This window comes from Anabrus simplex, chromosome 6 (genome assembly GCF_040414725.1).
Source record: "Anabrus simplex isolate iqAnaSimp1 chromosome 6, ASM4041472v1, whole genome shotgun sequence".
NCBI lineage: Eukaryota > Metazoa > Arthropoda > Insecta > Orthoptera > Tettigoniidae > Anabrus > Anabrus simplex.
Genome location: NC_090270.1, coordinates 121,662,950 through 121,807,128, shown reverse-complemented (window position 1 = coordinate 121,807,128; position 144,179 = coordinate 121,662,950). Strand labels below are relative to the sequence as shown.

Here is a 144,179-nt window from a genome sequence, read left to right as displayed (position 1 = left end):
AGAATCTAAAGAATATAAAGCTAAAACAGAGATATTTTTTTTTGGAGATATACATATTTCTGATTGTTAGACACAAGAATGCCTGATCTCAGGCTCTTGCGTACTCCTCGAGGAAGATAGGTGTTAAGGACTGCTTTAGTTGGGTACAGTTAGTGTTATTTGCGAAACGGTGAGGATTAAAGAGTTAAAGATACGTGATGCAGTGCAAACAAAGGATTTGTTAAATTTAGTGGTACGATGAAGTCGAATTTGAAGGGTAGTTTTTATCTCTGTCATGCATCGATTCTAAAGATTTAAATGCATTAGAAAGGTAGGATGGGGTCTTCAGTTTGAGAATGTTGTGGGTAGCAACGGCTACTGAGATTTACCGAAGTTCATGGATTTTCAACCATTGCAGCTGTATGTAACAGTGTGTTATGTATTCATCACGCCTGGTATTTGTCACGTAACGAACACATGCATTTTGTACCCTCTGTAGTTTTATGTTCAAAGTTTCAGATGTCGTTGTATACGACTGAACCATAGTCAATTATTGGGAATATAGGACTTTGAACAAGTAGTTTTCGCATGAAAGGTGGAGTACATGACACGTTACGTTTCCAAATATACATGGATGATACAACTTTTCTGATCACATTTGACGTATGATCAGACCAGGATAAGGTTCTGTCGAAAATTAGTCGTAGATTGTTGACGGTGTCACTATAATGGATATCTGTATCTAGAATTTCTATTGCTGGGAGGGATTTGAGATCAACAGTTTTCAGGAGTTTTGTGTAACCTATGCAAATAAGCCACATTTAATTGGAGGTTATGATTTGCATTCCATTCGATCAATCGAGAGATGTCATAGTTAAAATGCATTTTACAAGAAAGTGCATTAGTGAGACTAAAGTGGAGGTAAGCTTGTAAGTCATCAGCATACATGTGAAAGGCACTGCTTTTAAATACTTCAGAGATGCCATTAATGATTAATATAAACAGAAAACAATAAAGGACCGAGGATTGTTTCTTGTGGTATGCCACAGTTTACTGATTCTCAGCTAAAGGATCGTCCGTCAACAAACGTGACTCTTCGTGATCTATTTGACAGATATGATTCAAACCACGATAGAGCACTCTGCGAGAAGCCATTTGACTTCAGCTTAGTAAGAAACAACTCATGATTGACAGAGTCAAATGCCTTAGAGAAATCAAAGAGACATAAGATAGTAAGCTGCCTCTTATCGGTGGCCGCGGGTATATCATCTGCAACCTTCAACAGAGCAGCAGTTACTATGCCCCTTCTTGAAGCTAGATTGGTAGGGATTTAGAATGTGGTATTTGGACAGATATTCACATATCTGCTCATGAACATTTTTTTCTAGTGCCTTACTAAGTGCACAAAGGGTGTTAACAGGCCTAAGAACACTACAGACTGCTGGTATTTTCTTTTTGGACACAGGACGTACATTGGCACGCTTCCATTCTGAGGGATAAACTCCACTCTGTAGACAGAAGTTAAATAAATGCAAAAGGGCGTGAAATTTGGCTGGCATACGGCCATCGGCTGTGTAAATATCCGTGACGAATTTGATGACTCTATCTTTCCTGTGAGTGTGTCAAACTATAAAATATAAGCGTAAGAAGCACAAATTGTACGTAAAATCGAGAAATGCTGCTCAATCTAACGTATCAGGAATCGAGATACGACAAAATATCACAGGACCAGTGTTGTAGGTGTCTTCATGTTGACTTCGAATGAGCTATCTGTTTTGTGATAAGACTTACCGTTTAGTCACCAAATACCTCAAAACGAAGGTCTGCGCCGTCATTAAAATTGCCTCCATATTTCGATAATTTTCGGGAGCAAAAAGCGAAAAATGTAAACATATTGTAATCTTTCCGTCGGTTACTGGCTAAAAGCTATAATTTTGCCTAATTTTAATTTTCTAACTCGTCTGGCAGATTGTACCGCCATCTTGATTTGGGGGAGGGGGTAAAAATTAGGAATTAGCCCATGAAACCTATAAGTCATCGCTTTGGAAATATATATCCCACAGGGTGAAAGAAATGCTTACACATGCGTTCTTATGCTGAGCGTTGAAATTCACGTTTATTTGATGTTGCGTTAGTAAGTACTAGCAATTGTACCCGTGCTTCGCTACGCTGTTCCAGATTGTATACGGATATCGAAGTAAATTACTGTACATGAAGTTAATAATAATTTTTAAATTGCATGTAAATTGACGTTATCCGAGAAAAAGCATAGGGAGGTCCGCAGACGATGTTTCCAATGTAAAGTGCGAGTTGTGATGATAACGACAGGTGCACTCGTCTACCACAATTCATTATGTTTTAGAGACGTTGAATAGGGTGAAATTTGTGTAAGATTTTCACACAGTGCATTATTTTTCAGATACTTATGCGACAGCTTCAAACATAGAATTTGGCTCACATATGGCTACTGGGTGAGCCAATATTCGTGTAGAATTTGACGATCCCATCTTTCCTATAAGTGAATCAAACCATCAATTGTACGTGTACAAAGTGCAAAATTTAGATAAATCCAGAAATAGAGAAAAATTTAATGTATAAGGAATAGAGATACGACAAAAGGTCATAGGACCGAAGTTGTAGATCACTCCAAATTGAACGGAGATTGTGCCATCCGTTTTGTGATACGACTTACCGTTTGACTACGAAATACGTCGAAAGGAAGGACTGCACCGTCATTAAAATTGCCTCCATATTTCGATATTTTTCGGGGGTAAAAAATAAAATTTTTAAACATCTCGTAAATTTTCCGTCGGTTACATGCTAAAAGCTATAATTTTACAAAATTTCAATTTTCTAACTTGTCTGGGAGATTGGGGGAGTGGGTTAAAAATCAGGACTTTAAGGAAACTTTTAAGCCCATAAAACCTGTAGGTTCCGGATAAATATCACCGACTGTGTTCTTATGCAGGTTTGAAGCTCCCAGCATGCACCCCTCAGAGAATTATGAGAATTTGATATTTTTCTAGGGATCAGGTTGTCTGGTACAAAGTTTTAAATTTCTAAGATGCCTAGAATCGTCTCACTAATTTACGTCTGTTTTCATTTTTATGCCTTAATTTATATAGTACAGTATATATAGATCGCGCCAAACAGACTTCCATTTATTAGTGTGGATCATATTTTACCCGCTTCCCTAGTGGTTCTAGGGGCGTCTTACTCCCACAGTACGTTTTCCAGGTAGTAAGTCATACTTGAAAGTCATACTGGAACATACACACGAGCATCATCTCTGTAATTTCTGTCAAATTATTTTTTCACCCTTTCTCACCCCCTATGCTAAAGGGGGCTGAAGTTAGACTTCAAACATCCCGAATGTTGCTATTCATCTCAGCGACCCGGAAAACTATGGATGCGGCAGTATATTCGATTACTATTATATCTCACTCCCCCTTCCCCCACCCTAAAGGGGTTTTAAAAAATCGGAATGTTACTATTCATCTCAGCGACCCCGAAAAGTATGGATTCGACACTACTTTCGATGATTTGTATATCTCAGTCCCCTTGCCCCCCCGCCCCTAAGGGTTCCTGTGGTGTTTTACCCCCATGTGGTTTGTCTCCTGATACTAAAAATTCGGAGTGTCACTATTCACATCAGCGACTATGTTTTCGACACTATTATTTCTATATATCACTCTCCCATCCCCCCCCCCCCAACCACGAAGGGGGCTGAACTTGGACTTTAAAAAATTCCAGAGTGTCACTGTTCATCTCAGCGAGCCCGAAAACTGTGGATTCGGCACTTTTTTCGATTATTTTTATACCTTGCCCCCCCTGACCCCCATCCCTAAGGGAGGATGGCTTACCCCCACAGTGCTTGTCTCCAGATAGTAAGTCATAAAGTACCAAGTTTGGATGAAATTGCTCCAGTGGTTTAGGAGGAGATGTGTCATTTACACACACACATTCATGCATACATCCATTTTTATATATAGTAAGGAGAAGAAGATTATGCTTGCTTTATTATTATATAGAGAAATTTTATTTTGAGCACTGCAGAGATCTAAACTTAAACTGTATATCCGAAGAAATTATTCGAATCCGAGGAATGAATATTACTTCGCACGCGGCATGCCCAATCATGAGAATGGCTTCAATAATATTAGTCATCACTTTCAGAGTCGTCTTCATTGCAGAGGACAGGATTCTTATTCTTAAGAAGGATAATTGGTGCCACAATCGTCCACTCCACTTCGAGGGTACTCCAGGTGACTCCAAGTCTTTCGAAGCTCTGCCGTGTAGTCGATAGACTTGTAACTGTGTAGAACATCGGGTAATTCTTGTAAAAGTTGCTTGTTGAAAGAAATGAATGACATGATGTATGATAGCAAGAATGAAGAGGATGAAACCCGGCACCGGCACATAGCTCACTCCTCTCGAATAGCTCGAGACTTTACGTCCCTATCCGACGGACGAATCACCATCAACAGCGTCATATGCCCTCACACTATATACTGTAAGACCAAAACGGTTTCCTACGCCCTGGACGTAAAATGGCTCCTTGAATATTGTGTTCTCTACCTATCTTATGTACGTTGCCTAGCGACAGCGACTCTATGCATTTAATCTTGGTGACAGCACGTTGGATTGTCATAACCCAATGCACGTTTTCCGATGGTTTTTCGTTCATAACTCACCAACGAAAGCGAAAATGAAAATTCCGGCTTCGAGGTGCATTCGGACCCCTTTCCATCTACGTATGTTCAAAATTTCAGATCTCTGCGTGCTGTAGATTTTGCTAGGCATCGCGCACAGACAGACAGACAGACAGACAGACAGACAGACAGACAGACAGACAGACAGACAGACACTTCCTTTTATAATATTACTAGCAGTTATACCCGTGCTTCGCTACGGTATTCCAGATTGTATACGGATATCGAAGTAAATTACTGTACATGAAGTTAATAATTTTTAAATTGCATGTAAATTGGCGTTATCCGAGAAAAAGCATAGGGAGGTCCGCAGACGATGTTTTCATTTTTATGCCTTAATTTTTATATATATAGTACAGTAAATATAGATCGCGCCAAACAGACTTCCATTTATTAGTGTGGATAATATTTTACCCGCTTCCCTAGTGGTTTTAGGGGCGCCTTACTCCCACAGTACGTTTTCCAGGTAGTAAGTCATACTTGAAAGTCATACTGGAACATACACACGTCCATTATCTCGGTCATTTCTGACAAATTATTTTTTCACCCTTTCTCACCCCCTATGCCAAAGGCGGCTGAAGTTAGACTTTAAACATCCGGAATGTTACTATTCATCTCAGCGACCCAGAAAACTATGGATTCGGCAGTATATTCGATTACTATTATATCTCACTCCCCCTTTCCCCCACCCTAAAGGGGGCTAAACTGTGAGTTTTAAAAAATCGGAATGTTACTATTCATCTCAGCGACCCCGAAAACTATGGATTCGACACTACTTTCGATGATTTGTATATCTCAGTCCCCTTGCCCCCCCCCCGCCCCTAAGGGTTCCTGGGGTGTTTTGCCCCCATGTGGTTTGTCTCCTGATACTAAAAATTCGGAGTGTCACTATTCACCTCAGCGACTATGTATTCGACACTATTATTTCTATACCGGTATATCATTATTATTTCTATATATCACTCTCCCATCGCCCCCCCCCCCACCACGAAGGGGCCTGAACTTGGACTTTAAAAAATTCCGGAGTGTCACTGTTCATCTCAGCGACCCCGAAAAGTATGGATTCGACACTATTTTCGATGATTTTTATATCTCAGCCCCTCGCCCCCCTGCCCCTAAGGGTTCCTAGGCTGTCTTACACCCACGTGGTTTGTCTCCTGATACTAAAAATCCGGAGTGTACAATTCACCTCGGCGACCCCGAAAACTATGTATTAGACACTATTTTCGTTTAATTTTATATATCACTCCCTCTCGCCCCCACCCCAAAGGGGGTTGAACTTGAACTTTTAAAAAAATCCGGAGTGTCACTATTCATCTCAGCGACCCCAAAAGGTATGGATTCGACAGTATTTTCGTTAATTTGTTTATCTGACCCCCCTCGCCCCCCGCCCCTAAGGGTTCCTGGGCTTTCTTACCCCCACGTTGTTTGTTGTTTGTCTCCTGATACTAAACATCCAGAGTATACAATTCACTTCGGCGACCCCCGAAAACTACAGTACGTATTCGACATTATTTTCGTTTAATTTTATATATCACTACCCCCTCGCCCCCATGCGAATGGGAGCTGAACTTTCACATTTAAAAAATGGGGAGTGTCACAGTTCATCTCAGTGACCCCGAAAACTGTGGATTCGGCACTTTTTCGATTAATTTTTATACCTTGCCCCCCCGGACCCCCACCCCTAAGGGAGCTACGGATGGCTTACTCCACAGTGCTCGTCTCCAGATAGTAAGTCATAAGTGTACCAAGTTTGGATGAAATTGCTCCAGTGGTTTAGGAGGAGATGTGTCATTTACACACTCACATACATGCATACATCCATTTTTATATTTAGTAAGAAGATTATGCTTGCTTTATTATTACATAGAGAAATTTTATTTTGAACACTGCAGAGATCTAAACTTAAACTGTATATCCGAAGAAATTATTCGAATCCGAGGAATGAATATTACTTCGCTCGCGGCATGCCCAATCATGAGAATGGCTTCAATAATATTAGTCATCACTTTCAGAGTCGTCTTCATTGCAGAGGACAGGATTCTTATTCTTAAGAAGGATAATTGGTGCCACAATCGTCCACTCCAAGATCTTCGAGGGTACTCCAGGTGACTCCAAGTCTTTTGAAGCTTTGCCGTGTAGTCGATAGATTTGTAACTGTGTAGAACATCGGGTAATTCTTGTAAAAGTTGCTTGTTGAAAGAAATGAATGACATGATGTATGATAGCAAGAATGAAGAGGATGAAACCCGGCACCGGCACATAGCCCACTCCTCTCGAATAGCTCGAGACTTTACGTCCCTATCCGACGGACGAATCACCATCAACAGCGTCATATGCCCTCACACTATATACTGTAAGACCAAAACGGTTTCCTACGCCCTGGACGTAAAATGGCTCCTTGAATATTGTGTTCTCTACCTATCTTATGTACGTTGCCTAGCGACAGCGACTCTATGCATTTAATCTTGGTGACAGCACGTTGGATTGTCATATCCCAATGCACGTTTTCCGATGGTTTTTCGTTCATAACTCACCAACGAAAGCGAAAATGAAAATTCCGGCTTCGAGGTGCATTCGGACCCCTTTCCATCTACGTATGTTCAAAATTTCAGATCTCTGCGTGCTGTAGATTTTGCTGGGCATCGCGCACAGACAGACAGACAGACAAACACTTCCTTTTATAATTATAAGTAGATAGATTAAGATAAAGATTCACTCAGAATGTACAGTATAGTAAATTATGCCCTAAAACATCTGCGCAAGGCGGTTAGGACTCATCGATGATAGGCAGATCATAATGAGAAATAATTCAGTCCTTCGCCAAAGTGATCAAATATTCGACGGGTACCGGTAACGATGTTCGTAGACTCGAGTGCATAGACTTAGAATTCCAGACATTTGGGAGAGGTATGGTCAGGGTGTATTCTGCCCGAAGGCAGCTCCGAACCTCCGAAGAGGTGTGCCTGAGCCGGAGTTTACGTACGGTAGGGTGGCCAGTTCTGTGGTGTAGTGGTTAGCGTGATTAGCTGCCACCCCCGGAGGTCCGGGTTCGATTCCCGGCTCTGCCACGAAATTTGAAAAGTGGTGCGAGGGCTGGAGCGGGGTCCACTCAGCCTCGGGAGGTCAACTCAGCCATCCTGGAAGTGGTTTTCCGTGGTTTCCCACTTCGCCTCCAGGAAAATGCCGGGATGGTACCTAACTTGAGGCCACGGCCGCTTCCTTCCCTCTCCCATCCAATCTTCCCATCCCTCTACAAGGCCCCTGTTCAGCATAGGTGAGGCCACCTGGGCGAGGTACTGGTCATTCTTCCCAGTTGTATCCCCGACCCAAAGTCTGAAGCTCCAGGACACTGCCCTTGAGGCGGTAGAGGTGGGATCCCTCGTTGAGTCCGAGGGAAAAACTGACCCTAGAGGCTAAACAGATTAAGAAGAAGAAGAAGAAAGGTGGTCAGTTCCTTTCCGCTCCTCCATTCCCGTACCCTCACCAACAGCGCGTGGCAACCCATCCAAATCTTGACCAAGCCCAATGTGGCTTAACTTCAGAGATCTCACGAGATCCGGTGTTTCAATACGGCTACGGCCGTTGACTTTGGGAAAGGAATATAATGTAAATTTCTATTCGTGTTTATGTCATGATTTTGTCGTGATATGCATGTTGTGTTTGTCAAATTAATTTTCTTTGATTTTCTTTCGAATAAGTTAGACTAAATTTACCAAATATTGCCGTTCTTTTAGCATAGCTCCGAACTTATTCATGTCCGTCAGTGGAAATAGGCTATATGTTCCCCAAAATCTCAGACAAGTATAGTTAAACAGATGTAGGGACATTGGAAAGGAGATTGGGATGTCAGGCTGACATTTAACTTCTCATTGATCTATTTTAATATTTTAAATTTTATTTTATGATTACAGAATACCGAGTGCAGTGGTCGAGGCGGTTATGCCTCGGATTAGCATTTGGGAGGTCATCCAATGTGTGCGTGTAATTTATCAGGGTTTTCTTCACTAGCAAAGGCGAATAGCTGGATTGGTATTTATTTTGCGTGTACCGGTACTCTGAACGTTGTATCCGTTGTCTATTTTTGTCTTGTCTTTAGGAGGTGACCTCCGCCTAGAGCTGATCTCCAACCAGAGGAGGGCCTCTATTTTCCATGTCTAGTGTAATCCATAGAATAATTCTTACCGAGTTCGATAGCTGCAGTTGCTTACGTGCGGCCAGTATCCAGTAATCGGGAGATAGTGGCTTCGAACCCCACTGTCGGCAGCCCTGAAGATAGTTTTCCGTGGTTTCCCATTTTCACACCAGGCAAATGCTGGGGCTGTACCTTAATTAAGGCCACGGCCGCTTCCTTCCCATTCCTAGGCCTTTCCTGTCCCATCGTCGCCATAAGACCTATCTGTGACGGTGCGACGTAAAGCAACTGGCAAAAAAAAAAAAAAAAAAAGAAAAAAACAGAATAATTCATCCTCCCCTAAGGCATTGTTTTGTTAAGTCCCCGACGCCAGTACAGTTTGCTTGCTACCGGAAGTTCATCGTCACTACTGCTGCAGTATTTCATTATTATGTACATAAACGAACAAATATTTTCATTAAAACATAAAATTAAATTTAAAGAATACGATGCGATACTCTCGTGAATGCTGTAGAACTATAAATGGAAGGATTATTTTCCCCCCTCGTTAATGAAGGAAGGACGAGGTTACCCCACCCGGTGTGTGCGCCTTTGAAAGATGGGTAAAGGGTACTGTTATGAGTTCTGAGTGAGAATTGATCCACGCGACACGCTCGTACCCTAAAATATTCGAGGCGGCCGAGAGCCGTAAGCCGTAACTGCTCCCGTCTACCACCTCACTCAGAAATATTTAATCGAATCCATAAATCTGAAATACTGTTATTTGATAACATTTGCAAAAGAAGAGCACAGGCAAAAAAATCCACAGTTCTAGCCCTTCAGACAAACAACTCAATGTTGAAAACTTCCTAGGGATATGAGCTACGAATTTTAGCTTAAAAAAAATGAAATGGCGTATGGCTTTTAGTGCCGGGAGATCCCAGGACGGGTTCGGCTCGCCAGCTGCAGGTCTTTCGATTTGACTCCCGCAGGCGACCTGCGCGCCGTGATGAGGATGAAATGATGATGAAGACAACACATACACCCAGCCCCGTGCCAGGGAAATTAACCAATGATGGTTAAAATTCCCGACCAAAGTATGAGAATATACTCTTTATTTATTCCTAAAAATTTCTATCCTTGTCTTAACCATCGTTATCCGGTCGATAATAATAATTTCGTGTGGCTATTTCTAGCCGAGTGCAGCCCTTGTAAGGCAAACCCTCCGATAAGCGTGGGCAGAATCTGCCATGTGTAGGTAACTGCGTGTTATTGTGGTGGAGGATCGTGTTATATGTGGTGTGCGAGTTGCAGGGTTGTTGGGGACAGAACGAACACCCAGCCCCCGGGCCATTAGAATTAACCAATGAAGGTTAAAATCCCCGACCAGACCGGGAATCGAATCCGGGACCCTCTAAACCGAAGGCCAGTACGCTGTCCATTCAGCCAACGAGTCGGACATCCGGTCGATTAGATTAGCAGTTTGCCTTTCTCTACCATTATGAGCGCACGCAATGCATTGTTTCACTAAAAAGTAAAAACTCGTGTCCTCATCCCGAGGTGCTGCACAACCACATACCAGCCCTCCTGCCATCCTTAAATTTCTGGCAATACCTGGAATCGAACCTGGGCCCCCGAGGACGGCAGCTAATAACACTAACCGTTACGCTACGGGGGCGGACAATTGTTTCACTTAAGCATCACTACGAGCGCTAATGTGAGTCAATGCAGAGTTTCACTTAAGCCCTTATAACTACATTCGGTGTGAACACTTTTCAAAAAGTCAAAAAGCGCCTGACGGTATTGAACCAAGGAACACATTACAGAAAATGAAATGTCGTATGGCGTTCAATGCCGAGAGATGTCCGTGGACTTCGGCTTGCCAGGTGCAAGTCTTTCGATTTGACTCCCGTAGGCGACCTGCGCGTCGTGATGAGGATGAAATGATGATGATGACGACGACACATACACCCAGTCCCTGTGTAATTAACCAATTATGGTTAAAATGCCTGACCCTGCCGGGAATCGAACCCGGAGCCCTGTGACCAAAGGCCAGCACGCTAACCATTTAGTCATGGAGCCGGACCACATTACAGAAAGACTTGTATAAATAAGTTAATTTGGCTAGGATTAAAATAAAAAAGAAAACCAGTAAAGAAATAAGCGATTCTATACTGTTTTTCCAGAACTGCATTTAGGCCGGAAGTGATTTTCGAAATGTGTTGGTTTGATAGAGCTATCCAGGACTCCCAATTTGAAACCTTTCCGGGCCCTTTAGCCCTTCAATTTTCGGCATAATTGAGGAAATTGTTTAATTTTACGTAGTATGGCGACCCCTACTTTGTCTGCTAAGAAATGTTACCAATGTTCCACACCTAAAATCTGTGCACTCACTGCTAACACCAGCCCAGCGCCCACGTGACGTACTTTGAGGCCATGGCTCGGACACAGATATTGCACATTTTTGAAGTATCATTGTTTCAAACATTCTGAAACCTGGCAGTTAAAATACAGGAAATGCTAGGCCGGTAACTGTCTGGCGCTCCATGTCAAATACTCTGTCCCTTCCACTCCCTTTTCGACAAACAGAGCGACTTCCTGCAGCACCATTAATTCACCCCAACCATCCTGTCTGCACCCTCTCTTCCTCATTTGTATCCGTCTTCCCCGTTATTGTCTTCACTCTGTTCTCCTCCTATATCACGCACCTATTTAATTTAGATCATTTGTATTCCATTTCACATCCACCTGCGAATTATTAAACCTTTGGTGTCTGTGCAGTCAAGGGAAGTCACTTGCTCTTCCGAGTGGAGCTATGAGATCGGAGTGTGTAAACGATTGTTAATGTTGCTCCGTTTATTGGAACAACATATCGTTGACACTTGGTAAACTGAGATCTCCCGCTACAATCACACTCCTTTCCTTGTCATTTCTCACATAGCTGATTATCTTATCAAATAAGTCTGAATCAGCGTTAGCACTGCCCTTTCCCGGTCTGTACACTTCAAAGACAAAGTTGCCTGTTATCTTTACAAATTAGCCTTACACCTAGAATTTAATGTTTGTCATCTTTAACTTTTTCGTAGCTTACAAATTCTTCTTTCACCATAATGCATACTTCCCCTCCCACCATTCCTATCCTACCTCTACGATACACACTCCAGTTCCGTGAGAACATTTCTGCATCCATTATATCATTTCTCAGCCATGATTCGACTCCTATTACAATATCTGGTAAGTATATGTCTATTAAATTGTTTATTCTATTCCTTTCTTTACCATACTTCTACAGTTCAAAACTAACATTTTTATGTCATCCCTACTTGACTTCCAGATCCCTGTACCCTTATCACCGCTACCTAGGCCACCCCATTGCCTGAATGTACCTCCCTATAACCCTTCTAAACAAATTTCCTAACTTATGCGTACCACTGCGGTTTAAGTGAAGACCATCTGAGCGCAGATCCCTATCTCCCACCCACCCATTACGATCAAGAAATCTCACTTCCAGTTTCCCACATACCCACTCCATAGACTGACTCATTTAAATCCCAAATCACATTCCAGTCAGTATCCCTCCTACACAGTATTCCACTGATAATAATCTCCGATTTCTTAAACTTTACCCGTGCTGCATTTACAAGATCACATACATCCTCAACAATGTTGGTACTTATACCTGCTTGCCTTACGTTGTTGGTACAAACGTGAAACACTACCACCTTCTCCTTTCTCTCCTCCTTCTCCTCTACTTTCCACTACATCTACCTCAACCTAATTCCTGGATGGTTTCCGTTCCTCCACAGAGGTGGTTTTTTTTTTCAATTTGTTTTACGTCGCACTGACACAGAAGTCTTATGGCGACGATGGGATAGGAAAGACCTAGGAGTGGGAAATAAGCGACCATGGCCTTAATTAAGGTACAGCCCCGTCAGCGTTTGCCTTGTGTGAAAATAGGAAAATCCCCCATGACCAGAGCCTCAACCCTACACACCTCATTTGATCCCCTCCCCTCCTGGTCAGCCCTATCTTTCCTGACAGCTGCAGAAGCTACTTCTTTCTCTTTTTTCTCCCTCCCATGACCCTGTTCCACCTGTCTTTTCCTATTCTCTACTCTACATTTCCCTTTCCTACCTTTTACCTTCCACCTACTTCCACACTTCTCAGCAACAGTTCCCTGTTCCTCATCTTCCCTCTGTTGTTCTACCTGCACTGACTCGTACTAATTTCTCACGGACACCTGTCCTGAATTCTGATCCTGAATAGAGCCCTTAGCCTGCAATCTTCTTCCCCTTAAAATGTTAGACCACCTGTCTTCTACTATTACCCCCTTTCCTTCCCATCCATCTATTAAACCTACTGAATCCTGTACATTGTTTGAGGGAGACCTACCTTCCTTCCTGTCTTCTGAGAGAATCCTAATTATCTCCCTTAAACTCTCAAACTCCTCCCTCATACTCCTTAATGCCTGGCAACATCTACAGTTCCTACACTTTCACTCCTTATCCATTCTTTATGGAAATATGAAAAGAAAAAACAAATAACTTATTCTGTACAAAAAAAAAAAATGAAAGGAAAGAATATTGTCCAGGATAGTACACAAAGATCACACGATAATAAAGTAGTTAATATACTGCTACACTACAATACTACTTAGTCGTATAATATTGTTATCCTACAACACGCTAACAGGTTAAAAACTGCCGTTAATTACTGAATACCGAAGAGAATAACCAAGAATTACACAATTCTAAACTGCAGTTAAGCCTATCCTAATTAAAACACAATTCTAGTAAGAAAGTTTCTACGGACACCGTACTTCTGCTATACTACACAAAAAATCTTACACTAATAGAATAAGCACACTAATATCTAATAAGATACTACAATATTTTTAAACTACGTTCAGACGTATCTTAATTACAATATGTTATTACTAAGTACAAACAGAAATAAAAATTGCAAGTTTGAAATTTGCAAGAACTACTAAAAAATTACCAACAAAGCTAGATGCGTATACACATCAAACATGAACATAATACGGGCTTTCATTAACTTACCACAGACTTTTGTAAATTGTTTTTTGCAAAGCATCATACATCTCAGGGGGTCAGAAACCAATTCCAATTAAAACCTTTGGAAAGCTAACTACTAGGTCTCACTTCAATGTTTTTACATTTTGATATCAAATAAGAATACAAGTAGTGAATCATGGGCTTGTTAACTGTTTTACTTGAACCTTGAATCATAGCATCTGTCATAAGTAAGGTGAGGATTTCTTGGCTTTAAGTATCCCCCAAAACAGGGAGGCAAACAAGCCCTTAAAATGGCAAGTAAGAGTTTTCTTGGAGGCCCTGAAACCTCAATAAAAAGAAACAAATGTCAACCTTGACAATTTGTTTGACAGACCGAGGTTTTGTTTAATTAATTAGTCGGCAATATCAATAACTGTTGCCGGCCCACCATCCCTCACACATATTCCGACCGGAGGTGCATTTCTATTTATATTCAGTAATCTGTTGAAAATGCTTAAATTTGATATGGTTATGGCAATGCTAATAAGCATGTGTATTCAATACATATCACAAGTTTTCTTGGAAGAGGCAAAATTGACCAGTTCGAACACTGTCCATGGTGAGTTTTGGTGGTTTTTTTTTTTTTTTTTTCAGATTTTTTCTCACCTGTTAACATTGTTGTTGCCACTTTCTTGCCCTTCGATAGAAGACGGCAAGGCAAGCAGACATGCACCAGAAACGGACACCAATACTAATTATAAGACAAAGACAGGTTTGATCTTCGTACTATACTCATATACCTGAATGAAAGTCCGCGTGGTGGCCATAATCGTTAAGGCGTCAAATCTATATGGTGTGACACCGTGGTTAGCCAGTTCGAGTCCCTTTGGTTGAAAAAAAATTTCTTCAGAATGTTGGCAGGCAGGGCAGGAGAAGTGGTGGTATAAACTTCCTATCACTAGATTGCACTTCCCTCAAAAACCAACTGTACAAGACCATATCATCTGTATCTGTATGGTGAGTAAAAGGAAGAAAGTGATTGTTTTCATGGAAGACTAGTTGAATGCATTAAAGAGACCAAACAAGGGGCAAACTCTTCAAAAAATGGCTTTAGATTAGGGTGTTGAACCTGTTTTAGTCAGAAACTGAGAAGAAATAGAAAAATGCAACGAGTGATGGACTAAAAATTAGAAAATCAATGAAAATATGTGAATTAAAAAATACACATTACCGGGCGAGTTGGCCGTGCGCGTAGAGGCGCGCGGCTGTGAGCTTGCATCCGGCAGATCGTGGGTTCGAGCCCCACTGTCGGCAGCCCTGAAAATGGTTTTCCGTGGTTTCCCATTTTCACACCAGGAAAATGCTGGGGCTGTACCTTAATTAAGGCCACGGCCGCTTCCTTCCAACTCCTAGGCCTTTCCCATCCCATCGTCACCTATCTGTGTCGGCGCGACGTAAAGCAAGTAGCAAAAAAAAAAAAAAAAAAAAAAAAAGATTGCATGCCAAAAGCCTGGATTCAATTCCAAACCTCTCCACAATGCTCATATGGAGCGAGAGCATATGGTGCTTGTTGATGGTGATTTATTCGCCGTATGGAGACGATAAACCTTCAGCACACTTCTTGGTGTTATTACAAAAGTAGGCTATGCGCTGGCATTGGGTTCACCCTGTCCCTTACTATTATAATGCATCACATCATTCATTTCATCTCATTAACGCCTCCAATGAGGGTGATGTCAGGAAAGGCATCTGGTCATAAAAAACTCACCATGAAGATTCATCTCGCTTCATACCCGACCCTGTAGAGAAAGGAGGGAATGGTTGGACATACATATTTGTATACTTATATATGTAAAAACTACCGAAAAAACAGTATTATTTTATCCATAATATTATCATATAACTCTTATTAAACAGAACTGACAGTATGTGCAGCAGGATATGTCAATATTGAATCTCAGGACCAATACCTGGTGTTATATATGGCTTGCCTCAAGGGTCATAACTAGGCCCAAAGTTACTTTCATGACATCGGTTACCTAGAGCTTGGTGGCAAGATATTCTCGACTGTGGATGATATTCTTTTACGGGATACACCACAAACATAAAATCATGGATGATATACAAAACGACCTGACTAAATTAACTTTGAAATTTATCAATAACTAACTCACTTACCCGTAATATTCTACGAAATTCTAGGTAAAATATTAAACATGTAGTGAGAATTTATTAGATTGCATTGCTCTTAGCATTCCCAAGAAACACTAAGGGGGGCTCGCCATATGTTGTTCCTCAGGGTAAGTCCGGGTCGGGGAGATTTCATTATAATGGCAGGCCACATTCCCTACTCCCAGTCGAGTCAAGGAGTTTTCATAATAGTGGCAGCCCCCCGTTTGCTACTGCCAGTCACAATCACTTGCGGAGTTTTCATTATAATGACACGCCCGTTTCCTACTGCCAGTCACAATTGTGTTTTCATTATAATGGCAGGACCCCTTTTCTACCTCCAGTAATATTTGAGTTTGAGAGTTTTCATAATAATGACAAGCCTCCTTGTCTACTGCTGGTCACAATCAATTTGGGGAGTGTTCATTACAGAGGCAAGCCATCTTTCTTACTTCAAGCCACATTCGAGCTGGGGAGTTTTCATAATAGTGCCAGACCCCCTTGCCTACTACCAGTCACAATCGAGTTGGGGGTTTTCATTATAATAGCAGACCCCCTTGCCTACTGCTGGTCACACTCGACTTGAGGAGTTGTGTAAGGTTTAAATTGTATTGAAAGGTGGACCTGTAATACAAATTCTCTTAATCATTAGTATTTCTGATTTGCAAGCCAATTTGGAACTATCATGAAGGTTATTGTTTGTAAGGACTGGTGCAGAGTAGTAATTAGTGTTATAATGGTTAATTAAAAGGGAGGCTGATGAAAACGGTTTCTCCTGCAGCACATCCTATGAAGATGGTGGCTTTGATCACATTGCGATGTAAAAAGACTTCACTTGCAGTCTGCTGTGCCATTACAGAGCTAAAGAGATATCAGATTCCGTGGCAGCACCATTATAGGGGCTCCAACTTTCAGACAGATTGTGAGGTCCTCTATCTCCACCACACAGTCCACAGACTTATATCTCGTCATTTTAGTAAGAAGTTGGTCCGATAAGGAATCCTTGAGGCTTGCTGTGATATTGTTTGTACGCGTGAGAATAGTTCGCTCCGTAAGCCAATTCAACCAGCAAGTCAGAGTCATACATTGAGTAAGGGAATAGCAAAAACAGGACCTGTCTCCCTTCATGTGTACACCATGGTAAGGCACCATTCCGCCGTCAATAGCAATGAGCTACATTTCTTAACGAATCCTACTGTGGAAAAGAAAAGGAAAATAGAGTCCGCTATGAGAAACAGGAACTACAGTATACAGGAGCTGTAGGTAAACAGAAAGAAGATGTGCATGACGAATACCATTTACTTCAGCGAGCTGTATGGAGCAGTATGAAGCTGTAGGACAGAAAACAGAAGCATGTCTAGTTGTATGGCTGTAAATTAGACAGCTGCAAGCAAAAGATCATCTGTGCTTTTCTAGGTATAGATTATAGACACGCAAAAGGGAAATGGAATTAGATATAAGTAACAGGAACAACAGCATACAGGAGCTCTAAAAATGCCTGGTAAAAAAAAACTATAGCATTGACCAAAATGAGTGAATAGGTGGAAAGTATTAAGAATAACAGGAAAGAAGAAGAGAAGATAAAATGTATATGATGAATAAAAGTTACTTCAATGAGCTGTATGAAGTAGTATGAAACTGTACCAGAGAATGCAGAAGCAGATCATGCTGCTGTAAAATGAGAGAACTGAGGTAAAAAAGATAGATATGGAAAAGAAAGGAAAAATAACTATGAGTTACAGGAACTACAGTACAGCAGTACAGTATACAAGAGCTCTATGAAAGCCTGGTAGAACAACTATAGTGTTGTGACATCCTGCGTGGTCTGGGTTAGATGGCTATAGCTATCAGCTTGCATTCGGGAGATAGTGGATACGAACTCCACTGTCGGCAGCCCTGAAGATGGTTCTCCGTGGTTTCCCCATTTTCACACCAGGCAAGTGCTGAGGCTGTACTTTAATTAGAGCCACGGTCTCTCTTCTCACTCCTAGCCCTTTCCTATCCCATCATCACTGTAAGACCCATTTGTGTTGAAGCAACGTAAATCAAATTGTAAGAAAGAAAAAAGAGTTGTGACCACAATGAGTCTGAAAAGATTGAAAGTATTTACATGTGAACCAAAGAAACAGTGCTTTGAGGTTTTTTTTGTATTAACATTTTTAATTGATTTTCTAATTTTTAGTGCATCACTTGTTGCATTTTATTATTTCTTCTCAGTCTCTGACTAAAACAGGTTCAACACCCTAATCTGAAGCCATTTTTTGAAGAGTTTGCCCCTTGTTTGGTCTCTTTAATGCATTTTTTTTTGCTATTTGCTTTACGTCGCACCGACACAGATAGATCTTGTGGCGACGATGGGACAGGAAAGGCCTAGGAATGGGAAGGAAGTGGTCGTAGCCTTAATTAAGGCACAGCCCCGGCATTTGCCTGGTGTGAAAACGGAAAACCATTGAAAACCATCTTCAGAGGCTGCCGACAGTGGGGTTCGAACCCACTATCTCCCGGATGCGAGCTCACAGCTGCGCGCCTTTAACCGCACGGCCAACTCGCCCTGTAATGTGTATTTTTTAATTCACATATTTTCATTGATTTTCTAATTTTTAGTCCATCACTCGTTGCATTTTTCTATTTCTTCCCAGTCTGACTAAAACAGGTCCAACACCACAATCTGAAGCCAAGTTTTTGTTTTTGTTTTGAAGAGTTTGCCCTTTGTTTGGTCTCTTTAATGCATTCAACTAGTCTTCCATGAAAACAATCACTTTCTTCCTTTTACTCACCATACAGATAATATGGTCTTGTACAGTTGGTTTTTGAGGGAAGTGTAGGTGGTAAGAACAGTAGGGGTAAACCAAGGTATGGATACGGCAAGCAGATTAGAGCAGATATAGGATGTAGTAGTTATGTAGAAATGAAAAGGTTAGCACAGGATATGGTGGCACGGAGAGCTGTATCAAACCAGTCTATGGACTGATGACTCAAACAAGAGATGATATGAAAATGAAGGGGCATACGGCCTTAAAACCCAGATCAAAACTCAAAAGGAGCCAGGTTGACCCCAGAAATTCTTGGAATAATCTGAGGAAGTCTAATCTTTTTAAAGTCTAATTACCAGATCAGGAAGGGGTCAAAACTATTCAGGAACTACACTAAGTCTTTGATGCTTACATACATACATACATACATACATACATACATTATCATTATAGATTGTTATGCCTTTCAGCGTTCAGTCTGCAAGCCTCTGTCAATTTACTAAACGTTGCCACAATCCTCGGTTTGCAACTAGTGTTGTGGCCTCATTTAGTTCTATACCTCTTATCTTTAAATCATTAGAAACCGAGTCTAACTATCGTCGTCTTGGTCTACCTCTACTTCTCTTACCCTCCATAGCAGAGTCCATTATTCTCCTAGGGGGAAACAAAGCCTGTAGAAAATATGAAGGAAGAAAGTCTTTTCAGTCTAATTGTCAAATATGGAAGAGGTCAAAACACTTCAGAAACAACAATAAGCCCTTGATGCTCTGAAAAAAAAAAGCAACCTGCACAAAATATGAAACAAAATGTAACTAAAAAGAATGCGAATTTGACCATAAACTACAACGTGAGGGGGTACTGATAATTCAATTTCAATATAAAAGCCTACCTTGAGAGACTTTTGTGAGTTACAACATTGTAATTTCAAAAAACATACAAATGCAAATGTCAAACATATCTACATCAAATTCAAACAGGAAAACAAAGTCAAATACACAATCATTCCATATTTTTTAATTTTCAGAAAAAAACTCAGATTAAACATTTAACTAACCGACAACAGAATTTATTCTATTTTCACATGATCTTCATATGTATAACAAAGAACACAGCATAGAAGTAACATAATTTGTACACAATTCTTGTGATAGTGCCATAAAGTGGATCATAAATTACAAAAAATATTTGTAGATCACTCAAGTTGATTGCACAATTAATGTGACCTACATAAAACATAAGTAAGAAAAGCAGTTTTCATATACACATATCATAATATATTAAAAATAATTTATAAGCTTCAACAATTACAAGTATTTCAGTAAACAGCAAAACCATACAAAAAAAAACATTAAAAAACATTAACATTATATGTGCAGTATCTGAAAGACAAAACTTCATAAAACTCTGCAATATAATCCATTAACATTTATAATTTTACTCCTCATAAAAGGGTATTTAGTTAGTTACCAATCAATTCACTTATTTTCCAAGTTTTTATACTTATGTAATGAGTATACTTTTATTTAGGAAAGTTGCAAAAATATATGTCTCACAATGGTATAACTCCAATCTATAGAATCTAACTAGACCAACAACCATGAGGAACGTTTGTTTTTCTCTTATTTTTCAAGATGTGATGGAGAACTGCTCAAGTACATCAGTCTGAAAAGGGAAGACCTAATCACCAGTGCTAAAATAATTTTACGATAGTAGAAGTTTACTAAGGAACCTACAGCATAAATAACATTAAATCAAAGGGTAAATGATGCAAATTAGACCTTGTATTACTTGTAGGAGAGTGATGTATTCATTACAAACAGCAGGGACCAACCAACCCAAACTTAATTTTATAATCTAAAATTATACATCACAAGCTTTCATACTGTTGGCAGAAATTCATGGAATATGGCATCACTCCCAAAATTCAACACAGATATCATTATCATGTAAATAAAACCTCCTAAAAAATGTCTTTGGTGTTAAACCAAAACAGTGCCTCACACTCTCTTCGAGTACCTCTGATGTGTTAGACTAATGGGTTTTGTCACTAGCCAAGACACACAGAGACCAACAACAACACAGTGACATTGTTTGAAACCCCCACTGCATCAAGATGCAGTGTGCTGCAGTGCAGCATCTAGCAACTAGCCTGTGCATCCCTCAGCAAACTTGTACCTTATTTTACAATACAGTCATTAGAAACATGCTACAATCTGAAAGAGAACTAGCTTCATATGATGACTGTAGTTGAATATTGCATTTCAGAAAGAAAAAGAAAAAAAAAATCATATTACCGGTACCATATATATGCAAGTACCGGTAATCCAGCATATTATTTGCAAAATCTGGCAGTGGAAAGTTGGGGTGCAGGTATTAATTGTATCAAAGTTGGTACAGTGTTCCTGACACAGAAATCTGAAAGCTGGTACTTTTCCGCCCACTCTATTGGTAAACGCGTTCCCGCCAAAAGCAAGAAGTATGCCACATATATATTGCGCTCATTGTATGGCAACAGTTTTAGTAGTACCATGGGTGTAGGTTACTGAAGAGACAAAAGAAATTGGTTATGGCGCTGCAGGAATATGGTATGATGTGAACGAGAGTTCCATACAAGGACTGGAGGAATAATAAAGCTGGTCTTGAACAGAAAATCAAAAACCACTGGGAATTTTGCACATGAAAAGCAATGTTTCCAGAAAATTAAAACAGGATATGCAAATATGTGACTAAAAGGAGACAGTTTGGGTATGTGGTCACAAGTGAAATGTGTCAGTGGTCGTTGGCTGTAACTTGATCCGAGTATATATAACTTTTTGATTAATTGACATGTCTTTCATGACATATATATAACTTCTTCCTGCATAAAGAGAGCAGTTCAACTCAGTTTATGGATGTGTTTGCGATGACTAAACAGACCAATCTTGGCATAAAACATACGCTCACACAAATCACTTAACTGACTGAGCTTTCTTGCTTGTCGCTTGGCTTCTTGATGTCTGCGGCGTTCTCTTTCAAACAAGTTGACAGCGGTGGATGTAGTGCTCCGCCACAGTGAACGGTCCACAGCACATTCTTCCCATGTCTATATATTTATACCAGTGGTCTTCATGATGTGTTTCAGCTGGTCCTTAAAATGCTTAAAGAGGGGCTCCACGAGGTCTACTGCCGGAGCAAAGTTCACCATAAAGAATTTGGCGGGGAAGCCTGGTATCACTCATGCGGTGAACGTGGCCTAACCATCTCAGTTGATGAGCAACGATTGTTGCCTCAGTGCTATTTAGCTGCGCTTTGTTGAGAACTGCAGTGTTGGTCACATAATCCTCCCACTTAATATTGAAGATGTATCTCATTTTTTGTTGGTGGAAGCGCTCAAGTTTTTTGATATCATGGCGATAGAGCGTCCAAGTTTTACAGCCACATAGTAGCGTGGAAATGACAACAGCTTTGTACACCATGAGTTTGGTATGCAGTTTTAGGTTGTTATTCATGAAGACTGTGCATTAACTGTCCGAATGCTGCATGAGCAGCCCCAATTCTTTTACCAACATCTTGTTCACAGGTACACCGTTTAGACAAGATGCTTCCAAGATATGAAAAGTGATCAACCTACTCCAGTGTTGTATCTAATATGGAGATACTCAACTCAGGAAGAGTTAATCCTGGGGCAGGTTGTGCAAATACCTTAGCTTTTTTTGCAATAATGGCAAGACCAAAGTGATCACATGCAGTTTTACAGCAGTTGACTGACTGCTGTAGTTCTGCAGCTGTTAGAGCAGGAGATGCGGTGTCATCGGCATACTGCAGTTCTGTCATCAGGGTAACCAGAGTACGGTAACGTTTTGGTGAGCGAAGTCTTGCCAGATTGCAAAGGCCTCCATCAAAATGAAATTTAATCTCCATGCCTAAGTTGTTTGCAGATGATTCATGCAGCACGGCAGCCATGTACAGTGCAAAAAGTGTAGGAGCAAGCACACAGCCTTGTTTCAATCCATGAGTGATTAGGAATGAATCAGATACCGAGTTACCATGAAGAACCTGTCCAGACATGCCATCATGAAGAGCTTGAACCAATTCCACATAATGTTCAGGACATCCAAAATGTCTCAATACTTCCCACATAGCACAACTTGGCACTGAAACGCTTTTTCCAGATCATAGAAAACTAAATACAGAGGCTACTGTTGCTCCCTGCATTTTTCCTGGAGTTGTCTAGCACAGATCATATCTGTTGTGCCTCTGGAGGTTTGGAAACCACATTGAGACTCAGGCAAAATCCTCTCTGAGATAACTTGGAGGTAGTCTAATAGAATTCTTGCGAGAATTTTACCTGCAATTGACAAAAGCGATATACCTCAGTAGTTTTCACATACATTACGATTGCCTTTCTTGAAGATTGTAATGATGGTAGCATTCTTCAAATCATCAGGTAAGTTACTTCTCGAGTTTCCCAAATCAAGAGGATGAGTGTGAAAATTCTAGTCTTCAAGGGTGTACCTCCATTTTGTATCAGTTCCAGAGGGATGTTATCAAGATGAGGAGCCTTTCTTGGTTTCAGTTGATTGAGTGGTTTGGTGAAATCTCTGCATGTAAGTGGAACTGCCATCCATGGTTGAGAAAGCACAATTACAGGTTGCAAGGCTAGCAGAGGATGGTTTGTGTATTTTAAATGAAATTACTGCAGTTTTTGTAGGAAATCTAGCACTGAGCACTGTCCTTCAGGCAATTATGGAGAAAATATTAAGCATTTCTAGACTTGTTATTGGTTTGTGCCAGAGAAATTTGTATTTACTCTGGGGTGGAGATTTTAAAATGCAGGCCAAATGCACTTATTGTATTGCAGTATTTACAATTTTCAATAGTAAAATTTAACAAAACTATACAATTACAAAAAGACACTTTCTTCCAAAATTTAAAAATTAGGTTGCGGGGATAATATGCGTATGTGATATGTTCATCAATCACATACACTGGAGCTCTGCCTAGTAATATGTGGTTTCACAGCCTATTCAAAAATGAATCTTACTAAATTTGTGGGGGTTAGGATGGGAAAAGATGCCAGAAGACATTAGGTGAAGTACCATTTTAGTATCTGCTAAGAATTGGCAAGGGATGAAAATTATGGATCAAATAAATTCAGGGTTGGGATTTTAATCACAAACAGATCAGCTCCCCAGTCTGTCAAACTAATGATTTGAAGTCTACTGATAGGCATACTGAAGATAATAAATAATACTGGCGTTCAATATATGACACAAGTGTTCTCCCCAGCAATTTTCGACAACCGGGTGGTAGGAATGAGTAGCCAGACGGGGAATACAACGTTAAAAATTAATATGATAACATTTCAATGAAATACCCTCAGGGCATTAATACCAATGTCAGACAGGTAAACATGACCTACAAAATTGAACTAGTTTAGTGTTGTTTTCAAGAACAAGATATAACAAACTACTTAGAACTTCTGGTGTTCTAGTGCTTGTTCATTATCATGTATAACACCGGGGCTTACCACTCAGTTGTTGTGGATTGCCATATGGGTTTGTGACATCATACTCGAATGCGATTCCACGCCAATCCGGACACTGCTTGTGCGTGACAGTACGTGATAGTCAAGTTAAACATTGAAACTCTGGTGTAATTGATGCAATTATGCTGACAATAATAATGATTAACATACATACATACATACATACATACATACATTAGCATTATAGACTGTTATGCCTTTCAGCATTCAGTCTGCAAGCCTCTGAGAATTTACTAAATGTCGCCACAATCCTCGATTTGCAACTAGTGTTGTGGCCTCATTTAGTTCTATATCTCTTATCTTTAAATCGTTAGAAACCGAGTCTAACCATCGTCGTCTTGGTCTCCCTCTACTTCTCTTACCCTCCATAATAGAGTCCATTATTATCCTAGGTAACCTATCCTCCTCCATTCACCTCACATGACCCCACCACCAAAGCCGGTTTATGCGTACAGCTTCATCCATCGAGTTCATTCCTAAATTAGCCTTTATCTTCTCATTCCGAGTACACTCCTTCCATTGATCCCACCTGCTTGTACCAACAATCATTCTTGCTACTTTCATGTCTGTTACTTCTAACTTATTTAACTAATTTAAATAATCAGTTTTACTGGAGCATCCAGTGACTCAAATATGTGTTAATATTATGTAACTAGGAGCCTCCGTGGCTCAGGCGGCAGTACGCCAGCCTTTCACAGCTGGGTTCAATGGTTCAAATCCCAGTCACTACATGCAAGATTTGTGCTGGACAAAGTGGAGGCGGGACAGGTTTTTCTACGGGTGCTCCAGTTTTCCTGTCATCTTTCATTTCAGTGACACTCTCCACTATCATTTCATTTGTCAGTCATTAATCATTGCTCCAGACAAGTGTGACAGTCTTCGGCAGCTGGTAGAATTCTTATCCTTGCCGCTAGATGGAGGCTTCATTCATTCCATTCCTGACCCAGTCGAATGACTGGAAACAGGCTGAGGATTTTTTATTATGTAACTAGCAAGTATCTATTAATCGGTTATGTTAGCCAGGCAGTCTGTTAAAATGGCAGGGCATGCACCCACTAAAATGGTTCTAGGGAGAACACTGATATGAGATAGTAAGAATTAGTGGCCCTATTATTAAAAAACATGAAAATATGGCTGATAGGCTGAAGAAAATATGTTTACATATAAAATAATTTTTATAGCTGAGGTTTTAAAACGAAGTACCCACTGTAGCTGAAATGTATTAGGAATGACAAAGAAATACAAAGTGCTTGATCACACAGTACAAATATTTCAAAAATGCATATTTCCATGCTGTGAATGTCTTCAACTCGTACACAACACTGTAATAAATTTCCTGTTCCCACAGATAAGGAGAGGGGCGATATTCATCAGCTCCATACACTGGAGTTATACCTAATATAATATTGTCTAATCAGATTGTGTCAGACGTTGCTGAGTATAAGAGAACTATGCAGATAGGCCTTCATTCAAACTATTTCTTACAGACTATTTAAGTAATAATAATAATAATAATAATAATAATAATAATAATAATAATAATAATAATAATAATATGACAACAGAATTTATTGTATTTTCACATGATCTTCATATGTACAGTAGCCTATAACAAAGAACACAGCATAGAAGTAAGTTAACATGATTTGTACACAATTCTTGTGATAGTGCCATAAAGTGGATCATAAATTACAAAAAATATCTGCAAATCACTCAAGTTGATTGAACAATTACTGTGACCTACATAAAACATAAGTCAAAAAAGCAAAGTTTTCTTATATGCATATCATAATAAATTAAAAATAATTTATAAGCTTCAACAAAGTGGCATCTACATTAAAAAATGCAGGCAAGAAGTATACTCTAAGATAGAGAAGATCACGGACAATGCATAAAGGCAGAGTTCGCTTCTATGGTCAAATACGACGGACGATTGACTCTCGACGGACGAAACGTATCTTCAGTATATCTGACTCAAAACAAAAAACGGCAATGCCATGGTACGTTAATGTCAAGAAAGATCTTAAAGAACTGGGTATACAAGCAGAAGATGCACAGGACTGAAATCTTTTCAGAGCAACCATCAAGACTTTTGGGACTTTCCGAGACAAAGAAAGGGCAACTGGTGGGAAATAGACAGAAGAACATCATGCTAAAAATGAAGACGATGTGGATCAAGTGAAAAATGAACAAATGCCAGAATGTAAAGTGAGGCTTATCATGGTCCCTAGTTGGCTGATTAGCGAAGTTGAATGAATGAATAAATATGGTAAAGTGCGCAGCTCTTTGGCTGAATGGTCACCAAACTGGTCTTCGTTTCAGAGGGACCTGAGTTTGATTCCTGGCCAGACCGCAGATTTTAACTGCGTACGGTTAATTTCCCTGGTTTGGAGTCTGGGTGTGTTCGTTTCAATACACTTCTCTTCGTCCACACATGGCAAACCTTCCAGAAACGTGCAACATGCTCCATATGGGATTGGCATCAGAGAGGACATCTGTTCATGAAACTAAGACAAATTCACATAAGTGCCAATCCCCAAGAAAAACTGGGAAAAAAAAAAAAAAAAAAAAAGATAAGGGAGAACACAAAAGGAAGCCAAATTAATATGGTAAAGTATGAATACAGATTTTTAGTTTTCAGGAATAACCAACAATAAACAGCTAACAAGCAATTGAAAAAACGTTCAATGTTTTGTGTGTGTGTGTGTATGGAACTATCCCTCTTCCTAGCTAGTAATTTTTAATGTACCCCCATACCATTGTATGTATGTTCGGTATTCAGCCCAAAGGCTGGTTGGATCCTCAACAGGTTCACCATTAGCTGTCATAGATGGCCTAGGTGTCAATGAAGAGGCGTACTAGGGAAATGAGGAGTGATGTAGTTTCCCGTTGCTTTCCTCACTGAGCCAGAAGATGCTATTGCACATCAGTCTGCCAAGCCCACTAAAATGTGTGCACCAACCGACCCTATGAGCGATATTTTCACACCATTCATAGCAGGGACTGGCTGCATAAGGAATAGCATTACTAGCTTCACTCATACCTCAGCCAAGTATAAGACTGAGACAGGTCAATGAAAGTAACAATTTTATTCTAGCCCATACCAGAAAACATAGTGCACTGTAAACACTACATCTTGCCAGTAAAGGCCTCCCATACCAATAACTGTTCCAATTCCATTATATATGTCAACCTCGGTAGTGTAACGGTTAGTACTTTTACCAGCAGCCGTACTTGGGGGCCTGGGTTTGATTACCAGAATTGTCAGAAATTTAAGATCAGCAGGAGGGCTGGTATGCGATTATATAAGTACAAACAGCTTGCCTCCGTTGGAGGTGTGCCTAAAAAGATCTGTACCTCCTCAGGATGCAAACACAAATTTGCAATTCATTATACGGTGATAAGCAAGTGAATTAAAGAGCCCCCGTGGCTCAGGCGGCAGCGCGCCGGCCTCTCACCACTGGGTTCCGTGGTTCAAATCCTGGTCACTCCAAGTGAGATTTGTGCTGGACAAAGCGAAGGCGGGACAGGTTTTTCTCCGGGTACTCCGGTTTTCCCTGTTGTATTTCATTCCAGCAACACTCTCCAATATCATTTCATCTGTCATGCATTAATCATTGTCCAAGAGGAGTGCAGCAGGCTTCAGCTGCCGGCACAATTCCTATCCTCGCTGCTAGATGGGGGGCTTCATTCATTCCATTCCTGACCCGGTCGAATGACTGGAAACAGGCTGCAGATTTTCATTTTCAAGCAACTGAATTAAGAGATAGCTACCATTTTGGCTAATGCCACTGTGGTCGGCCTGGCGAATGTAATATTTTAGCGTGGTACATAAGAGTGATATTGTTAAACGTCATACTGGCCATGTGAGCAAGTCGAGCAATAGAAGAGTACAGGTGGATTAGACATGACATCTCAGCACATTTAATAGCAATCAAATTATTGGTGCTATACGTATTGGATATTCCATCTCAAAAGCTGTGTAGGCTAGAGATGGGTTGTGACAAGGATTTCTAGTCACCACTCCGAACTGCTCTGCTCCGGGAAAGTTACTGTAATGCAAACCTGTGATTTTGTCACAGTTGTGATTTTACTTAACGTTCTTCCTTGTTCGTAAACACCTCGTTCTGTATATGTATCTCAATCGACTAATGTGGACGAAACTAAGAGAAGACAGAAACATTAAATAAATCTGTAAAATATTATATGTTCACAGGTTATATTAGTATAATGTTATGTCCAGCTCCACGGCTAAATGGTTAGCGTACTGGCCTTTGGCCACAGGGGTCCCGGGTTCGATACCCGGCAGTGTCGGTAATTTTAACCATCATTGGTTAATTTCTCTGGCACACGGGCTGGGTGTATGTGTTGTCTTCTTCATCATCATCACGACGCGTAGGTCGCCTATGGGAGTCAAATCGAAAGACCTGCACCTGGCGAGCCGGACATGTCCTCAGACACTCCCGGCACTAAAAGCCATATGCCATTTCATTTCATTGGCTTTATGTCCCACTAACTATATTTACGGTTTTCGGAGACAGGTTAGATTTTAAAAGCTTGAACTATTTATTTAAAAGCTCTACATAATATAAACTACACATGAATGGGTTATAGGCTACAACGGAATACAAATATTTGAATTTTATGCAGAATGATTTGATGTTCCTGTTATATATAATTATATTAACATATAATAATCAGCACCCACTCCAAAATTAATCAACTAGTTTATAGTCATATTTTCATACATGCATAGGATATAACATTAAAATGTAATAAATCTTACTTCAAGTATTAATTATGTCATTTTGTGTTTATGTGTCACTAAGTTTCAGATTAACATTCAAAAATAACACCTGTCAAATTTTTTCTGCACTGAGCCGGTCACGACGTTCAATTAAAACATTTTTAGCTTTTGAAAGAAACCGACATTTTATAAGAAAATATCTTTTTACACATATCGCATTTTGCCTTACTCGAATTTTCTATTGGAGTGAAAAGATCCTCAAACAGGGCTCAAATTTCTCCTCCTCTCATCACACATGCTGCACTAATTTAGGATTACCTTATGGACTGGGGAGCTACGACATTAAATCACAGCAATCACAACAATAATGGCTGCGCCAGCAGCAGCTCCACACAGTCTGCCGCACGTAGCAGTCGTCACAGGGTCGGTCCTCATAGTGGTGATTTCGTGAGCTCTGTCACAAGTGTACACAGCTCCAACCAAATCACAGTGATAAAATCACAGTTAAATTGAAATAATAAATAAGGTAGTTCAACCTATTCAATCCAAATAAATAAGAAATGTAGTGTTACATTCCTATTTAATTATAAGCAGAAGCGGTACCGGTTTCGATCCCAATCCGGGTCATCATCAACCAGTACCGCTTCCGCTTATAATTAAATAGGAATGTAACACTACATTTCTTATTTACTTGTATTGAATAGGTTGAACTACCTTATTTATTATTTCAATTTAATTGTGATACATTTCAATACGGAACATCATGAAACTTGTATCTTTAAATAAAATCACAGGTCGTAAAATCACAACCCATCCCTAGTGTAGGCACCGTGTCAAGAGTGTATCATAAGTACGTAGATTTGGCAAAACCACCATCTCCAGAGTCAACCGCCATGTGGAGTACGTGTGGATGACAGGAGTCACTGTCAACCGACTCTGATGGTAAGAGCAGGTAAACTGCCCACAGTGTAATAGAATAATAATAATAATAATAATAATAATAATAATAATAATAATAATAATAATAATAATAATAATAATAATAATAAGAATAAGAATAAGAATGTTATTGTTTTCATGTCCACTAAGTTTTTTCTCTTTACGGTTTTCAAAGATGTACTGGTACTGAAATTTTATCCCGCAGGAGTCTAGAAAGCCAAGAATAACGGCCGTGAGGATTCATCGTGCTTACCACATGGCGCTTCGTAATCTACAAGTCTTCGGGCTGAGCAGTAGTCATTGGTAGGCCATGGCCCTTCAGGGTTGTTGCACTATGGGGTTTGGTTTGAAGTATTTTAAACTGCCAGTAAATCTACTGACATTAGGCTGATGTACTTCAGCACTTTCAAATACCACCAGACTGAGCCAGGAACGAACTGGTCTCAGAAGGCCAGCGCTCTACCATCCAAGCTACTCAGCCCGGCCAGATTACTTGCGAATTCAATGCTAGATAACGAACACGTGTGATTAGACATACCTTCCACGACCACCTTCTTGCAATCAGGTACAGACGTCACCATCCCACTAGGGTACCATGGCTCACCACATGTCACAAGGCTCAAAGAATGACGTTGACCCAGGAACACCAATGAACTCTCAAAGCATAGAGAAAGATCGCCAGGACAAAAGAATCATAGTATCAGTTTGTACATGCTAATGGAAGGGTACAAATGAATCATCAAGTACTCAAGGTAATGAATTATCTTGTCAGCAGGGTACCATTCAGGTTGAAGGGGATTGTATCGTAGTATGGGAACTGCTCACGTGGGTTGAAATGGGACCCTTGGTACATCTGACAATGTCCCTCACCGTTGAACGATACAGAAACCTGCTGTCAAATCACGTTCATCCATTCGTTCATCTCCAGCACACTGCAGGAGAACTGTACATGCAGTAAGATAATGCACCAACCAGTCGCTCCCAAACTGCAGTTGATTGGTTTGATGAACACTCCATGGACATGAGAATGCTAGGCTGGTTCCTAAGATCACCTGACCTCAATCCCATTGTCAAGAGAGGAAAGCATGCCACTGACCCTACTCCAAACAATTTCCGTGCATAGCAGTCATGGAACAGTATGACTTCCCACACTTCTGGTATTTTGTGGAGTCCCTGTCATGCCACATTGCCATCATTGTCAGGGTGAACAAGGGTACTACATGCAACTAACCAGGCACTCTAAATCAATTGCTCATCAGTGTATATATATTTATCTCTATGTGCCGGGCTGAGTGGCTCAGGCGGTTAAGGCGTTGACCTTCTAACCCCAACTTGGCAGGTTCAGTCCTGGCTCAGTCCGGTGGTACTTGAAGGTGCTCAAATACGACAGCCCTGTGTCGGTAGATTTACTGGCATGTAAAAGAACTCCTGCGGGACTAAATTCTGGCACCTCGGCGTCTCCGAAAACCTTAAAAAGTAGTTAGTGGGACGTAAAGCATATAACATTATCTCTATGTTGCCCGGGTCCATGCCTAAACGATTAGCATTGCAGGCCTTTCGTCCAAGGGGGCCTGAGTTCAATTCCTGGCCGGGTTAGGGATTTTAACTTTCATTAGTTAATTCCTCTGGCTCGGGGGCTGGGTGTTTGTGCTATCTTCAACATTAGAATTCATCATAGGTAGGACTCCATCTTTACAGATCGCTTATATGGTTCAATTCTAAAGACACAAACAGGTCTTATTGCAACGATGGGACAGGACAGGGCTAGGAAGGGGAAGGAAGCAATAATGGCCTTAATTAAGGTGTGAAAATAGTAAACTACGTAAAGCCATCTTCATGGCTGTCAACAGTGGGGCTCAAACCCACTATCTTCCGAATGCAAGCACAGTAACATGACCCAAAACCTGTACCTCAACTCGCTCAGTATTTTCAACACGTTAATTATTCGTAGGTACTTGGAATGTGCTTAGCCAAGGCAGTAAAGGTGTGCTCGATTCACATTTAAGGATCCCAGTAGGATTCCCTGTTGGAAAAAATATTCAGCCTGCACCAAAAATGAGTTTACCACGCTACTTCCTGGGGCAAAGGCAGCTCTGCATTGAGCTAACCAATTATCCCACTTGGTGCTGAAGTTACGGATAATGGAAGCCTTTACCTTTCACTCTTCTGAGGGCCTATATGGCCTGTACAGAAATGGCTTTGTTTCTTTCAAATCTTCAACACCTCTTAGTTTTTAAAATAGACATGATTAAAAAAAAAGAAGGTAAGTTATCTTATACATGCATAACTTAAGTATCATCTTACATTACAATTTAGAGGAAGAATGTACGCTGACTGAGCAAATGTCATGGGATAGCGGAGCACTGATGCGCAGGTGTGTTGTCTGCGCACCACACGCCCTTTGTGCCAGCGGCAGTTGTATAGCAGACCTTGTGAGCAGTGGCTGTGCATGTGACAGGTGTAACATGGAACGTCGTCCTGAGCTGACACCGTTCGAACGGGGTATGGGGGTCGGTGCCCGACGGATGGGAAGTGTGATTTCGGAAGTGGTGCGGGAATTCGGCTTCACACGATCAACCATGTCCAGGGTGTATCATGAATGGCTGAATCCGGATGTCACTGTCCACAACAGACGAACGACCGGCCGTCCAACCACCCTCCATGACCGTGACCAGCGACATCCGAGACAGATTGTCAATAGTGACAGACGGGCAACCGTGCAACAAATCATGGCTCAGTTCAATACAGGCCGTGTTAGACACGTCTCCCAGTGGACAATCCGTAGGGACATGGGTTCTATGGGGTATGGGAGCCGGCGTCGCACACGGGTGCCACTGTTAACTCAACGTCATCGGGCACAACGACGTGCATTTGTCGCTAGTCACCACGGATGGACACTGGAACAATGGCATAACGTGATATGGTCGGACGAATCACGATTTCAACTGCACCATGCCGATGGGAGGCACCGTGTATGGCGCAGACCACATGAAGCGATGGATCCCGCCTGCCTCGAAGGTGTAGTCCAGGGCTCTGGTGTCTCTGTTATGGTTTGGGATGCATTTTCCTGGTATGGAATGGGCCCCCTATTGTTCTGGAAGAGACTTTGAATGGTACGCGGTATGTTGAGCTGCTCAGAGACCATCTCCATCCATTTTTGGCCTTCCAGCGCTCAGATCGTTCTGCGGTATTCCAAGATGATAACGCGCCGCCACATCGCTACCACATCGCCCAGGAATGGTTCCAGGAACATGCAGCGGAGGTCCAACGACTGCTATGGCCACCCAGGAGCCTCAATACGAACCCTATCGAGCATATCTGGGATGTCCTGGAACGCAGGCTCCGTGCCTTGAATCCTGCACCCACGAACAGACCAGCATTGGCGGCCGCGCTGCAAACGATTTGGTGTCAGCTGCGTCCAGAGGACTACCGGAGACTTATCGACTTACTTCCATGGCATCTCACTGCAGTTCGCAAGGCCAGAGGAGGCCCCACACGCTATTAGGTGACTATCCCATGACATTTACTAAGTCAGTGTATAAAGAGATGATAGAATTAAAGAAATTAAGAATAGATTGCACAAGCTGTTTTAAGAATTAGTAATTCTTATAGGACCTAGCAAATTGACCATGCGGTTAGACAGGGAGATCGTGGGTTTGAACCCCAATGTTGGCAGCCCTGAAGATGGTTTTTTGTGGTTTCCCATTTTCACACCAGGCTGTACCTTAATTAAGGTCACAGTTGCCTGCTTCCCACAACTAGCCATTTCCTATCCCATCATCACCGTAAGACCTATCTCTGTTGTTGTGAAGTAAAGCAAACTATAAAATAAATAAAAGATTCTTATAGGTTGTCTTCACTATCTTCCAGTTTTGATGATAGGTATAATTTTCTTTCTCACATATAGTGTGTCAAATTTAGGAAGATGGATTTTATTATTTCTCATTCCTAAGCCAAACAGAAACCATGGGAGGTATGATTTCCAGAATCATATAATGAAATATAACACAAAGTACCACATGTACATTTTTCTTTAAAATCTTATGGGGTTAATTTTCATATCTAAGAGTATGTATATAAAATTGTCATTCTATCTCTACTTCTTTATAAAAACCTAGTATAAGGTTATTATTAAAGGACAGGACTGGTGGATTTTCATGAAACTAGGTATGACACTAGGGTGAGTAGGATCTTGGCTATAATTTGTTTTAAAAAATTCAGCAGGAGGGTGGGGTGAACTTCAGAGGGGGCCTTAAACGTAATACTCAATGTATCTCTTTTACAGTTAGTTTTATACGAAAACTGTACATGACGGAATTTATTTAGAATATCATTTACAAACTTTTTTGTTCTTCACCTTTTACTGACAAAGTTAAAAATGAGGGAAATATTGGTGTCAGCCATATGAAGGCTTAAGTTCGAGGACAAATAACTCTATGGAGAGTTAGTATGGAAATTATCCTGGCAATGTTTAAAGACTTTGTACATCTGTCTGTTGTCTACTTCTAAAATATTAACCTGGTACTTGGCTTTCATACTAGAAGGCAGAGGTGAAATCAAGAGCAACAACAATGAAGAAAAATAAAAATTTAACTACATAGGTCTACAGAGAGCCACGAAACGAGTACGTCACAACAAGTTCCTAACAGCCGAATGCCCACCCATGAGCCTCAGAATCTCAGAAACAAACTTGAGGAGTTCACAGAAATAACACATACAACAGTAATTATTGAACTGCATTAATTGTATTATTTAATTTTCCTGTTATCTTTTTCTGAGACTGATGTAGATATATATATAAGAAACAGAGAAAGCAGTCAAAAGTACATGGAGGTATATTCAAAAACCAAGCATACGATCTCTCGAGTCTTCATTGCTAGTTTCTCGTCAAAGATAATGAGCAGAGTAATTTGTTATGATCAACTCTATGCTGCAATACACTGTTAGGTACAATTCATCATTACAATGAACAATTTCTTTAATACAGAGAAGACAGAAGTTCATTCAGGACAAGACCACCTCTTCATTTACACAAAGGTTTGCGATCAAAAAAACTTGCCAATAATGGAAATTTTAAATGCTGAATTTGTGAGACTAATATTACAGTACATCAAGTTCTTATCCATAATTCAATACATAATCCTGGATTACTGCAAAGATACTGATGGAAGTTACCTTTAACTAATGAGGGAATGAAGCTCAAAAGGGAATAATCCTCCAGATTGACCACAAAATACTGCTATGCTCTCGGGCAAACATGCAAAAGAAGATTTCAGTTCAAAAGAGGAAGAAACCAGCAGACCTTATCTATGTACAGTACATTAAGATCACCACTTACCCTCTTACAAGTTACATGTACCTGGAGAAATAATCTTTCATTTTTGTTCAGGGTATCAGGGAGTATACAAAACACACTGTAGGCCTAAATTTTATCCAATCATCTCTTCAATGGTGCAGCATTAATGTGAGAGGATTCTAAGTCTCACAAATTCAGTACATAGTTTATAAATAAAAGAAAATGCTCCCTTATTAAAAGAAATCTGCTACCAGTTGTGAGAAGAGCATGTGCTACAATTCTGAACACTCCTGGGAAACATTTTCAATTATTCACTCATTCTATTAAATGATTATGTGAAGTAATATGAGAATGGGCTTCCTTTTTTAGTCTAGAAAAATTCTAACATGATAAGGAACAGCTACAGTTTCAATGTCTGGCAAGTATCACATTGAAACTTTGTTTAGGCTTATAACGCATGAGAGAAGAATGTGAGCAGGTAAAGAGACTTGTCAAATTGCCAGATGAATAATAGGCTATATTTTTAGTGCATATAACATCATATAGGCCTAGCCACTAAGCAGGAATAATGCTAAGAGGAAGCAAGAGCTTATACTGTATTTGCAAGCACATAGATACATTATAGATAAATGAATGTAACAGTTCTGAAACCAAATATGAGTCGCAAAATAATCTTACTGAAGGTGACTTAAGGTGACTTTAGCTTATTTTTGGTTCACATGGAAGAAATTATCACATCCATAAAGTAGATACACTGGCCGGCAAAAAAGTGGATCACTTTGAAAAAAAATTGTTTCAATTATTATGTTACCTTCACGTTTAACACTAAATTCACTTTCAAAATTTATCTGACATTCACTTTATTATAACATTTTATCGTTTCTGTAATTCCTGTAATTTTTACTCATTTGCATGTCTTTCACTGTATTTAAGTTAACTCCAATTTTAACACTTTCACTGATTTACACTGTCAGAAAATGCTTTAGCAAACCACTAGACATTAAAATCTGGTGTTTCCGCCTCTGGCAGTGATGACCTCCTGGAGGCGTTGTGGTACACTGCGCACTAGATTCCTAATTGTTTCCTGAGGAATACCTGTCATCAATTGTGCCCTCAGTTCAGCCAGAGTCTTGATATTCTGAGACCGAAGTCTTCTCCCAATCATATCCCATACGTGCTCTATGGGATTTAGGTCAGGACTCCTTGCTGGCCAGTCTAGAGTTTGAATTCCAACTTCTTCTAGGTAACGGGTGACGATACGGGCGAGCATTGTCGTACATTAAAATAAAATTGTCGCCCGTAAATTGTGCAAATGGGACAACATGATCCTGCATAACTTCTTCCACATAGCGGTGAGCAGTGAGAGAACCGCCATCAAGAATCACAAGCTCGGTACGGGATTCAAAGTTTATGCCACCCCACACAATCACAGAGCCTCCCCCAAATGGTGTCCTTTGGGAGAGAGTTACGGGTGAGAATCGCTCTCCAGGCCTCCTCCACACTCTTTCTCGCCCATCTGGAGATCTTAGACAGAAGCAGCTCTCATCTGTAAAAAGCACCATGCTCCAGTCCTGAATGGTCCAGTTTCGATGCTGCATCGCGAACTCGAGTAGTCTTCTCCGATGCTGCCCCGTTAATAGTGGCCCTGTAGCGGGCCTTCTTGAAGTAAGGTTAGCCTCCTGGAGCCTTCGTCTTACGGTTCTCTCACTCACACGGACATTTCTTGTAACCTCTAGACGATTTCTCGCCTGAACCGCTGTTGTTCTTCGGTCTCTCAAGACTTGGAGGACAAGAAATCGTTCATCCCTGGCGTTCATAATTCGTCGACGTCCAGATCCCGGTCTCCTTTCGCATGTTCCACGTTCACGATAATGTTGCACGGCCCGTTGTACACTTCCATAAGATGCTCCTACAGCATGGGCCGCGTACCGAAGGCTGCGACCGTCTTCAACCAAGGCGATTACGCGTGCAACATTTTCTCTACTTAGAGGCATCTTGACTCATCAAGGATCGAACAAAAACTGATTTGGAACTCACCAGAGTTTTTACAAAGAACATCTTATCACAGCAAATGTTTACAGTAACTTTAATGCTTGATTAGGGGGTGAGGAACCACGTTAAAAGGGACCGTCATAAAACCATAAAAGTTAAAAGGGATCGTCATAAAAGCTAATGGCATGGAAAATTATCTCTAATAGTCGATCAATTTGGACCATATGCACCACACACTTACCAGAGTGTGCTGAAAACATTTATTTATAAAGAGGAACATGTCCTTAAAAATTTGTTTTAGCGAACAGAAAATCAACATTTTCAAAGTGATCCACTTTTTTTGCCGGCCAGTGTATTATTCAGAATTACCTATAATCAGAGAAAAAACTTTGATGAACACAATCAGTGAAAGGTTCCCTAAAAATGCTACAATCAGCACATGAATTAAAATACATGACATATACACTGAACACATGAATATAAAATTCTACAGCTCATTCTATACCCTTCTGATGATGACCATACTGACATCTTAAAATATACTTCACAGTTTATCGCTACTAATGGACCCAGAAATAATTATCAATATAACTAGCCTTACACGACTAGTATTCAGCCTAGATATTATAAAATGGAACAAGACTTGACTTTGTAGCCTATAACCCAAGTGACATTTGTGGGAGATATTATAGCAATGATGATGATGATGCTTGTTGTTTAAACGGGCCCAACATCGAGGTCATCGGCCTCTAATGGTACGAAATGAGACAAAATGGAATGCAAATTAAAACTCCAAAAATTCTCCAATGACCAGAATTCAAAACATGAGGATGAAGAATGAATGGACATGAATTTAAAACAATCAGTGGATGCAACCCGCATTGTCTTATTGACCAAGGGACTGCTGCTAGAGCATAACGCTGAATCGATAATGCTTGCAGTCTACAGGGGGTCCAAAATTAAAGTTATCGGCCCCTCATAACGGTACTTATCGCTAGGAAAGTAGAACCATGGTAAATGCCATGTTGCGGTACGAATCAAAAGTAGCAGAGACTTGCGGTATTCCACACATTATGGTACTACTCACAGGTTATGAATTGCGACATATAATACAGACCTATGGTTTTTCTCACTTTGCAGCGCCATTTACAGGCAACGCAAACCTATGGTGTTCATCACATAAGAGTACTAATCACAGGGACCTGCACTATCCCATGGTGTTCCTCATATAGTGGATACTAATCACAGGCAAGGCAGAACCATTGTAGCTATCATCTCATGGTCCTGCTCATGTGGTGGTACTAATCACAGCTACTGCAAAAGTTGACCGCATGGTGCTCCTGCGTGCTACTAATCACAAACCTATTTGGTACCTAATATAGTGGTAATACGCACAAGTGCAAGCGACCCATGATGTTCTCCGCGTGGTGGTACTAATCACAAGTAGTTTCATGGTTCCAAGACAGTCATTCCTTGGTCGGCCCTTACGACAGGCAGGGGATACCGCGGGTGTATTCTACATGTGTGTCCCCCACCCGCAGGGGGTCAAAGCAATGAAAACATGACATGCTGTCTAACACATTCGACCAAATAAATATTAAACCAAAAAGGCTTATTTCCATTTCAATAATGTGACAGCATCTGAATTTTCAGATACTCAACAGAATGAAGGCAAGAATGGCATATGATTTGTACACTTTAGACCTCTCTACATATTTTGCAAGGTTGGAGGTGAACTCCAAATGCTAGGAACACCTTTCATGTAGTTTTGTGTGATTAGTTATGTAACTGACAAGACTAGAATTCAATTTAGAGAATTTATGGCATAGGGTCAACTGGGGCAAATGTGGGACAGCAAAATGTTGGGGTAAAAGAGGGACATCATCATAACTTCTCACAAGTAAATTATCTGTAAACTTTATTAGTGGCAATATTTTTTTCTTTGCGTTCAGGCCATCTGTGGACCACGGTGCTTGTGTTCTAGCTGTGTTTTTGTTGTCCTGGATTGTGTTCTCAGCAGCCTCTTGAGCCTTTTGTTGCCCCAGTATTCCTTAATTTTCTTGCTGAATTCTATCCTGCGCTCCTCTGACCAATTCCCGGCTCCTTTGTGGTTAGCTGATGTAAGGGATGTTAGGAAAGGTTTGGTTTTGACCATTCAATGGTATGCATTCCTGTCAGTTATGGCTGCTTGATTAATATTAAGCTCTGCAAGATCTTTGTCCACTTGCTTGGTCCATAGGAATCCAGTAGCTTTGCCTTTGTTAGCAACCTTGAAGATCTTATGGGATAATCTATTAGGATCCATTCTGTGTAGGTGTCCATAGAAAGTCAGATGTTTTCTTCTGATGGCATCTATGAGGTTTTCTTGATGCTGGTAGAGCTCATTGTTGGGTTTGTACCATCGCCTTCCATCTGGTAGGATCCTTGGCCCTATTATTCTTCTGAGGAATTTCCGTTCTTGCACTTCCAGGGCTCTCAGTGGGGTCTTTTTAGTTAGGGATAGGCATTCTGCTGCATAGAGGACTGATGGTCTGACTGCTGCATTATAGTGTCTCAGTTTTACATTCTTTGAGAAATGCTTTGAGGCAAACAGTTTTCTGCAGGCATGGTAGGCCTTGTCTAATTTGATTTTCTTTTGTTCAAGAGCCATCGTTTCACTTAGGTCCTCCGATATCCACTCTCCGAGGTACTTCACATTTTTAGCTCTCTTGATATGCTTTGTATCACTGACTCCCATTGTTGTAGGGGCATCTTTGATGTTGGTGATAAACTTGGTCTTTCCAATGTTGATCAAAAGACCCGCTTTAGCTGCTATAAAGTGCAGTGTTTGAAGCTGCATAGTGGCCTCATGTATGTTGTTTGCTAATAAAGTAAGGTTATCAGCAAAGGCCAGGCATGGAATCCTGAAGTTGTCTGCTTTAAACCCCATCCTTAATCCGGTGTTCTCAGGTAATGACCTGGTCCATTCTCTTATGATCTTTTCCACGACATAGTTAAATAATATTCATGAGATACCATCTCCTTGCCTCACCCCTGTTTTGATTGTGAAGCTCTCTGATAATTGACCTCTAAACTTAACTTTGGAAGTGGTGTTGTGCATTGTGGCTAGCACCAACCTATTAATTTTTTTCGTTTAGTCCCAGTTCTCTTAAGATGTTTAAGAGTGCGATTCTATCCATGGAGTCATATGCCTTCTGAAAGTCGACAAAGATAGCTACCCACTGTCGGCATCCTGTCTTGCTATATTGAAGGATGGTCTTCAGATTTTGTATCTGTTCAGCACAAGACCTTGCAGTTCTGAACCCTGCTTAATATTCTCCTAATTCTTTATCCACTTGTCTTGTTATGTGCCATTCCAGAATCTTGGAAAAGACTTTATACGATACTGCAAGGAGTGATATTCCTCTATAGTTGCTGGAGTCTGTTTTGCTTACCTTCTTGTGGATTGGGTGGATAATGGCTGATGTCCAATCATCTGGGAGCCTTTCCTTAGCCCATATGTCCAGAATCAATATCTTGCATATACATACAGAGGAGAGGTAGTAAAAGATACAGTGTGAATCCCACATAAGGTAACCTTGTGTGTGGGCTTCAAAAATACAATAGCTAGATTATGTACATCATGGCATCTAGTGAATATCATTTACTCCATTATCATTTTGGTGATATTGTACTACAGCAATTTTTATGAACAGTTTTTCTGCATTTGGTGTAATAAACAGGAAGCTGGAAAGGAAGGACATGGAGAAGGTTGGTTTCTTAGTAGAAAGGAATAGTGTGCTAGTTGATTTAAATTATTATAATGGAAATTTATAAGTTAATCTACTTTGTAATAATTGTTAATGAGCCGTGTGAATAGCCTTTTCTTCAGGGTATTCTGATTGCCACTGATCACGTCCACAGGTAATGCATTGTATATCCGTGGCCCTAGACAACTTAGATTTCTTTGTCCAAGTAAAGTGTTCCGGCATGGTATACTTATTCCAGTTCTATCTTGCAGCCTAGTGCAAATTTTTGACTTGTGTTCTTTACAGAAGAGCTTTAAATTTTTATGCAGGTATAGGGTCACTGACTGCACAAATAGCTGCTGTATGTTAAGTACCACGCTTTGCTGGAAAAGTTCATATGTTGGAAACATCAGTGGCTTTTTGTACATGACTTTCAGTATGTAGTTCTGGCATGTATTTACCTGAGCCAAGTGTGAATCAAGTATTCCACCCCAACTGTTAATTCCATATTGCAGTTGTGATTGAACTAAGGCAAAGTATACAGTCTTCAAGGCTTTTGTTGAAATAACATTTCCAATTCTGTAAAATATATAAATAAGTTTCTGAAGTTTAATGATCAAATTTGATGCATGAAAATTCCATTTCAGATAACTATCTATAATTATCCCTAGGTATGAAACATTTATTGATTTCTGTAAATTATAACAGTTGCAGCTTTCAGTATTTTTGCAAGTTGGCATGTGGAGTCTTAGTGTTAAGTTGTCTGAGGGTTGCATTGTTTATTATGCAAGAAGCCGAGGAATTTTGTTTTATTTTCATTTAAAGTAAGTAGGTGGTTGTTTAACCATTTCTGAACTATGACTAGGGTTTCTTGAGCTCTGTTGAAGGTGTCCTCCCAAGTTTCACCCATGACTGTGACTACCGTGTCATCAGCATAGGAGTTAATTTTTGCATTACAGTTTAGCTCACACAGATCATTGATATATAACAGAAAAAGAATTGGTCCTAACACTGTTCTTTGGGGTAGGGCCTACTCTGATATTTTCCTTGAGCACTTTTACTTAGGGTAACCTTGATTCTTACCTTTTGTATTCTGTTAGAAAGAAAGCTTTTAATTAGATTTTGAGGAATTCCATGAATGCCTACTTTTTCAAGTTTTCTAAGGAGTACATTGTGGTCTACGGTATCAAATGCCTTTGTTAAATCCAACAATATAGACATAGTCCTTTTGGAGCTACCATTGGTTTCATACAAATAATCAGTTAAGGAGAATATTGCATCTTGAGTACTAATTTTTGGTCTAAAACCAAACTGATTTGTTGTACTTATTGAGGTAATTAAGTAATCTGATTTTAATGCATTTATCTAGTAATTTTGAAAGGTGGGTTGTGAGAGAAATTGGGCAATAGTTATTTAACACTCTCTTATTGCCTAATTTATGGATTGGGACTATGATAGCAAATTTGGATGGGTCTGGAAATTGTCCTTTCATTAGTGATAGATTAAAAACATATTGCAGAGGCTGTAGAATATGTGAACTAATTGTTTTACTTGAGACCTCCCGATGATATCACCACCTTGACGAAGGCAAAATACATTTCGCTGGGTGTTTTGGAGGCTTGCGTGTTCAAATGATCCTCAGAGCTATGTCAGCAGGAGCATATGCTCCTGGTAGGGCCACCCGAGACGGACAGGTCTAAGGTGATGATCCAGACTAAGAGTGATACCCTGGTCCTCCAGGTTGAGGGTTGGTGCATGGAGCTAATAACTCAAGTACCACAAAACTACATATTGTTCAGAATCCAAATCAAGATAACCGGACGGTCCTAAACTTACGACGACTACAGCGCGCTAAATGGCAACGATACGGATATACTGGAACATGGTATGTGAGAAGTATGTTTCATGCTGGGGCTAGTTGAAAATTGTAGGAGGAATTACTTAGGCTAAATATCAGATAGGTGTAGCTGCATTAGAGGAGATAAGATGGAAGACAATGGTGAACACACATAATGCTTTGCCAACATTAATATAACCGCAAGAATACTGTGAACATTTTATGTTATAAAATATTGCATTTTAATGTACTATGTGTTATTAGTTTTTATCACATCCATATCTTGGAATATTCTAGAATGCTTAGTACAAACATACCGATGAACGTATGCAACGAATCTCCAACATGAATTAAATTTCAAAGTGTACCTCAAGAAGGCAATAAACATTTTAAGTGTAGAAATTGTATTTCACCAAATTATCTGTTAATCATAAACAGTACACCAGAATATTATGTAACATATACATGTCATAGAATATCGACGCCTGTTTTTTAAACCAGAGGACACATTATATCATTGTATATTTTATCTATTGTACATTTTAATGTTATCACTCACATCATGTGACATTCTTCATTAAATTTAGTAATGTTTTAAAATTATATGTTGAGTTAGCTTTAGATCTCATGACCAGCTGAGGATGACGTCTGTGAAGGTCGAAACCGGTACTACATAGTAACAAGATATAATAAAGTACTGATTAGGTGGACGGTACCCATTCTTTGTGATTGTGAGAACTACATTTACTTCAATAGTGAGGACGAAGAAAATAGAATAGGAACAGGGTTTATGGTTAAGAAATCGGTCAGTCATAATATGATTGAATATGAAGCAATAAGCCCCAGACTATGCCGGTTAAGACTGAAAGGGGGATTTGGCAACATACCACTAATTAGTGTCCATGCCCCAACAGAGGATGCCGAAGAGGAAGAGAAAGAACAGTTCGATGAAAAAATGGAGCAAGTATATAAGTTGTCCAAGTAAGATGTTAAAGCTGTCCTAGGGGATTACAATGCCAAAGTAGGCAAAGAGAAAGAAAACCACCCAGTGGCAGGATATCACAGTAAACACCAAGAATCCAATGAGAATAGGTGGAAATTGATTGATTTTGCCTTTAGCAAGGAGCTGGTGATTAAGAGCATATGGTTTCCCCATAAGGAGATCCATAAAGAGACACGGTCTGACAAAGAACCAGATAGACTATGTGCTGATGGATATGTGAAATGCCTCCAATATAATGGATGTGAGAAGCATGCGTGGTGCAGACAGTGATTCAGATCACATACTGGCGAGGATCAAGTTCCAAGAAAGACTGGCAATTAAACCCAGGGACAGAGCTGAGCAGAGCAAGGTCTATAATGTAGAACTGTTAAGGGATAAGAAGAAGGGGGAAGAGTATAGAGACCGGCTGCAAAGAAAACTACAGATGGGTAGAAATGGAGGTGTGGACATCAATACAATGTGCAAAGAAACCAAGCTAGCAATAAATACAACAGCGCAGGAAGTACTTGGAGAAAGAAGGAAACAGAATAGAAATAAATGGTATGACGAAGGAGTGGGTAGTAAGGTTCTGGAAGAGAGAAATCTGGCCCGACAAAGATTACTACAGAGACCCACTCAAAATAATATGGCAGTTTTTAAAGAGAAACGGAGAATAGCAAAGACATTGATAAGGAACAAGAAAAGAATAGGAGAAAGGGAGAGAGGGGATGAAATGCAGAAGAGTTTTGAAAACAAGCAAGGTAGAAAATTCTTCCATAGGGTTGGACAAGTACTGTAAATAAGGGATATCAACCTAGAGTGAATATGCTTAAGGACGAAACTGATAGACTGAGTGTTGGAAAAGAAAGAAATCTGGAAAAATGGGCAAAACATTTTTGAAACATTACTTTCTGTCAGACCAATAAATGAAGAAAGAGAAGGATCAGGTTGTATGCAAACTTCAGAGAGAGAGAGATGAGAGGAATGAGGAGAATTGAGATGAGGATGAAGACGATATGGGATCACCGTCGATTGAAGGAATAAGAGAAATTATAAAACAATTGAAGAACAGTAAAGCCCCAGGGAATGACCTCATAACGGCAGAAATGGTAAAACATGGAGAAGTGTTGGTGAGGAGAATACACAAGATAATTAAAAAGGTATGGGAAATAAGTAAAATACCGGAGGACTGAACACTAGCAAATATATGCCCTACACATATGAAGGGGTCACGCATGCAATGCAAGAATTATTGAGGTATATCCTTACTGAGTATAGTGTACAAAATCCTCTCTACAGCCACAACAAAGAGAGTTAGTAGTAGAGCAGAAAGAATTATAGGGGAGTTCCAAGCTGGTTTCAGACCTGGAAGATCGACGATGGACCATATTTTCACTATGAGAATGACTCTGGAAAAGACATGAATACAACGTTCGACTAGTACATCTATCTATAGATTTTAAACAAGTCTATGACAAAGTAAAGAGATCGACATTGTGGGAAACAATGAAGGAGTTTAAATTCCCACAGAAGTTAATAAAATTGACTAAGATGACCCTGGAGAACAGCAAAAGTCAGGTATAAAAGTGCAGGGAATTCTGTCAAGATCTTTCAGAACAGAAGAAGGCCTAAGGCAAGGAGATCCCTTATCACCAGTGTTATTTAATTAGTGTTGGAGAAAGCTGTAAGATCAATAACTACTAATCCGGGTGGTAATATTTACAATAGACTGATCCAAGTTTTGGCTTACGCAGATGATGTGGTGATATCCGCTAGAAGTAACAAGGCACTTACAACCGCCTTGAGTTAGCTGAAAGATGCGGCTGGGTTTGGAGATAAGTGAGGCTAAATCTAAATATAAGGTAACACAGAGAAGTGGAAGGAACACCGGAAAACTCCAAGTGGATGATTACACCTTTGAAGCAGTAGATAGCTTCACATACCTTGGCTCAGTAATAACATCAGAAAATAAATATTGTAAATCATATTAAGGCTACCAACAGAACACTGTACCCTCTTCTGAAAAGTAAAAAATTAAGCAGGAAATTAAAACTGACTCTCTACAAAACAATAATTAAACCAGTAATTATGTATGGGAGTGAGGCATGGGTATTGACTGAGGACTCAGAGAGGAGATTAAATGTGTGGGACCAGTGAAGAAGGGAGATTTATGAAGAATCGGAACAAATGAAGAAATAAGATTATTGTATAAGGAGCCGGACTTGGTGACCTCAATCAAAATGAGACGAATTGGATGGCTGAGGCATGTACAACAGAAGGAGGAGGGAAGACTTCCAAGGAAGGCACTGACAGGGCACCCTGGGGGCAGGAGAAGGAAAGGTCGGCCCCGGATGAGATGGCTGGAGGATGTGGAGACTGATCTGAGGACCATTGGAGTCAGGAGGTTGCGTAGGTGTGCTGAAGACCGGGACGACTGGAGAGCTGTGGCCGTAGAGCCATGGAGTAAGTTAGTTATACTTGATATATTGTCATAGCCATTGGCTAAGTTATCTTCTAGTGCAGCTATATGATTCATTATTTCTGTTATGGGAAGAAAAAATATTGATTGCATTATAATGAGTTTATTGAATGGCAGGCAATAACTAAATTACAAAAAATTACCATGTGATGAGCAGGAAAAATAATGGAAAACAACCACTCATTTTCAGCATTAAAAAATTTGCTTTCTGGTAAGAAATATTTATAATTTTTTGAAAAAACTGTTGTTGATACAATTAGTTATTTTTAATCCACATTTAAAGAGAGCACTGCAGAAATTATCTCTAAAGCTAAGTATTTGTACGATCAATATTAAGAAAGAAATTCTTATTTTCATATTCGGGACAATTGTGGGACATGTTTTGGAGCAATTCTAGGACATTCATGGGGTAAAGTTGGGACAATTGTTAGACCTGCTTTTAGGTTACTTTATTTAAAGCCAATTGTATAATTTGAAGTCATCCTTTGTGACATTTGGCATACTGCTCTCACATTAGAGACAATATTAAGAAAGGTTTTGAGAGTACTGGGATTTTCCCCCTAAATTGGAACAAATATCCCATTGACAGACTAGATCCGATGAGGCTTGAAGGGTACAACAACAGAGAACTCCAGCCATTGGGCAATTTATCTGAATCTTCACAAGCAGCTTAAACTGGTACCAGTATTGCAGAAGCAGATTATCTTGATGCATCATCTGATTCACAACAGAATCAACAATGTTTCAAACATTTGTTGCTTCAAAGGACTGGGAAAACATCTGCATCCCCAACGAAGAGGAGAAGAATTGACTGCAGTGCTAAGGTCATTACTACAGAAGAATATTTAGAGAAAATAAATAGGACACCATGTAGCAAACAGAAATTGACTAAATGAGGAAAAGAGAAGGCTAGATGAAAACCTAAAACATTGAGAAGGAAAGAAATCAGCAGTGATAGCAAGGAAGACATGGAAGAATGGGAAAGCAGCAGAAGCAGTGATGAGTTTGTAATATCAAGTGATTCTGAAGATGGCTGTAACTCAATCAGTGAAAAGGGGACATCAGACGAAAAATTCGGTATTTTAGATTTACACCAGTCAGATTTTGTTTTGGTGAAATTTGAAGTAGCAAGAAAGCAAAAAAATCAGTGAATACAGGTATGAATGTGTTATACAAAATGTAACTGATGATAATGATGCTGAAGTGATGTGTCTGAAATGTTTAGACAAAATATGGTATTCAGGCCAGATGAAGATCATGCAACATTAATTAGCCATGATATAGATGTTGATTCCCATAGGGAACTTGGAATATTTGTCCCGAATTAGTAAATTTATAATACCAATATAAATGGTCCGTTATGGACATTATAAATTTTCCAGCTAACTCTTTCCTGGTTGCCAGCATTTTACCCGGGTGTGCTGAGTTGGGCTCACACCTACCAAGACGCATGGCTTGTGCATACTGTGGAGGTCACTGCGTAGGCTATTTGGAACCACCGGCAGTGCCAATGCACTACGAGAGACTTTGTCTCATTACCAAAAATTGATGTCTGCCTGGCCATCAGATGACAGATTCCCATTGGCAGGCATCAATTTTTGGTAATGAGACAAAGTCTCTCGTAGTGCATTGGCACTGCTGGTGGCTCCAAATAGCCTACGCAGTGGCCTCCACAGTATGCACAAGCCATGCATCTTGGTAGGTGTGCTATTTACCAACTGATGAGCCCAACTTAACACACTCGGGCAAAACGCTGGCAACCAAGAATGAGTTAGCTGGAAAATTTATAATGTCCAATAATGGACCATTTATATTGGTATTATTAATTAGCCATTAAAATATTATAACAAAACTGCCACAACCTACATTTGTTTGTATTGGGGATTGTATCTGTTATGAATTTACAGAGTCCATAGATGTAATGGAGAAAAAATAGGGCCTACGTCATTGGATTACTTTGACACATAGTAGACTAAAATAGTAACCTATTCTTTTTGCCAAACATATTTTATTAGGTGCAAGTTTAACATTGATAATGTGAAGTGAGTGATGTTTTGCTTATTTGAGAAGTATTTGATATCAATGTTGCCCTGTATTTTAATTGAGCAATATGTATGGACAGTGGTAATTTTTTATCCTAAGTTTCCTGTATTTTGGTAGTAAATAAAAGTGATTATTTTTGCTTTATGTATCAGGTAATTTTTACCAGTTAAGAAGCCTGCTTTTTAATTAACGAAAAATAGCGCAATATTATGCCTTTTTTTTTTTTTAATCAGTCATATAATATGAATACACTCTATTCCACTATTGCCTCAGTATCTGTCAAACAAGCTTTCTCACTGAATTATCACTGTGTCCCTCCTTTGCCACATGCCTGTCCCAACATTGCCCCAAACCAATGGGTAATTGTGGGACACAGTTTTTATGGAACTGCTAAACAGTTATAAGATTTTAATAAAATTTTTGCCTGGAAATGAAGTGTGGGTACCAAATTACAATAATTTAACATCATGCCAACTTTCCACTTTGAGATTTAGTGCCTTAGAATAAGAAAGTTTTCATTTCTGTCCCAGAATTATCCTGGCTGACCCTATACTCTCGAAAACAATGCAATTAATGAAACTTGAATCATGGAAAGCCTGTAGGATATGGAAAAACAATCTTGCAATGTCCTAATTAATTTACATGAATTTAATTGATTGCAAACTGTCATGAATACTCACCATTTATAAGTAAGTTACTCCCTTCCATTTTTGTTTTTTTGTTCCGACGTATTTTGGTTATGAACACACAGAAAGGATTTCTGGTAGGAACTGGTGTGTTAAGCTATACTGTATCTTGTTAACTTATAATTGTACATAACATCACAAGTATTTGAGAATAGATTATTTTATAGATACTATAACGAGGATATGTAATTCAAATTGGCGACATCTGAAAGAGGCATGATACGGTCTGCAAGCATCATACAACTATTAAACAATGCTGTATATGAAAAATGATAGTGTGTGCTTTACACTTTTGTGTAATATTGTTCATATGATGATAAAATTAACTCAGATATATGTAAGTCTAACAGTAGGACAGAATAATTCTCCTGTTCATTTCTTCTTTGAGACTGGTTTACCATACATACTGTCGAGGAAGAGGCCTGAGAACACAACGACCGTTGCTAACCACTGCCTAGGTAAAATTTTGTTTCCAAATAAAAGTACTGAGGCTAGAACAGTAAAGAACTTTCTAGTTGTTGTGATAATCGAGCATGGCAAAGGTCCAAAGTCACTTACAGTCAAGAAAATAAAAAACTGTCCCAGAGCACTGGCAATTGAGAATGTAATAATCTGCCAAATAATATTTGGATGCTGCTGAACAAAATTAACAAACATAAACACTTCCCCTGTTGCAACGATAGCAACTCCTAGATACAGCATGGACCATAAATTCATGTTAATCATCATATGACCAGATTTTGTCTGATGTTCTGCACGCATTCGTTCTTGAATAGCACCAGTTAATCCATCCATTGCTAGAGATAATAGTAAGAGAAATTCACCAAAACCAATTACAGAGTCCCCACTATCTGCGGAAGTTTTTCCATCTTTATACATAAAAAGAGCCACTCCAATGACAATTAAGAGAACGAATATATACTTTCGCAGAGGATAATTCTTCTTGCCTAACAGTACACCAAGTATCATCACAGGAATCGGCTTTCCTGATTTACCTATTACTTGTGTTGGGTAGTTCACCCACTGAAGGGCCATGTTACTACACACCATCGCAAGCAAATAGGTTAGGGCACTAGAACTGTAATAGAGCATCCGTGTATTATCTTCACCTTGCTTCATTACGGTTGCCAATATAATTTTGGCGTATAGGTAATTTACAATACACTGTACGAAAACCAAAGTCAACATACAAGTAAATTTTTCTTGATTTTCACCTTCTCCATATGTACCTCTCGTAATTTTCTCTTGTAAGATACCGTAATAAAAGTAACACACAAATATTCCAAGCGCACATATAACTAACTTTGTGATCTTTTCCATTGGACTTGCTTATTCCACGTGGATGAATTCGACCGACCTTTAAAATTGTCCTTAAAAAGCTGTTTTGACAGAATCACGCGTCAACATATGCCACTACAACTACAGTGGTACCACCACAGTAAGGTATAATACATAAAACTTGCCAGAAAACCACGTCAGTTTATCATTTACATCACTGACCAATCTGGACCAATGTTTGTCGGACTTCGTCTTCGCCATCTAGTGGATAAACGGCGAACTAAATTTCTAAACAAAGCCCATGGGCAATGGAATGAATTGTATCAATGGCGTCTTTATTGCCTTACGGCTGAAGTGTGGTATTCGTTACAATCTCAAGATATTTTCACCATTTAATTGACAGCCTTTAGTATCTTTAGAGAACGAGATGTAAGTGAAAATGGTTTACAAAATGGAATATTGTTTACATGTAATACTGTTCTTGAGTCTTTTTCACACTGCAAATTGTTTTGACGGGTAGGCTATATAAATTAATAATCCTCTCGACGTTGGTGTGTCTGTGTCATGTGAGTGTGGGGGAATTACTGTGATGACATGCAAGATAAGAGAGGATATTTTAAATTTTAGATATTATCAAGATTCTGGGATTTACTATGTACTGTCGTGTAGTGATGTGGAGTTATTTTGTGATTTAGTCCAATTGCAGAATCAGCAATGGTAATTATCTTGAGAGGTAATGTTTTGATTACGAGAGGGATTTGTGGCGAATTTCTTTGAGAATATGAAAGTATGTTGGGAAACTAACGTTTCTCATTCAACAAGTGAAACGTTACTAATAATAATGTTATTTGTTTTACGTCCCACTAACTACTTTTTAAGGTTTTCGGAGACGCCGAGGTGCCGGAATTTAGTCCCGCAGGAGTTCTTTAACGTGCCAGTAAATCTACCGACACGGGGCTGTCGTATTTGAGCACCTTCAAATACCACCGGACTGAGCCAGGATCGAACCTGCCAAGTTGGGGTTAGAAGGCCAGCGCCTTAACCGTCTGAGCCACTCAGCCCGGCAGGAAAACGTTACTACAAAGGGATGTGTTCACTTGAGAAATATCAAACTATTAACTGCAACAACCATGATGATGATCATCATCATCTCCTTCTTCTTGTCCTTTTTCCCAATTAATTGTAGTCGGCATTTGTTGTGGTTAGACGTCCGATTAAAAGGCCCCGAGTTCGATTCCCGGCCGAGCCGTGGTTTTTAACTGTGTTGTTTAATTCCTCTAGTGCAAAGATTGGGTGTTTGTGTTTGTCCTAATACACTTCTTTTCATGTTAAACCCTACACAACACACCACACTACCTACCACCGCTGAAACAGTCTTTTACATTCCTGGCCTGTCGTTGGCCAAGTCCACATCAAATCCTTTTCTCTTTGGCTTTTTCCTGGTTTACTGGGTTCAGCATGCAATATGGATTTGACCCACAGCTGGATGCCCTCGACGCAACCCTACGTGAAAAGATGTATTCACTATTGTGTGTTTCATTGCTGGTGTTCACATTACGATCTATTATTTCTATTCAATGAGAGTAGGGTGATTAGATTACAAGCACGAAAATATAGGACACTTCGACTGCCGTTGATTATTAGGCCGTATTTAAGATTAGAATTTCTTAACACTAGCCAACAGATCTCGGAAAGAGTACCACTTATTTATAGAATACCAGTACTGATTATTATAAATGGAAGCAGCCCAATTCGAGCACATAACAAAAACAATGTTCACTATGCAGGATTATAAGTTGCCATTTTTACATTTTATATAAATTATGTCTGTCTCACTGGTTTGTTACATTTTGTGCCAACCAAACAAACTGTAATTACTTCACACAATGAGAAATATACATCCAAAATTTGTGATAAATAGAGTTTAAACACAGTATTTTTCAATCTGCGGGATGGTTTACGAAAAACAGGGCAATATGTCTCTCGTGTATTTTTTATTGGGATAAAGGGACACTTTTGATAAATAAGGTAACTTACCATCCCATAAAATAAGGGATGTCTGGTCACCCTAAAGTACAGTACAATATTCTACTGTAGATAGGTTGTCATTTCTGTATGAGACATCAGAATAAATATACCCAGACAATAACCACCAAGACATAGCTAAGTGGAATTATTCTGAAAAAATCTTGTAGACTTAATTAAAAATCAGGAGAAAGTAGAGTAATGTTTTGAAGAAAATGACTTGCTGATTATCAGTCAATGCCTATTTAACTGCAACCATAGACACTACTGTATATAGGCCTATTTGAATTGTAGGACATACTGAAGTCCAAGCAAATAGAGAATGAATAGACCCTGTTACCTCAAAAATTATAAAATTAATACATTGTCTGGCGGTGCGGTACATTGTACCGCTGAGTGACTTTCTTGTGAAGCCACGGGGGTACAAAGTACCATTGACAGGTATTGCTATACAGCTTTCCCTGTTGGACAAGTGAACTGCTAAGCTGTTGACTCGCTATGCTAGCGTACCGTTTTGGCCTACCAACAAATCGTGGCATGCTTGGTTTCCAAATCATAGTTACGGTAATACTTATTAGTCCTACCTCCTTTTATTAGCAATATGTGAGTGTATTTGTCCAACCAGTTTAGCCAATACGCTTTGACATACCGGGATAGTTAACATGCAAGCCCAGCATTTGGGAGATGGTGGGTTTGAGCCTTACTGTTGGGGAACCTGTTGCTGGTAATGGTTTTCTGCAGGTTTTCATTTTCACTGGTGTTGTACCTTATCAATATGCCACATCAGTTACGGTACTTCCAAATCCTAATACCCTTGCTTGTTCGTCAGGGCTAATAAGAGATGTCTAACCCAACAAATTTAGCATTAAAATGAGCATATTTGCATTGATAACATAGCAAAATTACCAATGGGCATTTGACAAGGAGTAAATAGTTTATAGGAAAACATGTTCACAAAAGTAATAGATTTATTTGTAAAATTACAGCACAGAAAATCATAAATCGCTCTGTTCACAATATTGTGTTGATGTAGACTTTCATGGCCTACATGATTGTCTTCAATAATGCTAGATTATACCGCTCTGGCCTAAACCATACAGTGAACTTTTCTGTGGGGCCACGGTAGTACTACTTCTTGAATTTCTAATGATGAAATAAGAATTCAGTAAAATAACATCATAATTAATTACAGTAGAACTCGGTTATAGTGACATCCAAGGAACCTGAAAAATTGTATCATTATAAACGCGTGTTGTAGTAATTGAGATTCGTATTATCAGTCTAGTGAGGAGGAAAGTGAAAAATACAGTAAAATAAACTTAATTAGGCTTATTGTAGATTTATGTATTCACTTTTAAGCACACCATGAATATAATAAAATACACGTAATTTATGAATACAGTACCAAGAGTTTGTCCAGTACTCGCCAAAGTTCCTGATTAGGAGTGAAGTAATCAGTCATTTTGCTCTGTTGTCGCCAATACTTGTTGAATACACACTTTCTATGTTATTTCATTAGTCATGTCACTGCTCTTTCCCCTAGCTCAGGGGTTGTCAGACTGTTTTCGTATGCGGCACACTGTTTGGCAATGCTGAGTATAGCGGCACATGCCAACGTACAAGTAAGTATGCCTGTTTTAGAGGAATTTCGAATGCTACCGAGCAGTCCCCAAATAGTGAAAACCCCAGCAGAGGGTACACAAACCACTGGAACGTTAGTAGAGAAACATGTCGATCACTCCCCAACCTTAGTGGAGCATATATAAACCAATCAGTGGTCACCTGCAGTCAGTTCAGTACTCGAGTTGGATTTGGAGAGATGTTTAAATGTAGGGCAATTGATTGTTGAATAAGTCGCAATATTTGATGTTATTATAAAACTGAAGTCTCAATATTTGATGTTATTATAAAACTGAAGTGAATATACAGTTATTGTCTTGTAATATGGGGAAGTTTTTAATTAAACGCCAACGATTAAACAGCAGTGAAGAACATCAGAGTGAAAATAGAACATCAGAGTGAGTCACCCGGGTCACGTGTCACTGAGAAGCTACTTCCGCATCGTCTGGTGCTGTGCGCAGGTGTCAGGATTCTTATTTATGCTTCCGATTTACATGTACTGAATCTGGAAATCATGAAATTCCTGAGTGTGTTGTATGTGGCGAAACATTAAGCAATGAATGTATGGTTCCAAGCAAACTAAAGAGACATTTGAAAACTGTTGTAACCAAGGTTGAGATTTACAAAACACAACTTTATTATTCGCTTCAAATACAAAATACACTATTTACACAAATAAAACTGAAATTTAACTTGAAGCAAAATGAATTAGGAATCTTGAGAAAGAGTCTATCTTCTGTACACTATATACAAGTTTACAGTATTTACATCCACTACTATCTAGAAAAGATAGTCCTTGTGATAAGAAAAGTCGATAGTCGAAAACTATCCGAAGTACTGACATAAATGTTTTGGAAAGTCCTTTCTTGCTGAGTTCATAAAAGCAAGTTCAATGTTGGAAGAATTCTTACTTGGCGAAACTAAGGGAGCTTGCATTAATTAAGGAAATATGACGGTATGTAATAGTATGACTGGATATGGGCAGCGGAATAAGAGGAGCGGTGACCAGAGGTGAGACCTCGTACTGCCATAAATTCAGTCCACCTGGTCGAAGCACATTTTCAAGAGGAGTAGCCTCCGTGCTCGACGTAGGGTGTATTCTGGAGCTGGACACCGGGGCAAGTGGGCATCTGGACAGGCTGGGAGTTCCTCTTTATAGTACACACACGATGGTTCAGGCACGCGCACTGAGGGCTGCGCGTCGAGGCTAGAAGAATGACACTTGGCGCGCGTGTAGCTGGCTGGCGGAGCGAGCAGGGAGCGCCGGACATACAACAAAAACGAAACAAAGTCACTTGGAAAATAAATATAAAGCTTATTTATATCGTTTACTCTCTTCTCAAATTAAAGAAGCCAAGTCAATGAATAAAATATTTACAGCTTCAGAAAAAAGGGCTAGTTAGCTAGCTTTAAAGTAGCAGAAATAATTACCAGGAATATGCAGTCACAGTAGCAGAAACATTGATTTTACCTCGTTGTAAAGAAATAGTTACGGTACTCCATGTTAGGAGAGGCTGCCGAGAGGGAGATATCAAAAGTACCTTTGTCAAACGATACAACTGTTCGCCGCATAGAAGACATGTCAGCTGATATTAAAAAAATAGTGGAAAAATTACATGATGGTAGAAAATGTGCACTTTAACTGGATGAATTAAAGGCGGAAACACACTGCTGTCACTTCACGTGAACCATCTCTGAGCTGAGTCAGCATGGAGGGGAGGTTGATGATGTCACTGCATGCTGCATGAAGACAGGAAACACACTGTCCTCACATTCACACATCACAGCATACTTCGTCCGATGGCAAACTACGATAGTACATCCAATTCATCGGATTCTGATGATCTTTTAATTGCCTGTGATGTTTCTGTTGCCATGAGTACTGTCCATCGCAAACGACTGTGGGTGCATGAAAGTAATTTGCGATGAAGCGATGAAGGGAGCTAAATGGGCATCCATACCGGGCGAGTTGGCCATGCGCGTAGAGGCGAGCGGCTGTGAACTTGCATCCGGGAGGTAGTAGGTTCGAATCCCACTATCGGCAGCCCTGAAGATGGTTTTCCGTGGTTTCCCATTTTCGCATCAGGCAAATGCTGGGGCTGTACCTTAATTAAGGCCACGGCTGCTTCCTTCCAACTCCTAGGCCTTTCCTATCCCATCGTCGCCATAAGACCTATCTGTGTCGGTGCGACGTAAAGCCCCTAGCAAAAAAAAAATGGGCATCCAGAAAAATTTCAGATATACTTCAGGCTGAAAAAAAAAATTCAACTACTTACATAATCTCATCAAGGATGAAATTGTTGGCCGAGGTACGCTCTGCATTTACAACTTATTCGGAGGAATCCTGCACAAGCATTTCAGATATGGAAAAAATTTCAAAAAATAATTCAACTCATTTGAAGGCTCTGTGCCATGGCAATTACCAACAGTTCGTCATGGAAGAATAAATTGAACAAAGAAGAAATGAACTAGATATCTAATTCTTTTTTTTTTTGCACCGACACAAATAGGTCTTACGGCGACGATGGGATAGGGAAAGACTAGGAGTGGGAAGGAAGCGGCCGTAGCCTTAATTAAGGTACAGCCCCAGCATTTGCCTGGTGTGGAAATAGGAAACAACGGAAAACCATCTTCAGGGCTGCCGACAGTGGGGTTCGAACCCACTATCTCCCCGATGCAAGCTCACAGTCAATCAATCAATACTGATCTGCATTTAGGGTAGTTGCCCAGGTGGCAGATTCCCTATCTGTTGTTTTCCTAGCCTTTTCTTGCGCAACTCTAACCACGCGGCCAACTCGTTCGCTGATCTCTAATTCAACAGGATAATTTGTATTTGTAATTTGTGTAGGACTTAATTTATCATTATTATGTACTGCTCCGTAGCTATAGTAAATGGTTAGCGTGCTGGCCTTTGGTCACGGGGGTCCCGGGTTCGATTCCCGGCAGGGTCGGGAATTTTAACCATCATTGGTTAATTTCATTGGCACGGGGGCTGGGTGTATGGCCTTCATCGTAATTTCATCCTCATCACAGTGCGCAGGTCACCTACGGGTGTCAAATCAACAGACTTGCACCTGGCGAGCCGAACTTGTCCTCGGACACTCCCAGCACTAAAAGCCATACGCAATTTCATTTATTATTATTATTATTATTATTATTATTATTATTATTATTTGCTATATGCTTTACGTCGCTCCAACACAGATATGTCTTATGGCGACGATGGGATAGGAAAGGCCTAGGAGTGGGAAGGAAGCGGCTGTGGCCTTAATTTAGGTACAGCCCCACTATTTGCCTAGTGTGAAAATGGGAAACAACGGAAAACCATCTTCAGGGCTGCCGACAGTGGGATTCGAACCCACTATCTCCCGATTACTCAATTCATCAAGTCTATATTGGTCATATTGGACAATTCCCTCTGCGCCATTGTGGAACTCGCTCTCAGAACTTTCCAGAAACTTAAGACTTCACTTGAATTGAAATGTGCAACATGAGTTCAACCGTCAACCTAAGACTTTGGCATCAATAAATTTTAAACGACATCACAATGATTTTATTCATCTGTTAATTTTAACATATTTTGGTTATATTTATTGTAACTTATGTATAAGGTTTTTACTTGTATGTCATTCCACTACCATCCATCCTCTTGTTCATCCATATTACTTCATTTTTAGATTATGTCTTTTGCTTGTAATTTCGGCTAGGCTGATGATGATCCAAAAACGGACCGAAACTAGTACCTGACACTATCATATTGTAATGTTTTGATAAACGTTAACTGATTTTAAGTATTGAGAAGGTGGAGCAATAAATCTTGTATTCATTTTAAGTTACTGGATACTGACCGCACTTAAGCGACTGCAGCTATCGAGCTTGTTATTATTATTATTATTATTATTATTATTATTATTATTATTATTATTATTATTATTATTATTATTATTATTATTATTATTATTGGGATAATGACTAATGATTCTCGCCACCCACTGCATGATCACCAGGCTGTAGTCTGTCGACTGAAGTCGAGAAAGAGCTTCATCACCAGGACTCAACCACTGGTAGGAACACCTGAGTATAACCACATCACCAGGTGGAAGAGCATGCTGCCGTCTGATACTCCTGCAAAGGAAGAGCTAGCTCCAGGAAATGACCTGCCCTACCCTATTTGGAGATCACTTAATCGTCTTAGGGTGGGCGTACCTCTTTGCAAGACCAACATGCAAAAATGGGCCATACTTCCAGCTGATGGAGACGCATCCTGCGAGTGTGGTGTAACACAAGATCTGAACCACCTGCTCATTTGTCCCCTACTAGAACATCCCTGCACTACACAGGACCTAATCGAGGCGAACAACAAGGCCATCGGAGTTGCTACATTTTGGAAATGCTGACCGGACACGGAATGATGATGATGATTGGGATAACAGTCATAAGCACAATTGTGGACTGTTTTCAACAAATGAATGCCTATTAAAAGTAGTACGTGTGATCTAAATTCCTTTCCTATTTTTTACCATGCCTCTTGCCACATTTACTGATTTCTATAGTTAATCGAACCTATGTCATACAGATTCTCATGTACCCGCACCAATTCAATTAACATTTCTTCCATATCCTAAAAGAAACTGCTTCTATTCGCACTTCACGTCACCAGATATGTGCAAGAGCAGAAAATTGTGCTCCGCGTGAAGAGCGCTGTCACCAGATTCTTCGTCACAATGACGTCAGCCGACGTCTACAGCCGTGACATGATTGCAGTGTGATCATTCTACATTAAAGGAAGAATCAATCACTTACTCAGCAGTTCCTATCCTGCAAAGAATTGCCTCTGATGTCAACAGGATCAAACATATATATTTCTATGACAGTGACATTGGAAGAAAATGGACTGAGTTGGAACAATTGTATTTCAGTGTGCACTGATGGAGCCTCAGCAATGACTGGTTGAATGAAAGGTTGTACTTCAAGGTTGAAGCAAGACTTTCTGCACATTGGATTCACACACTGTTTTTTTACATCGGAAAGCTTTGGTGGCAAAAAGCATTCCTTCAGATCTAAGGAACGTAATGAGCTTGGTTGTTGAAATGGTTAATTACATTAAAAGTGGAGCTCTAAAAACTAGACTTCTCACAGTAATGTGTCAGGAAGCAGGAGTGTACTTTCCAGATTTTTTGAACTTATAAATGAGTTATTGCAAATATTTGGCACAGAAAATCCTGAGTTTGCTGACCTCATTAGCCACAAAACTTGGTATTCCAATGTTGCATACCTAGCTGATATTTTTGGACATTTGAATAATCTCAATGCCGGTATGCAGGGAAAGAAAGAGAATATTCTTACATCAACTGAAAAACTGAATGGATTCATAAGAAAAATTCCACTGTGGAAGTTAAAATTTGAAAAATTGATATTGAAATGCTTCCTCTCACAGCTGATACCAACATCTGTTCCAGTCTGATTTTAGAATATGGAGAAGTTTTTAATTAAACGCCAACGATTAAACAGCAGTGAAGAACATCAGAGTAAAAATAGAACAAGTGAGTCACCCAGATCAAATGTCAGTGAGAAGCTACTTCAGCATTGTCTGGTGCTGTGCGCTGGAGAATAAACTACAAGAATATTTTCCTTCCCTCAACGTGAACAAATGCAACAGGGTTCGCAGTCCCTTTGCTGTTACTGCTGAGGACACAAAACATCTACCATTAGAAGAGGCAGAAGAATTGGCTGAACTTCAAGCCAATTGAACTTTGAAGCTGAGATTTAGAGAAGAAACACTATTTCATTGAAAAGAGAGTTCTCAGTGTAATCAGAGTTTTTAACAACATATCTGTGCGAACAGGGATTTTCCACACTGACGTGCATTGAAAATAAGAAATGTGAACGACCTCTCTCTGCAGAACAAGAATTACAGGTGTGTTTTTTCGATTCCTCCCTGCATCGAACAGTTGTGCAAAAGTAAACAAGCCCACATTTTCCACTAAATTTTAACAATAGTGTAATATTATTGAAGAGCATCTTATTTTTTTAGTTCTTACTGCATGTAGGCTTATGCTGTTATGTAATTTTAATAAAAAAATGATACTAAAGTATTGAATACACAAACAATTTTTTCGCAGCACAGTCCAACAATTGTATGCTGCGGCACACCCTTTGAGAACCCCTGCTCTAGCTTCATAGAACATTTTCAGAATTCTAATAGCTTCACTGTGGGGACAGGCACTTTTTGGTCATTTCTTCATCATCATCTTCATGGTCACTGTGGCTCTTATTCTTCACTTCATTTACAATTTCTTCTTCAGTTTACACTTTGGTTGTATCTAGGTCATCATTTATTATTGCATACGTTTCATAGTCACACTGACTTAACCTATCACAGTTAGTTTCTCGCAGAAATGCAGATAATGGCAGATCATCAATGTCATAGAACGTATTTTCAGTTTTGGCGGTATTTATTTCTTTGGTTGATCAGATTCCAGCATGATGGAAACAGGTCTTGATAGTTTTGGTAGTGACCCATTTCCGTGCCTTTGTAATGCATCTGATCACATCTATCTGTGTAATAGAATAATCCTGCTTTTTCTTGATGCATTCTATAATTTTCAACAATATCAGCTTATGATAGTGGCATTTCAGACTCCTAATTACTCATTGCGCGGCTGTGAGCTTGCATCCGGGAGATAGTAGGTTCGAATCCCACTATCGGCAGCCCTGAAAATGGTTTTCCGTGGTTTCCCATTTTCACACCAGGCAAATGCTGGGGCTGTATCTTAATTAAGGCCACGGCCGCTTCCTTCCAACTCCTAGGCCTTTCCTATTCCATCGTCGCTATAAGACCTATCTGTGTCGGAGCGACGTAAAGCCCCTAGCAAAAAAAAAAATTACTCTTTGATCCATGGACTGCAATATGCTTGTCGTATTTGCAGGAAGAAAAACAATCTTAATGTTCTCCAGACCTGAGATTACAGGGTGCGCTGGACAGTTGTCAGCAAGAACCAGGATCTTTCTTTTCTGAATTCCAAACTCCCGATTCCAACGTTTCAGTTCAGCTTCAAACATTTCGGAAGTCATGCAGGATTTTTTATTAGCATTGTAGTGTACCAGCAGATGTTTTACATGCCTAAAGCATCTAGGACTTTTTTATTTAACAATCACAAACAGTTTTCTTTTCTCAGTTCCATCTGAATTAGCACAAACCAGAACTGTTATTCGCTCTTTAGATAATTTGCCACAACACATTTTTTTCTTCACCTTTGAATTTCAGAGTTTTAGTCTACAGAAAATGCCAGTCTTGTCTGCATTAAAGATGTCACAATCGGCATATCCTTTATGCACATTAGGCCACAGGGTAGTAAGCCATTCTTGGATTTTTTCGGCACTCACACTATATGCTTCGCCACTCACTTTGCCCTAACCAAATACAGTAGAGACAAAACGCGACACTTCCGGATTTAGCCTTGTTAAAATGGGAGACAAGTCGCAAGTGGCGCTCTTAGTGGCTTGACCTGAATATTCGCAGTAAATTCAAATATCAATGGAAATGTATATACAGAAATGGATAAATAAATTACGTCTAGAAAGAAAGTGTTACTAAGATATTAACTTCAAAGTTGCTAAAGCAATTCTGGATAAATGAATGAAGAATTATTTAACAGGTTATTATTTAAAGACTGAAATTAGACATATAATCAAGATGTGAAATGGACTGCTGTGAAAGGGCTTTATCTTTCATTTATGCATTACATTTTTAGCTTTAGAATTCCTGCCTGAACGTTCACGGCTAGATTTGTCTTTTTTCTCATTTAAAAGCATTGTATCATCACATTAAAACACTTGTCAACAAAAATATCGGCACATTCCTTACACACATGATTCTATGAATTTACATTTAAGAGCTGGACAATTTTCCTTTTAACTTGAAGCCTACTAACAAAAAGAAAAATCTATAAATTTAGCCTCAAAAACATTCAAACTTTCCGTATAAGCAATACTTGCCGTAATGTCATTACATTAGGGTAAAGCAAATTTGCATCATCATATTGTTTCAACAAAATATATACATTTCTTAAATCCCCCATACTTTCTTCAGTGCTTGACAACGCATTACGGCATTCCAAATGGGGTAACTTGGAAAACAACCAGCCACACTCATGTGCATATGTATTTTCCTGAATTAAATCAAACCCACATATCACACCTACAACAACACATCGGTATTGAAGGTTAACTGCTGCACTATACAATAAAATATGCGTATTATATTTTAAGCCAGTTAAAATATGAGTCGAGCAGATCAGAAGTTTAGGAAGTACCATAAAAATCTCTTTGTCACTGGAAGAATATATATGCAAACACAATATTACATTTTCTTGTCATGAGGGAAACGGAAGAAAGACCGCGAATCCTTCTGCACTTCATAGTTATTGCAGCTGAACACAGCACATATCTTTACACTCATATTGAGAGGAGATGTAAAGGAATGACACACGCTACTATTTACTTGTATCAACTTAATGCAAACGCATAAATAACACGAAAAACTTCACAAACAAATACACGTGCTCTTATGACAGAATCAGTAACTCTCAACTCACTCCGCTAGATAGAGCTCTGATCGCTGTCCCTCGATATCTCGCAGAGTGTCGCGTATTGTCTCTACTGCATTTGCCTTAATCGAAAAGGAAATATCGCATATCGCCTTGTTATTTCGAGAATCGAAATTGGAAACATTCTTCCGGCTTGTGGGCAGCATGGATATACGGTATTCGTTCTTGTTCTTTCTTCTCTCACGTTGTAGCTATTTTGTATATTGGTCCCAGTTCTAGTTACGTTTCATCTGGATTGCCCTCAGTATAGAGTACTGTTGTTCGTTGATGTAGATAATTGACTGTGTTTGTTGCGTTCTCAGCCGTAGTTTGTACTACTTCTTACCGGCAATAGACATAACCTGTATCTGTCGACCACGAGGCGAGAATGAAAATAATTTCATAATATTTTTGTGTGTCTACCACCAAACGCAAAAATTGCCTAAGCAATTCGTCAGTCCATCAAGCTGGAGTATCATCAAACTGAAGTGTGGATCTTGAAGCATCAGATATGTCGACGAGTTCCATAACGGTCTGTAAAGTTCTAAGTGAATTTCAAAGTCTGTGGCCTAGTTGTTGGACTGTAGAACAAAAGAACGATTTTGTAAAGAAAAAACAATTGGTTGTATTTTCATGATGGCAAGTTAGGTTGCTCAGTGTGCAAAAATGTTGGAAGTTTAGGTGTACAGAAGAATGTGGGTATGTGACTATCAAGAGAGTGGATAAACTGTGAAATTGGAAACTAAAAAAGGATTTTTGACCACAAAGAAAGTGCTGGACATAAAAGTGCTAATATAATAACTGAAGAAGGGCAAAAAGAAAAACTTGAGACAGTTTGTCCAAAGTCATTAGAGAGAGAAAAAGAAATTACTTGTAAAGTATTTCGTACTGCTTATAAGGTGGCAAAAAATAACCATTCTTTCTACAATTTTGAAACTGAAATTGATTTACAAGAATTGAACGGGATTGATATGGGGAGAATTTTGCATTTCAAGTAATGCCTGTATAAATATATTGTAAACCACATAGGCAGTGAGATGAGAACAAGATTGATAAAAAATGTACTTGATTCAAAGACCAAGTTCTCTCTTACTCTTGATGAATCAACTACTCTAAGTCAAAAGTCTCTTCTGATAGTATATGTTCGCACCTACATTGAAGAAATAAAAATGGCAGAACCGGTCAACCTTTTCATTGATTTAATTGAGTTAGATGACGTAACAGCAAATGGAATTTACAAAAGCTTGATGTCTTCTGTAGGAGCACTAGGGTTCACAGAAGATTTTCTAAAGGAAAATTTAGTTTCACCGACGTGTGATGGTGCCGCAGTAATGTTCGGAGTACGTGGAGGAGTTTCAAAACTTTTCAAAGACAGATTTCCTGCCATTGTTTTGTAGCATTTTGCTAGCCATAGACTGGAATTATCAGTACACGATGTTGTGAAAGAGGTTTCTGGCATCAATAGATTTAAGAGTTTTATGGACAAATTATATGTTATGTATCATGCCTCTCCAAAGAATGTAAGGCAGCTCCAGTCATGTGCAGCTACACTGGAGATGTAGATTTTAAAAATTGGAAGAATTCCGTCCACAAGGTGGGTGGCATCCAGCTATAGAACTCTTTTGGCTGTTTGGCAGGATTTTGAAGCACTGGTACTTCATTATGAAAGAGGTAAATCAGAAGATGGTTGTGACAGAAAGGAAAAATGCACTTATGAAGGTCTTCACAGGAAAATAACATCTGTGGAATTTATTTTGGATCTGGGATTAATTTGCGATGCTTTGCAAGAACTGTCTGAACTAAGCTTAGATCTGCAGGAGAGAAATGCTGATCTTTACAAAGCCCACAGCAAGATTGAGTGTCTTCGAGACAGACTTTCAACCTATTAGGTCGTGTTACGTATATTTAGTACGTGTTGAAGAGGTGTTAAGTACAGAACAAAAATGGCCAACTGGACACCAGTGGGATCTGAACAACCGACGCAAAATCGGGAGGTTGTGGATTCGGATCCCATTGGTGTCCGGTTGGCCATTTTGGTTCTGTACTTAACATCTCTTCAACACGTACTAAATATACGTAACACGACCTAATAGGTTTAAAGTCTGTTTCAATTACAATGCGGTTGTGAAAATTCAATATATATTGAGTGTCTTGTTGATATTTGTGAGAAGAGGAGGTCTGTCCCAGGGCCTTACAATCAGAAAGCTCTTGAGGCAGATGCAAATCTACAGTTTAAGGGTGTTCCATTGCATAAGAAAAACAGAATTTATGATCCACTAATCTCCCCGAATGCTTTCTATGAACAACTTAAAACTTTTCTACAGAAAAGGTTACTTTCCGAAGAAGGCACTGAACTGTCAAAATGTGCAAGAGTTCTGGATTCTAGGAATTGACCAGCAAACTCAAGAGAAAATATTCTGTATGGAAAAGCAGAAATAGGCACACTGGCAAGAAGATTCCAACTGAATGAAAGAGAAGCTATTCGAGCCTTAAGAGATCATCTGAAATTCAGAGAAGAAATGCCCAGGGAACTTTCTCATGTTCGGAGGACTCTCAACACAATGGCTATATCTTCAAGTGAGTGTGAAAGGGGATTTTCTCAGATGAACTTGATTGTGACTCCAGAAAGATCATCTTTGTCAGTGAAAACCATTACCTCATTACTATTTATAAGAATTGTTGGACCTCCTTTGACGGTATTTGATCCAACGAAGTATGTCAAAACTTGGTTGTTACAAGGTCGTCATTCAGCCATGTATACAAAAAGCAAGACCAGAAACAAACTGAGGAGGATGATGACATGTCAGAAATTTGGAAATTGTTTTGAATTCAGTGTAAGTAGGTTTCGATCAAAATTACATGCTTTCTTAAATGTTCGGCAAATCCCATGTCTTCATCCTTAATTTCCCTCCTGTGAGTTCCGGCACCTCTTTTTCCAGAAAAAAGAAGCCCTGCTCGTATTAAGCTAATGAAATGTTATTCTATATTCTTTTCTGATTGAAACTAATGTAGAAACTTTGCAGGAACAGCATTTTAAAAGAATAAAATATACACCTTCGGTGTGTCCAATACGAGGTGGCAAGTCCATGTTTACAAGCTTCAGACTTCATCTGTTGGCATAGCAGAGAAATAAAAACAACTGAAAGAGGACGGCCAAACACCCAAAATCGCTGCAGTCCGGTTTGACTCAGTAAAATAATACTGTTTGGATACTATGAATTTTTAAAGCCAACTCCCAATTTGGTAGATGTGGTTCCAATGGTCGTACAGCATACCTTGAGACCTTAGCTACTCAGGGTATGTCAAATCGATGTTATACTCCATCTGTAGGCGTAGCCATGCATTAAACTGTCAGGTGACCCCTCAAGACAAAGTGAATAGCGGTGTCGTTGTGAGGTACACAGGCTACTGCGGTCATTTGAGCACATTGTAAGTCAACCAGCACATCCCATGAGACATCTTAACGAGGTTCAAGTCGCAAGGGCCGTCACCCAGGAAGGATGGACATTTCGTCATGTTGCTGTGGATCTCAATGTCTCTCTGTCAATTATTGACCGCTTGTGTAATCGCTACATCGAGACAGGCCAGATCACAAGGAGGGTTGGACAAGGTCGTGGACGCATGACAGCCCCACAGAATGACCAATATCTGACAACCTGTGCATTGTGGTGTCATTCAGCAACTGCCAAAGAACTGCAACAAGACCTCAGGAGGGTCACTGGAGTGACCAGACAGTAAGGAACAGGTTCAGAGAAGTGTCCTTACGACCCAGACATCCTGTTCAAGTGCCCTGTTTAACGCAGCAACATCGCCAGCTCACCTTCTGTTTGCCCCGACCCACGTCAACTGGCAACTTCGCCAATGGAGACCTGTGTTGTTCACAGACAAGTTTAGATTTCCCCTGACACAGCGTGATGGACGCCAACATGTATGGAGACGCTGTGGTGAGCAGTACATGCCAAATGATGTCCAGGAAGGCGACCGATTCAGACAAGGTTCTGTGATGGTGTGGGGTGGCATCAGTATTGATGGCCGTACAGATCTTGTCGTCGTCCGTGTTAATCTTAACCACTGCGGTGTACATTGAACAGATACTGCTACAGCATGTGTTGGTTCCTGCATACGGTGTTGGCGCTGAATGTGTACTCATGCACCAATGCCAGGGCTTATGTAGTGCGCATCACCACAGCTGTCTTGCAAGAACTAGACATTCAAGAGATTGAATGGCCGGCAGTGAGTCCCGACCTTAATCCCATCGAGCGTGTGTGGGATAGGCTTGACAGAAGTGGTGGGCATCCTGTTTCACCACAGACTCTCCAAGACCTCGAACAGGCTCTCATTGAAGAATGGGACCTGATATCGCAAAAGTGACCTCCGTCGACTTATATGGAGCATGCCACGTAGGTGCCAAGCTGTGATAAATGCTCGTGGAGGCCATACACCATACTGAAGCTCTCCAACTGTGATAAAAATCCACCCTGGAGGACTGTTATCACTTTGTTTTTTCCCCTATTTGTACCTTTCCGTTTGTGTTCTGAAAATTAAGACAATCCATCAATGTTCCTTTGTATACTTCAACGGTAAAGAATAAAGGTTTAGTTGGTAATATACCTGGGTGTGAGGTATTGTTTTGTGGAACATGGCATACGTTCAAAAACATGTTCCCCTAATTTTTTTGAACTGTGTATTATTTATTATAAGATGCTTAAAACATTTTACATTGAAGCACCGGATTCGACCCTTTGTGTGGGTCATCTTTAGCTGCTGAAGAACTTTCATCTTATTAAAATAATAATATATAATATTTAAACAACACTTGTCCAGCCCCGCGGTGTAGGGGGCAAAGTGTCCGCCTGTCAACCGGCGGCCCTGGTTTAGATTCCTGGCTGGGTCAGGGGTTTTTAATTGTATATGATTAATATCCCTGGCCTTGGGACTGGGTGTTTGTGTCCTTAAAGTTCCTTTCCTCATATTCAACACTTTACACTTCCGCCATTTCCAAATACACGCAGGTTCACAACATACGCTGCAAAGTAGGGGCAGAAGATCTTTTTTCAACGCCCCAAATAAATAGCATTTAGAAAAAATATACTCTAATTTTAAATGACTAATTCAAAATTCAGGGGCCAATGACCTTAGATGTTAGGCCCCTTTAAACAACAAGCATCATCATCATCAATTCTAAATTACATTGATGTGTTGTAGTGTTAAAATGTCCTTGGAAGAGAAATTTAAAAGTGTAAAATTGATCACCAGTTCATTATAATGTCACTGATCTTGATGTTCAATCACACACTCATTCATTTAATTCCAGAATTACAATATTGATACTCTTATTTTAAGTTTTTAAAACATCTTATTTCCAAGTTAAATGGCACTATGTTTTGTAAAACTTGCATCAGTAAGAAGTCTATGTTTTCTAAAAGTTTTAAAGTATCACATGTCTTGATTTTTTTAGCATACCTTGTCTTCTACAATAAAACAGGTGCGAGTCACGTGTTATGAAGGGGCAAATAAATTTACAATCTTCTTGTAGTTTGCTCAGGGTCAAATTGTTTGAGTCTGATGTCTCATTATCTGAGTAGAAGAAGGAAAAGAGTTTTTCTGTTAGAGAATGTCTATGGAACATGTTATAAAAATGTTGCATATGCATGTTACTTACTTGCTGTCCCGGCCTGTCACTTGTATGATTGTTGTGAGCACGCCGTGCACTGCTTCGAGTACGTCAGGGCGCTATTGCAGCATTGGAGGGAAAAGGTGGTGAAGTAAGGGAGAGGGCTTGGGGATGGGCTGGGATAGGAGGGGGCGTATCCTGCAGAGACTTCGTTGTGTGTTCTTATTTCTGTCTACTGACTGTCTTTAAGTAAATGTTTTTTAAGGGCGGATGGCAGCATTGGAAAGGATGTTTATTTTTTCTGTTATTTCGTTAAGATTAAAATTTGGGTTGGTATATTGATCCATATTGATGTAAAATTCCTCCAATATATTGAGCAAAGTGTCCTTAGAACTCACGCTCAGAACTTCCATATTGTTTTCAATATTAGAAAATGTATGCTTATAATCTGTGTGTTGTCCTATGGATGAAAAATGACTGTGTTTTATAACGTTTATGTGTCATTATACCGGGTGATGAGGCTCCTGCCAGTGCACCTGATGTAACTGGCCTCACATTTATTGCAATTCATTCGGTATAGGCTACTCCTGAGTGGTTGTACTTGTTTTCGTTAACAGATTTAGTATAATGCAGGATAGTGGGAGTATTGCATAGCTGTTCTTAAATTACGTTCTTTAAAGATGTTAGTTGTTATGGGATGGATATTGCCATTGTTAAAAATGAAAATCACATATCTTTCTTTGATTTGTTTTTTTGATTAATTTTGATTTCGGCTGATGTTTTATTTTTGGATGATTTCGTTGATCGAATCTTTGTTGTATCTGTTTTGTTGAGCTATTACATGGATTAACTTTAGTTATTTTTTAGGTCTTCGTGAGATAAGGGTATATTAAAGACTCTGTACATCATGCTGTAGTAGGGTGACTTTTTTATGGGCGTTGGGATGAGCGGAACCTTGTTTTATTGTGTTTGTTGTTTGAGTAGGTTTTCTGTATATTTTACACGTTAGGTAATCTTCATGTCTGGTGACAGATATGTCCAGATAATTTATGGTCTCTTTCGGTCTCCATTGTGAATTATAGGTGAGGGTCCAGTTTTAGTGCGTTATTCTCATCTGTGAATCTTCCGTCTAATACAACAAAAATGTCTTACACGAACCTACACCAAAAGAAAATACTCTCAATTTTACTGAGTGTTCTAGATGGTCTAGGTAAATTTCTGCTAATATTCCCGAGGCCGATGACCCCTTAGGGAGGCCCTGTTGTTTGTAGATAGTATCGTGAAATCTGAAATAATTGTTATTGAGAACAAATTCTAGCAGATTTACAAATTCTTCTTTCTGCAATGCTTAAGCCACTATTTTTTTAGATTGGTTTCTATTAGTTTTATTGTTTTTTATGGGTATATATTAATAATATTATATGGTACTAAACTGTGATATTGCTCAATTTTCAATTCTTTTGTGATTTTCAAAATTCCTTTAGTTCCGAATTGCTTTTTTAGCTAAAAATACGTAGTGCTTCTTAAGGAACATTTGAATGTTTGAACGTTTTTAAGGGAGGGATGGCGGCATTGAAAAGTATGTTTGTTTTTATGTTATTTCGTTAAGATTAAAATTTGGGTTGGTATATTGATCCATATTGATGTAATGTTTATGGGATGGGTATTGTCCTTGTTAAAAATGAAAATCACGTTGCCTTTCTTTGATTAATTTTGATTTTGGCTGATGTTTTATTTTTTGGATTACCTTTATCTGTGTGTTACATGTTATGGTTATTTTCTATGTTGGACTTGATCTGAAATTTATGATGGGCCTCATAGGAACATTTTCCTTGTGAATTTTAGGATATTATTTAGCTGTCGGTAATCTTTGATTCATTATGGTTAATTTTGAGATTTCTTGTTTGTTTAGAAGGAAAGAGTATTTTTTAATAAAGTTTTTAGATTTTTCTGGATTTTGGTGGTTGGAACCTTTTGTTTTATTTGAAATGTGTCGTCAAGGTAGCATTGTTTGGTTTTAGTTATGTATTCATTTTTATCAGTAATGGCAGTAGTGTTACCTTTATCTGGCTTTGTTATTAATAAGTTGTTGCTCGTAATTTTGTTCTTAAGTTGTATGCTGTCGACAGCATTTTTGTTGATATTGTTGAGTTTGTTGATGTTTGTGGTAATTTTTTTTTTTTTGACTTTGTATCTGATTTCATTACGTAGATCGGATGGAATTTTGTTTAGAACATTTTCGGTTTCTACAATAATGGTGACCTTGCCGCGGTGGGGAGGCTTGCATGTCCCAATGATGCAGATAGCTGAGCCGCAGGTGCAACCATATCGGATGGGTATCTGTTGAGAGACCAGACTAACGAATGGTTCATCGAAAGGGGGGTAGCAGCCTTTCGGTAGTTGCAAGGGCGGCAGTCTAGATGATTGACTGATACGGCCTTGTAATAATACTCAACATGGCTTAGCTGTGTTGATACTGCTACACGGCTGAAAGCAAAGGGAAACTACAGCCGTAACTACCTCCCGAGGACATGCAGCTCCCTCTGTATGAATGATGTACTGATGATGGTTTCCTCCCGGGTAAAATATTCCGGAGGTAAACTAGTCCCCCATTCGGATCTCCGGGTGGGGACTACACGAGAGGGGGCGATCATCAGGAAGATGGATACTGACATTCTGCGAGTCGGAGCGTGGACTGTTAGAAGTTTGAATCGTGGTAGGTTAGAGAATCTGAAAAGGGAGATGGATAGGCTAAAGTTAGATGTAGTTGGTATAAGTGAAGTACGTTGGCAGGAAGAAGAAGATTTTTGGTCAGGCGACTACCGAATTATCAACAAAAAATAAAACAGGGGAAATGCAGGAGTTGCTTTAATAATGAATAAGAAAATAGGGCAGCGGGTGAGCTACTACGACCAGCATAGTGAAAGAATTATTGTCGTCAAGATAGACACCAAACCAATGCCCACCACAGTCGTGCAGGTCTATATGCCTACTAGTTCAGCGGATGATGATGAAATCGAAAGAATATATGAGGAGATAGAAGATTTAATACAATATGTAAAAGGTGACGAGAATCTAATTGTGATGGGAGACTGGAATGCAGTGGTAGGCCAAGGAAGAGAAGGTAGTACAGTAGGAGAATTTGGATTGGGACAAAGGAACGAAAGAGGAACTGGTTGAATTCTGCACTGATCATAATTTAGTCCTTGCCAATACTTGGTTCAAACACCACAAACGACGGCTGTATACGTGGACGAGACCTGGAGACACTGGAAGGTATCAAATAGACTTCATTATGATTAGGCAGAGATTCAGAAACCAGGTTTTGGACTGCAAAACCTTCCCAGGAGCAGACGTGGACTCTGACCACAACTTGTTGGTCATGAAATGCCATCTGAAGTTGAAGAAATTGAAGAAAGGAAAGAATGCAAAAAGATGGGATCTAGACAAGTTGAAAGAAAAGAGTGTGAGGGATTGTTTCAAGGAACATGTTGCACAAGGACTAAATGAAAAGGCTGAAGGAAACACTTTGGAGGAAGAGTGGAGAGTCATGAAAAATGAAGTCAGCAGGGCTGCTGAAGAAATGTTAGGAAGGAAGAAAAGATCAACCAAGAATCAGTGGATAACTCAGGAGATACTAGACCTGATTGATGAACGATGAAAATACAAGAATGCTAGAAACGAAGAGGACAGAAAAGAATACAGGCGATTAAAGAATCAAGTGGATAGAAAGTGCAAGGTAATTAAGGAAGAATGGCTGAAGGAGAAGTGTAAGGATGTCAAAGGCTGTATGGTCCTGGGAAAGGTAGATGCTGCATACAGGAAAATCAAGGAAACCTTTGGAGAAACGAAATCTAGGTGTATGAATATTAAGAACTCAGATGGAAAGCCACTTCTAGGGAAAGAAGAAAAAGCAGAAAGATGGCAGGAGCATATCCAACAGTTGTATAAAGGTAAAGATGTAGATAATTTGGTTGTAGAACATGAAGAGGCTGTTGATGCCGAAGAAATGGGAGACCCAGTTTTGAGGTCACAGTTTGACAGAGCTGTGAGTGACCTAAATAGGAACAAGGCACCTGGAATTGATGACATTCCCTCTGAATTACTGACTGCCTTAGGAGAAACCAGCATGGCAAGGTTATTTCATTTAGTGTGCAAGATGTATGAGACAGGAGAAGTCCCATCCGATTTTCGGCAGAATGTTGTTATACCTATTCCTAAGAAAGCCGGTGCTGACAGGAGTGAAAACTACCGCACCATTAGTTTAGTATCTCATGCCTGCAAAATTTTAACACGTATTATTTACAGAAGAATGGAAAAACAAGTTGAAGCTGAGTTGGGAGAAGATCAATTTGGCTTCAGAAGAAATGTAAGAACACGTGAAGCAATCCTGACTTTACGTCTGATCTTAGAGGATCGAATCAAGAAGGACAAGCATTCGATAATGTTGATTGGACCAAGCTATTTATGATTCTGAAGATGATAGGGATCAGATACCGCGAACGAAGAATTATCTACAATCTGTATAAAAATCAGTCTGCAGTGATAAGAATCGAGGGCTTTGAAAAAGAAGCAGCAATCCAGAAAGGAGTGAGGCAAGGCTGCAGTTTGTCCGCTCTCCTTTTCAATGTTTACATAGAACAGGCAGTAAAGGAAATCAAGGAGAAATTTGGAAAGGGAATCACAGTCCAAGGAGAGGAAATCAAAACCTTGAGATTTGCCGATGATATTGTTATTTTATCTGAGACTGCAGAAGATCTCGAGAAGTTGCTGAATGGTATGGATGAAGTCTTGGGTAAGGAGTACAAGATGAAAATAAATAAGTCCAAAACAAAAGTAATAGAGTGCAGTCGAACGAAGGCAGGTGATGCAGGAAATATTAAATTAGGAAATGAAGTCTTAAAGGAAGTAAATGAATATTGTTACTTGGGTAGTAAATTAACTAACGATGGTAGAAGTAAGGAGGACATCAAATGCAGACTAGCACAAGCAAGGAAGAGCTTTCTTAAGAAAAGAAATTTGCTCACTTCAAACATTGATACTGGAATTAGAAAGATGTTTTTGAAGACTTTCGTGTGGAGCGTGGCATTGTATGGAAGTGAAACATGGACGATAACTAGCTCAGAAAGAAAGAGAATAGAAGCTTTTGAAATGTGGTGTTACAGAAGAATGCTGAAGGTGAGATGAATAGATCGAATCACGAATGAAGAGATACTGAATCGAATTGGTGAGAGGAGATCGATCTGGCTAAATTTGACGAGAAGAAGAGATAGAATAATAGGACACATCTTAAGACACCCCGGACTTGTTCAGTTGGTTTTAGAAGGAAGTATAGGTGGTAAGAACGGTAGGGGTAGACCAAGGTATGAATATGACAAGCAGATTAGAGCAGATGTAGGATGCAATAGTTACGTAGAAATGAAAAGGTTAGCACAGGATAGGGTGGCATGGAGAGCTGCAACAAACCAGTCTATGGACTGATAACACAATAATGGTGGTGACATTTTGGAAAATTGAGGTGTTTTCCCAATTGTGTTTGGTCCCTTGCTCAGTATATTGGTTTCTGTTTCATTAAAGTTTATATCTGTTAAGTTTTTAATAGGTGGGTGGAATATGTGCTTCCTGTCATCATTAAATGATTTAATGGGGGCATTTCTGTTGGGGACTTTTTCTTGTTTATATTGGGTTTGTGAACTTCTCAGCACATTTAATTTATTGTTTAATGTGTTCTGTTTATGGATTGCTGTGTTTATTAGTTTATCCTGAATAAGTTGTTGAAAATTGTCCCAATAGTGTTGTGGTAAATCATAGGATGCTTTAAGGCTGTGTGTTTTGTAGAGTTTTGTATTGAGAAATTGTTTCTTCCTATGGAGGAATTTAATCTCGTCTCTTAACCATATTTTGTTGGTCTTTATCTGTGTGTTATGTGTTTGAGTGGTGTTCCTGTGTCTATTATTGTCTTTTGAAAGAATTTGGTATTAGATCATTCAATAGGCATTCTCTTAGAAAAGCAATGTTTTTGATTATGCTTGTTATTTTAATCCTTAGGTTCTGATAACTGTAAGCTGTGCGTTTTGCTTGGTTGGCTGTAATGCTTTCCACCTAATCAATTCTATTATTTATTATAAGGTACTTAAAACATTTTACATTGCAGTACTGGTTTCCACCCTATGTGTGGATCATCTTCAGGTGCTGAAAAACCTCGATCTTATTAAAAATAACATATAATATTAAAACACCACTTATTCTAACTTAAAATGACTAATTCTAGATTACATTGATGCGTTGTAGTGTTAAAATATGCTTGGAAGAGAAATTTGTAAGTCTAAAAATAGTTCACCAGTTTGTTATAACGTCACTGATCTTGATGGTCAATCACACACTCATTCATTTGATTTCAGTATTACAATGTTGATACTCTTATTTTAAGTTTTAAAACTTCTTATTTATAATTTTTATGGCACTATGTTTTGTAAAACTTGCGTCAGTACGACGTTTATGTTTTCTATTATTATTTCTGTTTCTATTATTATTATTATTATTATTATTATTATGTACCCAATATACTCATACAAAAACAATAAAACTAATAGAAACCTGTTTAAAATATTATAGTGGCTTAATCACTTTAAAAATAGAAGAATTTGTAAATCTGCTAGAATTTGCTCTTAACAATTATTTCAGTTGGGATATTAGCTGAAATTTACAAAGACCATCTAGAGCACTCAAAGATCAGTAAAATTGAGAATATTTTCTTTTGGTGTAGGTTCGTGGACAACATTTTTGTTGTATTAGGGCTTTTTCACACACACCGGTTTTGACCGGCCGGTAACTTGCCGGCCGGTCTAAGTTTCATTTTCACACTTGCCGGTTGAAACCGGACGTTCAGTCATACGCCAGCTCTCGTACAGTATGGATCATAGTCGCATTATTGCCATGTGGCTTTTGTATAGACGTTACCGAAAAAACAAAAGGAATAGAATTCATTGGGTTCATCCAATAAATGAAAAGAGGGAGGAATCAGGTCTGTTTTATACGCTATTTGAAGATTTAAGAAAAGATGGAAAAAGTTCTTTAACTATTTTCGTATGTCCATTTCTACCTTTGATGATTTACATCAGCGGTTAAAATATAATCTTCGGCGTCAGAACACAAAGATGAGGAATTGCATTCAACCTGAGCAGATGTTGGCTATTGCAATAAGGTAAGTAACACACTACTTATTTGCTGAAAATTCTTTATTGACATAACATACAGAAAGTAATAAATAAACTGTAGACATTTATTAGCTTATCTCACAGAGAGGTAAAGTCTATATCTGTATTATATGAAGACGTTGATAACGCCGGAGATACACTGTCTGAGTGACTCATTTCTAATGCTGACGTTGTAGACTGGTATGGGCCACAAGTTGTGTGAAGTTGGCCTAATGACGGAAATTGTATTCCCGACGATCCAGCACTAATGCACGGGGAATTTCCTTGAACTACCAGCGGCTGACCTGGATTGCACATATTGTATTGACAGGGTGTTTGCACACCGGAAACGGCTGGAGACTGATAAAAACCTTGTCTTTTTACACGCTTAATATTCTCTATGAGTTGAAGGACACCTATTTGGAATTTGATGATTTCATCATCATCAAATGTTTGTAAAGAAGGTATAATACCGTTGAAGAATGACAGGTGGCGATTTGGCTGGCCACTACTTTCAAGTGCCTGCAACATTTTTATCTCTAGCTCATCAGGTTTACGACGCTTTCGGGAACCCTTTTCTTTATTCGGCACTTTCAATTCCTGAGACCGTTCAGTAAAATCGTTCACCCCCATCTGTGTATTGTCGGCCAAGCTATCTTCTGTATGACGTCCTTCAGTCAGCTTCTTTAAAAATTGTAATTGATCGTTGTAGACATACTTTTTTATTTTGAAAGCCCCAGAACCGCTCCTTTGATGTTCTTTTGACTTTTTACATGATTTGATGAAAGAATCTCTGATGTTTCCCCATTTTTTCATTACTTCTTTACCTGCAAATAATACACACGTATTATTGTCCTTGTTTCAGATACTTAGCAAGCGGATGCACTTTCACAGACCTTCACTACAATTACAGAATTGGCATCTCAACAGCCAGCTCTATAGTTAGAGATGTGTGTTCCAGTATTTGGTCCACCTTACAACAGGAATGTATTCCTACACCTACAAAAGGCCGCTGGGAAACAATTGCTGCAGAATTCGAAAAGAGAGCTAACTTTCCTCACTGTCTAGGGTCAGTAGATGGAAAACATATCAGAATAATTTGTCCACCTAACAGTGGTTCGATGTTTTACAATTACAAGGATTATTTTTCTGTAGTTTTGATGGCTGTTGCAGACTCAAATTATAGATTTGTTTATGTAAATATTGGAAGTTTTGGAAAAGACTGTGATTCATCAATTTTCAAAAAGTGTTCATTGTGGGAATCAATCGAGACAAATAATCAGGAGCTACCAGAGGAGAGATGTCTCCCCGGAACAGAAAGTCCTAATGTGCCTTATTTTTTTGTTGGAGACGAAGCGTTTGCACTGCACAGACATCTACTACGCCCTTATGGAGGATCTAACCTCACACTGAAAAAAAGAATTTTCAATTATCGTCTGTGTAGAGCAAGAAGATATGTTGAATGTACATTTGGAATTTTGAGCAACAAATGGAGAATTCTACATAGACCCATAAATGTAAATCCTGATTTTGCCGTAGATATTGTGAAAGCGTGTGTTGTACTACATAACTTTGTCCGTGACAGAGATGGTTTTGAGACTGAGGATACCATGACAATAACTGGATTAGAAGATCTGCCATCTGAAGAAACAGCACGAGGTGGACTGGGAGCAAACAACTTGAGGAATGTATTAGCTGATTATTTCTTAACTGATATTGGTGCCGTCAAGTGGCAAATGTCAAAGGTTTAAGACCTAACAGTGTCTGTGTCTGTTTAAAATGCAATAATGAAAAGGTGTTTCTGTAGTATGTCATCACTTGTAATAAAAGTTACTTACCAAAAATGTTTTTTTCGTTATCACTCAATTCTCCAAAATCTTCCTTCAGACCTTCACATACTTCCTTCCACCCCTTCCGTGTACCATCCCGATCTTTATAGATATCACTTGACTTGTCCCACAATACAGGTCTGGCCTCAACCAACGATATCAATAGTTCTATGTCAATTTCCACGTCCTCCATATTTACACTCAACTGTACTTTCTGAGAGCAGCCGGACGACTGATGGCCGGTGTGTGTGAATACACGCATACTGTCACGTGCACCACTGTAGGCTTGCTGCCGGCCGGCGACCGGATTCTCTAGTGAGTGTGTCCGGCTGCTACCCGGCGCGTTACCGGGCACCGGCATGTGTGAAAGCTATAATGCTTTTACATAATCCACTACTTCGTCCGGCATGAACCGGCCGGTCAAAACCGGTGTGTGTGAAACGGCCCTTAGACATAAGATTCACAGATGAGAATAACATACTAGAACAGATAAACAAACTGGAGCCTCACATAAAATTTACAACGGAGACCGAAAGAGACCACACTTTAATAAATTATCTAGACATATCTATCACCAGATGAAGATTACCGAACGTATAAAATATAAGAAAACCTACACAAACATCAAACACAATAAAACAAGATTCCACTCATCCTAATGCCCATAAAAAGGAAAAAAGCAGCCTACTATAGCATGATATTCAGAGACTTTAATATACCGTTATTCCACAAAGACCTAAAAAAAGAACTAAACTAATCCATGAAATAGCTAAACAGAACAGATACAAGGAAGTTTCAGTCAACAAAATCATTCAAAAATAAAACCAGCCAAAATCAAAATTAATCAAAGAAAACAAACCAAAGAAAGACTATGTGATTTTCACTATTAACAATACCAATATCCATCCCATATCTAACACCTTTAAAGGATGTCATTTAAGAATAGCTATGCAATAATGCCACTATCCTGCATTATACTAAATCTGTTAATGAAAACAACAAGTATAACCACTCAGGAGTATACCGAATGAATTGCAATAATTGTGAGGCCAGTTACATCAGACACACTGGCAGGAGCTTCTTCATCCGGTATAATGAACACGTAAATGCTATAAACACAATAATTTTTCATCCATAGGACAACACGTAGCATATTATAAACATACATTTTCTAATATTGAAAACGATATGGGAATTCGACAACACATAGAAATTTATAAACATACATTTTCTAATATCGAAAATGATATGGAAATTCTAAGCAAAAATTCTAAGGGCCCTTTGCTCTTATATTGGAGGAATTTTACATCAATATGCCAACCCAAATTTTAATCTTAATGAAATAACAGAAAATGCAAACACCCTTTTCAATGCTGCCATCCCTCCCTTAAAAAACCTGTACTTAAAGAGAGTCAATAAACAAAAACGAGAACACACAACCAAGTCTCTGCAGGACACGCCCCCTCCTACCCCAGCCCATCCCCAAGCCTTCTCGCTTGCTCCACCACCTGTCCCCTCCAATGCCGCAATAGCTAGCCCGCGTTGTACTCGAAGCAGTGCACAGCACACTCCCGACAATAACACAAGTGACAGGCCGAGACAGCAAGTAAGCAAGTAACATGCATATGCAACATTTTTATAACATGCTCCATAGACATTCTCTAACAGAAAATCTCTTTTCTTTCTTGTACTTAGATAATGATATATCAAACTCGAACAACTTGACCCTGAGCAAATTACAAGGAGATTTGAAATTTATTCACCCCTTCAAAACATGCGACTCGCACCTGTTTTATTGTAGAAGACAAAATGTGCTAAAACATCAAGACATGTGATACTTTATTACTAAACTTGGAGAAAACATAGACTTCCTACTGACACAAGTGTTACAAAATATAGTGCCATTTAACTTGGAAATAAGACGGTTTTGAAACTTGAAATATAATGAACTGAACAATTTTAGACTTTTAAATATCTCTTCCAAGCACATTTTAATACAACGCATCAATGTAATTTAGAATTAGTCATTTAAAATTAGAATAAGTGGTGTTTTAATATTATATGTTAGTTTTAATAAGATCAAGGTTCTTCAGCAGCTGAAGATGACCCACATATAGGGTCGAAACTGGTACTGCAAAGTAAAATGTTTTAAGTACCTTAAAAAATTAATAGTATTGATTAGGTGGAAAGTCCAATCTTTAGACTAGTGAACTATAAGATCAATGAACAAGAATTCAGGGCTGTGTCATAAAAAGAAAGTTTGTACAGTCCAAGCACACTGATAGAAAATCATTGGTAACAAAGGGTTTTACAGTCACAATCAGTTTGTAAGAATTGAGTAATTATATTTTTATCTATGTATTGTTATCTTATAATCTACTTGTTGGAATTCTTAGTATTCAGTTAGACAGTTATTGTGCAACTGGACCTGACCTTGGCAGTGATGGTATCAATAATCCCTCCCTCCCAGGCTCAGCAGGTACTCTGTTGAAACAAGCATTGTCGTCCTCTTCTTACGGCCTGCAGCGTTGCCATGTATTTGTGTCGTTTTGACAATTTTCTTTCATATTATGGAGCTTTCTACCAGTGCATGTTTCCCATCACCGTGTAAATAATGTTAGCAATGAAAAGGGACCCTTGTCAACTTCATTATCACTGTCATCGCTTGGTCAGATACATTTGTTCTGTCTGTGAAATAATCGTATGCTTGATAGTCCTCCTTACTAGCGTTGGTTAAACCAGTGTTATTTATAAATGTTAAAACTCTATCTTCACTCATTTTGCATCACTAACTACAACTTGCCAGCACAAAACAGCTTGAGTATGAATCAAAACACATTCAGTGTTTGCCTTCACAGCTATAAAGTTACTACAAGAAGGGGTGAATTTAACATTATTATAAATGTTATTACATTTCAGATCTTTATTCAATTTGTTATTAATTTTAATCAATTTATAAATGTAAATAATGTTAACAACGAAAAGGACCCTTTGCCAGCAAATTGTACATCATTTTTTCAGACAGAAGATGTAAGGGACAGTTTATTTACTGCCATCGGCATTCTGCTTTATGTAGGATGATAAATGATTTATTTTGTCACCTATTCAATACATATAAAATATTTTACATTTAGGAATTTATTTTAATTCCGCTTGAGACATGTTTCGCCCTTCATTGAGAGCATCATCAGTCAAATTACCTTCTCAAGGCAAAAATCAGGTACTTCATTAGCATTTAACATGCACAAAGTAATACACATTACAATGAGGAAATTAAGTATGAGAAACACTTGTACAATGGTGATGGTTAAACAATATAAGTTTAAGAATAAGATCGGCACCAATGCTTAAAATTACTGGGTAATTATAGCAGAGTTCTGTAGTGGTGCTCTGAAGAATAATTGACGCACTCTTGGGAAATTATAAAGTTTATAAAATTATTTACAGTATAACAGTCAGGGGGGAAAGGGTATAGTGCTCGGCGTCAATGTTTGTAACAAAAATTATTGTCAATGGTCGGAAACTATACACTAAATTTACATTATCCAATTGAACAGTTGAGAATATACAGTTTATATACATATTTACAAAAGAGCAGCTTGGTGAGCAAGGATATAAAAAATTCTAGTACCAAGTGTGTCCCGTTGTTTTAATCATTGGAAGATGATTGTAGCATTGACCTATCAAAATTATGCAGAGTGGTTTAATCTTAGTTTATAATCACAGAGGGCAGGGAAAATATTCCATAGCCAAATGAGGTTGTATAGTCATCTGTTTGAAGCACCGGGTTCGTTACGGTGAAATGGTCAGCTTGGACGGAGACTCAATGGGTGTCATTGAGTAACGGTGTATTTGAATGGCAACAATGATGGCAGTTATTTGTGGGTAATTGTATTATTGGAAACATGTTGCGGGTTGAATCCTTCGGTTTTCCTTAATTAACTTCTTGTAGCTTGGAATGATGTGTGAAAAAATCGGTGTGAGGTGCCAGCGAGACTTAAATTGATAATTTCGTGAACGAAAGTAAGAAGAACCTCGGGACGAAGTTACTGTTTTTTGTTGCTGGTCTAGTGAAATAGATTGGAGTTGCTTATGTTATGAACTGCAGTGGAGAGATTAGAATGTATACGGTAACTATGGAGTCGGAGCGATGTAGCTGGGATGACTGGGATTGACGCCGAGCACTATATCCTTTCCCCCCTGACTGTTATACTGTAAATAATTTTATAAACTTTATAATTTCTCAAGAGTGCGTCAATTATTCTTCAGAGCACCACTACAGAACTCTGCTATATTTACCCAGTAATTTTAAGCATTGGTGCCGATCTTATTCTTAAACTTATGTTGTTTAACCATCACCATTGTACAAGTGTTTCTCATACTTAATTTCCTCATTGTAATGTGTGTTAATTTGTGCATGTTAAATGCTAATCAGGTACCTGATTTTTGCCTTGAGAAGGTAATTTGACTAAAGATGCCCTCAATGAAGGGCGAAACATGTCTCAAGCGGAATTAAAATAAATTCCTAAATGTAAAATATTTTATATGTATTGAATAGGTGACAAAATAAACCATTTAGCATCCTACATTCAGTATCTTCAATATGGATAACAATGATTTTTATCACTTGCAATTCTGCTTTATATCAAAACTTCACACAGTTTCCTAAAATGCTGCTAGAATGCAGGAAAAAGGCACCATCTGTTGGCTCCTATGTTATTTCTCCATATCAACATTTGGTACTTCCTAACCATGACATGCTTTCAAAAAAATTTGTTAACAATTCCTCTGACTGATTTCATCCTTTTAGACATGTTTTTAAGGTAAAATAGAAGTGTTTTGACAAAAACACACAAAAGACAAAAAACTGGCCTAAACTGATATTGGTCAGGGTTTTTATTCTTAAATTTACTTTGTTTAAAGGCTAGCACAAGAAACATTCACCCTCTTGGTAAAACATTTGATCATTTCAATTCATGACACGTAATGTAGGCCTATCTAATTTTGTGTTGAAAAAAAAAATTGCCATCAACTTTAATTTACAAATTTGTTCCTATCCTTAGTCCACTTTGTATTCATTGATAAAAAGGCATTTTTGATGTGCATTATAGTTTGAGATATCCTGTAGGATTTGGTACATATGACATGGATTTGGGTTGTTTCGACCATTTTTTTTTTTTCATATTATGGAGCTTCCTGCCAAGGCATGTTATCCATCACCATGTCGATGAAGAATTTTTTTTTTGATTTGGTACCTTTTGGAAATGAGCATCCCAATTATGTTCCTAACTTTCAAGTACAGTTTGATTTTTCATCCATTTGATTGATATAAAGTATTTGGTAATTTTTGTATTTATTCCACACTTTATTTAGGGTTCTCTTTAACTTCCTATAGTGTACATGATTTTTTACTAATTTATTCTGCTATGTGGGTACATTATAACATTCTCTTGTTTCAAAATTAATTTCTCCTCATCTCCAAACTGGAGAAAATTTCCTAAGCCCTAATATTTGTCATAAAAACATGCCCAGGAAGGACATTCTTACTAACCTAGAATCATGGAAATGTTGTGGGTATGAAATTTGTAATTAGCTACTCTTTCCTAATTGTTGTGAATTTCTTAAAAATAGTACTTGTTTTCTTTTCCAGAAAGATTCATCATGGATCACAAAATAAATGAAATAGTTGGCGCCGTCCAAGAAAATAATATCTCGGCTTTGGTGTCAAATATTCTGTCAACAAACCTGTCATCATTGATAACATTGGGTGGCGGAAATATGGAAACACATTCTTCATCATCAGGCAATAATGGTACAAGTGATAGTGAAGATAGTTCATCAGATTTGGAGTATGAAGGTGATGTGAACAGTGAAGGAAGTAGTATTGACAGTGAAGATAATGAAGAGGAGGAGGAGGAGGAGAAAAAAGAAACCGATTTTAAAACATTTCTAAGACTACAAAATTATAGTTCTCAAAATATAAGAAGAGGCATTAATTTTCGTGTGAACATTGAACCTGTTGAAAATCTTACAACAGATGCTCACAGTGTTGCAGACAACTTGAACTCTTGCGATAGTCATCGTATTACTTTTCCTACTCAGAGAACCAACATTACTCCAGATGTAATTGAAAGATTAGAGGAAGATTTAGAGTTTTATGAAAAAGTCTCCTTAGTCTTTCTGTTGTACGACAGTGATGATCTTGCACTACAACGTTTAAAAACTGCTCACATGTCCATTCATAGTGGGAGCATCACTGTAATTCGGCTTCTCTCAGAATGGGCTCTTTCTGAGCACAAGCTTTCTTCTGATTGGGCCGATAAATTCTTGGAAGCATTATGTATCGTACAGAACTTTGAGATATGTAATAAATTGGGTTACGACGTAAATAAATTGAAGGAACGATTTCTTCCGTTCAATCCCGAGACTTCACTGTTTGTTGATCTCATGCGTAAAGCTCTTTATTACATTTGTGAATCGCTTAGTGCGATTCAACTCAATCAGTTATCCCAGTTAGTTTGTGCTGATATGGAGAAAGAAGGACGAATTCCGTCCAGATACGATACGGAGTACATGGAAATGAATATTTTACATTGGATGTCACAGAGATATTTAAATGTTGGCATACCAGGTGCATATGATACTGCAGATGTGAAAAACATAACAAAACATTTGAAAGTAATGGGGGAGTTAAACTTAGTTGATTATTTGGAGAGTGTAGCCAGGAGGTGTGTCAGAGATGATAATAGACAGGGAACTGAAAGCGAATGTGGAGATAGTGACCAGTTAAGCATGAGGAGTTCCATCAGTCATGGCCCTAGCTCATCTCACAGTGTAACTTCTCAATGCAATGAAAGTAGTTCATCTCTGGCTAATCTTATGGATTGCTATGAAATAAATCCCCATTCTGTGGGGTATTGTGTTATTATTAATCAGAAGAACTTCTACAAGGAGCCTAACCCTGTTCTTAGGGTAAGTTATACGAGTTCTAATAAAATCTTTCTCCCAGGTTATTTATTTATTTATTTATTTATTTATTTATTTATTTATTTAAAAACATCACAATAAACAAATGAAAACTGGAGCTATAACACTACCCTGCAATAAAATATTCTTTTGTGCTTTCCATTGGCTGTGTTGTTCCTGAGAAACAAAAACCCTTTGATTTTGAAGGAGAATTTGAATTGCACGGGTGAGTTGAAAATCCCTTGTAAGATTATATACCATTGACGCTGACATTAAGTCAGTGAAAGCCACTCCTGTTATCCTCCTCAACTCAAAAGTCGTTTTCAATATGTTGAGTCAGATTAAGTACCTGTGAGTTGCAGACCTTTTCTGTTGTTACTGCCAATCTGGTTAGAATGATTCCTCTGAAGACCTTGTACAAATGGCAAAGATGGGATACTAGCCTGTAACGTTTAGGATCTCCACCGAGCTCTATAGTTGCTGTCGCTTAAGTGCGCCCAGTATCCAGTATTCAGGATATGGTGGGTTCGAACCTCACTGTCAGCAGCCCTCAAGGTGGTTTTCTGTGGTTTCCCATTTTCATACTAGGCAAATGCTGGGGCTGTACCTTAATTAAGGTCATGGCTGCTTCCTTCCCACTCCACCTGCCCCATCATCGCCATAAGACCTATCTGTGTCGGTGCTATGTAAAGCAACTTGTAAAAAGAAAAAAATAGGATCTCCAGCTTGTTTTGCTGGTTTCAGAATGGCAGTAACTCGAGACTTCCTCCATATCTTCATGATCTTACAGGAACTGAGTTAGTTATTGAAGAGAAATATGAGCCAAACCCTGGGTTTTGGTCCAAACTGTTTAATCTGCTCAGCACAGATACCACCCAAGCCTGCAGCTTTTCCAGCTTTACAGTGCTAAATTGCCTTGTCTAATTCATCAAGAGTAAAAGGTCATGAAAGATTGTTTTCTTCCTCTACTTCACTGAAGATTTGTTTATTTGATGTTCTGGCTTTCCATTCTTTAACACGATGCTGGCTATTTGGTTTACTGAGACAATGGCATGTTGAGGGCTCTTACTTCCATCATTATTTAATCTTTTAAGGAATCTCCAACCTTTTGACTACTTCGACACATGCTGAGCTCTTCTCTGAGCACTGTCCATTTCTCTCTCTCTTTGAGCTGTTGACCTGCTAGTATAGTTTCTTCTCTCTGTGTTCTTTCCCAGAAAGCTCATAGCACTGGTCTAGTTGTTGCAATATCTCCGGAGTAAGACCCAGAATGTAATTGGCCTACACCCTCGCAGAATTGACTGCATGAACATTCCTTTAGCATTTCCACAAAGGTGTCGTAGAACTCACTAGTTGGACTGAGCTCAAGTATCATCTGATAGCGTTTCTGAAAATTTCTCCCAGATAGCCTTTTTTGAAATTGAATCTTTGGCAGAATGGTACTCCTGGGGTTTAACTGCTGCCATGACTTGGTACATTATTGGTTGGTGTTGAGAGATAGGTTCGGTGGGCACACAGCTTTAACACATTGTTTTGTTGACAATAGACAATAGACAGGAGGTCTGGGTGTATCCATTTCTCCATCTTCTGCTCTTAAAAGATCCCATTTTGTTGCCATGGATAAGGGCAAGTTGGTTAGATTTTGTCCATTGGATGACTGCTTCCTTGTTTTCATCAATCATTGTCATTGTATTCCCATGTATGAATTTTACGTTTCCGTCACAGAAATTGTTTGTCTTATTGAAGACAAGTTTGGTGCCTGGTGATTTATAAATGAATGAGGCAATTATCATTCAGCTCGACTGTAATAACTTCCAAGTTACCCTGTTCTCTCACATCTGGATAGAATCTGGATTCCATATCTGACAAACACTGAACTTCCATACTGTCTCTGAGGCCTCTCAGCTGAAAGTATCATGCCATATATTTTGTGGTGTAACTGACTGCTGGCCCTGTGGGTTTCTTAGATGCAGAGGATCTCACATTTCTGATTGATTCACATTTGTTTCAGCAAATCTCGTTTAGATGGGGATAAACCTATATTTATGGAGATGACTGTCAACTTTGGTCCTTTGTTCACTCCCATGTTAATTAAAGTAATGCTATGTACCGAAGGAATCAGCCAGTAGTACTCTTAGTGTGGCCCAGGGGACACCCGAATGTTATTTTATTAGTGCATTTTATGGTGTCTGCTCCTTTGTGTCTTCCTTTTTCCAGGTAAGAAACCCAGAAATAGCATAATCCCCCATTCAGAATTCTAGGTAGGGACAACGTGACAGTAGTAATCATCAGGAAGATGAATGTTGACATTTTTGTGAGTCATTGTGATCTAAATCATCGTGATAGGTTAGAGAATATTGGAAGGGAAATGGATAGACTACATTTAGATTTGACTGGTATATGTTACATACATAGGCAGTAAGACCAGGATTTCTGGTTAAGTGAGTAGGCCTACCCATTTTTTAACACAAAATTAAGGAGGTAAAATGCAGGAGTTGGTTTTAATGAATAGGAAAATAGGGTGAGAGAGAAGAATTTGGCAAAATTTGATCAGATGAATAGTTTATGGAAAAGGAGATCTTGAGACACCTATGACTCATTCAGTTTGTTTTTGTGGGAAATGTATGGGTTTGGGGTAAAAATGGTAGGGGAAATTCTTGACATATAGGATGCAATAGTTATATTGGGATAGAGGTTTGCACAAGATGAGGTAGCCGGGAGGGCTAGATCAAACCAATGGCCTAATGATCCAGACAACAATAAACATCAATTTTAAAATTTAAGTCTTAACTACAGCATCATGAAGAATAAGTACGCAAATCAAAGCAACATAATTCAACTCAACAATGCTCCTACTGTCGGATTTTTTATTATGGACACTCGAGTTTAGGCTTTAATTACAAACGAACCAATAGGCCTATTGCAATGCGAGTTATACCAATATTTTCCTTGTTTAGTTCTACATTAGCGTATATAATACAGATTGTTTTCGACGTTCATTAAATATTTTTTATTTGTGGTTGTATTAAAAATTGCCCGGGTTTTTGGCTTCTTCTCTAGGAAGCGCTCACTTAGGAATATATACAAGGAAAACTACTTCTCTGATGGTAATGAAATTTTTGTATGTTATAACCACATGTATTTGTAATGTAATACTCAAGTTACAATTTTATTCAACCACTCCGAAAAATGTTCTAAAGCAACTCTTTCTCAGCCCAGGATAAACGTACAGCAGCAAACTTGGGCTTGTTTTGAAGCACTCCGTCATGGTTATCAGAAACTACAACAACTGTAACCGTACAGTGTGGTACCGAATTTATGAAGAGTAATATTGAAAGGAGATTTTGTGCACGCCGGACCGTGCGATTAACAGCAGGCCGGGTGGTGAAATCGGCTGCAGTGTTGCCGTGTTCAGTAGTAATCACGTGCACAACGAACACAGCTTTTCGTTTACTTTCAACTTGCAATGATTTTGAGTGCTATTTGTTTCTTTCAATGTGAGGGGGGAAAAGTAGGGGACAAGAGGTTCCCTGTGTACCAGAAGGTGGCAGTTTGCCTTGGATAATCGCTGTCATCATGAAGAGAGTAGGAGCCGCTTCAAAGGAGAATGATGGAAATACGTCATCCAGGTCAAGAAAGAAGTAGTATGTGAGACCGGTGCTTCCGAAAATCCATCTCGATGATTTTACTTCGGGCACAATACGAAGAAATATGCACGATTTTTATATGAATAAGATATTTCCCACAATTAAAAGCCTCCGCATGAAACTGTTAGAAAATATGGCGGATTTTTCTGATATGTCAATTTCTATGCTTTTGAAAGTACCGGTAGTTCAAAGCTTGGGATTCAGATTCAAAAAACTAAAAAGGAAACTAGTGCTAATGGAATCTGTAACAGTTGACATACCTACCTTAGACAAATTACAGACTTAAGAGCACAGGGCTATAAGATCTTCTTTACAGACGAGACCTGGTGCGGACAGAACCATACTATGAAATATGGGTGGCAAGAAAACGTGGTTGAAGCGTTAGAAAACAACTTTGACAACTATTAGTGAAGAAGGATTTATTGACGGTGTAGAACTTTATTTTATTGGCAAGAAAAGATGTGATGATTACCACAATGAGATGAACTCAACTCATTATGAAGAATGGTTCACGAAAGTCCTGAGTTTATTGCCTCAAAGGTCGGCTGTCGTTAAAGATCAAGCTCCATATCAGACGATGGTCGATCCTTCATCTAAAAACCTGAATATGTCATGGTTGAAACCTGAAATTATATCTTGGATAACATCAAAGAATATTTCACTACCACCTGGAGCTTACGATTATAAAAAAATAAAAAACTCAGAGCTGATTGTCCTTGCCAGGCCTTATTTTCAAACACCAGTAAAGAAGCTGGAACAACTGACTAAACGACTTCGACCAGATGTACAGCTTGTTTGGTTACCGGTACCAGTGGCCCATTGCGAGCTTAGTCAAATTGAGCTCATTTGGGCTTACGTAAAAGGGAAAATAGCAAAAACAAATATGGCTAACACATTAGAAAATGGTAAATGTACGGAAGCAATTAACGCTTTATGCCAAGAAGCCTTACGTACCGTGACCCCTGAACTCTGGAAACGATGTATTAAACACGCTAAGGAAATTGAAGTCCATTACTGGGAAAAAGATGAACTGTCTGAAAATGTCCCTTATTTCGAGCCAGTCATAATCAGCATGAATGACAGTAGCACCAAACATCGGAACACAGTGATTTTTCAGACGAAGAAAATTGATAGAATTAAGTATTGTAAATATATGTAAATAATAATGCAAATAACTCTTGTGAAAATTGTACAGTGTGATATTTCTAAATTAGGAAGTCAACCATTTTAAAACCTGCGATTGAAGGTCGAAAGCCCTTATGAAAAAAGGTGATGGGAAGTGGAATTTAAGGAGGAAATAAAATTGAAGGTTGAAAGCAAACGAAAATGTGTTTGTTGCGCGCGTGTTTACTACTGAACACGGCAACGCTGCACCCGATTTCACCACCCGGCCTGCTGTTAATCGCACGGTCCGGCGTGCACAAAATCTCCTTTCAATATTACTCTTCATAAATTCGGTACCACACTGTACGGTTACAGTTGTTGTAGTTTCTGATAACCATGACTGAGTGCTTCAAAACAAGCCCAAGTTTGCTGCTGTACGTTTATCCTGGGCTGAGAAAGAGTTGCTTTAGAACATTTTTCGGAGTGGTTGAATAAAATTGTAACTTGAGTATTACATTACAAATACATGTGGTTATAACATATAAAAATTTCATTACCATCAGAGAAGTAGTTTTCCTTGTATATATTCCTAAGTGAGCGCTTCCTAGAGAAGAAGCCAAAAACCCGGGCAATTTTTAATACAACCACAAATAAAAAATATTTAATGAACGTCAAAAACAATCTGTATTATATACGCTAATGTAGAACTAAACAAGGAAAATATTGGTATAACTCGCATTGCAATAGGCCTATTGGTTCGTTTGTAATTAAAGCCTAAACTCGAGTGTCCATAATAAAAAATCTGACAGTAAATGTACCTTGGTAGGAAGTTTTTCATATTGGTCCGTACTGTATGTTTTTCAGTTGACATTTCCTCCTCTTCATGAAGCCATTTTGCAACTTTTCTTATTAAAAAAAATTGAAACTGAATGATATATGAAATGAAAAGTTGTATATTTTTGTCACCATGATCATCATATGGGTGGTCCACTCGCCCCTTGTGGTCTAGTTTTATGCACCTGCCACGTTTACTACAATTCTGAACATCGGTCGCTCTCTCTAAACTGAGGTAATAACGAGATGTGTAGTTATGGACTAGAAGACAGCGGGAATAGTAAGCGTCACTATTAATTCATTATGGGTACCCCGAATTAACCCGTAAAACGAATGCAGATACGAAAAAAAACATGTACTTTACAACAGGAGGTGCACACACACACAGACCAGAAACAGGTGTAGTATAGGATGGAAACTGCCTGTTGCATGTCAAGCCTCGCAGTAGCTCACTTGGCAGGGGCACAGTCGGAAATTTAATAGTGGACAGTGCTCAAGGGTACAGAGGTTTGAATTCCACACAAGTTTGTTTTTAATTGCCATTGAATGGGATGTGGCAAGGTTGCATACTTAATAGTTTCCACAGATTGATTTGTTTTTTGATCCTGAAAATGGCCGTTGGTATCGTGGCATATGGTATTGAGCTGGGTTAGAAGAAGCTAGGAAACATGCGATGAGATTTCAGTTACGTACATCGTTTAACACAGCTCTTACTCGAACTGACAACCTCCATGGTCTATACAGTTGTGGGCAATGTTGTAAGAACCGTGTTACAACATCTCCGGCATAACAGATCAGCATGCCTTGGTGATGAGCTGTCTAGGGTGACCAAGATTTGCTGGCTCCTGTGAATACACCAGTTGTATTATTTGGCTCCACTGGAAATAATCCAGCGGTATAAGATTGGGCGATCTGGTACGCCAGAGGACAGTCCCTCCTCTTCCTATCCATTTATCAGGATGCATCACATGGAGATTGAAACGAACAACCACCACTGCATGCAGTGGAGCTCCATCATGTTGAAACCACATCCTGCAGTGGTCAAGGAATGCCATATATTCCAACAACAGTGGAGGTTCATATTTGAGAAACCGCAGATAGTGTTCTCCCGTCAGTTGGCCCTCCAAGAAATGGGGATCAGTGAAATGATCACCCACGATGCCATACCATACATTCATGTACCACTGTACCTGATAAGCTGCCTGTCTAACCTTTGGGGATTATCCACACTCCAGTACTGTATTTTATGGCGATTAACAGTTCCATTGTTGTGAAACCATGCTCCAACCATAAATAACATGGTCGCTAAAAAGGTAGGATGCTGTAGGGTCCACTGACAGAATGCCATCCGGATTTTGAAATCATGACCATGGGGCTCCTGGTGTAAGTGCAGACCGCCGTGCATGCAATATCTGCATAACAGATGCCTGGCTGATGTTTGTCTCCTGTGCAGTGACCTGTGTGCTAGTGTGGGAATTATGCCAGATAGCGTGATCAGACTTCATGGGATGATCTCGAACAGGCCCTGTCCTTCTCAGGGACGCAGTAGCCCGCATACGTCTTTCCACACTGAAATATTATGCCTGTCTGTTGTTTTCTATCCGGATAGCGTTCTTTATATACATGTTGTGTCTGGTATGCAATCTGTCTAGCTTCTGCATAGATGAGTAACATATCCATATACTCGTTGCTGGAATACGTCACGATGCAGTGAATAATCCTTGTGTTGTGTTGTGACTTGCCTCGAAGGAGAGGAGTTCACGGAGCTACATATCTTCCTGCCATCACATGTTGTTATCATTGCAATGGGGCACACTTTTCCCTACCTGTGTTCTACAACACTTGGAACTTGTATGACGTAGTAGCTAACCTGTTACTTGTGTGTTAGTCACAGACCCTTGCCTGGTCATCCTCGTTCAACCCAGCTCCATATGCTATACCACTATATCAACGGCCTTTTATACGGCAAAATAAACAAATCAGTCTGTGAAAACTGTTAAGTATGCAACCTTGCCACATCCTATTCAATTGGCAATTTAAAAATATATACTTGCGTGGGATTCAAACCTCTGTACCCTCGAGTACCGTCTACTATCAATGTAGAAATGCGAAACGCTGTCAGCCAGGAATGAGTTAGCTGGAAAATTTATAATGTCCAATAACGGACCATTTATATTGGTATTATAAATTTACTCATTCAGGACAAATATTTCAGATTCCCCATGGGAATCGACATCTATATCATACTGTCAATGTCTCCGACTGCGCCCCTGCTAAGTGAGCTATTGCAAGGCTTCACGTGCAGCAGGCAGTTCTCAGCCTATGCAATTGTAAGGTACATGTTCTTTGCATCTGTGCTCGTTTTACAGTTTCATTTGGGGTAGCCATAATGAATTAATAGTGGCGCTCACAATTTCTGCTGTCTTCTTGCCCGTAACCACACATCTATTTATATTACCCCGGTATAGGGAGAGGGTTTGCAAGTAATCAGCTTCATTTTCCGTATCAAATTAAAATCACAGAGAGTTACAATAATTGAAGGTCGAAGATTTTCAATTATTAAAATTATTAAAATCTCAGAGAGTTACAATAATTGAAGGTGGAAGATTTTCAATTATTGTAACTCTCTGTGATTAGAATTTGATACGGAAAATGAAGCTGATTACTTGCAATCTTAAGGCTAACCAGGCAAATAAACAAGCCGACATCTATTTTAATCTAAAGGTGAAGGTAGCTAAGTTAACTAAGGACATAGTTTTCTTAAAGAATTGTCTCAAATACAACCTAGTTCCTAAATTTTTAAATAAAAAACCCAAAAGAAACACATACCCTCTAGGCACCACTATGAAACACAAAAAAGAGTTAATCAAACATGGCTAAAAAACAAAATAAAATACCTTTATAGGAAGAAAGCATTTCTCAAAGGTAAAATGTATTTGGCACATCTCCGAAGTCCAACACTACTGTTGCCTTTGGAGTGGGATTCGTTTCAAAGATATACCCATGAAAAAAATGGATATCATTTTAAGCAAAAGACAAGAAACCCTTAATAATAAATTAATATCATTAAAAAATGCCAAGACGAAAAAAGAAAAAGGTAAGGCTTACTCTTCAAGTTCAGAAACAGAATTTAAAGAGTACCCCTTGCCCGTTAAGAACATTTCTAAAGTTAATCTCACTGAGGAGGAAATGTAAAACCCTAAGTCAAGGCCCTAATTTCAATTAGATAGGAAAGAACAAAGAAAAAGAGCTAATAACTACCATTGCCGAAGTTGAAATGGCTATACAAAAACTCCCTAACGAAGTTCAAAGTGACGTCAGACACGAGGTAAAAAAGAAAATTGGGGCCGATGATCTTCGATGTTAGGCCCCTTTAAACAACAAGCATCATCATCATCAAAAAGAAAATTCCATACCTCGTAAAAGGCTTAAAAGTTTCCCAAAACAGAAATAAACCCACTTTAAGTTTATCACATAAAATAAAACAAGAGGAAATAGTAATTACCAAAACAGAAACTTTTTTCAGTAATGGCACTTTTTCGGAAATAGATCGAGACCCTACAACTAATACACAGAAAAAGTTAAAAAACATTATTAAGAAACGCAACCTTCATTTTAAGTGAACAAGATGTCCAGAAACTAATAAATATGAATCCCGGTCTTCCAACTGCAAGGGCCTTACCCAAGTTACATAAAGAAGGAATACCCATAAGACCAGTAATAAACTTCCGCCGCAGTCCTACTTATAAAACATCGCAATACGTACATAAATTCCTAACCAATCATTACGTATTTTACAACAAGACACCAATAAAAAATTCTGTAGATTTTTGCAAAGTACTCAAAAACTTTAAATTAACACCACATCAAGTAACATGTTCCTTTGACATCAAGGACATGTATACAAATATTCCATTGGAAAAATCTAATAGAACACACACTACTCAGCCTACCAGAAATAGAAGATTTTATTAACTGAAAGAGTTTGTCTTCAAGATACACAGGAAACCCACTTTTACTCCCATTACAATAAAGAACTACTCATTGCATCCGGAATCACAAAAAAGGTCAGCTTACTACAGTTGCATATATAGAGCATTTAATATACCCCTAACACACACGGAACGAGAAAAAGAACTGCTCTTTATCCGCAAACAAGCCCAATACAACGGATTTGAACTAAAAATGGTAAATAAAATAATCGGAAAATTCAAACAGAAGTTACAAACTAATCTAATACCCGAAATAAAAAAGAAAGATAAATATGCCGAGTTCACGTTCAGTAACAAATTTGTTTAGAAAATATAACTATAAGATCGCGTATTCAACCAGCAATAATACAAAGCAAAAATTCTTTAATTACAATAGTGTCAATTCCCTAGGAAAAAACAAACGTTTAGAATCAGGAGTTTACAAATTGAAGTGTCATCAATGTGGAAAAACTTATGTCGGGCAAACAGGGCGCAGTTTTACTGTAAGATACCTAGAGCATGTGAATGCTGAAAGACATTTAAAAAATTCTGCGATGGGCCAACACATGAGTACAACCGGACATCAGTTCACAACTATAGAGCAGGATTTAACTATATTACGAAAAATAAACAAAGGAGCTCTTCTAAATACATTAGAAAATTTATATATTTATTTAGAACAAAAATGTAATCAGGACAGTAACCTGAATGATACAATTGACAATAGAAACCCTATATTCGAAGGGATATTATCAAGTCTTGAAACTTTAGACAAAAGAAACAACACAGACCATAAAATGATAAATAAGAACGAGCCTCCGCCATTTTGTACATCCACTCTCCCCACCCCTTCTAAAGCCGAAGCCGTGACAGTACGCAACATGCCTCCTCTCCTCTCCGCAGCCTTGCCTCCCCGAAAGGAGGAGCAAACAGCGGAACACACACACCATTATTATACTAGACGTAAAGCAGCTTCAAACGTTCCCCCTCCAGGGTCACGGTAGAATTGGAGTCTAACAACATTAAGGTATGGAACCATTTTATACATTAAGTTATTAAGTAAAGACACATGCTTTCATTACAAAGAAAACAAATTCCTATTTTCCTCATTTCATTATAGAAATTAAGACGAAGCTCCCTTCCTAAAAGGTGACCGGCAATCAGCTTCAAAGTTCCGCATTAGGCTCAATTTAGGGCACATTAAGCAAGCTCAAAATAAATAACAGCCTACCTGGAAGGAGTGAATGAAATGAGCATTCAGCAGTAATAAGAACAGTGTCAAGAAGCCATTCATTTTTCAAAAAAACCTTTTAACTGGAAGACTAATAGATATTTTTAGTGTAACAGAGTTGAAACTTTTAACAGCTATTCTAATGAATAGATAAAGTTTTTAAGCAGGCTAACTATGTATTCATCCTGTATCATTTCATCAACCCATTAACCCTCATTTTAATTTAATTTTGTATTCAAATTAGTCTTTAAGAGGAACAATGTACCTGAAAATAATGTGTTCAGAAACTTAGTGATTCACCTAAGCTTAACAACAGCTGAAGATGTTCTCAAGTGAGAACGAAACATGTACTGTTTATAATTAATAATGTGCTAAAAAGCAAATAAAAAGTATCAAAAAGGTGGAAGATTTTCAATTATTGTAACTCTCTGTGATAGGGAGAGGGACCAATGTATTTCAGAAATGTAGTAAATACAGCAGGTTGCATAAAACTAGGTCACAGGAGGCGGGAAGACCACTCAGTATTTAAATGTTCCTGTTATGTGCTTCTATATTTCGAAGTTTTGATATAAATAAAGAAAGATCTCATTGTGAACCAGCTCCAATTGTTGAGGTGTGGGGAATGAGCACATTCCACTTTTGTCTATCCAGGTAGACGTCAATCATTTGCCACCCCAACCCATGCCCGTGTAGGTCTTGTTTTATCCAGTTGAACCCTTTCTTTCTTGGCTAACTCTCGGCCTCTGAAAATAATGCTCCTTGGTATATCAGGGCTTTAACTATCCAAAACAAGTTCGGTGGTGGCAATATGTTTTAAGAGGCGATCCCTCGCTTTACGCGATTAATGTGTTCCAAGTAATCATTACATAATATGAAAATGGGTAAAGTGAATGTATTATAAAATAGATTAGATAGGAGATAGGGACAAATTCAAGGAAAAAATGTAAAGCTTGTGTGTTTTAAACAAGTGCAAGTTTTGTTTGTTCCTGCCATTAGTACAGTGTGGAACTTCATGTATGTACATAACTTTGAGAGTCTTCAGTCTGATGATGAAAAGACTGGGTCTGGTGAGTCTGGATTATCCATCTCTAGTTCTCTTGAAGGTCTTGGGACAGCAGATTGAGGATTGTTACTTTTTTCAGGAAGTGGTCCAGACAGCTGGTAGCTAGCATTCTTCTTCTCACCGTAGAGTTCTTTCTAGCATGCTTCACAATTCTAAATCTCTCTGGCAACTTAAGCACTTCTGTCCTCGTTAGGGTCATTCTCTTCAATAATTCTGATTGCATTGAATGAAAACCTACAACCTGTTTTCTAGACTTTGACCGGGTCAGGGATGTAATGAATGAACCCTATGTAGGCTATTACAGTACAGTCTCGATTATCCGACTTAAACGGGACCTGGAGTACGTTGGATCACCGAAAATGTTGGATAATACAGAATAACTTTGAAAACAAACTGAATAAACAGGAAGGCTATACTGTATTACGTACTATGTTTTACGGGACTCTATTTATTGGCTTATTAATTCAATTGTGCAGTAGATGCAGTACTCTTTTCTTACTACGCCTATAGCCAGATGCAGACGTCTTGGCTTGGGCTGCAAGAGTTTTGATGTCATCATCTTAAAATTCAGCCCAGTCTCATCACAATTAAAAATCTGATCACCGGTTAATCCTTCAGTAAGAATTATTTCTTGAAATTGTCTTTTAAATTTCACAACCTCATCGGATTTAGCTGACAGCTTTTCTCCACAGATATTAAACTGCCCAATGCCGTACCGTTTTTTCCACCGATCAAGCTACCCAGCACTGACAGTAAAATTAGGGACCCTTTATTAAACTCCTGCTGAATATACACCGCCATTTCTTGCAGAATGGGGCCGGATATTGACAAGCCCTTTTCCTGGTTTATAGTGAACCAAAGAAATAGTGGCCGGGCTGAGTGGCTCAGACGGTTAAGGCGCTGGCTTTCTAAACCCAACTTGGCAGGTTCGATCCTGGCTCAGTCCGGTGGTATCTGAAGGTGCTCAAATAAGACAGCCTCGTTTCGGTAGATTTACTGGCACGTAAAAGAACTCCTGCGGGACTAAATTTAGGCACCTCGGCGTCTCCGAAGACCGTAAAAGTAGTTAGTGGGACGTAAAGCAAATAGCATTAATTATTAAGAAATAGTGCTTCACTTACTTTTTCGTACTCACATTTTTCATTGTTCTTTTTTTCTTTCTAATTTTCATTGCATCACTTGTTGCTCTGGTAGAGCACCACTTTTCAATTTATTCCCTCGTATGTTTCCAGTCTCCCACTGTAACACGTCCAACACCATAATCTGAAGCCATTTTTTGGAGAGTTTCCCCTTTGTTCAGTCTCTTTAACCCACTCTACTTGTCTTCCACAGAAACAATCACTTTCTTACGTTTACTCGCCATACTCACAGAGGATACGAAAACTATAACATCCGCACCCAACCAATACTACATTGAACAATCCTACCGCATGACTGCCAGAGCTTGTCCCACAGTCGCACCCTTAACACCCTGTGTCCCAGAACTGCATCCACCTAAAGTTCAAATTAAGCCTACCAGTGTCGGATAACACGGAGTGTCGGATAACACGGAGTGTCGGATAAGCGAAGGTCGGTTGAGCGAGACTCTGCTGTAGTACAATTGGGTCGCCACTCCCAAAGTGATATTAATGACTGATAGATGCTATGAAATGATAATGGAGAGTGTTGCTGGAATGAAAGATGACAGGGAAAACCGGAGTAACCGGAGAAAAACCTGTCCTTCCTCCGCTTTGTCCGGCACAAATCTCACATGGAGTGACCAGGATTTGAACCACGGTATCCAGCGGTGAGAGGCCGACGTGCTGCTGTCTGTGCCACGGAGACTCTGATTGCATTACGAATGTGAATTCAGAAGACGGCCATTTGTCTTGTTGTAAGCTCTTTAACTCTTTCCTGCGGGTTGCATAGTAAAGCGTACTCGACTTTCAAATAGAAATTCCTCTGCCATCTGTCTGCTAAACATATAACTTCTTCCCTACACTTCCTAGATACAACTGACATAAAAAAAACCTTACTTTTGCATTACGTGCTTATGTTTTCTTAGATAGAAGAGACAGCCAACTGAATGTAAACACATTGCAGCAGCATGGCTCCACGTAACCAGTTTAGTGAAGAGGATATTTGTTACAAATTAGATTAATATGTTGTTGAATGCAACGGTAGTGAGTTTGAAGTTGTAGGAATAATAATAAAAATGGTGTGGGAAGCAGTTGATGCCGGCCCCGTGGTGTAAGGGTAACGTGTCTGCCTCTCGCCCAGAGGCCCCGGGTTCGATTCCCGGCCAAGTCAGTGATTTTTCTCTCGACCTGAGGGCTGGTTCGAGGTCCACTCAGCCTACGTGATTAGAATTGAGGAGCTATCTGACGGTGAAATGGTGGCCCCGGTCTCGAAAGCCCGGAATAACGACCGAGAGGATGCGTCGTGCTGACCACACAACCCCTCGTATTCGGCAGGCCTTCGGGCTGAGCAGCTCGTGATTGTTGGGAAAAGCAGATATTGAAGGACCTTGAAATTAGAGATGTGAACTGGCATATATGAGCAGCATTTGTGGATGGATTGGACAAACTGGAGGAGGCTCGTACACAACCGCACCCGGCTTGCTGGAGCAAAGAAATGGTGATGATGATGACTACAGTATATCTGACAAGCAAATTATTACTCTTAAGTTTCATCAGACAGTGAGTCAAAGATAGTCCGTGGGAAAGGGTTAATAGGTTCACCAATTTGAGCCTCTTCCTCTTCACCATTCATTTCTTTCTCCAATTCAGGAAGTTCTACTGAGTGGGACTGGAGGAGTTTGTGCACGTTTGCCTTGTCTACATTCTCAGATCCAATAGACTGCAACAATTGCGTGTGTTGAACTGGTAGGTTCGGGTTCAGGATCAAAATCAAAAGTAGCACCATGAGATCCAATCTTCTTCCAAACTCACTTCATACAAGATTCTTTAACTTCTATCCATTCATATCCAGGGTTTTCAATTGCGTTCCTTATGGTGAAATTCTTCCAAAATTGTGTGATTCTAGTTTCGTCTCCATCTGTTTCTTCAACTAGTTGCATGAATGTTCTGCGGAGATAGTAACTCTTGAAGGTTGCAATAATATCCTGATCCATGGGTTGAAACAGGGATGTTGTGTTCGGTGGCAGGAAAAGAAACACTGATGTTCTCATTAGCATTCCCGATACTGGCGCGTTATCCAAAAATAGCAGGATTTTGAAAGAATCATTTATTTTCTTACAACAAGCTTGCACCTCATGATGGAGTTCATTGGATAAGTAGGACTCAAACACAGCTCCTGTTATCTAAGCTTTCTTGTTTGAGTGTCAAACAACTGGCAATGCTTGCTTAGTGCTCGTGGGTTCTCGGTGTGATAAAACAACAGGAGTTTGATTTTATGGACTCCAGATATATTTCCTCCTAACAACAAGTTGGGGGCCCTCTTTTCTCCTATTGACAAAAATGTTCTGCTTGGCATACGTTTCCAGAACAAGCCCATTTAATCCAGATTCAACACTTGTTGTGGCACACATCCATGCTCCTCCAAACACTACTTGTAATTTACTATACTTGTAATTGTGTAGGAAAATTTTCAGCAGCAACAACATCCTCTCCTGCAGCTTCCCCTTTTAGCTTAAGATTATGGAATCCTTGTCGTCCCGTGAAACGTTCAAACCAACCAGCACTTGAGCAAAACATTGCACTTCAGGGTCTGGATAGGATAATTTCAGTTCTTTAAATAGAGCTTTTTGCTTCGCTTGAATAACCATGGTGGATATCGGGATAAAACCTTTAGTTTGATATTCAATCCATTGGGCCAACATTCATTCCATTTTTTCCATAATTGGCCCCCTTATTTGTGTTATCTTGGATGATGTCATTCTGGTTGCACTTTTGCAGCTTTCTTTAATTTTTTCTGCTTGACTTCTTATGGTTCTCAGGGTTGATTCTGATATTCGTGCAGCTCTGACAATGTCTACAGTGCACTCATTGCATTCCTCTCACTTTATAACTTCCAACTTTTCTTCAAGTGTTATTGATTTCTTTTGCTTTTGGAAGCAATTTGATCACCTTTTCTTTTTTTCCATAACATTTTTAGAAACAAACAGAGCTTGCAACGTCAGTGCCAGTCAACACTGAGACAACACAACATAGCTACTCAGCACTCTCTTTGAGACTGACTACAAGCTGCCTTGCAGCGCTGCACACTCGGTCATGAAATCGTTCACAGGGTGATTGTGAATCTGCAACCTAACTTATTTTTTAGAGCCTCCATGGCTCAAATGGCAGCGTGCCGGCCTCTCACCGTTGGGTTCTGTAGTTCAGATCCCGGTCACTCCATCTGAGATTTTATACTGGACAAAGCGGAGGAAGGACGGTTTTTCTCCGAGTACTCCGATTTTCCCTGTCATCATTCATTCGAGCAGCACTCTCCAATATTGTTTCATCTCACCTGTCAGTCATCAATCATTGCCCCAGAGGAGTGCGACAGGCTTCGGCAGCCGGCACAATTCCTATCTTCACCACTAGATGGGGGCTTCATTCATGTCATCCCTAACCTGGTGAAATGACTGGAAACAGGCTGTGGATTTTAATTTTTTCATGTATATTTTTTAAATCATGTTATAGCAAATACACGTAAAGTGAGAACGTGTATAAAGAGGGATGACTGTAATGAAATAATATCTCTCTTGATACTTATCAGAAAGGAAACAGTAAGATTTTTCAACCCTTTGAAGAATGAAATATTGGTAAAAGGATCTCTAAAAAGTGGGAAAATAAAATGCCTCCTAGGCGTTGTTAAACTAATACTGTGTGAATCAGAAGTAAACAAGAATGGTCCAAGGGTAGCTGATAGCAAAGGTGACCGATGAAGCCTTGTGTATGTAAGTGAAAGAATGTCTAATGTGAGTTCACTATAAGTTTTTTATTTTGAATAGTGTTGAACTACTGTGATATTGAAGAATATAGTTCTGAAACATACAGCACAAAAGCACTGGGTAGGAGAAACGTATGATGGGGAGAGGAATGATAGATAAGGTAGGTTGGTTTAGGGGCAAGGAGAACGTGATTTTAACCAGTCTTCCTGTTGTATAGTGTTTCACATATTGTCTCTGAGTCTTATTATACTCGGTGCTGGTTCTGTTGCTCCATTGGTAATCCAGAATTAAAACTGTCTTTAGCTAATCAGGGTTACTGAAGCCATTCAGGCTCATTTGGGTTTTGGCCGGGGGTTTTACGCCGGATTCCCTTGCTGATGTGTAAATTTCAAGCCAGGATCATCCAGAATTTGAACCTCAGCCTTCCGGGTGGGAAGCGAGCAGCTAAGCTACTGAATTAACCACGTCCTCATTGGTAACCTAGAATTGCTCTGTTTTAATCTTATTCTCATCTGACTCTGTGGCTGAATAGACAGCATTCTGGTCTTCAAGTTGTAAGTTTATAGGTTCGGTTCTGTGCCAACTTGTGTGATTTTAACCGCATACATTAATTCTTGTGGCTCTGGGGCTGGATTTGTGTCCTGTCCCAACTCACACATCACACTGCACTTCCCTACACTCTAATGATATATGGTTCACTTCCAAAGGCAGGTCGGCCGTACAGGGGCTACATCAGATATTAATAGCCATATAAAATTATTATTCTCTCTAATAATTGGACTCTTTTCCCCATAATACCTCCAGTTCATTGGCCTGGATAATAATTTTAAAAATGTCATATTAATTGTTGCTATCTCTTATTATGCTTGGTTGTTGACTGATTGATGAAGATGGTACTTTAATCATAGGGTGTATTAAGCAGTATTTGTATTGAACACCTGTATTTTAAGGATAGATTGAAAACAAGATTTTTAATTAAATTAATGCAGTGAAGATGATATAAAATGATAAAAATCTGATAGGTTATGATAATGATATCATTGTAAAGGGTTTAGTTTGCAACATTTTCTATTGACATGAACAAATTAGCTTTAAGTATTTGAACATACTGATAATATTATATGTTTTATATTTTGTACATAAAATAGGATTTGGTAAATGAAGACACATTGGAGACCCGAGTCGGGACAGACGTGGATCGTGATAGATTGTGCGAGATATTCCTCGGCTTTGGATTCACTGTTACAATATGGGAAAATCTTACCCATGCAGAGATTATTGAAGCAGTTCAAGAAGCAAGTAAAAACCTAGTCAGGAAGGATCATTCCTGTTTTGCTCTATGCATTCTCTCACATGGAAAAAAAAGTAAGTCACTTTAGCCTTTTGTCTTTTAAGCCCATACATTTTGGAAATCAGTATACTAAAGAAAATTGTATTACATTGCCTCATATTCATTGTATCTTTATAGTTTATAATATCCTTAGGTTAGAATGAGAGAGAAATCTCTATGATCACCTCATACTTCTCTCCTCAGACCATAATAAAACACTCTAGGTTCCTACAGCACATTGATTTATGCCCTTACTGTTTACAGAACCACAGCCTGATACAGTGATCTTCTACCAGCGTAGACTTATTGAGCAACTCAGCTTGTGTAGAAATACTTGAGAAACATTAATAACTCGTGTTAGCGATGACCTTAAAACCTTTCCTCCCTCTCTGTCATCTCTCTCTTTCCTTTTGATTTGTATTGTTTTCTTCCTGCTCTTACTCTTATTATCACTATTCATTAAAGGTGTTATTTTGGTATTTTACAGAAATCCGCACTCAAGTGTTTTTACTTAGTAAATTATGTTGTTATCTTAGATTAAGTTATTTTAATCTTACTGTCATTCATTAAATTACTTCAGTTTTAAATATTTTTATGTATGATACATTTGTTATAATTCTTTTTTAAATATTTTTTACAGTGTTTTAGATAAGGCCTGTTAAGTGTGAGAGAAGGAATATATTTTAAAAATGCCTTTCACGGCCGCAGATCTTAAAATCTATTCCCGAGATTGTAAGGAATATATATCCAACTATTACAGAATAATTGTCTTACTAGCTAATCACTAAATCACATCAGAAAAGAAACAACTCTGTTAAGAGCGATTTATTCTCTTCAACTAGACCCCTGGTTTATTACAGATGATGCATAACACCGGAGTTAGTTATAACACCAGTTAGTTATAACACTTGACTGTTTACCGGGCGAGTTGGCCGTGTGGTCAGGGGTGCGCGGCTGTAAGCTTGCATCTGGGAGATAGTGGGTTTGAATCCCACTGTCGGCAGCTCCGAAGATGGTTTTCCATGGTTTCCCATTTTCACATCAGGCAATTGCTGGGGTTGTACTTAATTACGGCCACAGTAGCCTCCTTCCAACTCCTAGGCCTTTCCTATCCCATCGTCGCCATAGGACCTATCCGTGTCGGTGCGACGTAAAGCCAGTAGCTAACTTGACTGTTGCCAGTTACAGTACACATCATTTATGAACAAATCCTTTGTTTCAAGAGATTTGCAGAATAGAATTTACTGTAGAGCCAATTCATCCAGATCAGTTAATCCAAATTTCTGGTTTATCTGGAGTAACTTTTAAAACTATTTTAATTTATCTATTAAAAATAATAAGTACTGGTATATATGGTATATATACCATTTGAGTAAGTATACAGTATTTCATGAAGTATCTTTTAGTGCTCCAAGTTTCAGTATTGTTCTGTAAAAGAAATATGTACCATATATTCGTATGTGACAATCTGACAACAAGTGACTTGTTGCTGTGACTCCAGTGTTGGCAATAAGATGGCACCGTATGTTTCTGTAATTTGCTGCTCTCTATTGGCCAGTTTGTGAACACATTATTGAGAGTATTCTTTTCTTGAAGTTATTTCTATGGCTTCAGAGAGAGTGTATTTCTTTGTCCAAGTTTTATGTGGTTTTTCTTTTAAAAAATTCTGAAAAGAACATACTCGTCATGCGCTAACATGAACATGCTGGAAGCGGTGAATGATCACATCAGTCTGTTATATAGACTTGTGTACAGTTTTCTTGAAGATTACTGAGCTATTGTTGTGTTTTATATCTCCCATTTCTTCGACCACAGACCTGCATTTGGAGCTGACACGCAGGTGGCAGATTCTCTATCAGTTGTTTACCTAGCCTTTTCTTAAATGATTAAAATAAATTAGAAATGTATCGAACATTTCCCTTGGTACATTTTTCCGATTCCTTTCCCTACAAACAAATAGTTGCCTGAATTTGTCCTCTTCATTTTAGGATCTTTCCTCCATTTAAAAACTCCAGTCAAGCTTATGTGTCTACTAATATCATACATGCCATTCCTCCTCTGACAGCTCGGAACATACCACTTACACGTTATAATTCTCATTTTAGGTCCATATTGAAATGTACATAAATACAAAGTATGTTACAAGTGTTATTTATCCACCTATTCAATACAAAGAGATTTAGTAAATTAAGAATTAAATCTTATCATAAAAAGTTACAAGGGACATGTTTCGCCCATTTTAAGGGCATCATCAGCCTCAAACTCAAACCTGAAAGGTGAATAATCAGGATCCTGATTGTTCTTACAAATCGTAAAAAGAGGATATCAATGTAGGTGTTGTCTAACATAAAATTATTAGAATGTCCTTGGTTAAAATTGTAGTATCAAGCTGCATGTCACAAGTTCACAAGATTACATTCTCCGGAGCGCTGACTCAATGCGCCCAAAACCTGTTCATAAGATTTCTCTTTGTGTTGAATAGGTGGATATTAAAAATAACACTTGTAACATACATACCACTTAGTCGAGCAGCTTGTCTCCTTCTTCCCAAGTCTTTCCAGCCCAAAGATTTAACATTTGCATAACATTACTCATTCGTCAGAAATCTTTCGGAACAAATTGTTCTGCTTTCCTTGGGATCTTTTTCAGTTTGAATCAAGTAATCCTAGTGAGGGCGTTCACTGGAACCATACTCTAACTTGGGCCTTACCAGTGACTTATACACACACACTCTCCTTCATATTTAGCCCTGTTTTGTGGCTAGATGCCCTTCCTGATGCCAATCCTATGTGGAGGGATGTATTCACTACTGTGTGTTTCTGTGGTGGTTGGTTGTGTGTTGTGTTGTGTTGTGTTGTGTTGTGTTGTGTTGTGTGAATTTGAAGAGAAGAGGAGTATTGGGACAAACACAAATACCTAGTACCTGAGCCAGAAGAATTAGATGTGATTAAAATCCTTGACCCAGCTGGGATTCGAACCCGGAATCCTCTGAACCGAAGGCCTGATCGCTGACCATTCAGCTAAAACTGGGGTGGAGGGGACTTCTCCAGCTGGCGAAACTTACAACCTGACTTTTGACCTTGTTTATCAGTATACCATTGTCTGCTTTCCATCTCACAGCTTCATTGAGGGTTTTTGCAGTTACTCACAATCCTGTAATTTATTTATTACAGTAGAACATCATCTGCAAAAAGCCTAATCTGTAATTCCTAGAGATCTGTGAAATTTTCAAGACATGATTAGGCAGACACTTTTTATATTCTACTTTTCTCTGAATATTAAGCTCATAATTGACCTATTTGATCCAGAAAGTACATGTTTTGAATAGTGAAATAACACAAACGTTTTTTTATCAAGCCAACAAACTCTGGCAGACACGTGCTAGTTTGTGAACGCAGCCTGCTTCACGTCATCAGTGTGTTGTAGTGCATATTCTTTGCGCTATTTAATGTAGCAGTGTTCTCAATATAGCGGTTATGTCTCTAGATAGTACCTTGTTAAAATATTTTTTCAGTTTTGTTGCTTGAATTGGTGTGTAGTGTAGTTTTAAATCGCTGTAACAACAGAGATAAGTATCTCAAGAGATAACATTGGAATTCTGCAACTACTCAAGGCATGCTTGAACCATGCCATGCCAGTCTTCAGCACGTGCCAAGATCACTCAGACCATGTTGTTTTTTAAATTTATTAATTCTCAGGTTCACTGATTGAAGTGTTTAAACTGTGCGTGATAAGAAATATAACTAGTGCAATGCCTCGGTATATTCATGGGAAAGTGTATTAAGCTCGGAGAGCTTTTACATGAATGATAAAAAATATTGATATATAAATCTTGTGACAGAAAACTGGAGTTTGGAGGCTAGTAAGTGCACAGTTATGAAATACATTGCTTGTGATAACCATAATCATGGCATGTGAGAGAATCGCTCACAGAAGTGAAGAAGGCTAAAGAAGATAAAGATGAATTTATTATTGACACAGCTAAGGCATTCTTGAGTGCTGAGTTTCATGTTAAGTTAGACAAACCCAAGATGCAGGCATGGTTGTCCTTGTATAGACAAGGTAGTAGTGGAGACTTGCTAATCGAATTTGGAAACATTACATTCCTATTGTAGGGGATAAAAAGCAACAAGAGCTGAAGATGGGCATTCAAGATTAACAATCTCTTGTTCTTTGTGATGAAACTACAGGCAAGTCAGGGAACTGTGTTTTTTAATGTAATGTTTCACCATTTGGAAGCAAGTAACAGCTAGGATGTGTATTTAGCTGCCAGTAAGGTGCTCGATAAAGCAGCGTGTGCCATGTGCTCACGAAGTGTTGTGGTCAGCCTGAACAAGTACGACATTAAATTTAACAACGTTTTGGGCACAATTACTGATTCGGCTCATTACACGGATGTATGTGAGATTACCTTAAGAGGACTTGTTGGTGACAGCCATGGTCATCTGCAATGCTGGCCTCACAAAGTTAATTTTGTAGGCCATATCTGGCAGTGCAACTGCGATGAGCTAAACTTGGCAGTTGGAGAAACAAAGGCAGCTTTCTTAAACACTAGACAAAGGAAACACATGTATCTTAAATTTCTTTGTGAGAGATACAACAACGCAGGGATGATCAAATTGTTTCCAGTACCTGTGCAGGCGAGGTGGAATACTTGGTTTGAGTCTGCACTCTACATTCATAAACATTGAATGACATTGTTAACTTTATGTATAAGATCAGTGAAGAGAACAGTGGTGTTGCATTTTTTAAAACATGAGTAGCAGTGAGCTAGCTGTTGCAAAATTTCAAGCTCAGTTTGTGGCAAACAACTGTCACTGGATCAGAGATTTAATTACATAATTAGAAGGTAATAGCTACCCTATGGATCATACTCTGTATTCCAAGCTCAGAGTATTGTAGAACATGCTAGATCTGCTGACTTGGCGAGTGTTTTCCCTTGTGTTTAGTACTTACCTAAATGAAATGTCAGCAATTAACAGAATTGAAGCTGTGAACACACTAGAGACACCAGCATAGAAGAGTTCGGCAAAACTAATTCAGGTGATGGCAGGCAACACTTCAAAAGCTATTTTTGAAATCCTTGGAAATATGTTTGCCCTGAAAAATGTATGCAAGAATATTCTTTGTTGATGGTGTAGAGGGAAGAAACTGTGAAAATTGTGGTCTGCAACTCTAGTTAGTCCGCAAGTCTTTTTTTATTGAAAATAGGAATTAATTATTCTATTCACACCTGTTTCAGTTGAACTGAATTCAAGAAGATTCTTCAAGTACTAGTATTTTAAGTGTTTCACCTGGTCTTTTGTAAAGTGCATTCTTCAAATTGGAAAAACTTTGAAAACTTACATAAGATGTGTGATCGTGGTGAGTGTTTTAACATTCAACTCTGTTCTTGTCTTGCACCGAATATCAGTAACACATGCTTCATAAATTTCATCTATCTATAATTCATGTCTTGCCTTAATTTTAAGACCAAAACCAGTTTCATCAAAGATATGTAACTTTTTTTTTCTTTAGGTTACAATAAATAGTATTAAATAATATGAAGTTTATTACCTATGAATATATTAAAGATGCGGTTGTAGAAGGTCAGTGAGTTATGTACGCTTGTGCGGGTGAAAGCGAAGCAGTGGTTGCCATGGTGGCTGCCAGTATTGTTCATTACTGTTATGTTGCAAATGCAAGACAACCCTTGATTTTTCAGATAAAATTCTGAAAAGAAATTTTTGTCTTGGATTCGGAGAAATACGGTAGTTCATCTTCTCTAAATCTTATTCTGTTTTCTAGAAATGTAGCCACCTATTCAGTTATTTGTTTGTCTAGTCCAGTAACCCTCATTGTCATCAGTAATCTTCTATGATCTACCCTATCAAATGCTTTAGGTAGGTCAATAACAATACAATCCATTTAACCTCCTGAAACTAAAATATATGCTATACCTTACTGGAAATCTGCTAAGAATAACCTTTTTTTAAACCCAAATTGCCTTCTTTCAAACCAGGTGGTAATATCACAAACATGTCTTATATAATCAGAAAGAATGCTTTTCCAGAGCTTACATACAATACATGTCAAGCTGACTGGCCTGTAACTACCTGCTTTATCTTCATGACCTTTTCTTTTGTACACTGGGGCTTTTATAGCAATTCTCCATTCATTTGATATAACTCCTTCATGCAAACAGTAATCAAATAAGTACTTCAGTTAGGATACGATATCCCAACCCGTTGCCTTCAGTATATCCCCAGAAATCTTTATCGATACCAGGTGGCTTCTTTTTTTAATCTTTCAAATTTTGTATCTTTTTGCGAATTACTTTATTGTTATAGGTAAATTACAGTACTTCACTAGAATTACATCATCTACTTTGACATTAGCCCTTTCTTTTACCTTTAACTTATTTAGTAAGAGAAAAGTTAGACAGTAACATTCTCATGGTATAAGTGCTATGTTGACTTTGGCGACATTGATTTTATTTGTAGCTTGTGCAGTAACCAGCTCTGCTTGTTTGAGAATGTTACAAAAAATACTGCAAGACAAACAAACCAAAGGTGACATGTGGTCTGCATGACAGATCCTCTTGACTATTATTCTTGGCTTTATGAATCAGGGCTGCTTTCTCACCATAAGATTGCTCTCATGTAGGTTGAATTACCTCAAACCAGCCTTAATGAGACATACTAGGCATGATGACAGTTGCTGAAGTGGTTAGGAATCAAACCCAGGGTCGTTGGGTAAGAAGGAAACTTGCTGCCCTTAGACTGTGGAGCCGCAAAAAATAACACACAATAGTGAAATGCAGAATGTAGAGACTTACTAAGACCTAGACAAGCATGTTTTCAGGGGTTTTATTCCATACTTTTATGGGTAAAATTGTAAGCATAAAATAAGTTGTATGTGTAATTACTGATTAAGATATATCTTTACTTCTGATTGACTTTCAGATGCTGTGTATGGTGTAAACAGCATTGCTGTTGATATTGATGACATTGAAAAGTTGCTAAATGGAAAATTCTGCCCTAAATTAATGCACAAGCCAAAAATACTAGTAATTCAGGCTTGTCAAGGAATAAACAAAATGAATGGTAAGTAAATTCTTCCATGTCCCTCTCTTGTGTATTCTTGGACTGATATTTCCAAATTCTTCATAAGTAACATTCAGTGGAATTTTACCAATACTAGACTCAACTTTAGATTTCTTTGGACCGGGTGAGTTGGCCATGAAGGCCACAGCCGTTTACTTCCAACTCCTAGGCCTTTGCTATCGCATCATCGCTATAAGACCTATCTGTGTCGGTGTGACGTAAAGCCACTAGCCAAAAAAAAAAGACCAAATGGATTGGCTATGCCATTGTTGTATTACATGCCTGGTGACTTGCCTTCGGGAGTTGGTGGGTTTGAATCCCACTGTTAGCAGCCTTGAAGATGGTTTTCTGGAGTTTCCTATGTTCACACCAGGTACCTTAATTAAGGCCATGGTCACTTTCTTCTTAATCTTAGTCCTATCCTATCCCATCGTCACCGTAAGACCTGTCCATGTCGATGTAACATAAAGAAATAGCAAAAAATAATTTTTGGTGAAGAGTGGGATTTTCCATTGCTTTTACACATGCTGTCTGTCTGTCAAGTCTTCAATTCAGAGGCTTATTGGATCGTCAGATAGTATCACCAAAGGTAATATGGCATATATTTTTGGAGATGGGATCATGATAATGGGAGATTTGAATGCTCATCTGGGAACTGACAGAATGGGGTATGAGAATGTTCTGGGCCCACATGGGTATGGCGATAGAATTGAAGATGGAGGGAAACTGTTGGACTTTTGTATCAGAAATAACCTGATAATAAAGAACACATGGTTTATGAAGAGGAATAGCCATAAGATCAGCTGATGTAGTTGGGATGGACAGTATGGAACACTCATTGATTTTATAATAACAGACCGAGAATAGGGAAGATACGTCATGAATACGAAGATAATCCCCAGTGAAAGTATGGAAGGTGATCATAGATTATTAATTGTGGAATTAAAACAAGTGAAAATCCCTCAAATTGTATTGAAGAAGAAACCAAAGGTCAGGATTTGGGAATTAGAGGAGGATAAAAGAATGACATTACAAGATTGTATAAAAAGTAAGTTGCCTAACACAGAAATACGAAGTGGAGAAGAAGAGTGGGACAATTTAAGACAGACATTTGTGGAAGCAATAATTGAGGTATGCGGGAAAACAAAAGCAGAGGTTAAGGGAAAGGAGACATGGTGGTGGACAGACAAAATAAAAAAAAAAGAAATAAAAGAAAGGAACAATGTGAAGAAAGAAATGTTAAAGGACAAGCAAAAAACGTATCAGAGGGATGAGAATAAGATAGAAAGGTTACATGTGGAATACAGAAGATTGAAACTACAAGTAAAGAGGAGTATCAGGGAAGAAAAGGAGAAATGTTGGGGAGAGTTTACCAACAAAATTGAGCAAGATAGTCAAAGAAATCAGAAACTATTATACAGAGTAATAAAATCGAGAGGAATAAATCAAGAGAAAATCAAGACATTAGAGAGAGATGATGGATCCATAGTACATGACGAAAAGAGTCTTCAGAAAGTGATGGTAAAGTATTTTGAAAAACTTTATAATGAGGATTACTGCTCGGAGGAAGAATGAGGAAAGAAAATGGAAGTAATAGACGGAGGAAAAAAAGAGAACTGGATAACATGGTTGGAACTTGAAAGGGCAGTGAAAGCAATGACCAAAGGTAAAGCAAATGGAAAAGACAAATTTAATGCTGATATGATTAAGGCAGCAGGAAGCATTAGACTACAGTGGATATACAGAGCCCTCAATGCCATATGGAAGGATGAAAGGATACCTGAAGATTGGCAACAAGGAAGCATTGTACCACTCTTCAAAAAAGGAAATAGGAAGAAATGTGAGAATTATATAACCCTATTATCACATAGGCTAAAAATAATGGAGAAAGTTATAGACAAAAGACGGAGGAATATAATAGAAACACAGTTAGAGGAAGAACAATATGGCTTTAGACCAAATAGATCAACAATAGACTTGATATTTATAGTGTGAACGATAATGGAAAAACATCTGGAAAGGAACAAGGAAATCACATTTGTATTTTTGGATGGAAAAAGCTTATGATAAAGTTAAGAGAAAATATGTATGGGAATGCCTACTGAAAAGGAATGTACCAAAATAATTAATTGTTTTTGTTTGAGTCATCAGTCCATAGACTGGTTTGATGCAGCTCTCCATGCCACCCTATCCTGTGCTAACATTTTTATTTCTACGTTACTACCGCATCCTACATCTGCTCTAATCTGCTTGTCATATTCATACCTTGGTCTACCCCTACCGTTCTTACCACCTACACTTCCTTCAAAAACCAACTGAACAAGTCCTGGGTGTCTTAAGATGTGTCCTATCATTCTATCTCTTCTTCTCGTCAAATTTAGCCAAATCGATCTCCTCTCACCAATTCAATTCAGTATCTCTTCATTTGTGATTCGATCTATCCATATCACCTTCAGCATTCTTCTGTAACACCACATTTCAAAAGCTTCTATTCTCTTTCTTTCTGAGCTAGTTATCGTCCATGTTTCACTTCCATACAATGCCACGCTCCACACGAAAGTCTTCAAAAACATCTTTCTAATTCCTATATCAATGTTTGAAGTAAGCAAATTTCTTTTCTTAAGAAAGCTCTTCCTTGCTTGAGCTAATCTGCATTTTATGTCCTCCTTACTTCTGCCATCGTTAGTTATTTTACTACCCAAATAACAATATTCATCTACTTCCTTTAAGACTTCATTTCTTAATATTTCCTCCATCACCTGCCTTCGTTCGACTGCACTCCATCACTTTTGTTTTGGACTTATTTATTTTCATCTTGTACTCCTTACCCAAGACTTCGTCAATATCATTCAGCAGCTTCTTGAGATCTTCTGCAGTCTCAGATAAAATAAGAATATCATCGGCAAATCTCAAGGTTTTGATTTCCTCTCCTTGGACTGTGATTCCCTTTCCAAATTCCTCTTTGATTTCCTTTACTGCCTGTTCTATGTAAACATTGAAAAGGAGGGGGGGGGGCAAACTGCAGCCTTGCCTCACTCCTTTCTGGATTGCTGCTTCTTTTTCAAAGCCCTCGATTCTTATCACTGCAGACTGATTTTTATACAGATTGTAGATAATTCTTCGTTCTCGGTATCTGATCCCAATCCCCTTCAGAATCTTAAATAGCTTGGACCAATCAACATTATCGAATGCCTTTTCTAGATCTACGAATGCCATGTACGTGGGCTTGTCCTTGATTCGATCGTCTAAGATCAGACGTAAAGTCTGGATAGCTTCACGTGTTCCTACATTTCTTCTGAAGCCAAATTGATCTTCTCCCAACTCAGCTTCCACTTGTTTTTCCATTCTTCTGTAAACAATACGTGTTAAAATTTTGCAGGCATGAGATACTAAACTAATGGTGCGATAGTTTTCACACCTGTCAGCACCAGCTTTCTTGGGAATAGGGATAACTACATTCTGCCGAAAATCGGATGGGACTTCTCCGGTCTCATACATCTTACACACTAAATGGAATAACCTTGCCATGCTGGTTTAATTAACAAGATAAACATGTTGTATCATGAGAGTAAAAGCAGTGTACAAGTGGGGAGTGGTGACTGAAACATTTTATAAAATAAAAAAAAAGTCTCAAGCAAGGGCGTGTACTGTCACCATAATTGTTTATTATATTGATGAATGAAATCATAAAACATGAAAAACAGAGTATCAGTACTGATGAAGTGAATGCTTTGGTATTTGCAGATGATGTGATTTAGATAAAGGGAGAAAAGGAAGTACAAAGGAGACTGGACAATGGGAATGAAAATCTGAAGGAGTTTCTAATGGTAATTAGTAAAAAGAAAACTGTAGTCATGCACTGTGGAAAGAGAAAAAGAGAAGCCAAGTGAACATAGATGGAGAATGGTTAGAGAATGTAGAACAGTTTACATTACTGGGTAGCATTAATAATGGAAGTAATGAAATCAACACTGAAATTAATAACAGACTAAGTAAAGGTACAACATTTTATCATCAAGTCGGAGAGCTTTTATGGGATGACAAAGTATCCAAGAGAACAAAATTAACATTATATAAACAGTATTTCATACCAATTGTAACATACGGACTAGAAACGCCGGTAACTAGTAAGAGACTGGATAGTAAGATCCAAGCAGTAGAAATGTTTTTAAGAACATCGGTTAAAAAGACAAGAAGAGATAGAATTCAAAATATTAAAATCGGAGAAGAGCTAAATATAGAACCGTTAGTACAGATGATACAGAAAGCAAGATTGAGATAGTTTGGACATGTAAAAAGGATGGGAAAGCAAGAAGAGAATTGGAAAGAGAAGTTAAGGGAAAGGGACCAGTTGGAAGACCGAGAAGAAGATGGATGGATTAGATTTGGAAGGACATTAGAGAAGCTGGATTGGATGTGGTGGAAGAAATGCACCAGGAAAAGTGGAAAGACAGAAAGGAGTGGAGGAGGCTTGTTAATCACACCCGGATGACTGGAGTGGGACATTGATGATGATGATGATGATGATGATGATTATTATACCAGTCACCACTAGGGAAGACCCTTGGCTGAGTAGAGAGAGAGAAGAAAACAGTGTCTGTCTTACTCATTCCCTGATTGTGATGTTGCTGGCCTTCCATCCCTTGCACACACGCCATTGAAGGTGGTGCTCTGTTTGTATTCAGTATTCTGTTGAAATGCTTAAATTTGATATGATTAAGGGCATGTTTGTAATATTTTTAATTTTGCATAATAAAAAAAAAGCACAAAGCTCAGTTATGCAGTAACCAAGTGTGGTCAGTATGCATCATGAGGTTTACTGGTTCAGACTTAGTCCCTGGTGAGTTTCGGTGCTCATTCTTTGTCAGACATTTTCTAACCTAAATTCGAAGAAATATTAATGTTTATTTATTCCACCTATTCAGTACATAAAAAGTGATTTTAAAATTAAAGGGACATGTTTTGCCCCCTCTAGGGACACCATGACCTTGACGTCGGTGTGGGGGCTTGAGTGCTTGTTGATCCCGAGGGCTGTGCCAGCTCAGGGTTACCCACGCTGGATTGGCCTCGGTGGTCTGTGCTCTTTAGATTTCTTAACTATTTCTACCCTTCTATACTCTCATTCTTAAATTTCTTTCCTCTTCCTGTCCAGCCAACCTCTCTGCCTTGGGTAGAATCGGATAGTATGGAGGTTTTATCCTCCCCCAATCTCAAGTTTCGGGTCGTGGCGAGATGATGCATGGCTACTGGGAGAGTTGTTCTTAGCGGCCCATTCCAATCACAAGTTTCGGGTCGTGGCGAGGTGATGAATGGCTACTGGGAGAGTAGTTCCTAGCGACCCCCCTCCAGATACCGGGCTCCCTCTGGAGTATATAGCCTTGCCTTCGGTACGTCAGGGCTCTGCCGAAGGTCGACCTTTTATATCCCGGGTACTCGTGGGACATGTATGGTTTTTGAGTTTGATTTTGGTTTTAATTCGTCAAAGGCTGCAGGCCTTAAAACTGCGTCTTTAAATTGTACTGCAAAGAAACATAAACGCTTCAACAGAGCCGATGATTTGTTCAATTGGGAAACGTCTGAGGAAAATCTGCCTCGATTCCTGGTTGCCTCCAGAGTCGATGGACAGAGCTTCCTTCCAGAAAATCAGTTTCTAATCAGTAATGCTGTTGAGGATATTGTTGGTGGAGGGGTTGATGAGATGCGGAAGCTACGAGACGGCTCCGTACTTATCAAGACTACTATGGTTGTACAGAGTAAGCGGTTACTGGAAGCTACAATGTTCGGACCAGTACCTGTTAAGGAGGAAAAGCTCAAGTCCCTGAACTCCATTAAAGGAGTCATCTTTCACAGGGACTTAGTCAAAGCCTCTGATGATGATTTCATCCGAAGCCTTGCACGTCGGGGAGTTTGCGACGTCAAGAGGCTCAAGAGGCGTGTCGGAGCTAATCTTCATGACACAGGTGCTTTCATACTCACCTTTGACAAACAGACACTGTTACAAGTAACTAATCTCATTTTGTTCCGTATTGAAGATACAATAAGTAAACTCTTTCAAGATTAAAATTATTGTGTCCACCTTTTCAATACAAATATATATTATTAGTGGTTAAATTCTACATGAATGAAACACACCAGTTAGGGACATGTTTCGCCCTAGTTATGGGCATCTTCAGCCTATATTAATCCTAAGGTCAAGAATTAAAACTATGAACATTGGAACTTACAGTAAACTAACTTAATACTAAATACAATTGTCTTATACTATTTACACAGTTTACAATATGTACAGTATGTACAATAAGTGTATTAACCTTGCCAGAATTTATGAACAATGAATTACATTTTTTACAATGACCAGACCTCCAATTGCAGATTGGATTTATCACAGCTTGAATTGGGGCTTCTCAATAGTATTGACTAGAATTTATCACTGCATGAGTTCGGGTTTCTTCAGCTATTATAGTCGCCTGAGTTATAAGAATTTTTACAACACCGGAATCTTGGATAAAATCGTTAATATTCAATTTATAGTACACTTGTAGTTGGAAATGAAGTCCATTCAAACGAAGACAACATTTGGGCACAATAATTTTAATCTAGAAACAGACACTGCCAGAACGAATTAAAGTTTCAATGTATACGCTGACAGTTCGACCGTATATTCTAGCACCTATGCGCTGTTACAACTGCCAATGGTTTGGTCACACATCACCGCGCTGCCAAGGCTCAGCAACTTGTGGGGAATGTGGAAAAGGGGCACATACCGGTGTAGAATGCACACCGCCACCCGTGTGTGTAAACTGTACAGGTGAGCATGCCCCGCGATCCAAGAATTGTCCTGTATTCAAGGAAGGAAAGAAGATCCAGGAGATTAAGACACTGGATAAACATCTTATCCAGATGCCCAGAGGAAATTTAAATTAATGGCCCCTCCGGAATTCTCCGTCTCCTCTGCTGAGAAGGCAGTGAAAGTACCAATAACACCAACAAGTTTCGTAGCAACCGCTCTGGAGAAACCATCAACTAGCAAGCATACAGTTCCTCACAGCACCAGTAACCAAGAAAAGAGAGAACAAATCCCAACAAAAGCATCGGTAAGCAAGTTATTGTCAAAAAATTCTGGAAAGAGCACTTCTCAGACACCTTCAGCTGGAGAGTCCTCTAGTTCAAGTGCGGGGGGAACGACTTTCCCAAATATGGCTGGAAAACCTTCTTCCAGCCTTCCTACCAAAGCACAGGTCAAGAAGGAGGAGAAAGGGAAGCCACAGCGCTCCTCTAAGAAGTTGGAGAAGAAGTCTTCTCCGATCCCATCGGGGATCACAGGATCCCCAAAGAAGACCGGCAACCAATCTGCCAGTTCTCCTTCAAATAATAAGGAAACGGAGGGGGGGGGGGGGGTAAAAACGTGAGGCCCCGACAGTCTCATGTTCGATCCCTTTCTGGGGAACTCAGTTCTCCCAGGAAGAAGGCCCACCGTTCAAAATCAGAGAGCACGCCATCTACGGAGAGCTCAGCCTCCAAGTCACCCCCTGCTGAGGACACAATGGAGACTGAAGCCATTATTATTGTAGATGGTGACGATGACATAACGGACACCGACAAAGATGGCGGAAATTGGCAGGTAGCTGATAGAAAGAAGGGCAAGCAATTGTCCTAATTTCCTACCGCTACCTATCCACACAATGGCACTATTGCAGTGGAACTGCAGTAGTTATCACTTTCGCCTAGCTGAGTTACGTCAGTTGATATCCGTCTATGCGGCCTCCATAGTCAGTCTACAGGAATCTCGTTTGAGACTTGGACACGACACGACTATGAGAGGATATCGTCTTTATTCCAAAGATAGATTAGCTGTGGATGGCGCAGCAACTGGGGGCGTTTGTACCCTAGTTCGCTCAGACATCTTCAGCGAAGAAGTACCACTCCGTACTCAGCTAGATGCAGTTGCAGTTCGCACTCCGTTGCCAGTAATGACAACGGTGTGCAACGTGTACTTTCCGCCAGACTACGATCTTGAAACGCATGTACTACAAGATTTGATCAATCAGCTGCCTCCTCCTTTCCTCATGCTGGGAGACGTGAACGCCCGTAACATACTGTGGGGTTCTCCGTCCTCCTGTTGTAGGGGGAGGATGCTCAAACAAATGATCAACCTATTTGATCTTTGCATGCTTAATACAGGGGAACCGTCACATTTCAGCAGCGCACATGGCACATTCTCACATCTGGATGTCACTCTGTGCAGCCGTGCGCTAGTTCCCCTGCTACAGTGGCAAGTACACAACGACCTTTGTGATAGTGACCACTTCCCGATAATTCTCTCTCTCTTGAATCAAAGACAGTCCGAAGTACCCAAGCGCTGGTTACTTCGGCGGGCAAATTGGCCAGAATTTACAAAACGCGCAGTGATGGCTGATAGTATGCTGGAGTCTGTTGACGACCACGTTTCTTCCATTACTTCTGGAATTTTGGCTGCTGCAGAAGAAACAATTCCTTCCTCATCCGGTATTCGTCGCCGGAAACAGGTCCCATGGTGGACGGACGAAATTGCAGCAGCCATACGTGATCGCCGACGGGCTTTTAAGCATTATTGTCGGAATCCTACGATGGCCGATCATATCACTTTCAAGCGTCTGCGCGCAAAGGCCCGCTTTTTTATTCGAGAAAGTAAGAGAACTACGTGGGAAAAGTATGTGTCATCCATCACGGCACATACTCCGTCATCACAAGTTTGGACAAAATTCCGTCGTATTGTTGGAGTACAGAATGTGCCCTCAGTACCCGGAATCTCCATTAATGGAGATATAGTTACGATTCCTTCAGTCATTGCCGACCACATCGCGTCACATTTCGCAGATATGCCCAGCTCTAGGAGATACGACCCTGCATTTCTTCCAATTAAGCGCGAAGCAGAGGCACACCATCTCTCTTTTGCCTCTAGTGCTTCGCATCCCTACAACGTGCCTTTCACGGAGTGGGAGTTGCGGAGTGCACTCGTGCTATGGCTCCTGGACCGGACAAAATCCATAATCAAATGCTTAAAAAAGCATTTGAGTGACAGATGTCTCAAGGATATCCTCACCCTATTCAACAGAATGTAGAGTGAGGGAGTGTTTCCATCTCAATGGCGCGAGGGAATTGTGATACCAATTCCCAAGCCAGATAAGGATCCAAAATTTCTGGATAGTTATAGGCCAGTATGCCTTACAAATGGCCTCTGTAAGCTATTTGAAAGGATGGTTAACCGGTGTCTTGTGTGGGCCATGGAAAAGGAGGGTCTCTTGTCTAACTACCAGTGTGGTTTTCGCTCTCATCGGTCTGCCACTGATCATCTAGTCAGATTGGAGAGCGCCATTCAGGAGGCCTTCCTCAGGAAGGAACACCTAGTCGCCGTGTTTTTTGACCTGGAGAAAGCTTATGACACTACCTGGCGATATGGGATTTTCTCCGCTCTACACCAGTGGGGATTTCGGGGAAATTTGCCAACGTTTATTGAGAACTTCATGTCCCTCCGTCTCTTTCGAGTCCGAGTAGGGAATGCATTTTCTCAATATTACGTTCAGGAAAATGGAGTACCTCAGAGATCGGTACTGAGTGTCATGCTGATTGCAATCACCATCAACGGCATAGTTGCCGCTGCTGGGCCCGCAGTCGTTCCTTCGCTGTATGTAGACGACTTAGCTCTACATTACAGCTCCGGAAGGGTGGCGTTTGCTGAGAGACAGCTACAGCAAGCTATTAACCGAGTCGACAGATGGGCCCTGCAACATGATTTTCGATTTTCAACAGCGAAAACCTCTGTTGTACACTTCTGTCGACGTCGGCCTGTGCATCCCGAACCAGAGCTTCGCTTGTGAAACAGTGTCTTACCAGTGGTTGACACCTGTAGATTCCTGGGTCTCCATTTTGATAAGAGACTTTCATGGCAGCCCCACATCCGTCAGTTGAAGGTTGCCTGCATGAAGAGACTTAACATGCTTAAGTTTCTCAGCGGCACTTCGTGGGGGGCTGACCGTGCGGTACTGCTGCGATTTTACACGGCTACAGTCCTCTCCCGGATTGAGTATGGAAGTGCGGCTTATGGCTCAGCATCAAAATCTACGCTGAGCCTTTTAGACAGTATTCACCATAGTGGAGTAAGGCTAGCAACGGGTGCTTTCCGTACTAGCCCCATTCCCAGCCTACTCGCTGAAGCGGGAGTTCCACCTTTACGGATAAGGAGGCAGCAGTTACTCCTCACGTACGCTGCCAAAATTCGTGAAATGCCGCTACATCCAAGCTATCACTGCATCTATCGTACCCAATACCACCAGCGGTGCCAAGACCGGCCGAATGCCACACGGCCGGTTGGGTTTCGAATTGATAGCTTGTGTCATGATTTGAATATTGATATCGGTGGTTGTCTTGAACGAACTCTTAGCGAGGTACCTCTGTGGTTGGTTCTGCGATCGGATATACGTCTAGATCTGCTCCGTGGACCCAAGGTGAACACGGATTCCTCCGTTTATCGGAGGTATTTCCAGGACTTCGTTCACCAATATCCAGCTGCGAGACTTATCTTCATGGATGGTTCTAAAATCGGAGATAATGTTGGTTGCTCTTTCGTCATTGATGACATGAGCACGAAGATCTCGCTTCCTAAATTATGTAGCGTGTATACTCTAGAGCTTTATGCCATCTTAGAGGCTCTGCAGTTTGCATTGCATGAAGAAAGAAGCCACTTTCTTATGTGTACCGATTCGTTAAGTTCTCTGCAGTCTATTGAAACCTGTTTCTCGCAACACCCACTGGTACAGCGGATACATGACCTTCTAGCCAGGTTATAGGATGCTGGCACCAGAATCACTTTCGCGTGGCTTCCAAGCCACGTTGGGATTGCGGGAAACGAACTTGCGGATGAAGCTGCAAAGGTGGTGGTGGTGATTATTGTTTTAAGAGGAAGTACAAAGCTGCAAAGGAAGCTGTACTTTTACCTCCAAGGCCAGTCAATGTACCTGCTAAGGATATTTGTTCTCAGCTACGTCGAACCATCTTGGCGTCCTGGGAATCGGAGTGGCTAGATCTCCGAACTCCCAACAAGCTGAGAGCAATTAAGAAGACAACTACCGTGTGGCGGTCCTCTTTCCGACCTTCACGGAGAGAGGCCATAGTACTATGCAGGCTTAGGATAGGTCATTTACGATCCACACACTCTTATCTCCTTAAGAGGGAAGACCCCCCAGTGTGTTCTTGTGGTGCCAACTTCACCGTGGCCCACATCCTCACAGAGTGCGCCGATCTCTCTGGCCTAAGACGGAGCCTCGGCCTGCAGGAAACACTCGAACGCATATTAGCCGATGACGCGACTACTGCTGATCTCGTTATCCGCTCTATGTGCGACAGTGGACTTATCAAGGGTATATAAATTACAAGTGTACTGTTACTCAGGGAACGTACGTTCCCTTTTGATACGTTAGTAATCCGTTCGGCCTAATTCTATAATTGTTTTTTGTTTTATTTTGTACTGCGTTTCCAAATTCCTTTGTTGAATAAGTAATTTTGTTTTATATTTTAAAATTCTTTTCACTTATTTGTTCAGAGAGGATGATTACCTCGTTGTACTTCCTCTTAAAACAAAAATCACCACCACCACCACCGGACATGTTTCGCCCTTTATTTAAGGGCATCTTCAGCCTTAATCTCAATCTGAAAGAAAAAAATCAGGATCCTGATTGTTCTTAATTGTGGTTGATTTAAAAATAAATAAATTACAAATGAATGTGAGGATGATGTAGGAAATAGTTAAGATATTCTTAAAAATAAAGTCTTAAATAGTTGCTATGGTAGCGTTGAAATGACTGATACTTGTGCTACTGGTGTTACAACGATGTGAGATTAAAGGAGGTGAGGGTCTAAGCTGGGTGCCAAGTTTAATGCTATTGGCCGCGGCGGGCAGCGAGAAATGAGTTTAATTCTCAGAACAAAAACAAAGAGAAACGCTACCGACTGCTTCAAGTGGAGTTCAAATAAATATTAGAGCCAGCCTGTAGTCAATCCTTTGTGAGAAGATAATTCTGCCGCCCTCTCAAACTACGTTGCAGGAGCTACCTTTCACAGCTTAATCTACAGAGCCTTAAAAATCCCTCTATCACCTAAAAACCTAAAAACAGAACTCAATTATATAAAAGACTTAGCAAAAATTAATGGGTATAAACTAGAAACAATTAACCATTTAATCAACAAAATCAAACTCAAATTAACAACAAAACTCATCCCTGACAAACCCAAAAAGAACAATTTTATTACTTTCACATACAACAATCCAGACATTTACCAGATTTCCGACAGGCTAGGACTGCTCGTTTGTGAACGAGATCAGTTCGAGGCGTCATCTGATACAGGCGAGACCTGTTGTCAGCCCCTTAACGGAAAGACCTCGCCTCACAGATCAAGCCTCTTGTAAGGAAAGCATGGAGTGGACAAAGGTACTGCTGGAGAAATTTATTGAAATGTAGCGTACAAAGAGTGGCCGTGTCTCTGACAATTAAAACATGATATGTCACAGTGTCGCAATCAAGCGTTCTTCAGTATCCCTTTTTCCTCCTTTTTCAGCTTAGAAGCTACAATATCCACAGTAAATACGCTTTCAATTAGACTGTTCTCCAGTAATAGCTACGCAAAACAAGTATTTTTTTTTTACTAGTCGCTTTACGCCGCACTGACACAAATAGGTCTTACGGCGACGATAGGTTAGGGAAGGGCTAGGAGTTGGAAGGAAGCGGCCGTGGCCTTAATTAGGGTACAGCCCCAGCATTTGCCTGGAGTGAAAATGGGAGACCACGGAAAACCATCTTCAGGGCTGCCGACAGTGGGATTCGAACCCACTACTCCCTGATGCAAGCTCACAACTGCGCGCCCCAAGCGCACGGCTAACTCGCCTGGTAAACAAGTCATTGTGTATGTTTGGTATTCAGCTCGAAGGTTGGTTTGATCCTCCACAGCTATGCCAACAGCTGTCATAGCCTAGGTATCACTGAAGAAGCGTACTGGGGAAATGAGGAGTGAGGTAGCTTCCCGTTGCTTTCCTCACCGAGTCAAAAGTTGCTCGCATATCAGTCTGCCAATCCCACTGAAATGCACGCACCAGCTAATCCTATGAGTGATATTTTCATACCATTCATACCAGGGACTGGCTGAATAAGGAATGGCATTACTAGCATCGCTCATACCTAAGTCACTTTCATATTGTCAAAGCCAAGGATGAGACTGAGACAGATCAAACATTTAACGTAATAACGAGAAAAATCCATTCACGCTTACTTTTTTTTGCTAGTTGCTTTACGTCGCACCGACACAGATCGGTCTTATGGCGACGATAGGATAGGAAAGGCCTAGGAGTTGGAAGGAAGTGGCCATGGCCTTAATTAAGGTACACCCCCAGCATTTGCCTGGTGTGAAAATGGTAAACCACAGAAAACCATCTTCAGGGCTGCCGACAGTGGGATTCGAACCCACTATCTCCCGGATGCAAGCTCACAGCCGCGTGCCCCTGACCGCGCGGCCAACTCGCACGGTACATGCTTACCTAACAGCATACCATAAACGCTGTGGTCCATTCGCAAATAATTCTTGTAATCGTCCCATTCATTTTCTCTCAGGTGTTGTATCAAACTCATGTGACTAAAGCTGTCGTCGCTCTCCTATCCATGATTTCATCCACTTCGATCGATTTTTCTGTTTGCATGATTTAACATACCGGTATAGCAAAATGCACATTCCATCAGCTGTAACAGCAATTTTTTTTTTCCTCTGGACACTGTCTGCTTCGATGTCCATCGCACAGTTCTAAGTACGGCCGACCCGACTGCCAAGGATTTCAAACTAGTTTGAAAGACCAGCGGATGAGGCTTGGCCTGCCGGCACAACACGACAGGCTTGGTGACACAGATGATGGCGAGCAGCAGGCCGAGTCTCTGAAGGTCACGCCTGGCAGGCGGTCTGTCGAATCTGGCCCCAAAGGCGAGGCCTGCGAAAATGTCCGTGTATGGCCAGCTAATGAATGAATTAGAAAACATCTATATACTTTCAGACCAATACTATAACAAAAATCTAAACCTCAATGATATATTTGAAGTAAAAAACCCATTATACGAAATATTACCAAAATTACTGCAATCACTAAATCAATACAACATTCTAAATAATCTTAAATTATCGTCTTCCAGGACCCCTTCTATTTAAAAAAAAAAAACACAACTCCTACCCTGTCCGTCCCCACAATCCCACCACTACCAATAACACACAAACTTAACGCCCCACCTCCACCACATCCACCTCCCACAATCTCACACGGTTATAACACCAGAAGCACAAGTATCAGACTTTACAATGGCGAAAAATGAGGGTATCCTCCTGTTCAATACATCATATATTCCGTCATTAGACGGAGCAAACAAATTCAGACATGTTTCGGCTCGCTTGAGCCATCTTCAGTGAAAAAAATTAGAGGGTTGGAATAATTTACATAATATAAGTTGAAAAAATGCTAAAAAACATAATGAAAGAGTAAACAAAAAAACAAAAGAGAGTGTTTGCATTCATTTCACCATAATAATCACCACTAGACTTTGACCTGAGGATTAGTTTGCTCTCAGGCACAAACGCTGTTGCTGTTGACACAGCGTGACAAATAATTACCCCTAGGAACTTTCTGGGCTCCCACCTCGTCCGTCACTCATCACCCAACACCACTTTCTAGTATGGTTCTGATTAATGTAAGTCTCATCAATGTAATGTATAGTTACAGTCCCTTCCTCATGAATTTCCTACATTTTCCGCAGGAATTTCACCCGCACAACTTCATTGTCACTTCACTCCATTGAGAACTTCCTTTTGTCATTACACCTTTTGAAACAAAACCGTCAATACGGAATGATTCTAATATCTTGTAAACAAGTATCAGATATCAAACTACTGATTAACACTATAACAGTCAAGAAATAATTTTTTTTTTTAACCTCTCCTTTAATTTCATACACTTAATACATAATTCTCCTCTTATTGCAGACTTCAAACCACCTTTTCTTTCTCAACTCTCTATATAAAAAACCAGTCACACCTCTCAAAAAATATTAACACAGCTACTTACCATCAAGCACTCTTCCTCACTCGTACATGCTTTGAAAGGACTAGACTTATCTCTTCACACGAGATCGGCAACAAACTAGCAACTTTAGATTTTATTTTAAATCCCATTTGGAATAATCAGAAGATCTTTCCTTCATCATTGTTCTAAGGTTCAAGCCGTTTAAGCTCTAGTTTGATTTGTTACACCCTCAATCCTTTGCAGAACGTCTTTTAGTAGAATTGACTGTGTTCCCATAGAACTATATTGTTGTGGCTACTTATAAACACTACTAATTGCCATAAGCACCCTTCCTCTTTTATACATGCTTTAAGAAGATTACAGAATTATCCCATTTCACGAGATAAAAAAAAAGAGGAAAAGAAGGAAGGGAAAAAAAAAGGAAGGAGATTTTTTTTATTTAAACCCCACTTGGAATGATCAAAAATATTTTCTTCGTCGGACTATTAAAACTATAATTCGATATCTTACACCCTCATCCCTTTACAGGACACCTTATAGTGGATTTGACTGAGTTCTTATAGAACTTTCTTATTGTGGCAGCTTACTGTCAGGCTTTTCCCTCGCTCCTGCAACGTAGTTTGAGAGGGCGGCAGAATTATCTCCTCACAAAGGATTGACTACTGGCTGGCTCTAATATTTATTTGAACTCCACTTGAAGCAGTGGGTAGTGTTTCTCTTTGTTTTTGTTCCGAGAATTGAACTCATTTCTCGCTGCCCGCCGCGGCCAATAGCATTAAACTTGGCACCCCGCTTAGACCCTCTCCTCCTTTAATCTCGCATCGTTGTAACACCAGTAGCACAAGTATCAGTCATTTCAGCGCTACCATAGCAACTATTTAAGACTTTATTTTTAAGAATATCTTAACTATTTCCTACATCATCCTCGCATTCATTTGTCATTTTTTTTAAAATCAACCACAATTAAGAACAATCAGGATCCTGATTTTTTTTCTTTCAGATTGAGATTAAGGCTGAAGATGCCCTTAAATAAAGGGCGAAACATGTCCCTTTAATTTTAAAATCACTTTTTATGTATTGAATAGGTGGAATAAATAAACATTAATATTTCTTTGACTTTATTGTACAATTCAACACGGACCAAAATATGAGAATTATAACATGTAATTTTCTAACCTACTAGAGGCAAATGCCGAATTGGTGTCTTGTTAAAGATAACTTTAAATAATTATTATTATTATTATTATTATTATTATTATTATTATTATTATTACTAATTAAGCATCTTCAATAATCAGGTACCCTGGACTGATAACTCACATTGTCCATCACTATTTCAGAGTTCAGTTTAATAAATGGCATGAACATTTTCTCAAACCAGTCCTTCAAAGTGTTTGCATTCATTTCACCATAATAATCACCACTAGACTTTGACCTGAGGATTAGTTTGCTCTCAGGCACAAACGCTGTTGCTGCTGACACAGCTTGACAAATAATTACCCCTAGGAACTTTCTGGGCCCCCACCTCGTCCGTCACTCATCACCCAACACCACTTTCTAGTATGGTTCTGATTAATGTAAGTCTCATCAATGTAATGTATAGTTACAGTCCCTTCCTCATGAATTTCCTACATTTTCCGCAGGAATTTCACCCGCACAACTTCATTGTCACTTCACTCCATTGAGAACTTCCTTTTGTCATTACACCTTTTGAAACAAAAACCAATTGATCTTAAAAACCTGTACATTGAAGTCGTACTTCCATTGTAGCCTGCATCATCTCGTATTTCGGAAACCAGTTTTTTTGCTATAAGAAATTCACCCCAATCACATCGCAAAAATTATATGCCACAGAACGCATTCATGGAAACAATCCATTCCGGTTACTTTCTTAATACAATGAGGATTCTTACCTGTAGACTTTAAAATGACATTTCTGCATCTCAGAAGCAAAGATTTTGCTTGTTTAACAATTCTCTTAAACTTCTCAGCCCTAGTTCACACACACGTGCTACGCGCTCCAGTGCTTTGCCAACATCATCCATTAGCCAGCCAACTTCCTTCTCATGCAGGGAATAGTTATGCACCCTATAAATTATCTCCCGCACCCGTCTGTGCAATATTGCAGGCCCTTTACCTTGTTTAGCCATCTCACAGTTGATTAACAAGAACACCACAATACTCCAAGCAAGAAAAAATTTGCTTAAAACTAACAGACCAGAGAAATATCAGTGAAACTTGAACTAACACTTTACAGAGCAGTCACCAGGACAATACTGCATGTTATTGAATGAAGGCCATATGTTTTACCAAGGCGCACACCAGGCCAAATGCATTTTGAAACAGTGACTGCTTTAGGCATGATTAGGAGTGCAGAAGTTTGCCATTGCCTTCCGCATTGGACTGCTACTGCAGCATGACCAGACTATGAGTAGCTCCTTCATAACCTCCAGACACACTGGTTGTGGTCCAAATGTCATTAGTAGGGTTTGGATGATCAGGAAATGTAATATTTTTTCCCGGCTTCCGTTTTGGCTCTTTGTTGGAATAAAGCACGATTTGGACATTTCTGAGCATATTTAGCCTAATTTTATAGGACATATAAATACATATCGTTTTGGTCATATTTTCAGAAAAATGTACTATACTTTGAATGTGATATCTGATGTTGTTCATGGCATTGTAACAAAACTTCAAGCTTGGGCCTGAAGGCTGAATAGTTGGTGCTTACTGTATCTTGTCTGAAGTAGAAGTTAAGCTTTGGCCTCGGAAATGGGAGAATAGGACCTTATCATTTCTAAATTCATCAATAAGGAAATTTTTTGCCTGAGTTCATCAAAATATGTGCATGTATACAGGTCTGTGGTTAATTTAGACAAGTGCATTAAATATGATGCAATTTTTTTTTCTCTCTGTACCAATTACAGCAATCAAGAGTGATATCGACACTGATGGCACATCAGGTTCAAAGACATGTCCGGAAGTGAGTGACATGATAACATTCTGGGCAACAGTGCCAGGATACGCTGCATTCAGGGACAGAATCACAGGTCAGTACACTTAGAAAATTCTATCCTTTACAAAAGAGGGTACTGGGCGAGTTGGCCGTGCGGTTAGGGGCGCGCAACTGTGAACTTGCATCCGGAGATAATGGGTTCGAACCCCACTGTTGGCAGCCCTCTCTCCATCTATTTCTTATTTCTTCTTGCTTTGTTAATATTATGCTTTATTTTTTATGCTGCCTTCAACCTTCACAAATCTGGTGTTTACTTGATCTCTCTTTGTTTCTTAAGATACCATACAATAATTTCTTGCTGCCCTGCATATCATCTTTCAAATTCTGTGTGAATAAGGCCCAGCTTTTCCTCATTTCTTCCTCCACTACTTTGTTGGCCAAAATTTTTGCCTCCACATATTTTCTTGAACTTTCTTCAGTCTTAGATGTTTTCCATGCTTTCCATGCCATTTTCTTTTCCTTCACTTTAATCTTTACCGCATCATTCCACCAGTGTGTCTCTTTGTCTTTCACATTTCCTGATGTTCTACCACATACCTTTTCTGCACATCCAGCCAGTGTTTCCGTAAATCGTTTTCATTCATCTTCAACATTCCCCATCTCCGTCCTGGGTACCAAGGGTATTATTTCCCTTTGAAATTCTTCTTGTATGCTTTTCTCTGCCAACTTCTGTACTTCAATTCTCTTTTATCTCTTCTTAATGGGGGTTTTTTCAATCTTTCCCACTTTCAATTTTCCTATAACTCTATGATCTCCACCAAAGGCTTCTTCAGGCATGGCTGTAATATCTAAAATGTTCTTCCGGTGTTCTTTCTCGATGATTATATAATCAGTCATGGTCTTTTTTCATCTGTCTCCCCAACCTTACCTTGTAATCTTCTGACTTCTTCCTTAACCAAGTGTTTCCAACAATCATTTGGTTCCTTGTGCAAAAATCCACCAACAGCTCACCTTCTGGATTTACATTTCTATATCCCCCTACAACATCTTCCTTTCCTTGTCTTTCCATTCTAACTTGTGCATTTAGATCTTCCATCAATAGCAATGATGGCCACTCCATTTTTGTTTCAGGTCCTCCACTGTAATACAGCCTGTATCCTTCTTTCAGAGGAATCTCTCCTGTACCTCTCTTCTTGGTCTCACACAGTCCAAGTATGCCTATATCTTTTTCTTTCATGAAACAAGCAGTTCTTCCGTCTTTCCCATCACTGTCAGGACATTTACGTTGCATTCTTGATGTAATGTGGTGTTGGTTGGCCGCTTCTCACACTTCCCCCAGCACCCAAAGAGCTGCACGTCGCTTTTATCAGGGGATGCCCTAACATTTTCCGAGTCACCATACCTGCATCCGTATAAGCTATTGTTACAATGGGCTCGCCACACCCAAAGACATTTTATATCTACTGCCAGGTTCAAAATTAGGCCGCCCCTAACATGGAAACAGATGCCTTTCGTAGCCGCTCCTCTGGAGTACAGACACTACGGGTTTGCCCCTTCCGCCATCTCCACTGTACTGAAGTTCATCTCTGCCATAGATGCCGTTGAAGACTTCACCCATAACCCAGGGCAAGGGCCCTCCATATTTATGACCCCTGGAGAAAGGGTGTCCCAGTATTTTAAAGCACCAAGGAATTGGGCTACGTGTTGGTCCACTGGTTGTATTGGGTATTTCAACCAGCCATACATATTGTAGGGGCCCCCTATCTGCCACCTGGGGACATGCTCTGTAGGGGTCAGGTACCCCAAAGGCTGAGATTATACACTCATATGCACAAGAAACAGAACACCCTGAAAGAACAGAGTCAGGGCATTTCTTGTTTCATTATTGTTAATGATGCTGTTGTATACTTCCTGAGACATCCCATTTTATGATACCAAATAGCAAGGGCAATTGTGGAATTTGTGGGCTGAGTAAGGATAAATTTTTACTATGAGATGTGTTTTTTTTTTTTTTTTTAAGCAAGAGCCGTTTGAAAATAACTACACAACGAAAGACGATTTTCAAACACCACATTTATTAGCAGATTCTACGTACTTAACCCAATTTTTCAATGTAGCCGCCAAGTTTGTTTAAACACTTTTCATACCTTACAACTAAGTTTTGAATACCCTCTTCATAGACACTTGCCGCCTCCTCCGATAACCAAGAGTTTTTGATCTTGCGCTGGGACAGAGTCTGTTTGGCCTTCACCTTTACAGGCAAATGTGTGTGTCTCCATTCCGTGATATGCGAAACCCATGTTTTGTCTCCCGTTACAATCTGACTCAACATGTTGTCCCCTTCTTTGGCATAACGAGTCAAAAATGAAGAGCTGCCATGTGTGAGAACTCTTAAGTGAAATATATTTATCAAAACACACATTTGCCTGTAAAGGTGAAGGCCAAACAGACTCTGTCTCAGTGCAAGATCAAGAACTCTTGGTTATCGGAGGAGGAGGAGACAAGTGTCTATGAAGAAGGTATTCAAAACTTAGTTGTAAGGTATGGTAAGTGTTTAAACAAACTTGGCACCTATATTGAAAAATAGAGTAAAGTACCAGTATGGAGAATCTGCAAATAAACGTGGTGTTTGAAAATCGTCTTTCGTTGTGTAGTTATTTTCAAACAGCCCTTACTTAAAAAACATGCCTTGTATTTCCCATCCTGTCCCAACATCCTCATGGCAGACCATGGTCATGGCAGGGACCTGAAAAAATTGCATTTGCGATAAATGCGAATTTTTTAATCTTGTACTGAATCCAAGCCTACAGTAATTCTAATGTGGAATAAAATCATTTTTACGCATAAATAGAAGTGCGACAAAATGCAAATTGTGACCCAAAATCTGAAATTAGTATGAATATGCGATTTTGGTGTGAATTCTGCGAAAATATGCTATTTTACTGGCAAAAACAATACATTTCAGCAAAATCGTCAGAAATACTCAAAATATGATGCATAAATCTTCTGATCGATGAAAAAAGTAGCCGATCGATTGCTGCTTGCTGACTTTAATCGATATTTGCAATGGGAATAGCAAGGGGAATAAGATCTGTATCGATAATTATCGAAATGAAAATCAAGCGTCACGGAAATAACAAGATAGATGCAGTGTTGTTTTCCTGTTGTTCAAAGTTGAAACTAGTGAAGAGTAGAAAGTCGAGCGATCGTTTAGGTTATGGGGCGCAGGACAAAAACTGCGCACGAAAGGGCTCAGCAATATGCAAAGGATGGTTTATATGCCACAGATTCACCGACAGTGTTTTGCAAGTATTGTAATTGCCGAGTTGGGTGGGGGAAAAAAGGTAGCATTGTGAAACATGTTAAATCTGAAAAACACGTGTAAACGACGTGATAACGAATGTCCAACCCCTGCTGCTAGTACGTCTCAAAGAAAGCAATCTTCTGCGCTTACACAGTTAGATAGTTGTAAACGACGAAAAAATTTCCTTAGAAAATAATTTAATTGCATCAGCAAAAGGTTGAGAAAACACACAGTCGAAATATTTCCCAAAGCAAATGTATCTCTGCAAAAGCTGGAAAGCAAAGAGCTAAGAGCCTGGATTATTGAGTTTTTAAATGAAGAGCTGCCATGTGTGAGAACTCTTTAAGTAAAATATATTTACCAAGTAAGTTTCGATTTCGTTGATCGGGTACGGTTTAGGTATTATGACATCAAAACCACGCGCAGAATTGAAGGATACCGAATTTGAGTGCAATTTCCATATTGAACTATCTTACCCGTACCCACTTGATCCAGTAATTTTAAATTATTTTGTTATAATTTGAGGTCTTTCTTCCTTTCTAGAAGTTGCATCTGACTACCAGAAAAGAACAGCAGAGCCTCTAGTGGGAAAGAACATCAACATACTCTGTGATGAAACTACATATAGAATGGGCCGTTGTGTTTTTATCATCATATTCCAAGTCCCAGCCGGATCGAAAAGAGAGTTGCACGTTGTTTCTGTGAACTGTCTTGATGCAGGAAATGCTACAAACTGCTCTTGTGCTGTTTTAGAAGCTCTGCGCAGTTATAGTGTACCATATGATGCAGTTAAAGTGTTTGTTGATGACAGTGCCCCGTACATGACCCGGTGTTACGAAACATTAAGTGTGGTCATAGGAGATAATTTAATGGATGTACAGTGCTGGGCACATAAGATCAGCTTGGTTGGCAATAGTTGGGTCGCAGTGATGACAGATTTAAATCATGTGGTTGCGATGGTGTCTGCATTTTTGAACACAAGGAAGCAAAAATATAATTATTTACAATTCGTAACATCAAAGTCATTGCCCTGAGGTTCACTCAGCCTACACCAAAAATCAGGGGGCAAAGGCGGCCGGGTGTAGAACTAACCACTCTACCCCATCAAGTGCCGAGCTTACGGATAGTGGACGCCTTTACCTTCCACCCCTCCCAGGGCCTTCATGGCCTGTACGGAGATGACTTTGCTTTTAACATCAATGTATGGTGCTTCAGAGGAAGCAAAGCTTTTTCCTGAACCTGTCATAACCCAATGTAATAGGGGTTTCAGGTTGTCTTCTATTTTAATGCTTACTTTACTGCTGTTGTTACATTTTTCAAGATGTCTGACATGAAAGACATCAACAACTGTGGTATTAAGTACATGACTAATCTGAGTGACCGAGAAGTGAATAGGCTTCACTTCCACATGGTTTTTTTCACAGATCATGCAGCTGGATTGGTTGACCTCCTTACTGAACTTGAAGGGTCTCTGTATCCTACCTCTCATCTCCTTTACCCCAAACTGCATAACCTTGACGCCAGTTTTACTGTAATTTGTGAGGGGAATTTTTCAGCGGCAACTAATGATGCTTTGATTAAACTCACTCCTCTACAGCAGGCTGCATGTAGAGACACGTTTGTCAAAGCTGCTCATTTTTCACAGTGCAAGCTAGCCACATTGAAAGCTAAAGACCCCAACCATAAGCATTTTGTGTCAATTTCTCAAGCTTTGTATCCAAAAAATATAATTTTGAATAACACTGATAAATTAGATGAGCTTGAGAAATTGTTTGGAGTAACAGATCTCTCACGAAACGATATCTGGTCTAGTTCCTGTTCTCTGAAACATGAAATTCTAAACCAGATAAAAGAAAGTGAAAAATGTGATGTCATGCTTGCATTAACTGCAGTTCAGATAGTGTACAGCATATTTGCTAAATACTGTCTTGAGTTGTTGTGGACCCCAAAAACAATATAGATAGTGAGCACATGTGTCTCATTACAACACAGTGGTTACAGACAGATGGTGCAATTTGAAAAGAAAAAAAAAAACAGTGCCAAAGTACTGACAATGCTTTTGTTTGAACAATGAATTTGTATTGTGTGTGAAGCAAGGATAATAATTGCACTTCATAAACTTGGAATCGTTAAAATTAATAATACCATGCAATTATTTTAACTTGTTAAATAGATGCTAATTTTGAAATAAATAGATGCTAATTTTTCAGCTCCCTATGTATTATTTTAGAGAACATCCTTTGAGACAAACTTACTATTTTTAATTAGACATGAGAGGGACTGGGATATATGTGAAGAGACTGAAGAACTAAAACCAATCAGTAACACATTGAAGGGAAAAGCCAATTGGAAACACTCAAGGGATTTTACAGTATGTGTATGGAAACTTACGGGGTGCTAGCAAAACAGAAAGTAAGTTCAGTTGCCCTTTGCACTGTTGCAAGATAGAAAGTAATGGTTACAGCTTGCAAATAAGTTAAAACAATACCAAAGACAAGGTGAAAAATGTTGAAGGGGAGTGGATAATTTTTAAAAATAATCTATTTGATGGCTGTACAGAAAGAATATTATGTTAACACGTTCCCTGCGGCAGTGAATTTCGATGACTTAATGTTACGTCGTATCGGCCCACCGGTGACCCGATGCTGCCTTTAGTTATTATCGGTTCGGGTCACCGGTGACCTGACGAATTTGACTTTGTTTACTCCCTAGTATGACATCCTAAACCATGCATGTGCACTTGTTGTGTGCGTTATTGTTGAGGAGACATTCCAGCGTATTTACCTGTGCGACAGTGTTCCGATTCAACAATTGCGTGAAACAGAAATGACCCCGGAAATAATTGGGTCACCGGTGGGCCGATCAAAACTAGCAGTATGCCTCGATCCTTTACTTCAATTGGAACACTATGTTGCCATTAGTTAACAGAAATTCGTAACTAGGACGTAGTTACTTACTTCGCAATTCTGGGAAGTTCGCACCGACGGATAACAGTAACATGTTTCGGGGCACATGGTGACCCGAACCGCACGGAACGTAATATAGGCCCACCCCAGTGCTGTCCTAACCCTCTTTCTTTTCCGTACCGCCGGTGTGTCAGAATGTGAAAGCTCCATACCTAAAAAAGGACGTGAAATTGCTTGTAAATATTATATACGGAAGATAGTAAATATGTCAATAACTATTCCAATAACTCCAATAACCTCTATTGGCTTTCCTAAGAGCAATGTAGAAAGCAGATATCAGAAGGGTGGTACTCCTTAAACAACAGTCTACGATCTGCGGACAGCAACACTCTAGGCTTCATTCACCGTAACCGCGCTAAGCGATTCCCGCGTAAAAATATAGGTCAGACAACAATCGGGACTCAGGGTGACCCGATGCGATATGAACGGAAGATGAAAAAAACTTCCTTCGGGTCACCGGTGGGCCGATCAAAACTAGCAGTATGCCTCGATCCTTTGCTTCAATTGGAACACTATGTTGCCATTAGTTAACAGAAATTCGTAACTAGGACGTAGTTACTTACTTCGCAATTCTGGGAAGTTCGCACCGACGGATAAGAGTAACATGTTTCGGGGCACATGGTGACCCGAACCGCACGGAACGTGTTAAAACATCAGAAAAGGTCAGATAGGGGCTCTTATCAAATGATGGAATAAATTAAAAGTGTGGAGAGAGAGAAAAATAATAGAGATTGAAGAAAGTATTATGCTGAAATGAGGAGCATGAAGATAGCAGTTGTTAAATAAATTAATAAAAGCTGGAAACTGTTCACTCTGGAGGGAAGAGTGATCTGAATTGCAAAAAGAAAGCATTACACCAAGCATCAGCAGACATCTTTCTTCTTTTCCATTGTCACCAATTATCACTCAGAAGCGGCTCTTCTAATCTGTAGAAAGTATTCCCTCTGCTTCTGAATCTAGGGGCAACAGGGATGTCCTTCCTCCTGAAAGTCGTTTCAGCTGTTTCACCATCCTGTTTTTCTTGCCTGTCCTGGGCCTCTCCTTAGACATGTGATAGCGAGAGCTTTCTGCACAGGATGATCTTTTAGCTGCTTGGCATTACAATTGTAAGTTCTCGGAGATGCCGAGGTGCCGGAATTTAGTCCCGCAGGAGTTCTTTTACGTGCCAGTAAATCTACCGACACGAGGCTGACGTATTTGAGCACCTTCAAATACCACCGGACTGAGCCAGGATCGAACCTTCCAAGTTGGGGTCAGAAGGCCAGCGCCTAAACCGTCTGAGTCACTCAGCCCGGCACCGGAAGATTTTAGTTTTTGAAAAGCTTTCTTACTTTTACAATGTTCTACAGTGTGTTTCTGTGTGGAATTTGTAAGCTTGGGAATTTATGTCCAGATTTTCTCAGCTATACATTTTTTGATGAACTAATCATACAGGTAAATACACTGTTCCAAGCAAAGCCGCTCTAGCTTCATCACAAAACTTACAAGAATATTTAGTTATAACTTGGAAACAAACAATATTACTTACAGTGCAACTACCATACCCAACTTCTGTCTCCAGCCTAAAAACATACATGACTGGAAGTTAAGAAACATGCAAAATAGGCCACTATGTGTCCCCAGAGTTTGTCAGATGTCTGTGAGCTTCAGTTACCAAGCTGGGCGTTACAGCTGCCAGATGGATACTCGATCAATTGATGTAAGGTCCATATTTTTAGTAAGTATGTTGGTAGAATATGGATCTCTCGTACAGTAGGCAAAAAAAATTTCCGATAGTTTCATTGAAAATTCTATTTATTTCCCCCTTTACCAAGAGTTGTAGGTCTATTTATCATCGATATCATGAAATGTCTCTAGTTGGCCTGATGTAGAATGCAGGTACCTTCCGATTTTGCTTATTTAACTATGTCTCTTCCTGCTGGATCGACATCCCTTCCACCAGTCTGAGTGGCTCAGAGGTTGAGGCACTGGCCTTTTGGCCCCAACTTGGCATGTTTGATCCTGGCTGAGTCCGGTGGTGTTTGAAGGTGCTCAGATATGTCAGCCTCATGTTGGTAGATTTACTGGCATATAAAAGAACTACTGCAGGACAAAATTCTGGCACCTCAGCATCTCCGAAAATCATCATAACTGGTTATTGGGATGTAAATACAACAACATTATTATGAATGTCCCCTCCAGCTCTTGGTTTCCTTTAACATGTTTGACTTAATCTTTTCCTTGAGAGACGATGACCTTTAAACAACACCATCAACTTTCCCTGGGTCTCTCCCTTTAAGTGCAAGTTTCCATCTATTTTCTAGCAGTTCTTTGTGGTTCCTGCTGTTTCAAAAGGTAGAATCCTGTTAACCTTGTCTCGGATAGAGTTTCCCCTTTAGGTTGTTTACCATGAGCCTGTTGGCATATGGTTATGGATCCTGTACCTTCATATTTTTGCACTATTGAGCCTTTTCAAAACTTGCTTACATATCTGCTGGTTGGGATATAGGCCACAAGGGTATTGTTATAAATTGTTATAAATTGCCAGTTTGTATTTCATTATGGGGATTCCTCCAACTTGGGCTCAAGGTTGAGAGACCAGGCTCTGCTTGTCATGTCAGGGCAAAGTGGGGTGTGATGGAGGAGTAATACTTCTGTTAAAAAAACTGTTTCAACTGATAGCACTTTGTAAGGTTCCCTTTCCAGGGGCAGCTTAAGTCGGGAATGTGGATTTCGGTATGGTGGAAATTGTGGACGAGACAAAACTTTTTCTGCTTGAAAAGCTGCTTTTTTTGCAGGTAGTAGGGGATTACCAAAAGCTAAAGGAGTTAATATAGAAAGAACTCCTTCTGTGATAGGCATAGCAAATCAGCAGAAGAGCCTCGGAAAGAAAAATATGCAACTTGTGGACTCTATTTCTTTATGTCGGTTGAAATAATGACTTGTGATTCAGTAATTAACTCTGTGCAGTAATGAACTTTTTGATAGCTTAACAGGCTAAACATTGCATAAAACATGTATGTTTTCCACCTGATGGAAGGTATGGACAAGGATGGCTTTGGTGAAGTTTCCGTCTTTGACAAAGCCCTTTTTCTTGCATTTTACATTCTTCTTCAAACATTACAACAGCAACTGAAGTGGTTATATTCCAGAGAGTGCATTCTTCTGCAAGTGCATATTATCTGTTGTGATATATACCTGTGTTCTTCCTGTCTTTTTTGAATTGATCTTTGTAGCAATTTAGAGGGGTGTCTTGAGGCCTCAGCCATGACTGAGTTCAATGTACAGGAATTTGCCAAAGGGGTGTATCATCATTCATAGGTTAACGCGGTCAGTCCGTCTGAGCCTGTGAGTGGAGGCTTTTATGCTGTTCATGTGCTCCCTCTCAAGAATTACAACATTTGTTGCATAGACCTGCCATTTAATTTTCATAAATGACCTATGTTTCTGCTGGTGAAAATTATATTGGTTATTCCCAATACCTGTAATTGTTGGTGGTCATGTTGACACTTTGCTTGATACTTTGCCTGTATTGTAACTTTGTTGGATGATCTTTAATATCTGCCATTTGTTTCTGTTCTAGGCTCCTGGTTTATTAAAACACTCTGGGAGAAGATGCTTCAAAATAGCGCTGTTGAAATGGACGTTTTAAATATATTTGTTAATGTAATTGGTAAGGTATGTAATAAGCGTGCTCCTGTGAATGGGGAGCTGAAAGCTATGACTCCTCAGTTTATTACAACGTTTACGAAACCACTCTTCTTCCCCTTTCACACTGAAGCTAGGAAAGCCACTGCTAGGCGAATCCTAGAGAGATACATGTTCGATTATCTAATTGATCAGTATATCGAACGTATGTTAAAGGGGTATGCAGTTGTTAAGAAAAAGAAGAAGTTGTGTTGAAAGATTCAATGCTTATAGTCTCCTCATTCCTCAGTTCTGTTTAGTTGAAAGTGAGTGACAGACTGAGATGAAGTGGGTGCAAGTAAAGTGGTTCAGGCACTTGTTATTCCAGGGTGTTTTTTTTTTTTTTTTTCCAGGCATACGAGCAAGTTATGAAACGAATCAAGACCATCTGCAATATCTTTATAGCTATCAGTATGTTCTAAAATGTTCCCCTGTTCAGTGTGTTATAATATAAACATGATAATGAGCACAGCATCAGAAAAAATATAGTAATTTATTTTTCTTGTAATTTCGATTTTAACTAAACTAGTATAGTATTTTTTTGGCTAACAGAGCACAGCTCCAATTATAAAAGATTTAAAGCAGATACATTTGCATTCAAATATAGGAATAAATTGACAAGAGGGTCCAACCTTTTCAATACAATATATTGTATATTCAAGGTATGGACAGGGATGCCTTTGATGAAGTTTCCGTCTTTGACAAAGCCCTATTTGTTGTCTTTTACATTCTTCTTCAAACATTACAATAGCAACTGAGATGGTTATGTGCCAGAGAGTGCATTCTTCTGCAAGTGCATATTAACTGTTTTGATATGTACCTGTGTTCTTTCTGTCTTTTTGAACTGATCTTTGTAGCATTTTAGAGGGGTGTCTCAAGGCTTCAGCCTTTACTGAATTCACTGTACTGGAATTGCCAAAGGTGTACGTCATCATTCATAGGTTAACACAGTCAGTCCGTCTGAGCCAGTGAGTGGAGGATTTTATGCTGTCCATGTGTGCCCTCTCAAGAATTAAAATATTTGTTGCATAGACCTCCCATTTAATTTTCATAAATAACCATTTTCATAAATAACCTATGTGTCTGCTGGTGAAAATTATAATGGTTATTCGCAATACCTGTACTCGTTACAAAGATTTTAACAGCCAAAAAACGTAAAGGGGGGTCCAATATGTGCTGAGGAAGAAAACGAAATATCACGCAAAAAATAAACAAAAGAACGACACAAAAAGTGTGTTCATAATCTCTGAATTTTAGTCACTGCCTCCTTGATTGATATGGCAGTTGTTTCCGGTGAGGGTTAATATGGTGTTAGTTAGCCCTGTGCTGAAATAGCTTGGTGAAGCATGTGACTCGTAAGAATGAGTTAAAATATTAACCCTAAGTTAATAAACCCAGGGTTTGGAGTATACTTAACCCACGGTGATGAAATTGGGCCCATGTTGTCTGCAAACAACATTATTTTATATCCCCTCCATATCTTGCCTTTGTTTCTTTTAGAATTTTATCCATAACCACTATAAACAAGTGGAGACAGTACACTTCCCTGACTTAGTCCAGTTTGGTTTCTAAACCTATCTGTTCTCCCCAGTGGAGTCTGGACACAACTAGAACAATTCTTATACAGTAGAACCTCGATTATTCGTTCTGGGAAACTACATTTTCCCGAATTATTCATTCAAATTGCGCAGTCCCTCAAGTATCCTAATTAAATCTCGTTGTAAACATCCCACATTATCCGTTCCTCGAAGAAACGATTTCCCAGATCAACCGTCCAGAAATTTCAGTCCCATCAATGCTAAATCCTCGATCAAGCATTTTTCAAGAAACTGTATCTCACAAAAGGAGGGCTACGGCATACTTATGGATCTTGGTGTTCACATCCCATCATTGCGATAATTAGAGCTACTAGAAAAGCGATCGGCGGTGAACTTGCATAAGGGACCATCTTATGTTATAGGCACCAGAACAGATGTGGCACCTTACATTCATAAATCCATGGGAGGTTTTGCGATTGCCTATTACTATTTTGGTCCTAATATAAGACTGGGAATTTTACATTTTTGTGTTAAAATGTTATAAAAACCACAGTCGTTTTATTTGCGCACGTTGGTACATTTTTAAAGTTTGAATAATTTCCCACTCGTACTGATTTGTACAGCGAGCACACTTTCCAGCTGAGCTCAAGGTCACAAATAACCGTAAAGTTTAGATGACATTTTTTCTCTTTCCAATTTGATTGTGATTAGTGACAGGCAGAATTGAATGTAAAGCATTTGAGAACTTTTGAGAATCGATACTTACATTCAAAGCCATATTCTCAAGTTCAACATAACCTTTAAAAATTTGACATAGATTTAATTTACGCGATACAAGATTTCCAGAAACTGACTATGAACAGTATACCAGTGACCAAATTACAATGGAAGATTAAAAAGGGAGACCGCCAACCCGATGGGCGTTTTTGTATCTAATGTGCTTTATTTTATTAGATTAGAGAATTAGAAACTACTTCTGGTTGATTGGCTTGGCGTTATTAGATTTTTTGAAGAGTGCTGAATTAAAAGAAGTATTCACGGGAAACTAACAAAGTTTCCCTGATAGAAGTGAATGTAAATTTTTTGAGATTTTTGTCTCTCGTATCGATCTAACTTACCTGCCTCTCACCCGGAGGGCCCAGGTTCCAGTACAGGTCAGGCATTTTTACCTGGATATGAGGGCTGGTTCCAGGTCCACTCAGCCTACGATTACGTTTAATTGAGGAGCTGTCTAATGGTGAGATGGCGACCCCAGTCTAGAGGGCCAGGAATAATGACCGTGAGGATTCAGTCACACTGTCCATGTGGCACCTTGTAATCTTCAGGCCTTCGGACTGAGCAGCGGTCACTTGGTAAGCGAAGGCCTATTGGGGCTGTAGTTTGGTTTGGTGTAGGAGTGTTTGTAAGATTATAATTATACATGTTTCATTTTTGTGACGTTTAGCCAAATAAGGGATAAGGGGTAATTATGATGATCAGCCAAATTGTTGATGGTTTATTCATTATCAAATTTTCCATTTTCCCGTTGCACCCTTCTGCGTCCAGTAGAGGCGTATTAAAATTCTCCGGCAACTCAGATGATCTCAGAGTATAGTTATGGTAAATATCTTCGCTTAACGTGGGATCTGAGGAGTGGTACGGTGCTCCTAAAGTTATAGCCTATCAATATCTCAGATGGATGTCTCCACCCTACATACCAAATTAAACAATGTGAAGAAACAAGAATTGCATCTCACTTATATCTATAAACTTATTCTACAGCTCCTACCTATAAATAACTTCACCACACATGGTTAATCTTAAATATATGGTTTATTAAAGTAAAATAAAATGTTTTGGAAAGAGAAAATTAAAATAACAGTTCATTTCATAACTCTTAAGAATCAAATAAATCACATGGGAATGGTTCTATTTACAAGTAGGGTGTGTCTTCATTTTCCAAATATCACTTCCTTGACATTAGCTAACCTAACACACAACATATTCCTGTGACTGAACTTACTTCTTTCAAATAATATCCACTGACATGTTGACTTCTCTTAAAACAATTTTATTTACAATGTATCTACCAATTTCCTAAATTGCTTTTCCAACATGATTATTTATCATGACTACCTTTGAATGACATGCTAAGTTTCACAGTTTTCCTTCCCAAGCAAAATCTTGCATCTACTAGCCTAACCGTAATTTACTTGAATACTTCAATCAAATGTCATAACCTCAGAAAATGAAAGTCTTTAACAGAACTCTAATTCTATTCATTCTTAATTGATTACAGTTCTCATCTGAAAACATATGCTCAACTCTCAATGTAGTATAACGCTCCTCTTACATGTATTCAGCTCTTTAAATCCATTGAACAGCTTAATTACGACTACCGATATCAACATTAATCATTTCAACCATATACTCTGTATATTATCATATGAAACACACATATGGGATGTTTATCATGGGTAACTCCTAACATATATAACTTTATTTCATGAATATGGTTGTAATAAGATGCATTTGGCTTTACATTCACTAATCTAGGTCTGATATGTCAACATTATACTTCATTGCTCCCTCGATGAGATTTCCTTTCATCTAGCTTTCATGTAGCTTACTTATTTCAACCATAATCCTCTCTTAACATATCCATTTCCTCTTAAATATCTCAATCTCTTCTCATAAACACATTTCCCTCGACGTAGAATACTCAAATATAGCTATCTCCACTACATTGGATCACATATTCTCATCAGAACAATATTTAACTTCCTAGTCTATCATAATATTCCTTCTTAATTCTCCAATGACAAAGAAAACACATATCTGCTGCATATCTCTACCTAACCATATCATTATGATTTCCAAATAAACATTAGGTTGCTCTATCCATTCATAATATCTACTTCTCAGTAACTGATCTTTTTCTGAAACTTTACCTATCCATAATATCATTGGCAAGATTCCCATGGCTGTTGCATTGTATTCTAATTTTTACACATTGAAAGTTACTCCAATCTTATGTATTGATTCTAACATAGGTTATTTGCGACAGCTTGACTTTGAGGTTACATTTCACTGAATATATCAACACTACTTTGGTTACAAGTTTCAGACACTGTTTTGTGTTAATTCAATTAAGAATTGTAATTTAGGAAAACTTAGCTTATCATTCTCCGGTCCAGGATGATTCAGCAATCCAATCTAGGGCTGCTGCACTCAGGTGGGCTAGATCCATCGTGTCGAATACATCTCCAAGACTGCCCACTGCACATCTAGTAGTACAATATGCCGCTTTTCTAGCTTGAGCTCACAATAACAGAATACAAATATGAGATATGGGAATTCATATGGATATTTTTAACAAGTTGACAATATATGACTGCTTTTCTGTCTTTGATATTCAATGAAGACTGCTTTCAGTTGTACTATATTCGCTTCAGTACTGCTTCAGTCTCTATTTTATTTACAAGAGAGCTACATTTTGATAATCTGCTTGTTTTTGTCATGTTATTTTTCTTCCTTCCTTCCTGAATTTATCGTTTGAATTATGCTTGACAATCTTGGTATTCTGCCGGTAACTGCTACTTCGGTTCTCGTATGACGACTTGCTTTGCTTATTAAGGTTTTCTATTCTTTTATTGTGAGAACACTGCTTCTTTAAAATAAATGTACTTCTCTCTTCTATGCTTTCTGTTTTTCTTGTTTGAAGAATGTCTTCGTTTTCCAAGTATGATCATCACTTGCTTGACATTAGCTAACCTAACATACAACATTTTATTCTGGTGACTGAACTTACTTCTTTCAAATACTATCGACTGACATGCTGACCTCTCTTAAAACAATTTTATTTACAGTGTATGTACCAGTTTCCTAAATTTGAAATTATTCTGGGCCGCTCAATTGCTTTTCCAACATGATTATTTATCATGACTACCTTTGAATGACATGCTAGGTTTCACAGTTTTTCTTACCAATGGTCTGTGTTCTGTCACTTTCCTACGAGAATCTCCTGAAGTCAGAATTTTTCTTCAGGCACTGTGCCGGTTCGCAAGAAAAAACATATTTGCCATGACTTATGACTCGACCTACATATATATATTTTTTTCTGTGGTTAAATGCAATTGACAAATGTGTTCTCCATTTGCTTTTTCTTGGTGAAGAGTTATAATAATACGTTTTTTTTAACAATCTGACTCGTATTTCCCTTTCTTTTCCTCCACTGCCGTAGCGACTATGCTTTTTTTCTAAGTTCGGCACCTATGGACTGCTGAATCATACTGTTATTTGCGTTTGCTCTACATAAATTTTGTTTTGTATAACTTCATTCATTCAACTTGGTGACATTTTTTAACACAACGGAAAATGCAACGGCACACCATGATGCAAGTTTTTTCCCCGTGGTTCCGCCAAAAACAGAGAATCAAGGTTCCACTGTACATAGCTTTCACTAGTTCCCTTGATTGCCTTCCACATCCTTTTCTTTCGAAGGTTTCTGACACCTTTTGTCTATTAACACTATTGTATGCCTTCTCTAGATCAAGGAATACATCATCAGATCTGTTCCATATCCCCACTATTTTTCCATCAGTAATCTCATGGTAAATATAGGGTCTATCGTTCACCTGCTCTGTCGAAATCCATACTGCTCTTCTTCCAAATTTCTTTCCACCCTTCCTCTCATCTTTCTATATTGCTCTCCAGTATTTTAGCTACTGTCACCTTTCTTAAATACTGGTACTATTACACCTTTACACCAATCATCCGATGCTTGCTTTTTCCTCCATATACACCTTAACAGCCTGTAAAGCCAATCTAGACCAATAGTCCTGCTGCTTTTAACATTTCCACACACATTTTATCCATCCCAGTTTTTTTTTTTCCTTCCGGTTTTTGTTTGTTTAACAACCATTTTCACATCTGCCATTGCAATATCACACTCCATATTTGAATGATCCTCATTTACCAGTACATTCTCTTCTGCTTCATTTCTCACACTCAGGAGTTTATCGAAATAATCTTTCCACCTATTCTTTATCCCCTCCGAGTCTGTTAAAATTGCATTTTCATTCTCTTCCTTCATTTGTTTTGTGTAGATTTTTTCTTTCTATTATCTTGTATCAATCCATACAACATCCTTTTTCCACCATTTACTTACTTTTAATTTCCTGATACTTAATCTTACTTCCTTCTTTCCTATCTCTTTTCCATTCTTGCCATGCTTTCTTCTTTTGTTTAACAACCTCCTTCACCTTTTCATTCTATTGAAGTATCTCCTCCTTCACTCTTGCCAAATTTCTGCCATAAATCATCTCTGCACAGCTTACAAATGTGCTTTTAAATTTGGTCCATTCTTCTTCTACACTATCTATTTCTGACATAGGGATGTGCTGTTTTGATTCCTCCTGTAATTTTTCC

General features: G+C 39.3%; 3 protein-coding genes and 1 pseudogene across 3 annotated transcripts; 2 read left to right on the top strand and 2 right to left on the bottom strand.

Annotated features, from left to right (window-relative positions):
- Window positions 1-46,364: 46,364 nt before the first annotated feature.
- Window positions 46,365-50,418, bottom strand: meigo (Solute carrier family 35 member B1 homolog meigo). The gene has a single exon (XM_067149897.2). It carries the CDS (start codon window positions 50,316-50,318, stop codon window positions 49,371-49,373), a length of 948 nt encoding a protein of 315 aa, XP_067005998.1. The 5' UTR covers window positions 50,319-50,418; the 3' UTR covers window positions 46,365-49,370.
- A 168-nt stretch (window positions 50,419-50,586) lies between these two features.
- LOC136876172 (caspase-8) lies at window positions 50,587-138,697 on the top strand. The gene is made up of 6 exons (XM_067149895.2): window positions 50,587-50,705; window positions 82,799-84,120; window positions 101,989-102,205; window positions 109,115-109,255; window positions 127,268-127,390; window positions 137,129-138,697. Exons 2-6 carry the CDS (start codon window positions 82,810-82,812, stop codon window positions 137,446-137,448), a joined length of 2,112 nt encoding a protein of 703 aa, XP_067005996.2. The 5' UTR covers window positions 50,587-50,705; window positions 82,799-82,809; the 3' UTR covers window positions 137,449-138,697.
- LOC137501202 (uncharacterized) lies at window positions 75,036-77,188 on the top strand (annotated as a pseudogene).
- Window positions 75,382-77,341, bottom strand: LOC137501203 (uncharacterized). Its single transcript, XM_068228063.1, has 2 exons — window positions 77,158-77,341; window positions 75,382-76,146 (listed from the first exon to the last, which is right to left on the bottom strand). Exons 1-2 carry the CDS (start codon window positions 77,339-77,341, stop codon window positions 75,419-75,421), a joined length of 912 nt encoding a protein of 303 aa, XP_068084164.1. The 3' UTR covers window positions 75,382-75,418.
- Window positions 138,698-144,179: the final 5,482 nt, after the last annotated feature.

Excerpts from the sequence above, each read along its gene's own strand:
- meigo (XM_067149897.2), bottom strand. The coding sequence starts at position 50,318 with ATGGAAAAGATCACAAAGTTAGTTATATGTGCGCTTGGAATATTTGTG.
- LOC137501203 (XM_068228063.1), bottom strand. The coding sequence starts at position 77,341 with ATGGAGGACGTGGAAATTGACATAGAACTATTGATATCGTTGGTTGAG. Across the intron at positions 76,147-77,157 it reads TAACGAAAAAAACATTTTTG|GTAAAGAAGTAATGAAAAAA; the intron begins GTAAGTAACTTT and ends TATTATTTGCAG.
- LOC136876172 (XM_067149895.2), top strand. The coding sequence starts at position 82,810 with ATGGATCACAAAATAAATGAAATAGTTGGCGCCGTCCAAGAAAATAAT. Across the intron at positions 84,121-101,988 it reads AGCCTAACCCTGTTCTTAGG|GATTTGGTAAATGAAGACAC; the intron begins GTAAGTTATACG and ends TACATAAAATAG. Across the intron at positions 109,256-127,267 it reads AGGAATAAACAAAATGAATG|CAATCAAGAGTGATATCGAC; the intron begins GTAAGTAAATTC and ends TACCAATTACAG.